This window comes from Camelina sativa, chromosome 12 (genome assembly GCF_030686135.1).
Source record: "Camelina sativa cultivar CO46 ecotype springtype chromosome 12, ASM3068613v1".
Classification (NCBI taxonomy): Eukaryota; Viridiplantae; Streptophyta; class Magnoliopsida; order Brassicales; family Brassicaceae; genus Camelina; species Camelina sativa.
The window spans coordinates 22,498,144-22,642,322 of record NC_141891.1 but is presented as its reverse complement, the minus strand read 5'-3'; the positions used below and the strand labels follow the sequence as shown (position 1 = coordinate 22,642,322).

Here is a 144,179-nt window from a genome sequence, read left to right as displayed (position 1 = left end):
CCTTCTTGAACGGTCTTCGTAGTAAAATCTCCATTGCTGGCCGTGTCAAGTGAAAGTTAATACTTGAAAGTACTTAAGAGGTTACCTTGAGCAAAATCATGATGGGGGCAGTCACGTTCATAGTCCTTTAAACGTTCACATGCTTCATAAAAAGATTTGACCTGTCCTTGTTGAAAACTTTGCAGCTTGTTGCGAAGAGAGTTGGATCTTGACTTAGTGTAAAAGTGGTTGAGAAAGGCTGACTTGCATCCTTCCCAGCTAGTGATTGATCAAAGAGGTAGAGACTTCAACCATCTATGAGCCTTGTCGGCTAGAGAGAAAGGAAAAAGCTTACACTTCAAGTAATCTTCGGGAATTCCATTGGTTCTTGTAGTAGAGCATATTTCTTTAAAAAGATCAATGTGGTTCATCAAATGTTCAGTAGTAATGCCATGGAACTAATTTTGCTTCACCAAACCAATAATTTGAGGTTTAATCTCGTAATCATGTCGCGGAGGATGAGAGATATGGATGGCAGCACGGTCTTGAACGAATTGGTTGGGAGCATCATAATCGGCTATGGTACGGTTAGGTGCGGTACGTCTTAGAGGGTGCACATAAGCAGGTTTTCTTCCGCCAGCTTGAGGTAGTGGTGGATTAGCAACGAGAGCAGGCTGGTGAGGAGGAACATCGAGGTTGTCTCCCACGCCTAGAGGATTAGCATCACAAAGAGCTTGTAGGTTGTCTCGGCCAACTTCAGGGTCGAGTTGCAGATCAGCGGCTACAAGGTTGGGGTTGCCACCTTGTGCGAGAATTGGTTCTCCTTGCTCGTTGAGGGCAGGAGGTATCAGTGTTTGCTCGAGGTTAAGGAGACCTTGGTCCTGGTTCCTTTCTTCGGCCATGAGTTGTTGTCTTCAAAGTTTCCTAATTTCATGTTCTAGTCGATCAATGTCTGGAATTGGAGATACGGTTTCGGAGGGTTGACTCCTAGTCATGCACTACAAAATCCAAAAAGCAGAAACTAAAGGGGAAAATAGAGGTTATCGAAAAACAAGAAAATTAAAAATAAAACTCAAAAATTCAAAAGAAAAATTCAAAGTATCTTAGACAAAAGTTCTTATCAAATTCAATGGGAGCTAGTTACTCTCCGGCAACGGCGCCAAAAAGCTTTGATGTGTGTAGAATTCCACTCCAAATCTTTTACCTGAAAAGTCTACACAACGAGTGAAAGTGCATAGTTAATCAGTGTAGTATTTTAGGATCGATCCCATAGAGAGTAATAGCAAACACAAATTGTATTAAAAGAGAAAGAACTATGGCTAAGACTAAATAAGAGATTGGGGTTTTCGTTTTCCTAAGATCTATTGCAAATAAATAAAATATAAATAAAAGCTGTTTAAACTATAAGACTAAGGCATTGGGCAATATTAAGTGTAAGATCTAACATGTAAATACTAATTTTCGGTCTAGGTTCTCAACTACGAAACACTAATGAACTAACTAGCTATTTTCATAGAATGAAAGTCTAAAGTCTTCACACTCTGTTACTCAACTTTTGTAGGCAACGACGCATGTCAACCAGCTAGTTAAACAAGTTCGATACATTCACGAAACTCCACAACTCAACTTACACAGGTTACGACGCGAGGTTTCGGTATAACACTAGTTCGGAGAAGCAAACATGAAATGCACACAAGAAAACATGCAACTATAACAACATGCAATGCACACAAGCAAACATGCAACAACAAACGACTACATGCAAGCCTTAATAACTAGAGAAATATCTAGAACTAAGCGCTAAACATGCAACAACTAACATGCAATGCAAACAAGCAATCATGCACAAACAAACAAGCAACAAAGAAACTAGAAAATAAATTCTAGAGACTAGGCGCTAAATACTAACATCCAATGCACACAAGCAAACATGCAACAATAACAAGCAACTTACGAAACTAGAATGGAATCTAGAAACTAAGTGCTAGACACAACCTCACACTAACATGCAAACAAGCAAAACAAGACTTAACCATCTAAGATTTAATCTAGATGGAAAAGAAATCAATCTACTCAACACCAACGAATTTGCCTAGATTTAACTTAGAAAACTTAAGCAAAAACGATTAAAAACCCCACCTATCATGTGCCATATCACATGCATCGAAACTCACCTGGACTTGGCTTGAAAGAAATTATCTAACAGCTTCTAGTCCTAGCTAGCGACGCGGAAGAGAACAGCTTCTATGCAGACGCAGCTACAAATTCGTGGAAAGAAAGACTCTAAGGAAGAACTCTCTCTCTCGCTCTCTCCCTAGCTCTCTTCTCTCTCTCTAACTCTCTAACTTTCTCTTTTACTCTAACTTAGCAAGAGAAAACGAAAATCTTCCTCAACACACACTAAGGCCTCCTATTTATAGTGAAAATGGTGTGAGATTGGGCGGCAATTCCAGCCAATGCATGGCGAGCACTTCCTCTACACTTTTGAGAAAATGAGATTAACACTTGGCCACTAAAATTTTTTAATCTCCACTATCCCTCTTTGATTTGTTTATTTCCCCACTAATTCTCCACAAACTCCTCTTGATTTGTTTATTCCTCCACTAATTCTCCACTAACTCCTTCTTGATTTGTTTATTCCTTCACTAACTCCACTTCCTCCACTTTGATTAATTTAATCTCCACTTCTTCACTTGATTTGCTTGAGTCTTGATAAAACAAGATTTTTCTTATCGGATCGGCATCTCTCGGGCGATCGTCGGTCATCTCTCGGGCGATCGTCGGTCATCTCTCGGCGATTCTCGATCCGTCTCGGTACTCTCTGCAACTCTCTTGGACATTCTCGACAACTAACAGCAATACTCTCGGCAACATTCCGACGATCCGTCTCAGACGATACGGGCGATACGTCTCAGACGACTCGGCCATCTATCGATCTGTTTAAAATTTCTCGGACTTTTCTTCAGCAAATCATCTGCTCTCCTTGCTGGCTTCTTTTCTTGGTCTTTTAGCCTTGAGTTTTACTTTGAAAATTTACCCCTTGGTGAGGGTCACTACATTCTCCACCCCTTATAAGAATTTGTCCTTGAATTCTAGGGTCTTCTCCTCCTTTTCTTGTGATGCCGACGCTTCTTGACATCTACGTCTCCATCCTGCTAGTACCGTGATCACCATTACATTAATACCTCCGTCGTAATATTTTTGGAAGATTGAACTTCCTCTTCTTTCCTTGGTCTTTACGAGTCCTTCTTGACTTGTTTCAATCTTGGTCGTTCTTCACACCATTACTTGACCTTCTTCCAACACTCCTTGACTCTCATGTTGACAAGGTCTATTTCTTTAAACAATTGCTCCATTCGCGCCATTGGCCAGCGCTATCGGAAAGCTTCTTCATCTTCAGCATTCGTCTAATTCTCCACACCTTAACTTCTTCTGTTACTAAGGTTTCTTCCTTGATATACCACGACATGTCTACTCCTTTAGACTCCTTAGTTCAATGCTTCTCTTTCTTCAGCTTTTTCTTGACTATTCTCTTTCCCTCCGACTTACAGCCTGGTTTACTCCACCATCTTGATATGCTCATCATATGACTTCGTAATCTCTCATCTGTTGGCCACATTGACAACAAAATTTTGCTTCTCCGGCTCCTCCGGCTCCTTTAACCTCACACTCCTTTTTACTTCTCCGATTCCTTTAGATTTTCGATCCTTAGGATTTTAACTTCTTCGGTTACTTTAACTCCTCCAACTCTTTTAACTTCGCATTTCACATAGCTTCTCCTCCGGTCTTTCTTGGTTTCCGTCTTCTTATCTCATAAACTCCATGTCTTTGATTAATTTAATCATTAGACTTGATCAAATGATCTTGATAGAAGCTAACGACTTCTCCACCTTCATTGGTTTCGCACTCCATATAACTTTACTCCTTCTATTCTCTTGGTCTCCACACCTTGATCCGATAAAATATCTGCTCCGGTTCCTTTAATCTCCACGCCTTGGTCCGATTAAAACTCTTCTCTGGTTCTTTTAGTTTCCACGCCACTGGTTCGATGTAATGCCTTCTCCGACCAACTTGGTCTCATCTCCATATATTGGAACTTCCATATACTAGATTTATTTTGATCATTGGACTTGATCAAATAATCTTGGTCCCTACCAAAAACTTCCTCATCTTCATCGTTTGTCTCCATCCCCAAACTCCTTGGTCGTCTCCTAGACGTCATCTAACTCCTTTGCTTATGAGGTTTTCTTGGATAAACCTCAATCATCTCGCTACTTAGCACAATAATGCTTTATTTCCTTCGCCATCCATGTCGTCCACACTTTGACGCATTCTTTGTTCTTTTTCCCAGTTTGGTTCGATAGAACCGCACTAGTTTTGCCATCGAGCATAAAATTTGCTTCACCTTCTTCGCCATCCATTATTTTCTTGCACCCTCTTGCTAATGCTTAATTGGTTTACTCCTTGATTTCCTTTGCCATTCATTTTCTTCTTTTCTTCTTCACGCTTCAACTTGGCCAATTCTCTCGAACACGATCTTGATTTTAGCCACCACTCCAACTTGCTCCACCAAACTCAACACTCCCAGGGTTCCACTATACGGCTAGGAAAAGGTTCAATCTAGAACACTAAGGTTTCCCCTACACGGCCTAACACTAAGGGTTCTTTAAAACGCTTAGCTAGAAGTCTTCCTGCACACAACACCTAGAACTTGGGCTAGCACTAACAAAATGCTAAAACAAGCCTAGACAAGCAACAAATATAGCAAGCAAACAAACAAACAAACACGCAATCACACAAAGAGGGAGTTAGCGCCCATACTTACCTTCCCAATCGCCGCACGGTTCTGAAGGTCTAAGGGTTAACTACCTAATGGAAAGGATAAACACGATCCCTTCCTACTTGCTGCTTCAACGGTTGCTCTCCTCTGGGACTGGTAAGTGGGGGATCTCTTGCTTTTTGCACTGCTTCTACAGCATTGATCAATGGGCATGCCACCATGTAATGGCCACTCTCGCCACAGTTGAAACATACAATGTGAGATGGAACTGGCAGACGACTCTTCCCTGTTCTCTTACACTCAAGAAAATAATGGCCTCGCTCTCCACATGAGTGACATACAACTCCTCCTCTTATCTTTGATGTTGGGCTACGCCCTTCTTAGTTTGATCGACTCCTCTTTCGATTTGTGCCAACACTTAGCACCATCCTTGCCTTGTTCTTCCCATGGTCTTGTCGCATGGCTCTCTTCTCCCTTTCCAATCTTTCCTCCATGTTCACAACTCTTTCAACCAACTCATTGGTTCGCTGGTAAGTTAGAGACCTTAGTCTCCTCCGGATGTCTTCTAGCATTGGTTGCATATGGTGATGAACCATGGCTACTTCATCTTATCCTCCTTGGTACGCATACCTTCGGAGTCGAATAAAAATTGACTCCAACTCTCGAACGCTCCTCTCGCCTCCTTCTAAGTTCGTGAACTCAGTCTCCAATTTATCTTCGGCGTCTGGTAGAAATATCTCCGTTCAAACTCTCTTTGAAAATCTGTCCATGTTGGGTTCCTACGACCATAATGTCTCTTCACAATGGTCCACCAATAACTTGCATCATCCTTCAAGTAATGCTTAGCAACATATTTCTTGTAGTCTTCTTGACATCGAGTTACATTGAAACTCCTCTCCAAGTTTTGCAGCCATTGTTCTGCTTCGAACATGCTTGTTCCTCCTCGAAAATACTTGGTTCCCAAATTTTTCGCAATCACCACAATCTTTAGGAAGCTCGGGACTTCTGATTCTCTTGGCTATGACACTTGCTGTCATATAAGCACTAGTATCTCCTGGAACATTGCTAACACAGGGTCTCTTGCGCCACTCTCTTGACGTCTTGGCTCTTCACGTACACTCCTTCGTCTTATCTCTCCGGGTATACTTCCTTGTTTTGGCTTCTCTGGTACATTCGTTTGTCTTGGCGGCTTCCTCCTTGGCTCACATCGTTCATGATTTGCAGAACGTACTCAAAATGGTCTTTGACCAAACTTGATGGCTGTCAAACAAGCTTATCGTTCCACGGATAACACCAATCTCCTTCCTTGAGAGCACCAAACTTCTTTTCTCTCATGTATCTTGATCTTGCTCCGAAACTTGATTGGTATAAGGATTCTCGCGACTTACTTCTTTTGGAACTCTACCTTCCTGTCGCTCGCTCGTCATTCTATCTTGGTTTTGTCTTTCTCTCGACATCATGTGGGTCACTGTTCATCGTTTCTTCCCTTTGTTCTCCATCGCCAAACGGATCATTCTCCAACGGTTCTTGCCTTTGATCTCCATCACACGGGTTTTTCTCCATCGATTCTCGCCTTTCCTCCTTGGCATCATATTGATCACCATTCAATGATTCTTGACATCATATTGATCTCCCTCAAACGATTCTTGATATTCTTCCCCATCAGCTCTTGAATCACCCCATGACCATCCCTCTTGACCTCCCTGATCTGACATCTGCACCAGCATCCAAGGGTAAGTCCTAATCCCCTCTACCTAAAATGCACAAGGACGTACCGGTTTCCTAGAATTGCCTTTGCGACTCATTACTCGATAAAATATTTGAAAACGCGTGTTCCACGAGCATCATAACCATGCTCTGATACCATCGTTGTAATGCCCCCAAACCGTCCTATGACCACGCAGGCCAATGGACAGCCACGGAACGCCACTATGGGAACTGCACCGAGGTGGTCCAGTCGAGGGACGGAAGCTGCAGACTTCTCGACTGGTCCTCCTAGCACAATTCCACCCGCAACCGAGACTACTTAGGCTTTGCAACCCTTGCGGCATGGTGCGTTGTGTTGGCCCGGACAAGGCTGGAACTAAACGAAGTGACACAACTAAATAAAAATAACTTTCAACTTTATTTACTTCATAAAATAAGTTCATAAAACATTAATACGAAAATCGCGCCAGGCCTAAGGCCAAAATACGACAAATTAAATTTTACAAAAACGACTTGCGAAGGCAATGCAATTCTACACCGGCTGGCCTAACGTCCAGCGCTTCCCCTAAGGCTTTTCCCCACTAAGGTTACCTGCAACACAAATATGGAGTCTTGAGTGCTAAAACACTCAGTGAGTTTGGAAAACTAACAAGAAACCAAACCCAACCCCAACCCCAGCAAGCAACACACACATCATGCAAGCAAAGCAAATACGAAAGCCGAAGCTAACAACATGCAATGATAAGCTATCAACATGCAAGACAAAGCTATCAACATGCAAGCCTAAGCACAACAACTACATGCAGCACTCAAATGCAACATGCAAGCCAAATGCAAGAAAAACAAGCAAGATAATATGCGAGTTAGTCAAGCAATCTCCTAGTATACTATCAAAGTATACGCATGCGGAAGCTGAAAACTTCTTCTTCATCTTCAAGGGCCTTCGCTTCTTCACTCCACCACTTCATCGTGTCCTGACTTCATTACTTCCCCCATACCCGTGAACACCTATACTCACAGCTACAAAGGCACGCGAGCATAGAACATCACATGCGAGTCCCTCTCAACAGGCTCTCTTGCCTACACCATCGTGTAGTACTCGGCCATAGGCTGCAATCCCGTCTCTCTGAGTCTTCGTAATCCACCCCGATTACGGCCTTGGGGAAGTCTTCTCCTGCACAACCTCAACACACAACCAAACAAACCTGCAAAGCCCACAAGCTACATGCAAGCTACAAATAACAAAATGCAATGCACACAAGCAACCATGTAACAATAACAACATGAAATGCACACAAGCAAACATGCAACAATAACAACATGCAATGCACACAAGCAAACATGCAACAACAAACGACTACATGCAAACCTTAGTAACTAGAGAAATATCTAGAACTAAGCGCTAAACATGCAACAACTAACATGAAATGCAAACAAGCAATCATGCACAAACAAACAAGAAACAAAGAAACTAGAAAATAAATTCTAGAGACTAGGCGCTAAATACTAACATGCAATGCACACAAGCACACATGCAACAATAACAAGCAACTTACGAAACTAGAATGGAAACTAGAAACTAAGTGCTACACACAACCTCACAGTTACATGCATACAAGCAAAACAAGACTTAACCATCTAAGATTTAATCTAGATGGAAAAGAAATCAATCTACTCAACACCAACGAATTTGCCTAGATTTAACTTAGAAATCCTAAGCAAAAACGATTAAAAACCCCACCTATCATGTGCCATATCACATGCATCGAAACTCACATGGACTTGGCTTGAAAGAAATTATCTAACAGCTTCTAGTCCTAGCTAGTGACGCGGAAGACAACGGCTTCTAAGCAGACGCAGCTACATATTCGTGGAAAGAAAGACTCTAAGGAAGAACTCTCTCTCTCGCTCTTTCCCTAGCTCTCTTCTCTCTCTCTAACTCTCTAACTTTCTCTTTTACTCTAACTTAGCAAGAGAAAACGAAAATCTCCCTTAACACACTAAGGCCTCCTATTTATAGTGGAAATGGTGTGAGCTTGGGCGGCAATTCCAGCCAATGCATGGGGAGCACTTCCTCTCCTTTGTGCATGTCTTCTACACTTGTGAGAAAATGAGATAAACACTTGGCCACTAAAACTTGTTTAATCTCAACTATCCCTCTTTGATTTGTTTATTTCCCCACTAGTTCTCCACTAACTCCTCTTGATTTGTTTATTCCTCCACTAATTCTCCACTAACTCCTTCTTGATTTGTTTATTCCTCCACTAACTCCTTATAAAACAAGATTTTTCTTATCGGATCGGCGTCTCTCGGGTGATCGTCGGTCATCTTTCGGCGATTCTCGATCCGTCTCGGCACTCTCGGCAACTCTCTCGGACATTCTCGGCAACTAACAGCAATGCTCTTGGTAACTTTCCGACGATCCGTCTCAGACGATACGGGCGATATGTCTCGGACGACTCGGCCATCTATCGATCCGTTTAAAATATCTCGGATTTTTCTTTAGCAATTCTTCTGCTCTTCTTGCTGGCTTCTTTTCTCGGTCTTTTGGCCTTGAGTTTTACTTTGAAAATTTACTCCTTGGTGAGGGTCACTACACCGTCTCTACTTTGTTGGCGGTCACGAGCTCTCCTTTGCCGCCAAATAGCCCCATGGAGCCATGCTCTTTTTAGATTTGGTTGCAAACGTCGTCGAGGCTAGGGAGCTTATCGGATCGCAAGATATGTTTGATAAGGTCGTTGTATGAGGGGTTTAGGGTCAAGAGTAGACCAAAAACCTTATCTTGTTCAGGCCTCTCGTTCAGGATGGCCAGATCTATTATCGCCGGTCGGAGCATCTCTAGTTCAGCCCAAAGGGACCTAAACTTCCCAAAGTGCTTGGTGAACTCCATGTCTTCTTGGTTGAGATTGTTGATGGCTCTCTTAATCTCAAAGACTCGGTTCACACTGGTAACATTCCCAAAGACATTCTTGAGAGTGTCCCACAAGTCTTTTGCGGTTTCACAATAGGAGAAAGGTTCAAGAATAGGAGCATCTAGGGTGTTTTGAATGATGGCTAGAACTCCTTGATCTTCTTGAAACCACTTGTTTCTTTCATCCGCGACAAGATCCTTGCCGTCTTTGGTGGTCTCGCCACTTGGAGCTTCGCTCTTGACAACATGGGACCAAAGTCCTCGGCCACATAGGGCTGTCTTCGTGGTTCTAGCCCACAGTAAGTAGTTCTCTCCCTTGAGAGTAACCGGAACAATCATAGTTTTGGTGTTTTCCATGGTAAACTCGTTGGTTTAAGTGTTTATCCAACGGTTAAAAGAAGAAGAGTTTTAAGAACAAAGAGTTTTGAGAACAAAGAGAGTTGATGCGTGTGATGGAGATGGAGTCAAGAAACAGGAACAATCTGCTCTGATACCATGTAAGAATTAAAGAAGAGAGATTTGAGTGTAGCCAAGAGTTGAAATCGGAAATCAGATAGAGTAGGAGGAGAGAGTAAGGAGAGTATGCGATTGAGAGAGAATTGGAGAAAGAGATATTTTATCTTCTTTCAACATTTAGAACCTAGTTACAATCAAAATATAGACATATACAAAAAGATATTCTCCTAAGATGCTATGTACAAATACACATAATGAAAGTGACATCTCCTTAATCACACATGTGACTCTTTCTTATCTTCCCACTTGTTCAAACTGGCCAACGGTTAGGAGAGGAAGGATCTCGAAGATTGATGACCGTTGGAGGCTTTCCTTGATGGACCGGACTTGGTGTTCTCTCGGTTGTACGGACGGCCCACTCGGTTGATTGAACAGACGTCCGTACGTGCCACTTCATAATTGTTGCTAGTGCGAAAGTGTGGTGACAAGGTTTTAGAGGTTCATTGTCTAGGAAATAATTGCTTGAGGCATGTAAGGCATCCGTACTGGTCTAGAACACTTATGATTCGATTACCCCCATCCTTAGGAACTTTCGTATTTCATTTCTTGCATTTTCTTTACTTACTCGACCACTTACCCGATCAGGCACACGATAACCTGCATCGAGTAATACCTCGAGCTGTTCATATTTTACTTGCATACTCGATCACCCCACTCGATCCTATACTCGATTGCTTGCATCGAGTGCTTAGGTCGTGTGGTTTACTTGTTTATATTCTTTACTTTGTTTATATTAGGACTGTTAAAACCAAAACCTTTATTGTTTGGCTTGACTTGTATTGTGCTGATCATATCCTTCCTGCTAGCAATACACAACCATTTCGACTGATAACCCTTTGTACTACAACTGCATAGGGGATTGATACCCTGGGTGAAAACATGTCTATCAATTTGGCGCCGTTGCCATTTGGGTTTTTTAATTTTGCTACGTTTAGGATTTCAGGACTTGCTAGATCAAGTTCGTTTATTCATATTTGTTTCGGATACTGACTTGTTTGCCTTCGTTCTTGTTTCTTTTGAATCGCAGGTACAAAACGAGCACCCACCCGACCCGTCACTCGATCACTTGGATCGAGTTGATCCTCGTGTACACACTCGGATACTTACATGTGCATGCAAACACGATCCAAGGGTAGCCAGAACCTGAGTCCTTTCATCGACAACATCGACAAACCTCGGCTACTCAAACAACAACAAGCTCAACCAGAACCAGCAATCATTGAGGAGACGATGAATAATCAGAACGGTCCACCAGCTCCTTAAGCAAGGACCAGCATAGGAGGAGGAGATGTTCCGACTACTCACACTCAGAGGAATGGCATTGTGCCACCAGCTGTGCAGAACAACAATTTTGAGATCAAGAGTAGTCTCATCCAGATGATACAGAGCAACAAGTTTCATGGACTGCCAATGGAGGACCCATTGGATCATCTGGATGAATTTGATAGGCTGTGTAGCCTAACTAAGATAAATGGAGTCAGTGAAGATGGATTCAAGCTCAGGCTTTTCCCATTCTCTTTGGGAGATAAAGCACACATCTGGGAAAAATCGCTCCCTAAGGAGTCCATCACCACTTGGGAAGCGTGCAAGAAGGCATTCCTAGCCAAATTCTTCTCAAACTCCAGAACCGCAAGGCTGCAAAATGAAATTTCAAGCTTTGTACAGAAGAACAACGAAACGTCAATGAAGCTTGGGAACGTTTCAAGGGGTACACTACTCGATGTCCACATCACGGCTTCAGCTATGCTTCATTGCTGAGCACCCTATACAGAGGAGTGGTCCCCAAGATACGGATGTTGCTGGACACCGCAAGTAATGGTAACTTCCTCAACAAGGATGTTGATGCAGGTTGGGACCTAGTTGAGAACTTGGCTCAATCTGATGGCAACTACAATGAGGAATATGATCGCTCTGTGCGATCTACAGGGGAGGAAGATGCCAAGTATAAGAGGGCCATGAAAGCCCTCAATGACAAGCTCGATCAGCTCCTCAACCAGCAGAAGCATGTACATGCTATATCCGAGGAAGAGCAATTTCAACAACAAGATGGGGAGATTATGCAGCTAGAGGATGTTAACGACATCAACAACCAAGGAGGTTACAACAGAGGATACAACAACTTCAAGCCAAATCCGAATCTGTCTTATTGGAACCCGAATGTTGCGAATCCTCAGGACCAAACCTACCCATCTGCCGTTCAAGGGAACCAGACTCAACAGAAGCCCTTTGTCCAGTACAACCAAGGCTATGCACCTAAGCAACAATACCAAGGGACCTACAACCAACCACCTGGTTTCCAACAACACCAAGGTCCACAAAACCAATCACAAGAAGCCGAGTTACGAGGTCTTATTCAGCCGATGATTCAGCAATAGGCTACAGCTTCTATGGACATCGTGAAACGGTTCGCGGAAATGAGCAACAAGATCGACTCAGGATACAATGACCTCAATGCCAAGTACGAATCACTCAACACAAAGGTTCGATACATGGAAGGCCACCACAACAACCAACCCGCACCAAAGATCAATCAACTCCCATGTAAAGCTATTCAAAACCCCTAGGATTATGCGATGCTCAGGCCATTTTTCTAGATGATGACTATGAGGATCACCTCACTGGGGACAGTGATGATCAAGATGGGGAGGATGTGGAAAACTCAATGAAAAATGAGGCCAAATACTATATATCCAAGTATGAACCCGAGCCTTCACCCGAAGAGACTGATCGAGTTGATGATCGAGCACTGGTTCAAGAATCACAAACTGAAGAACAATCCGAAGAGGAACCCGATTACCTACACGATGGTGTTGATCAGATGATGCATCGAGTAGATGTTGAGAAGGGAGATCAGCCTCAACCACCTGCACTTGTAGGAGGGGAGTTGGAGGAAAGGTCCAATGCTGCACTTGACATCCAGTTGGAGGCGCTTGCAGAGCGAATGGCTAAGCGCCAAGCTCCACCACCTAATCTTTTGCCCCCACACGAGCTTCAGCAGGAAGCTGCAAAGGAAGCAGCTAGATTGTATTGATCAAGGTTGTGTCCGAGGCTCGACTGTACGGACGTCCGTACAAGTTCACAATAAGGCCGAGTTCGCTATCTAAGACATAAGAGCAAGGGAGGAGAGGAAGCTCAGTCCATCAAGCCCATTAAGAGTTCTAGAACACTCTAATCTAGCCGTTGGAGATCGGTGAGAAGAAGGAAGAGTCACGGGTGCACAAGTTGACTTAGGAGACGTCACTATCACTTGGGAAACACTTCTTCCTCTCTCTTAATGTCGACATCTTATGTTTCTATTCTTGTAAAGGGGTTGCCCTAATTTAGTCCTCTATTTAAGGTTGTAGACATGTGTTGTAAGAGATTATTCTAGTGGAATCTTCTCTTCTTCTCATTCTCTTTGTTCTAATGAAACTCTCTCTCTCTCGATTCTACTCTCTATTCTCATTCACTTCCGCTAATTCTAACATTGTATCAGAGCTAGGTTGTTTTTCTTGACAATCTAACTCCTCTATTCTACAAATCTTCAAATCTTCTCACTCGATTCTCCATTCTTGCTACTATTGCTACTTTTATTCTCTGGGTAAACGTTTTATCCAACGGTCCATAGCATTCAAACCATGGAAAACGCTAAGCCGATTGTTACACCGATTGTTCTCAAGGGAACAAACTACTTGTTGTGGACGAGAACCACAAGAACCGCCCTTGGAGGTCGAGGCCTTTGGAGTCATGTCGAAACCGACTATGTTCCGAAACAAAACTTCAAAGGAGAAGATGAAAGCGCTTCCGAGGTGGAAGTAGACGAAGAGAGCGAGAGGAAGGCCAAGTGGTTTCAAGAAGACCAAGTTGTCCGATCTGTTCTCCAGAACTCTCTCGACACGCCAATCCTTGAAGCCTACTCTTATTGCGAGACGGCCAAGGAACTTTGGGAAACGCTCAAAAGCGTTTATGGTAATGTCTCGAACTTGACCCGAGTCTTTGAAGTCAAGAGAGCCATCAACAGCCTGAGCCAAGATGACGTGGAGTTTACTAAGCATCTTGGTAAGTTCAAGGCTCTTTGGTCGGAACTCGAGGCCTTACGGCCAAGTTCCCTAGATCCGACATTTCTTAATGAGAGGAAAGAGCAAGATAAGGTCTTTGGCCTCCTACTCAAGCTCAACCCAGCCTTTAACGATCTCATGAAGCACATCCTAAGAGGAGACAAGCTGCCCAGCTTTGAAGAAGTGTGTTCCCAAGTTCAAAAGGAACAAGGCTCACTCGATCTCTTTAGCGGTAAGGGGGAGCTGGTCACGGCCAACAAGGGTGTGTACAAGCAGGAAGATAGGAAGGTCTGGGTGTGTGACCACTGCAAGAAGAGGGGACATATGAAGGACAAATGCTGGATTCTTCACCCCCATCTTAAACCGGCAAAGTTCAAAGAAAATCTCTCCAAGGAAGCGGTAGGTGAGAAAGGGGCCGGTTCATCGAGGCAAGGAGAAGAGGCGGCCATGACTGCGTCCTATGGGGAGGTGGTGAGGAAATCTGATATAGATTATCTCATTCTTTCTATTGCCTCGCTCAAAGAATCCGGTAGCTCATATCTTGCTTCTAAACCAAGTAGGTCTCTTGTTGTTGACTCGGGTGCTTCTCATCACATGATTAGTAACCCTAGTCTAATTAACAACATAAAATCGGCTTTAGGGAGTGTTATTATTGCTAATGGAGAACAAATACCTGTGAGAGGAATAGGGGACTTGAAACTATTTGATAAAAACTCAAAAGCTTTCTTTATGCCTACCTTCACTTCTAATCTTCTATCAGTTAAGAGGGCCACTAATGATTTGAATTGTTATGCAATATTTGGTCATAATAGTGTTCATTTTCAGGATATTGAGACTGGGAAAGTTCTTGGAGAAGGACAAGGGAGTGGAGATCTCTATGTCCTAGAGAAAACCTCACCGAACCTATCTACATCTCTTAAATCTTGTTTTGTTGTTAGTTCGAATATGGTGTGGCAAGCTAGGCTAGGTCACCCACATTCTCGTGCTTTGAGTTTAATGTTTCCTAATGTTTCTTTTGATAACTCAAGTTGTGAGTCTTGTATCCTTGGAAAACATTGCAAGTCTATTTTTCCAAAGTCAACTACTATTTATGAGCATTGCTTTGATTTACTTCATTTGGATGACTATGAGGATCACCTCACTGGGGACAGTGATGATCAAGATGGGGAGGATGTGGAAAACTCAATGAAAAATGAGGCCAAATACTATATATCCGAGTATGAACCCGAGCCTTCAGCCGAAGAGACTGATCGAGTTGATGATCGAGCACTGGTTCAAGAATCACAAACTGAAGAACAACCCGAAGAGGAACCCGATTACCTACACGATGGTGTTGATCAGATGATGCATCGAGTAGATGTTGAGAAGGGAGATCAGCCTCAACCACCTGCACTGGTAGGAGGGGAGTTGGAGGAAAGGTTCAATGCTGCACTTGACATCCAGTTGGAGGCGCTTGCAGAGCGAATGGCTAAGCGCAAAGCTCCACCACCTAATCTTTTGCCCCCACACGAGCTTCAGCAGGAAGCTGCAAAGGAAGCAGCTAGATTGTATTGATCAAGGTTGTGTCCGATGCTCGACTGTACAAACGTCCGTACAAGTTCACAATAAGGCCGAGTTCTCTATCTAAGACATAAGAGCAAGGGAGGAGAGGAAGCTCAGTCCATCAAGCCCTTTAAGAGTTCTAGAACACTCTAATCTAGCTGTTGGAGATCGGTGAGAAGAAGGAAGAGTCACGGGTGCACATGTTGACTTAGGAGACGTCACTATCACTTAGGAAACACTCCTTCCTCTCTCTTAATGTCGACATCTTATGTTTTTATTTTTGTAAAGGGGTTGCCCTAATTTAGTCCTCTATTTAAGGTTGTAGACATGTGTTGTAAGAGATTATTCTAGTGGAATCTTATCTTCTTCTCATTCTCTTTGTTCTAACGAAACTCTCTCTCTCTCGATTCTACTCTCTATTCTCATTCACTTCTGCTAATTCTAACAGATTGGAGGATGAGGTTAAGGAAGATGTCAAGGAGATCGGATTTGAAATTCTGAGAAGTGGAGTTTGCTTGGATCCTGAGGTGAGAATTGAGGAAAAACTTGAAGATCCTGGCTCTTTCACATTGTCGTGTTCGATAGGACTTCGGATATTCAAGAGCTGTTTGTGTGATCTTGGAGCTTCGGTTAGCATAATGCCACTGTCAGTTGCTAACAAGTTGGGATTCACTGATTTCAAACCAAGTAAGCTGTAGTTGGTTCTAGCTGATAGAACGGTGAGACATCCGATTGGCATTCTAGAGAATCTGCCTCTAAGGATTGGGAGACTGGAAGTGCCTACCGACTTCATGATCCTGGATATGGATAAGGAACCAGATGATCCACTGATTCTAGGAAGACCATTCTTGGCAACAGTTGGTGCTGTGATCGAAGTAAAACAAGGCAAGATCAAGATAGAGCATGGTGAGCACTTCAAGATGGAGTTTGATGTGAAGAAAGGGGTTAAGAGGCCAACCATAGATGGTCAAGCTTTTTGCACCAAGACCAAACAAAGGAAAATGCCACATCTTGAAGAGGTCAAAACCATATTTGCCATGGAACCTAGACAAAATCTGGTAAATCTTTGGAACCAGCCTACTGTAGTGGAGAGGATTCCAGAACCTCTTCCACATGGATCCCATGCTTAAAGAGCATGAAGAGTCAAGCTTAGTGACTCTAAACAAGCTCACTTGGGAGGAAGTCCCAAAGGTATCTTTTAATTTTAGTTTATTTGCTTTATTTACTTTTATTTATTCTCCTTTTGCAATTTTTATTATAAAAAAAAAGTAGAAAAAACAAACGAAAAACAAAAAATGGAAAATTGGAAAGAGGGAATTGGTAAACCCGAGGGTCAACCCGACAACGTACTCGACGCGCCTGATCGTGTTCCTGCTCGGGTGGCGAGTGGAGTCCAAATTCCACAAGCCAAGCCCACTCTCGGTGAAGCCCACCAACCAAACCCTAGCCTATTTAAGGGATTCGACATTCTCTCCCCAAGCATCACCGATAAGTTTCTCTCAACCCTAGAGTTTTTGTATTCCTTAGTTTCTATTATCTCTCAACCTCAAGTTTTACTCGATTTTCTTTGAGACTAACCCTATTAACTCAAGACTTAGCTTTTTCTTCTCAAGGAATCGACATGGAGCCAACCGCTAGAACCTACCGAAGTAAGGGAAGAAGATCTACCTCTGCTGCTGCTACAACCAGACGAGACGCCGCCGAAGTTCGACAATCTCAAGGGAGAGGAAACGTTCCACATTCCCAACCGTTGGGTGGACGTTTAGCCTCCCCTACCCAATGCACAACTCGATCCACCACCCGACATGATACTTGAGTAACCGATCAAGTAGGCCCCCGTGGTCGCTCACCGAGTCCAATGGCAAGTGCTGTCCGCCGTTCTCCTCGACGTAGGGACCTGTCTACGTCCAAAAAGACACTTACCGACCCTATGGAGGTCGATTCTGATCTTGGAGGGGAAGCACAAGGTGAGATCCAAACCTCTCGATCAAGGAGTAGAGCCGCAAGTTCAAGGGGGAAGAGACTGGCTTTGGAGAAGGCTGAGAAGGTGGCTGAGAAAGCAGTTGAGGAAGAAGATCAACACGCCGAGGAGGAGGAAAGAGAAAGAGAAGAGGAGCCTAGAGAGAAAACCCGCCAAGCCTCACGGAGGCTAAAGCAAAAGGAAGTAGACACTCCGGCAAGACTATTCAAATTCTTCCGGAAGATGAGGTTTGTTGGTACCCGATACCCTCACCGTGAGACCATGAAGCAATTGGGCATCGCTAGAGATGTAGAATTTCCGTTCGATATGTGCCACATGGGCAATATGATGCGATCCCACCTAGAAGCATATAAGGAAGAGACGGTCCGTTTCCTTTCTACCCTGAAGCTGCACTATTTCGAGGACCACCCGACCTTACTACCCGATGGGGGGATCGGGTTCATCACCTTCTCCGTTCGGAACACGGAATACCGGCTCACTTTCAAGGAGATGGAGAAGATGTATGGCTTCAAAGCTGGTAGTGGGGAAGGTATGGAGGTCAACAAGGAAGAGATGAGGTCCCTATGGCTGACAATAAGAGACAAGCACCCCTACAAGTCCACGAGCTCCAAATCTGCTCAAATAAGGAGCCCTGTTTTGAGGTATTTTCACAAGTCCCTCGCATGCACTCTTTTTGCTAGAAAAGAGACTGGGAATGTGAACGACCATGAGCTTCAGTTGTTAGATGTTGCATTGTGTGGAATTTTGGATAGTGCTAGGGATGGAACACCGCTAGTAGGAGACATAGCTGATACTAGTATGTTGTTCATGCTACTCGATCAATTCCTGTACTTGAAATCGTGGGCTGTGAAAAGGAGAGAAGGAGGCTGAGAGATCTCTATTGGGGAACTAGTCACGCCAATCTTGGTGGCATGCGATGTGCCCTTAAAGGGAATTGTTCACGAACCAAGGTGGCTGGATGCGGACTACTTCGTGCTAGGGAGATTTTTGGCCTATGAGAGGCCAAATGAAATGACACTGTTCAAGTTTGTCCATCCAACCGCCAGAGCTGCTCAAATGGTTTTACCCAATGTCATATACACCAAGGTTCGGCTAGGAAACAACATTGACTTCGCATCACCGTTGGAAGAGCTGTACAACCCGGAGGAGGAGTCCGAAGCTGAGAAGAGAGAGGAAACCGGACAGAGACAAGGAGACAGGTCGGAGGAGTTTGATTTTGAGGAGTAAGTATGCTCTCAAAAGCAACCGGTTGGAGTGAGAGAAGCTCACAAAAGGACGGTTGGTTGAAAAAGATGAACAAGTTCTTGGTGAAGAAAGTGAAGGATCTTGCCGGTTTGGTGAAGATAATGGGAGGACAGATCAAGGAGTTGCAAGAGAAGGCAAGATGTGCTTCAGCTCCTACCTCGGCACAAGCACCTACATGGATTGGGAGAAGCGGACCGCTAGGAGGAACTCGAGGACTGCCACCTCCGGAACCTCAAAGAGCATCATCATACGAGCCCCGAGCTGAGGAGGACATAACCTGACCAGAAGCATCGAGGAGTCGCCACTCTGACGCCTACTCGACACCCAATCCGATGGGGTACACGATGCACTATCCGATGCACCCATCGAGCACCCAATCGGGTGATTATGCTGGACTTTTTCCTCCACCGTACCAGATGCCATTCACGATGCCGTACACGATGGACCCTGCGAGTGGATACACCGGTGATCATTCTGGACCCCTTCCGCCATTTCCATCCTACTACCCGATGCCCTACCCGATGAGCTACGTGATCCCACCCTCGATCAACACCTCGGATGCTGGTCCAAGTAAGTCGTCCGTGCACATTACTGAGCTCTCTGACAAGCAAACACCGGCACCTGCTGAAGCCGGAGACGACCCTGGCTACACGTTGGCAAGTATGGAGGCTGCTGCAACCTCCTTCTTCACCAACCCATGAGGTACCAATTTCATACAACATTTGTATATACCATTGCATTTATTTTTATTTTATTTTGTGTGATTCTTGGATTCTTTTCCAACTTTTATTTACACAGGGACTGTGTAATTTAAGTTTGGGAGAGGGTCCTAGAATGTATTTAACATTGTGTTTTATTTTCTTATTTTATTATTTCATATTTTTTGCATGCTAGTTTTATCCATTTGAGTCTGCATTTATGTGCATTAAAAAACCCAAAAAATTTGAAAAATTTTGAAAAAAAAAGAAAAAAAAGAGAGTGTTCATGTAGTTGCATTTACATATTAGGAGTGAGTCTAGTTTGTTTCATGTAGGATTGTTGCATATGCATCTTAGGGGACAATGATTAAAACCACCTTGTTTAAAAATCAAACATTAGGATTGAAGCTATAGCCCTTAGTCACAGTTCATTGTTGCTAGATCAATCTTTGGAAAAAAATAAAAAATCTTTGCTTAGACCCTTTGTGTCGATTGAATGCTTCCTCCACTTGCTTGAACACTAGAACATCTCTATATTATTGGACTTAATTTGAACTTTAATTGTCTTGCTTATGGAACTTGAATACTTGCTCATGGTAACTCTAAACTTGGGTTAGCACTCCACTTTTTACCAATCTTTTCGTTTAACCCGATTCACTTGTCCTACCCATGAACCCAAACCTTTCTTTCAAACCTTGTTGTGAATTGTTGAGTGAGGCCTCTTTCATTGTGCTATAGGTTGTGAAACCTTGAGAGTATTGAGAACGACAAAGAACTGCCTCTTGATTTAGCTAAGTTAGATTTGAACTAGCTGATAGATTCGGTTTTGAAAGATAAGTGGTTAGAATGTTTATTTGGGGTTGGGTTGTGGAATATAAAAAAAAAAAAAAGAGGAAGAAAGTCTCTAAGGTTATAATTAATTAGCTCTAAGTCTCTAAGTAAAAAAAAAAAAAAAAAGGTTCTTGGCTTCTTGCTATAGTCTCCTAGAAAGAAAGAAAAGAATAAATATATATATAAGGAGTTTAGCAAAGAAAGAAAAGAAAAAAAAAAGAAAAAAAAAGAGAGTAAGAGCTAGAAGTTTAAGGTCTAAAAGTCTAAACCTTAGGGAGTAAAAAAAAGAGAGAGTTAAAATCAAGGGTGTGGGTAGTTTTATTCTAGGGGGTTTAGATAAAAAAAATGATAAATGTATGAGAAAAGGGTAGATCATCAAGAGTTAAGCTTTGTCAGCCAAAATTGTTCTTAGTCTTAGATAGTTTTCACGACTGTCTAGCATTCCACTTTTTGAGAGAAAACCACCTAAAGAATTTGCTTGAAACCACCTTATCAAAAAGCCTTACCCTTGAAACTGATTGAGCCTGATTCACCTTCCATTTGCAAGAACTCGCCAAACACTTAATTGAATGTGAAAGAGATGTTCCTTATCTTTAGTTGGAGGCTGAGCTAGATCGATGCATCGTAATAGGCATAGAAAAATATTTGTAAGTATGTTGATAGATCTTAGCACCATTAAACTATCTTTAAGGACTATAGCTTGCATCCATCGGTTAGCATCTTAAGGTTATGAGTCCCCACTTTCAAACCGTACCTTCTTACTTCCTTGCTAGAGGACTAGCAAGATTTAAGTTTAAGGGTCTGATAACACTCTAATTTACATGTTTTTAGCATCCTTTTTTGTCCATATTTTGCATTGTTCATACCTCTAACTTAGCATTTTTAGGTCATTTACTGTAAGAATCATGTTTTAGAGCATTTAGGGCACATTTCTGGATTTGCATATATTGGATGAAAACAGGTGCTAAAGAGCCAAAAATGGGGAAAAACAAAGACAATTCGAGCATGTACCCGAAGGAGCCATCGAGCTACAAGAACAAGTCCAAACACCAACACGATCGAAGAGGATCCAAGAGCGCAAAGAGCAACCCGAGGATCCACCCGAGGAGTTACCCGACTTCACCCTCGTGAACCCCATCGAGTAGACCATCGGGCAGGTCTGGGAAGCTAGGTCAAATGGGTTATCATATATAAACCCCCTCTTTCCCTAGCTCGCAAACGAGCACGCCGTAGACCCTCAAACCAGAGAGCGAGAGCTTCTGTGAGAGAACTGAGCGACTCAACATTTTCTTCTTGTTTTTGTACTTTTATTTGTAGTTTTTCTTAGAACTTTATCCCATACTCTTTTCTACTCTACTCTATCTCTTTTATAATGTCATTTTCGTTTATTTCTATTGCTTTGTCATTCGTTTCTATGTCCGAGTAGTGTAGCAAGGTTTCTAGGGATGGGATAGATGATTAGGTGTTCCTGATCGGTTAGGATGCTTTAGTTGATTGTTATGATTGATAGATTTCCTTCTAGGTTGATATTCTTAATGTTGTCAACAGACCGAAAGGTTGAGATTAGATCTAGGGCGTTTACAATGCTACTGGCCGAAAGGAGTAGATAAAATGCTTGATTAGGTCAATGCTAGAGGTATACTTAACTTTGAGTGACAAAATCATATAAGTCTAAGTTTACTGACAAAAATGAATTGTTCTTAATGCCTGCTTGTTCATTTTGCTTGTGCGACAGTGTGGTAGTATGTTCAAGGTTGATTGTTGCTAGTCCGAAAGTGTGGTGACAAGGTTTTAGAGGTTCATTGTCTAGGAAATAATTGCTTGAGGCATGTAAGGCATCTGTACTAGTCTAGAACACTTAGGATTTGATTACCCCCATCCTTAGGAACTTTCGTCTTTCATTTCTTGCATTTTCTTTACTTACTCGACCACTTACACGATCAGGCACACGATAACCTGCATCGAGTAATACCTCAATCTGTTTATATTTTACTTGCATGTTCGATCACCCCACTCGATCCTGTACTCGATTGCTTGCATCGAGTGCTTAGGTCGTGTGGTTTACTTGTTTATATTCTTTACTTTGTTTATATTAGGACTGTTAGAACCAAAACCTTTATTGCTTGGCTTGACTTGTATTGTGCTGATCATATCCTTCCTGCTAGCAATACACAACCATTTAGATTGATAACCCTTTGTACTACAACTGCATAGGGGATTGATACCCTGGGTGAAAACCTGTCTATCAGCTCTAAAATCACTTGTTTATGCAAGAAAAGATGCAAATGCAATGCAACTATACTCTAATGCATAAACAGTCCTAAAGCTATGCAATAATGGTCAAAATGGATAGCAAAAGATACAAAAGATGTGAATATACTAAGGGAAAACAGGGTAAAATATATGAACATCAACACCCCCAAACTTAGTCTTTGCTTGCCCTCAAGCAAATAAACCAGACATACGAAGATAGGTGAGGTTTGAAAGTGGGATCTCAGCTCCTAAAGCTTGCAAATAGACCAGCTAGAATCAATGTCTAAGTTACTAGTATTATGATGCAAGTTGAATGAGCTGTACTTAAAGACTTTAGACAAGCATATCACAACCTTTACTGATTTGAGTCTTAGATGTCCACATGCATTCAAATCAACCATTTCCTTTAACATTCATTAATCAAGAACATGAATCAATTCTATGCAATGCTTAAAACTCATTTGGCTTGGAGATAAAGGTTTTGAGACAATGATGGTCTCTTTTTAGAGTGGGGCTTGTCAATATCAAGGTTCTCTCATAAAATGGATTGAGCTTTAGAAGAATGCTTAAGGTAAGAACACTTAGACACATACACGAACAAAACCTTGTCTACCCAAAGGTACCCAAAATGTTTATCCTATCAATCTAAACCCAAATGATCCTAGTGCTACCCTTTAACTTCTTCTTTTCTCTTTCACCCTTTTCTCTTTTGGTTTTCAAGTCTTAGGAGAGGTTTCTTATTTGATCTTTCTAGTGGGATGGGGGATTCTTACTTATTTGCTATGGTTCTCTTTTCTTCTTATTCTTAAGACATACAAGCTTTTTGCTAGACTTTCCTTTTCTTTCTTCTTTTTCTTTCTCATATTATGCAATGGTATTTACAAGTAAAGGTGATAGTGGTACCTCAAGGGTTGTGGAAGAAGTTGTCCACATCCTCTTGCATGCTGTCAAAGGAGTAGTTGGGGTCTTGTTGGTGACTTAGAGATGGAGATTGGGGCAGCTTAACGATGGCGATCGACCGGCACGCGGTCGTGTGCGTGCTCGAGTGGGGGGGGGGGTCGAGCTGGACCGCGTGTGTCAAAATGTTGAGCCTGCTGCTGGCAAAACTGCTGGTAGAGAGCTGGATCCATGAAGTATTGAGGTGGGATGGGAGGGTAACCTGGATAGCCTGGATAAGCAGCTGGAGGTGGGAAGTGATAGGGTGATCTGGGCTAGTACTCGGTCGAGTACGTCAAGGGTGCTCGGTCGAGTGGGCACTCGAGTGACCCGGTCGAGTGCCTCGAAGACTGTTGTTCGCGGGTACTTGAGCTCCTCTTCCTCTGATTTGGCTCATACATTGAAGCCCTAGCTGGTTCCAAAGGGTTTGTAACTCTTGAAAGTGCTCTAGTTGAGCTAATTCTCCTCAAAGGGCTTGAATGGCTTGGAGATGAGTTTCCACTCTTCAGCTCAGCAATCTCCTTCTTTAAGTCTTTGATAGACTTAGCCATGTTGGTCACCTTCTTCTTCAGCTTATCAAACCTCTTCCCATGCCACTTGCTCCACTTTTGCAAAAGAGTCAACCTCTTGGCAGTCTCCCTCACTCCTCTACTATCCCTTGGGTTGGGCTCATAATCCTCAAAATAAAACTGCTCATCCCCATCAGCCACTTGTGCATTCCCAGCTTCCTCAACTCTAGCTTGAACTACTCCATCAAACAAGTGCTCCTCAGCTGGCCAAAAGTCAATGTTGGCTCCTTCTTGAATGGTGGTGAACTCTTGGTTAGGCAAGATCAATTGTTTCTTCCCAAGTGTTGGAAGCTCAAAATTGAAAATGTGATTTCCTTGATGCATCTCTTTGGCCAGGATGAGAGTAGAGGTGAGGTAGCTTGAGTCAATCCATCTTGGTGAGACCCTTTCTCCTCTAAGTGGGACCTTAGCTGCTTGTAGAATTGGAGTAATGATGCCTCCAATGGTTAGTGCTCCTCTTGAGCCTTTGTTCTCCAACTTGCCTACCCAACTTCTCAAATATATCATATGGTCTATGAGCACCATTGCAAGATCAGTCTCCACAGTGCTCCCAAGAATGATGGCTCCATCTCTTGCCTTTAGGATGATCCCATTGAGAGCCATATCAATCAAATTAAGCCCTCCCTCATTGATATTTCCAGTCTCCTTCCTTGCAAAGAAGGTGTTGGCAAGAGCTTTGTGGAAGTACCTTAGGACTGGACTCCTTATCCTTGAGCTCCTTGAATTGGAGGATGAGTAGAGTTTGTTGTCCCCAATGGTTTCCCAAACAGCATAGAGTTCTTCTCTTGGAATCATCAAACTCCTATTGCTCCCAACCTCAAATCCAAACACATTTGCTATCTTCTTCATTGAAAGATCATACCTCTTCCCCTTGATTGTGAAAGCAATGTGACCAGTTCCAAACTCAGCATCTTTCCTTGCATATGTAGTCAGCTTGACAGTGGCTAGGAACTCACAACTTTCTTCCTTGTAGCCCTCCATGCAAAGCCCAATGAACTTTGTTAAGTTAAACTAAGAAATCAATAAACAAGGAAGGTCTTGAGGAGGGATTCATGGGCTGGACTAATGATTAATGTCATCTAACTTGGTCAACAAATCTCAAACAACTTGAGCTAATCTCTAGACAATGATCTCCTAGAACATGTTAATCCACTCTCATGGCAAAAAAATTCAAGCTCATATATTTCTAGACTTGCTCTCACAAAGCAAAGAACTTATACAAGCAAGCATTAAGCAACAAATCATTTATGTCAAAAATCAAACAAGACTTCTAATCTCTTAGCAAGCCTAATGATAATCTCTAGATCTAGCCGTATCTTGCAACCTAGACATTGGTGTGATGCTAAGAAGCTTAAAATCAAACCCTACCCTCTCGGATATAGGATCAGCAAAGAGCACATCTAGCCTAGAAGATATCTATAAGATTGACCTAGCTAAATAAACCTCAACCACAATCCAGCCTAACCCATCCTCAAGATCCTAAGCAACTACTCACAAATGCAAAACATGATGAACAAAATCATAAACCCAGAAAATAACGAAACTTGCATCATTAGAAAGATAAAGCAAAGATCTACAATATTGAAGCAAGAATCAAACTCGAATTCTTAATATTTTGAAAGTTATGAAACCAACAAATATGAAGAATCTCTTGTTTTTCTCCTTCAAAAGAGGTACAAGATCTAAGAAAATAAAATTGCAAAAAGCATAAATTCCCAAAAGGGTAAATACTAGGTTTGAGAATATCTAAAAAGCTGGACTCTTTGGTGGCTGCAGGGTACAAGGCCTTTATATAAGAAAAGGAGTGAAGCTCTAAAAATGCTAAAAGACAAAATAGCTAGGCGGCTCGGCCAACTCGACCTGGTGCTCGGTCGAGTGTCCGGTCGAGTTGGCTTTTCTTCTGTTCCTTCCACTTGGTCGAGTCCCTCTCCGCACACGGTCGAGTGTCTGGTCGAGTGGGCGGTCGAGTTGAACTTCGGACCTTGGTTCTTCAGCCCTAACTCCCTTGCTTTCTCTTCTCTATAGCTTCACTCCTCTTCAGCATTGCTTCCATGCTCCTTAGGCTCCAAAATCACCTGTTTATGCAAGAAAAGATGCAAATGCAATGCAACTATACTCTAATGCATAAACAGTCCTAAAGCTATGCAATAATGGTCAAAATGGATAGCAAAAGATACAAAAGATGTGAATATTCTAAGGGAAAACAGGGTAAAATATATGAACATCAAAAATAAAATTCAAAAATTCAAAAGAAAAATTCAAAGTATCTTAGACGAAAGTTCTTATCAAATTCAATGGGCAGCTAGTTACTCCCCGGCAACGGCGCCTAAAAGCTTTAATGTGTGTAGAATTTCATTCCAAATGTTTTACCTGAAAAGACTACACAACGACTGAAAGTGCACACTTAATCAGTGTAGTATTTTAGGATCGATCCCACAGAAAGTAATAGCAAACACAAATTGTATTAAAAGAGAAAGAACTATGGCTAAGACTAAATAAGGGGAAAAGGGCCATTTCCAACCTGTACAATGTCAAAAGTGCCAATTTATACCTATACAAACGATCGGTGTCAATTTCTACCTATACTCTATAAAATTCAAATTTCATACCCAATTTTATAAAATAGTGCCAATTTCAAAGTCAACATAAATAAATATTAGTCAACAGCTGACTCAGATGACACGTGTTTGAGGAGGTGGCATCGAGCATCGAAAACGACATCGTTTTGATGCTTTAGTTTCGTTTAAAAAAAACTGTAACTACCTAGAATTGAACCCTGGTCAATTTGGGGTTTTGGTTTTCCTAAGATCTATTGCAAATAAATAAAATGTAAATAAAAGCGGTTTAAACTATAAGACTAAGGCGTTGGGCGTTTTGGGAGTCATCTCAGGGTTTTCATGGTTCTAAGCAATATTAAGTGTAAGATCTAACAAGTAAATACTAATTTTTTGTCTAGGTTCTCAACTACAAAACACTAATGAACTAACAAGCTATTTTCATATAATGAAAGTCTAAAGTCTTCACACACCGTTACTCAACTTTCGCAGGCAACAACGCATGTCAACCAGCTAATTAAACAAGTTCGATACATTCACCAAACTCCGCAACTCAACTTACGCAGGTTACGACACGAGGTTTTGGTATAACACTAGTTCGGAGAAGTACGATAACGCGGTTAACGCTCCCGTTCTCTAGATCAACACTTGGTGATCAATCCAAGCACATGCATTAAGAATAAGATGTCCCAAAAGAACTCTAATAATAAACAAAAAATAAGATCTAACAACCTAATTGAAGCGAACCATGAATTCCTCTTGAATGACCCCATAGAACCCAACAAATAAAACTACTCGCTCATAATGCAAAGAAACAACATTGATATTATAAAATATAGCATCAAAAATGAATCAATAAACAAAAAAGGGTTCAAAGGAAACTTCTCTAGCTGTCACAAAAGTAACTTGATCCCAAAAGCAATGTAAGTAGTATGAATGAACTAGAGTAGAAAGAGATAGAGATGGCGGATCGTGAACGAGGCTTGGACTGGGCCACCGTGATGGTCGCTGGACAGGCCTTGAATAAAAGCCCATCGGCTGGTTGCTTCTCTTTACGTCGGTTTGTAACACGTCTCGGTAAATCGGGCATAACTTCCGGATGGCTGGATGGATTGACTTTATTCTACTTCGAGGAGAAATATGACTCTTTCAGCTTTCTATAGACGCCAAGTGTAATATATTTTGAGTTCTGGAAGCTCTTCAAAAATTGTCCGTACTGTAAAGCTGTGAAACTTTCCTAAAATGTATTTTTCTTGTCTTTTGGTCCAAATTGCTGTAAAACCTATAAAACCTTGTTGAAACCTGAAATACTTGATAATAGACTTTTTTTTACCTGAAATCTCAGCAAACTCTTCCTAAATGCATATGAAAACTATAGCTAATATGAGTAAAATAATAATGTTATCAATGGTCTTTGTGCTGCTCGATCAGTTTCTTTATCTAAAGTCTTGGACAATGAAAACTGAGAGAAGAGAGGGAGCTGGATAGATCTCCATAGGAGGATTGGTCACACCAATTTTGGTGGCCTGTGATGTGCCCTTGAAGGGAGTAGTACATGATCTGAGATGGCTAGACATCTAGTACCTGACACTAGCAAGATTCTAGGCCTATGAGAGGCCAAACGACATGTTGCTCTTCAATTTCGTTCATCCAGCTGCCAGAGCCTCCCAAATGATCCTGCCCAACGTCGTGTGCACCAAAATCTGGCTAGGGGACAACATAGACTTCACACTACCTTTGGAGGAGCTGTACAACCCGGAGGAGGAATCCGAAGCTGAAGAGAGAGAGTCAACTGGGCAAGGACAAGGAAACAACTTGGAAGACTATAATTTTGAGGAGTATGTTTGCTCTCAAAAGCAGCATCTTGGGGTGAGGGAAGCTCACAAGAGAATCATATGGTTAAAGAGGATGAACACGTTCCTGGCTAGGAAAGTGAAGGACCTTACCGGCTCAGTGAAGGTAATGGGAAGACAGATCAGAGAGCTGCAAGACAAGGCAAGCTGTGCCGCAGCCCCCACTTCAGCATATGCACCCACATGGATGGGGAGGAGCGGACCACTAGGAGGAATTCGAGGATGAGCACCTCCAGAGCCTCACAGAGCATCATCTTACGAGCCCCAAGCAGAGGAGGATGTCACCAGACCAAATAGATCGCGGAGAAGCCACTCAGATGACTATCCGACGCCTAACCCGATGGGGTACACGATGCCGTATCTGATGCCTCCATCGAGCACACATCCAGGTGACCACTCGGGTCCTTTCCCTCCAACATATCAGATGCCATATCCAATGTCGTACTCGATTCACCCTGCGAGCGGCTACACGGGTGACCATTCCGAACCTCTCCCACCATACATATCGTACTACCCGATGCCCTAACCGATGAGCTATGTGATGCCTTACCCGATCATCCCCTCGGATGCTGGTCCGAGCAAGTCATCCGTGCACATAACCGAGCTCTCAGATGAGCAAATCTCTGCGCCTGCTGAAGCCGGTGACGACCCTGGCTACACGTTGGCAAGCATGGAGGCTGCTACAACCTCCTTCTTCACGAACCCATGAGGTACCACTTTCATCCACACCATTGTTTATACCATTGCATTTAGTTTTGTTTCATTTTGTGTGATTCTTAGACTTCTTTTTCAGACTTTTATTTACACAGTGGACTGTGTAATTTAAGTTTGGGGGAAGGTCTGAGAATGTATTTAACATTGTGTTTTATTTTCTTATTTTCTTATTTCAAATTTTTGCATGCTATTTTTATTCATTTGAGTCTGCATCTATTTGCATTTGAAAAAACCCAAAAAAAAATTGAAATTTAAAAAAAAAAAATATATAAGAAAAAAGAGTGTTCATGTAGTTGCATTTACATTATTAGGATTGAGTCTAGTTTGCTTCATATAGGATTGTTGCATATGCATCTTAGGGGACAATGATTAAAACTACCTTGTTTAAACTCAAACCTTATAATTGAAGTTATAGCCCTTAATCACAGTTCATTGTTGCTAGAATCAATCTTTGAAAAAAATGAAAACTCTTTTTTTTAGAACCTTGTGTCTTTTGAATGTTTCCTCCACTTGCTTGAACATTGAATCATCTCAATATTATTGGACTTAACTTGAACTTAAATTGTCTTGCTTATGGAATTTGAATACTTGCTCATGGTAACTCTAAACTCGGGTTAACACTCCTTTTTGCCAATCTTTTCGTTTAACCCGATTTGTTTTTTCCTACCCATGAACCCAAACCTTTCTTTCAAACCTTGTTGTGAATTGTTGAGTGTGGCCTTTTCATTATGCTATAGGTTGTGAAACCTTGAGAGTATTGAGAACGACAAAGAACTGGCTCTTGTTTTAGCTAAGTTAGAACTTTTGAGCTAGCTAATAGAATCAGTTTTGAAAGATAGGTGGTTAGCATGATTATTTGGGGTGGGGTTGAGGAATATTAAAAAATTAAAGAAGAAAGTCCCTAAGGTTCGATTCAATTAGTTCTAAGTCTCTAAGTAAAAAAAAGAGAAAAAGATCTTGCTATAGTCTCCTAGAAAAAAAAAAATATATATATATATATAGGAATATTATTAGGAGTTTAGCAAAGAAAAAAAAAAGAAAAAAAAAGAACTAGATGTTTAAAGTTGAGACCTTAGGGATTATAAAAAAAAAAGTAAAAATCAAGGATGTGGGTAGTTTTTATTCTAGGGGGGTTTGATAAAAAAAAAAAAAAGTGAATGAGAAAAAGGTAGATTATCATGAGTTAAGCTTTGTATGCCCTAATTGTTCTCAATCTTAGATAGTTTTCACAACTGTCTAGTATTCCTTCTTTTGAGAGAAAATCACCCCAAAATATTGTTTGAAACCACCCTACCAAAAAGCCTTACCCTTGAAACCGATTGAGCTTAATTCACCTTCCATTTGCAAGAATTCGCCAAACACTTTAATGAATGTGAAAGAGATGTTTTTTTGGAATTGCAAGTCTTTACTTTTAGTTGAAGGTTGAGCTAGATTGATGCATGGTAATAAGCATAGAAAAATATTTGTAAGTATGTTGATTGATCTTAGCACCATTAAACTATCTTTAAGGACTATAGCTTGAATCCTTCGCTTAGCATAAAAAAGTTATGAGTCCCCATTTTTAAACCATATCCTCCTACTTCCTTGCTAGAGGACTAGCAAGATTTAAATTTGGAGGTCTGATAGCTCAATTTACATGTTTTAAGCATCGTTATTTGTCCATATTTTGCATTATATTTACCCTAACCTTAGCATTTCTAGGTCAGTAATTGTGGGATTTCGCATTTAGGCTATTTAGGGTGGTGCATTCTTGCATTTGCACAATTTGAATGAAAAGGGTGCTTTAGAGCCTAAAATCGGGAGAAAAGAGGTCAAATCCGAGCATGTACCCGAAAGAGCTATTGAGCAGGAAGAACAGTCCGAACCCCACCCTGATCGAGGAGGATTCAAGAGAAGGAAGAACAACCCGAAGACCTACCCAAGGAGTAACCCGACCTCATCCTCGTGTACCTCATCGAGCAGACCCTCAGGGAGGACTAGGAAGCTAGGTTAAAGGGGTTTCCATATATAACCCCCCCCCCCTCTTCTTCCTCTCGCAACAGAGAGCAAGAGCTTCTGAGAGAGATCTTGAGCGATTCAAACTCTTTTTCCACTTTGTTAAGATTTAATTTAAATTTCTTTGCTATCCTTTTAGATTTCTACTCTGTACTCTTCACTTCTATTTTATTTTTCAGTACAATGCAAATTTTTGTTTATCTATGCTTTTATGTTTTCTGCAATGAGATCTGAGTAGTGAAACAAAGTTTCTAGGGATGGGATAGAAAATTAGGTGTTCTTGATATGTTAGGATGTCTTAGCTTGGTTGTTTATGTTTTATAAATTCCTTTCTAGATTGGTGTTCTTAATGTTATCAACAGACTGAGATGTTGAGATTAGATCTAGGGTGTTTTATCATCGAGAGATGTAGATGAAATGCTTGAATCAATCAATGCTAGAGATTTACTCACTTAGCCTAAAAGATTATATGTGTAAGGAGTTTATTGAAAATAATGAATCGGTTTGTATTGCCTGCTTGGTCATGTTTCTCCAACGAGAGTTGGGTAGGGGAGTGATCAAGGTTGATTGTTTCTATCACGAGAGTGTTTTAACAAGATTTTAGAGATTCATTGTCTAGGGAATATTTGCTTGAGGTATGTAGGTGAAACAAGATCTTTTTGGTGTGGGTGATGAATGTATGCAATGGTGAGATATGGAATGGATGGATGGGTGTTTCAATTCCCCTTATGCAGTTGCAGTATAAGAGGTGTCAATCCTAAATGAGTGTTTGTGAACAATTAAGATATGTATATGAATCTAAGTTAAGCCAAATGTAAAGATTGTTTGTCACTAACAATCCTAAGATGAAAAAGTAAAATGCAGAAAGTAAACTACAAGAACAAAGAGCTAAATGCAAATAGAACAGAATGATTGCAGTAGTTATGAACCAAGAACAGAAATAGAAACTATGCTAATGAACTATTGCACTACAATAATGAACAGGACAATGAGTAAATGAAACAGAAATGCAAATAGAATGATACTAGAGATAAGACAGAACAACTACAAAACATAAACAAGAGTTCTGGAGATGAACTCGAGCTAGCACTCGATCGAGTGTAGATCGAGTGCAGGGTCGAGCTAGATAAATCCGGGAAACAGAGCAACACAATAAAAACAGAGCAATGCAAAAACGAATCAAACAACAAGCAAACAACAGGATTAAGACTTAAAAATCAATAAACAAAGAAGGCCTTGAGGAGGGATTCATGGGCTAGACTAATGAATGAGGTTATCACACTTTGGCCAACAAATCTCAAGCAAAGCTTTGAGCTAATCTCTAGACATATAAATCTAAGACAAGTTTCTTCCACTCTCATGGCAAGAATCAATCAAACTTATGCATCTCTAGACTTGTTCTCACAAAGTAAAGAATCTACACAAGCAGGCATTAAGCAATACATCTCATACCAAACAAGACCTCTAATCTCTTAGCAAGCCTAATGGTAAGCTCTAGATCTAGCCTTATCTATGCTCCTTAAACATTGGTGTGATGCTAAGATGCTTGAAATCAAACCCTAACCTCTCAGTTCATGATTAGCATTAAGAACATCTAGCCTAGAAGAGATTCGACCACAATCAAGCTTCACCAAAGCAAACAAACCTCAAACACAGCCTAGCCTAACCCATCCTCAAGATCCTTGATACTAGGATTTTTGTGTGTCTCCTAGTAGGTTCAATTAACCTTATGTGTTGTAGTACTTAAGGTGTCAATCCAAATGAGATGTTGCTAACAATCAAGATGCGATCAAGCAATCACAAGTCAAGCCAATTCAAGAAGAGTGTTTGTCTAACAATCCTAGAATGGTCAAAATGCAAAACGAAAATGAGTTACAGAACTTGAAACGAGATTGCATGACAAGAAGCGGAAATGAATAGAAACTTAAACGCGTCTAAACATGAACTACAAGAAAACGAGGAACGAAATAATCTCGGGAATGTAATAAAAATCAGAAAGATAAAAGTCCTAAGGATGGGAGTAATTGATGTCGGTGGAGTATCCTAGTCTACGGAGTGTTTAACATACCACAAGCAATCTATCCCTAAACAATGAACATCACAACTTGGCTAATCCAATCTCTTGGTAAAAGCTACTCAGACTCAACCACTTCCATACCTAGCTCTCGCTAGAGAAACGTGGTCGAGCAGGCATGACAAACAAGTTCATTCACGTCAACAAACATCCTAGACAACTAATCTCTTAGGCTAGGAACGTAATCTCTAGCACTAGTTGGTCAGACATTTCATCGAACACCTTTTGGGTGTGGAAATGTCTCGAACCTAGTTCCAATTGATCAGAGAGAAACTAGTAATTCTAACTCTAGTCCAAAAGGGAATCATACAAATCAAGCTTAAACACCCTACATCCTAAGATCCTCCACCTAATCTATCCCATCCTCAAGAACTAACGCACTACTCAGATCCGGAAATCATCATCAACAATACAAACTCATAAAACATTGAAACAAGCATTCTTAGATAGGTAAAAATAAGATAAACAAGTTTGTAGAAGAAATCAAATGCAAATACTCAATGTATCATAAGATATCTGGATACAAAGTCTGAGAACGGTTCTTGGTGGCTAGGGAAACCTTACAAAATAAAAACGAGATAAAAACTCAGAGAGCATCGCAAAGACTTAACAAAACGTATTTATAGTAAAGACATAAAATCCCTAAAACTTAAAACGACAAGATGAAGAGTCGGTTTGAGAATCTCCTGAAGCGTGTAAGATGAAACGTCTTCCTGATATGTGCGAACGAGTGATGGCTCGAGTGAGTGATGGCATTGGCTCGAGTAGCGCGACTCGAACGACATGACAGTGCGACTCGAACGGCATGACGGCGCGACTCGAACGGCACGACTTGAACGGCACGACAGCGCGACTCGAGCTGGATGTATACGCTTCCACTAAAACGATGATAACTTTTGAACCACAGCTCCGATTGGCTTGAAATAAACGGCATTGGAAAGATGACTCAATTCTCTACAACTTTGTTGAAGGCGTCAAAAGCTGAATCCCCCGACCGGTGGCTCGAAGGACGACTCAAACGGCGACTCGATCGGCACGACAGCGCGACTCGATCGGCATGACAGCGCGACTCGATCGGATGTGTGACAATGGAATGATGGCGTGACCCAAGCGGATGTGTGATGATGGAATGATGGCGCGACCCAAGCGGATGTGTGATGACGGAATGATGGCGCGACCCGAGCGAATGTGTGATGACGGAATGATGGCGCGACCCGAGCGGATGTGTGATGACGGAGTGATGGCGCGACTCGAGACAGCCTGGCTCCAAAGTCTCCTAAATACCTGAAATACTCTAAAATGCACGATGTATGCGAAGATAATGCAAGAACTACCTAAATATGAAAAGTGTACAAAAGAGAGTAGAAATTCATGCAAAACAATTAGTTATCCTAACTAGATGCGTGACAAAAACATGCTTAGCAGAGACAAAATATAGACATATCAACTCCCCCAAACTTATTCTTTGCTTGCCCTCAAGCAAACGATCAAGAACAAGGTATGGAGAAGAGGTGTGAAGATGGGGGTCTCAGAACCTAAAACATGCTGAACAGAATAGTTAGAATCAAGGTCCTTGTTTTTAGTTCTATGATGCATGGTGAAGGAATTTCATTCGCTTGATCTACACATGCAATCCTATCAATCACCCCCTTTTAACATTTATTAACAAAGAATCATGAATCAAGCTATGCAGTGTCATTGAACTCTTTTGGCTAGGGTGAAAGGTTAGAGACAAATGTGGTCTCTTTCTCAAGTGGTTCCATCGATACATAACAAGGTTCTCTCATGAAAAGAGTTGAGCTTAAGAGAAGGCTAAAGGTTGAAACCAACTGATGCATACAAGAGCAGCGCCCTGTCTACCCAAAGAACATTCCAAACCGAAGTTGGACCTATCTCTACCCTTCATCAGAAACTTCATCTCAAACCCATTCTTTCATTCTTTAGATTTGGTCTTAGGAAGAGTTCACTTCTTATCACTCTAGCGGATTGGGAAAACTCTAATATCACTATGGTTCATTCTCTTTTCTTCTGAAGACTCTAGACATCTTAAGCATTTTTACTTTCTTTTCTTTGTCTAATTTTTTTTTAATTTCATGCCCAGAACCAATTATTCTTTTTTGCTCACCCCAAATCCTTTACTAGACGTGTAAACTTTGAAAACACATCCCCTTCCTTAAGACTTTCTACCCTTTACTTTTCTGCACACATCCATACCCAATACCCAATATATGGTTCTCACCTAGTCCTACTAGTCCGGATAACGCGAACTAGAACTACACAGGATCCTACTCTTGTCGGTTAGAACCTAACACTTTCTAGCAAGCTCAACTCGGAAAAGGACTGACACTCAAGAATACAATTGGCTTGAAAGATGGTTGGTTAAGGGTGCGGGAAACTGTTCCAAAAATGGGAATCAGCTACTTGGATTGACAAGGGTGGTAAAAAATGTGAAAGACAATCCAAGTATGTATATGGTATCCATGAGTTCAGCTTCAATGCATAACAAGATAATTGCAAGTCAGGTTTAGGTTCAGATAGATAGTGAATGACGTCAATTCAAAACATGCTTCAATCTTACATTTTCAAGTTCAATCAACAAGCATCAAAGAACTAATAACAAAGGACTTGATCCTATCCTATTGAATCCAACATGCTAACAAGGTTCAATCATCATCAACCCCTATGCTAAATGCAACAACCCTACATGCACAACACTAGACTCAATCCTAAAATGCAAATGCAAACTACATGAACACTCTGTTTTTGTGGAAATTTTCGAATTTTTTTCAATTTTTTTTTTTGTTTTTCTATGCAAATAAATGGATGCTATCTCAAACATGATATGATGCAAAAAAAATTGAAATAAGAATCACAGAAAACATCATCAGATACATCATCTCAAACCCTCCCCTAAACTTAAATTACACAGCCCCTGTGTAAGAAAAATTTGCAGGAGGATTTAAGAATCACAACAGAAACAATGCATAAATGAAATGGTATATACAAAGGAAGGTAGGAGTACCTCAGTAGTAGAAGAAGGAGTCTGAGCTCGCCCAAGGAGTTGGTGCGTGGTACTGGTTCTGTCCTTCACCGTGTTCGGGATCCGCAAGAGTGGTCTTAGCTAGCTGGTCGACTTGTTGCTCAACCGCTTGCGTGTTCTGATAAGTGGTCGGCTGCTCGTCGCATTGCATGTCGTCGACTCTAGACTCACCATGGTCCAATACTAACACTACCACATCCGTAGGCTGATAATCACCTTGCTGCCCAACTTGTTGCTCAACCTCTTGCTCAGCATGAGCTGCAGAACGACGCGCTGATCGACGACTTGAGGAGGCTCCTGAACCACGCGAACCTTGTCCCCTTCTCTCCCTAGATTCATGTGACGAATGGCGTGAAGGGACGGGTGTAGGCTGACGCTGCCATGGCACATATGAAGATTGACGCGCTGGAGAGGGATTCAGAGAAGGTGTTCGCGCTAGGTTCGCGGAAGGGCGTCCTGACATTGGTCTGTTATCCTCGGGAACAAACCTGGGGACGGCGGTTGTGGAAGTCGAGCAGCTAAACAAACGCATGAGGTTCTTGACAGTCTTGGAAAGGCTGCAAAGCGCCTTTTCTCTTGCTTTCTCCCATTGTTGAAGCTTGTTGAGGCGGTCATGAGCTGCTTTGACCCCTCTGCTCATTCTCGGTTCGGTGTACTCTTCAAAGTAGAACTGCTCAGGGCGGTACTCAACTGCGTCTTCTTCCATCTGATCTTCTCCTGGTTCTGCAACGTCGACATGTTGCTCTTCCCTATCAGAGTGGTATAATGCATCCGCAGGGGGAATTAACTCGACATGCTCACCCCTCAAGATTGTATTCAGGTCGACGCAAGGGAGGAGTAATCTCGAGGGTCCGACCGCAGGATGCACAAACTTGTATAGCAATCGTCCATTCCTCAAACCCGAGTCCAAAGTGCGTAGCTGCCGCAAGTTGTTTATGTCTATCCAGCGTGGAGGGTACGGCTCGGATTGTAGAGCAACGCCTGCAGCCTCAAGAAACCAAGTCACTATACCTCCCATACACATTACTCCTGGAGTGCGGTTGCTGGTGAGTCTCGAGACCCAAGTCTTGTATGACATGATGTAGTTGAGAAGGTAGAGCGAGACGGAGGTGTTGGAAATATCGCCTTGCAGTGCAGTACAATCCATGGAAGTGAACGAGAGTCCTTTAAGTGCCAGATCGATCATCTCAAGCTCGCCATAAGTAACATATCCCTTAATCTCCTTGGCATAAAAGGCATTTGCGACCGCTTTCTGGAAGTAACGCAACACCGGACTTCTCATTTTCGTCGCCTTTGTTTTTGATGTAGTAAATGTTGGCGTGCTTCCGATCGTTGCCCAGAGAGCAGTTATCTCATTCCTGTCAAACTGCGGCATGGTGCCTGTTCCGCTGGGAAAACCGAATATCTCCTCGATGGCTCGAAATGTAAGATTGCAGAACTGGCCATGAACGCGGAAGGTAATGTGGCCCAATCCTCCATCAGACATCATGCCTGGCTCATCCGCGTACCAGTGCATCTCCAAGGTAGAAAGGAACTGAATTGTCTCCTCTCTGTATCCACTCTTGGGGGTGTTCTTAATTCTCTCCAGATGACATCGCCGAAACAAGTACTGAACATCCTCCCCAATCCCTAGTAGCTCCATCGTCTCAGGATGTGGATATCTTGTTCAACTGAACTCGCACTGTTGGAACAGCTCGTAGTACTCTTTGGGAGTCAGCTTCGTCTCATATTGTCGTCGTCGTACAGATTTCCTTGGCTCTTGTGCTGGACGCGACGCAGGTTCTTCCTGTTTGTAGTCACTGCCTTCGTCTCTGGAGAGGGAAACTCGGGCCGGTCTCTTCCCGCAACTCTTGCTCTTGGAGAGCGGTTTGTCTGGTCTGCTCGAACTCGCTGGTTGTTCTGAACCCCCAACAACCTCGTCAACCATGTTTCTCATTTTCATGAAACGCTTCACCATGGATTCTGGGGATGAACGTTCTCCAGCAACACAACCATATGCCTCTCTCATCTCGTGTATAAGCTCAGTACTTTTTTTGTTCCTCTGAAACATGTAAACTCAAAGCTAAACGTTAATACGTTAGTGAGCAAATAATAAGAGCAATTAACAACTTTGATATTTAGATTGCTAAGAGAGGAGTGTATCAAACCGCAAAGACAAGTATGGCTCACGTCGGTGAATCAAACGAGCTGGATCGAGTGGACGGTGCTTTGATGGCGTGACTCGATCGGATGTGGGTTGAGTCGTGATGGCGTGACTCGATCGGATGTGGGTTGAATCGTGAGGGCGTGACTTGATCGGGAGCTTGTCGGTGAGGGTCGAGTCGTGATTTTGATGGCAATGTTGGGCGGAACTTCGATGGCGTGACTCGAGCAGCGACTTGGTTGACTCGAACGGCGATTCCGTCGGGTCGTCTGGATGCGCGTGGAGATGGCGAGACGATGGCTGGACAGGAATGGTCCACCATCGGTCGAGTCGTGATGGTATGGTTTGCTTGAAACAGCTCGGACGGCAGTTCGTCGATGATTGTTGTATGCAATGGTCTTGAGCAAAAAAAATGGGAGAGTGATGATTGTTTGTTTGGGTTGGTGAGTTGAGAGTGAAGGAGGGATTACATAAATAAAGAGATGGTGAAGATGAATAATTGTGAGTTGATATGTCGTGCAAGTGGGAGAGAGTGCAAGTGGAAGAGAGTGCAAGTGGGAGATGTGGGAAGATAGGACACAAAGGTGATGTGTCTGGTCAGAGGGGGCAGGGAGGAGAGAGGGTGAGGGGATAGGAGGGATACCACGTGGGAGTGGGGTGAAAAGAATAATGAAAATTCCTTCTCCTAAACTTTCTTTTGTTCCCAAATAAAACCAACACTCCAACTTCTTCTTTTAATTTCTCTTTATCGTCCATCTCTTCTCTAGAAACCATAGAAACCATCATACTCAGTTTTTATTCACTTTGCTTTTCTCTGTATCCTCCATCTCTGTTGCACATACTTCCTTCTGTAGATTCCTGAACGCAAGAAAACCAAAAACAAAAATTAAAAACACAAGGATCCTAAAAAAAAATATTTACAGTGATACCTTTGGGACTTCCTCCCAAGTGAGCTTGTTTAAAGTCCCTAGCTTGACTTTTCAGCTTTTTATGCTTTTGGGGGTTCATCGAGGAGCACAGAAAACCCCTCTGGTTGGACCTGATCAGCTAAATATTTCTTGACTCTCTGACCATTTACAGTGAATTCACTACCATCCTTGTTCAGAAGAGTGATGGCTCCGAATGGCAGAACTTCCTTGACGTCAAAAGGTCCAGACCACCTAGACTTAAGCTTTCCAGGAAATAACTTAAGTTTGGAGTTGAAATGCAAAACCTGATCTCCAGCCTTGAGCTCCTTGACAACAATTTTCTTATCATGAAAATTCTTTGTTCTTTCTTTGTAAATCTTTGAGCTCTCATAGGCATCAAGTCTGATTTCTTCCAACTCGTGGATGTCCAGAGATCTCTTAGCCTGAGCCGTATCAATATCCAAGTTCAGCAACTTGATAGCCCAAAGCGCCTTATACTCAACCTCTACAGGGAGATGACATGCTTTACCATAGACCAACTGAAATGGTGTTCTGCCTATTGGCATCTTGAACGCTGTTCTGTACGCCCAGAGAGTCTCATCCAGCTTGACAGACCAATCTTTCTTCGAAACCCCAACAATTCTTGACAAGATCCCCTTGATTTGCTTATTCGAGACTTCAACCTGTCCGCTGGTCTGAGGGTGATACGCAGTAGACACCTTGTGCTTGACCCCATACTTTCTAAGCATACTCTCAAACACCTTGTTGATGAAGTGAGTTCCACCATCACTGATCACTGCTCGCGGTATCCCATATCTTGGAAAAATTATACTCTTGAACAACTTCAAAACGACCTTGTGATCATTTGTAGGACTGGCAATGGCTTCAACCCACTTAGAAACATAATCAACTGCCACCAGAATATAGACATTGCCATTCGATGGGGGGTTGAAAGGACCCATGAAGTCGATACCCCAAACATCAAATATCTCAACTTCTAAGATCGGGTTCTGGGGCATCTGGTTCCTCCTTGAGATGTTGCCCATCCTCTGGCAAGCATCACACTTGGCGATGAAACTGTGAGCGTCCTTGAACAAGGTTGGCCACCAGAGACCTGCTTGGAGAACCTTCTGAGCTGTCTTGAATGTGGCAAAATGACCTCCATAGACGGAACCGTGACAATGCTCAAGCACTCCCTGCACTTCCCCTTCTGCTATGCACCTCCTGAACAGACCGTCAGAACCTCTCTTGTACAAATAGGGCTCATCCCAGAAGTAGTGGTTGACCTCTCTGAAAAACTTCTTTTTCCTGTAAGGGTCCATGTCATCAGGAACTTCTCCACAGACTTTGTAATTCACGAAGTCAGCATACCATGGCGCAGTATCCGAAGTGATCGCCATACTGTTGATTTTTAGGTTCTCAACCCCGGTGTCATGCATCTGCTCACAAACCTGGGCGACGAGAAATTGTTCCTCAGGCATTGAGTCATCTATTGGAACAGCATCTTCAATCCTCATTCTTGACAAGTGTTCTGCAACTCCATTTTCTATGCCTTTCTTGTCAACAATCTCCATGTCGAACTCCTGAAGTAGCAGAATCCATCTAAAGAGTCTCGGTTTGGTATCCTTCTTCGAATAGATGTGTCTCAGAGCGGCATGATCGGTATACACAATGACCTTCGAACCCACGAGATAACTCCTGAATTTCTCAAATGCAAACACAACTGCTAGGAGTTCCTTCTCTGTGGTAGCATACCTTCCCTGGGTCTCGTCCAAGGTGCAACTCGCGTAGTAGATGACATGAAGCTTCTTGTCAATACGCTGTCCCAGAACTGCTCCAACTGCGAAGTCTGAAGCATCACACATGATCTCAAAAGGATGATCCCAATTCGGAGCTTGCACTATGGGTGCTGAAACCAAGGCTTCTTTAATCTTGCTGAAGGCTTCCAAACATGCTGCATCAAATTCGAACTCAACCTCCTTGCACAGCAACCTTGTCAAAGGTCTTGCAATTTTTGAGAAGTCCTTGATGAATCTCCTGTAAAACTCAGCATGTCCCAAAAAACTCCTGATGTCCTTCACTGTCTTAGGCGGTTGAAGCTGAACCATGACCTCAATCTTTGCCTTGTCGACCTCAATTCCCCTTTCAGAAATCTTGTGTCCCAGAACGATCCCTTCTTCAACCATGAAATAGCACTTCTCCCAGTTCAGCACCAGGTTCGTCTCCTCACATCGCGTCAATACCCTGCACAGATTCAACAAACAGGAGGAGAAAGTGGAACCGTATACAGAGAAGTCATCCATAAACACTTCCACTGACTCCTCAATTAAATCCGAGAAAATTGAAGTCATGCATCTCTGAAAGGTGGCAGGAGCATTGCACAAACCAAATGGCATGCGTCTATAGGCGAAAGTGCCATAAGGACAAGTAAATGTTGTCTTTTCCTGGTCATTTGGGTGGATAGGGATTTGGAAGAATCCACTATACCTATCAAGGAAACAATAATAGGGATGACTAGCTAGTCTTTCCAACATTTGATCAATGAAAGGCAGAGGAAAATGATCTTTCCTAGATACAGCATTCAACTTCCTATAATCTATACACATCCTATGTCCTGTGATGGTTCTAGTTGGGATTAACTCATTTTTGTCGTTTTTGATCACAGTTATGCCTCCCTTTTTAGGTACACAGTGTACTGGAGATACCCAAGTACTATCAGAGATAGGATAGATAACTCCAGCATCAAGTAGTTTCAGGATTTCTTTCTTAACTACCTCTTTCAGATTAGGATTCAATCTTCTTTGGGGTTCAATACTAGCATATGATTCATTTTCAAGATTGATCCTATGGGTGCAAAGACTAGGTGAAATTCCCTTGATGTCATCTAAAGAATAACCAATAGCCTTTCTATACTTTTTTAGCTCAGTTACTAGCATCCCCAATTCATCATCACTCAACCTAGCATTCACTATAATAGGATAAGTAGAATTGGTTCCCAGAAAGACGTACCTGAGCCCGGAAGGAAGAGTTTTGAGTTCTACCTTTGGAGCTTTCAGTTCCGACCAGTCGTCAGCACGGGAGTCTGGAATGATCGCGGTCGAGTGAGAGGGGTGCGACTCGATCGAACGGGACAATGGTGTCTCGAGTCGGGTCTTGACGTCGGTCGAACGGCAGATATCACGTTCTAAACTCTCTGTCTCAACTGCACATACCTCCTCTGCGTCAGATATCTGCTCGAATTCCTCTGATCCATCCGTTTCTTTGTGAGAATCTAGCAGATTCTTGTAACAAGTGGTCTCCCCATGCAGAAACCCTTCTTCTCCATCCTTGGTTAGAGCGGTTTTGAGATGATCTTCTTCAGCTAGTTCCTCCAACAACTCGTCAGCCAATTTATCCATCTCTTCAGTGTAGAAGACTTGTCCTCCTATCGTTGGCTTCTTCAAGGTATCCTTGATGTCAAACTTCATAGTGAAGTCGTCACCCAGATTGAGGTCAATCTTGCCATTTCTGACATCAATGATGGCTCCAGCAGTCGCTAGGAAGGGTCTTCCTAAAATCAGTGGATCTTTAGGTTCTTCATCCATCTCCAGAACCACGAAGTCGGTTGGCACTTCCACGTCTCTGATCCTGACAGGTAAGTCCTCTAAGATACCATGTGGAAGTCTCACTGATCTATCTGCCAGGATGAGGGAGATGTAGCATCCCTTAAACCTTGTGAAACCCAACCTCTTAGCCACAGAGAATGGCATCAGATTCACTGAAGCGCCAAGATCACATAAACACCTCTCAAAAGACATAGGTCCAATGGAGCAGGGTAGAGTGAATGATCCAGGATCTTTGAGCTTCTTGGGTACAACCTTCTTCTGGATGATTGCACTGCACTCAAGACTTAGTACAACCATGCCTTGAACTTCTTTTGATCTCTCCATCACCAAGTCCTTGAGGAATTTCTGGTAGTGAGGAACAAGTGCGAATGCATCCAGCATGGCATTCTCAACTCAATCTCCTTGACTTGCTTTTCGAACAAGGCTTTGTACTTCTCAGTAAGCTGCTTCTTGAACCTCACTGGAAAAGGTAGAGGAGGCTTGTACGGTGGAGGGATGAACCTCGCAGGTCTGTCTTCAGGAACAGCAGGCTCCTTAACAGCTTCACGTTCGGACTGCTTCACTGGCTCGACCGGGTCTTTGACTGCTTCGTCTGGGTTCTCCGTCTAAGCATCATCCTGACCAAAATCCTCCCCAGCTAAATCCTCACTGTCCTCAGTGACGTCTGGAACTCCTTGCCTGGGAGGCAATGTTTTCCCACTTTGCAGCGTGGTGGCATTGGCGAACTCCTTGGGGTTTTGAACAGCTTTACCTGGGAATTGGCCAGGCTTTGGGGCAGAAGTAGAAGTCGATTGGCCCTCCATGTACCTTATCTTCGAATTCAGAGTTTCAAATTTGACGTTCAGATCATTGTAGGAACTTTCCATCCTCTGACTAAGGTCAGCGAACTTCTTTGCAGTATCCATGGAACCGCTAGCTTGGCCCTGAAGAATTTGTTGCATCATCTGCTTCATTTCTTGATCTGGGGTTGGTGTAAGCTGAGCTGGTTGAGGGCGGAATCCTGGCGGTGGTCCTGAGGGAGCTTTGTAACCCTGCCGGAACTGTTGTTTTGGAACGAATCCCGGATTATAAGGCACAAAAGGTTTTTGTTGCCCTTGCTGTTGTTGTTGCGGCGGGTACACCTGATCTTGTGGATTAGCAACATTGGTACTTCGGTAAGACAAATTGGGGTTCGTCTTGTAGGGGTTGTAACCTTTGTTGTATCCACCCTGATTCTGAACATAGCTGATCTCTTCACTCTGCTCACCCTCCCCATCTGGAACTTGGAAAGGGTCTTCCTCAGAGACGAAGTGGACGCTCCTCTACTGGCTCAGCAAGATACGGTCAAGCTTCTCGTTGACATTCTTGAGGTCCTTCTTATACTTCTCTTCAGACCCAGCGTCGCCGCGAAATGTGCGGTCATAATCCTCGTTGTAGTTGCCGTCGGACTGAGCGAGATTCTCCACCAGTTGTTACGTTTCATCGACATCCTTGTTCAGGAAGTTACCGTTTGAAGCGGTATCAAGCAGCATACGTATTTTGGGAAGGACACCACGGTAGAGAGTACTCAGTAATGACTCGTTGCTGAAACCATGATGTGGGCACTAGCTGTGGTAACCCTTGAAACGCTCCCATACTTCACAGAATGATTCTGAGCTCTTCTGAGTGAAGCTGGAAATCTCATTCCTGAGACGTGCTGTTCTAGAGTTGGAGAAAAACTTGGCCAAGAATGCCTTCTTGCAGCCATCCGAGGTGGTGATTGATCCCTTGGGAAGGTTTTTCTCCCATTGATGAGCCTTGTCTCCCAGGGAGAATGGGAAGAGGCGCAACTTGTAACCGTCCTCACTCACGCCGTTGATCTTGGTAAGACTGCACAGATGGTCGAACTCGTCCAAGTGGTCGAGTGGATCCTCCATAGGCAACCCGTGAAACTTGTTGCCTTGGATCATAGTGATCAGACCACTTTTGATCACAAAGTTGTTGTTCTACACGGCGGGAGGAACGATTCCAGCACGTTTAGTGTGAGTGTTCGGTGCATCCCCAGCACCAATGTTTCGCGGTACCTGATGTGGTTCATGCTGTTGTTCCATAGTGACATGGGCGGGATGATCAATGGGTTGACGAGCTTGTCGTGGGCGTTGCAACCGGTTGATTTCGTCGATCACAGGAAGGAGATTCTGTTGTCCTCTTGATCTGGTGTGCATGCAAGGTTGCAATCAAGAGGTACCTGAGATGCAAAACAAACAAGCAGAAAACCAAATCAAGTCAGTACTCGGAATGATAAGTGTAACAGAACTTGATCTTGCAAAACTTGAAATCTTAAATGTAGCGAAACTATTCCCAAATGGCAACGGCGCCAAATTGATACTAGGATTTTTGTGTGTCTCCTAGTAGGTTCAATTAACCTTATGTGTTGTAGTACTTAAGGTGTCAATCCAAATGAGATGTTGCTAACAATCAAGATGCGATCAAGCAATCACAAGTCAAGCCAATTCAAGAAGAGTGTTTGTCTGACAATCCTAGAATGGTCAAAATGCAAAACGAAAATGAGTTACAGAACTAGAAACGAGATTGCATGACAAGAAGCGGAAATGAATAGAAACTTAAACGAGTCTAAACATGAACTACAAGAAAACGAGGAACGAAATAGTCTCGGGAATGTAATAAGAATCAGAAAGATAAAAGTCCTAAGGATGGGAGTAATTGATGTCGGTGGAGTATCCTAGTCTACGGAGTGTTTAACATACCACAAGCAATCTATCCCTAAACAATGAACATCACAACTTGGCTAATCCAATCTCTTGGTAAAAGCTACTCAGACTCAACCACTTCCATACCTAGCTCTCGCTAGAGAAACGTGGTCGAGCAGGCATGACAAACAAGTTCATTCACGTCAACAAACATCCTAGACAACTAATCTCTTAGGCTAGGAACGTAAGTCTCTGGCACTAGTTGGTCAGACATTTCATCGAACACCTTTTGGGTGTGGAAATGTCTCGAACCTAGTTCCAATTGATCAGAGAGAAACTAGTAATTCTAACTCTAGTCCAAAAGGGAATCATACAAATCAAGCTTAAACACCCTACATCCTAAGATCCTCCACCTAATCTATCCCATCCTCAAGAACTAACGCACTACTCAGATCCGGAAATCATCATCAACAATACAAACTCAGAAAACATTGAAACAAGCATTCTTAGATAGGTAAAAATAAGATAAACAAGTTTGTAGAAGAAATCAAATGCAAATACTCAATGTATCAAAAGATATCTGGATACAAAGTCTGAGAATGGTGGCTAGGGAAACCTTACAAAATAAAAACGAGATAAAAACTCAGAGAGCGTCGCAAAGACTTAACAAAATGTATTTATAGTAAAGACATAAAATCCCTAAAACTTAAAACGACAAGATGAAGAGTCGGTTTGAGAATCTCCTGAAGCGTGTAAGATGAAACGTCTTCCTGATATGTGCGAACGAGTGATGGCTCGAGTGAGTGATGGCATTGGCTCGAGTAGCGCGACTCGAACGACATGACAGTGCGACTCGAACGGCATGACGGCGCGACTCGAACGGCACGACAACGCGACTCGAGCTGGATGTATACGCTTCCACTAAAACGATGATAACTTTTGAACCACAGCTCCGATTGGCTTGACATAAATGGCATTGGAAAGATGACTCAATTCTCTACAACTTTGATGAAGGCGTCAAAAGCTGAATCCCCCGACCGGTTGCCCGAAGGACGACTCGAACGGCGACTCGATCGGCACGACAGCGCGACTCGATCGGCATGACAGCGCGACTCGATCGGATGTGTGACGATGGAATGATGGTGTGACCCAAGCGGATGTGTGATGACGGAATGATGGCGCGACCCGAGCGGATGTGTGATGACGGAATGATGGCGCGACCCGAGCGGATGTGTGATGACGGAATGATGGCGCGACCCGAGCGGATGTGTGATGACGGAGTGATGGCGCGACTCGAGACAGCCTGGCTCCAAAGTCTCCTAAATACCTGAAATACTCCAAAATACACGATGTATGCGAAGATAATGCAAGAACTACCTAAATATGAAAAGTGTACAAAAGATAGTAGAAATTCATGCAAAACAATTAGTTATCCTAACTAGATGCGTGACAAAAACATGCTTAGCAGAGACAAAATATAGACATATCAATCCTAAGCACTACTCACATGAACACATGATGAACATCAAAGTCATAAACCCAGAAAATCTAGAAACTTGCATCAAATGAAAGATAAGAACAAGATCTACAATGTTGTAAAAGGAATCAAACCCAAATTCTTAATATATTGAAAGTTATGGAACCAAGAATATTGAAGAATCTAAGAGTTTTCTTAAAAAGGGTACAAGATCTAAGAAATTAAAAAGGCAAAGGGAATAGTTCCTTAAAAAGTAAAAACTAGGTTTCTGACTCTCGTGCATTCTCCACTTGGTCGAGTCCTCCTCAGTACACGGTCGAGTGTCTGGTCGAGTGTGCGGTCGAGTTGGACTCTGGACCTTGGTTCTTCAGCCTTAACTCTCTTGCTTTCCCTTCATGATTGGCTCACTTCTCCACAGCATTGCTTCCATGCTCCTTAAGCTCCAAAATCACCTGAATATGCATGAAAAGATGCAAATGCAATGCAACTAAACTCTAATGCATGATTAGTGCTAAAGCTACACAATAATGGCCTAAATGGATAGCAAAAGATGCAAAAGATGTGAATAAACTAAGGGAAAACATGGTAAAATATATGAACATCAACACCCCCAAACTTAGTCTTTGCTTGCCCTCAAGCAAATAAGCAAGACATAAGAAGGTAAGTGAGGTTTGAAAGTGGGATCTCAGCTCCTAAAGCTTGCAAATAGACCATCTAGAATCAATGTCCAAGTTACTAGTACTATGATGCAAGGTGAATGAGCTGTACTTAAAGATTTTAGACAAGCATATCACAACCTTTATTGATTTGAGCCTTAGTTATCCACATGCATTCAAATCAACCATTTCCTTTTTAACATTCATTATTCAAGAACATGAATCAATTCTATGCAAAGCTTAAACTCATTTGGCTTGGTAATAAAGGGTTTTGAGACAATGATGGTCTCTTAGAGTGGGGCTTGTCAATATCAAGGTTCTCTCATAAAAAATGGATTGAGCTTTAGAAGAATGTTAAAGGTAAGAACACCTAGACACATACAAGAATAAAACCTTGTCTACCCAAAGGCACCCAAAGTGTTTATCCTATCAATCTAAACCCAAATGATCCTAGTGCTACCCTTTAACTTCTTCTTCTCTCTTTCACCCTTTTCTCTTTTGGTTTTCAAGTCTTAAGAGAGGTTTCTTATTTGATCTTTCTAGTGGAATGGGGGATTCTCACTTATTTGCTATGATTCTCTTTTCTTCTTATTCTTAAGACATACAAGCTTTTTGCTAGACTTTTCTTTTTTCTTTCTTTCTTTTCTTTAACTAGAACCAATTTCAATAATCTTTACTTCCCATCCTTTCACTAGACTTTGCTTAAGCACATTCTCCTCTTTAAAGACTCTATCCTTTTTTTGTTTTTCTTTTTCCTCTTTTTTTTTCAAAACAGCCAAGTCCCAAACCCAACAAGTGAACCACCTAGTCCTATCTAGTTTGAAAAATGCAAACTAGAACTACACAAGGTCTTACTCTTGTCAGTTCAAACCTAACACTTTCTACCAAGCTCAATCCCAAAATAGGCCTTACACACTCAAGAATAAATTTGGCTTGAAAGAAGGATAGGTTAAGGGTAGGGAAACTGATTCTTAATGAGGAAATCAGCTACTTGGATCAACAAGAGTGGTAAAAGGAAAAAGATGATCCAAATATGTATATGGTATCCATGAGTTTAAAGCAATGCACAAGTTGATAATTAAAAATCAATATTAGGTTCTTATAAATACGAAATGGCATCAAATCACAACATGCTTCAATTTAGACCAAATGCAATTTAGGAATTCAAGGCTTGGTTCAATCTTATGCTTCTAACTACTCAACTAGCATCAAAGTACTATTAACTTGGGCATTGATCCTAGTCTAGTGAATAAACAAGCTAACAAGGAAATACTCATCATAGATCCCTAATGCAAATATTATACAATCCTAAATGAAACATGCTAAACAAGATCCTAATATGCAATGCAAACTACATGAACACTCTTTTTTATAAAGATTTTTTCAAAAAAATTTCAAATTTTTAGGGTTCTTCTATGCCTTAGATGCTTATGCAAATACTAATATGAAGATGCTAAAAATTTGAAATAAGAACACCAAACACAATGTCAGATGCTATCTCAAACCCTCCCCCAAACTTAAATCACACAGTCTCTTGTGTGAAAGAAATTTGATTGAGGATTCAAGACTAAGAGAACTAAACAAAATATGAAATGCAATGATATTTACAAGGAAAGGTGATGGTGGTACCTTAGGGATTGTGGAAGAAGTTGTCCACATCCATCTACATGTTGTCATAGGAGTAGTTGGGGTCTTGTTGGTGACCTGGAGATGGAGTTTGGGGCAGCTCGACGATGGCGATCGACCGTGACTCGGTCGAGTGCGTGTCCGAGTGGGGGGGTCGAGCTGGACCGCGAGTGTCAAAATGTTGACCTTGCTGCTGGAAAAACTGCCGGTAGAGAGCTGGATCCATGTAGTATTGAGGTGGGATGGGAGGGTAACTTGGATAACCTGGATAAGCAGCTGGAGGTGGGAAGCCATAGGGTGATCTGGGAAGGTGCTCGGTCGAGTACGTCGGTGGTGCTCGGCCGAGTGGGTGCTCGAGTGACCCGGTCGAGTGCCTCGAAGACTGATGTTCTCGGGTACTTGAGCTCCTCTTCCTCTGATTTGGCTCATATATTGAAGCCCTAGCTGGTTCCAAAGGGTTTGCAACTCTTGAAAGTGCTCTAGTTGAGCTACTTCTCCTCAAAGGGCTTGATGGTGAAGGTGAAGAATTCCCACTCTTCAAGTCAGCAACCTCCTTCTTTAAGCCCTTGATAGACTTAGCCATGTTGGTCATCTTCTTCTTCAGCTTATCAAACCTCTTCCCATGCCACTTGTTCCACTTTTGCAAAAGTGTCAACTTCTTGCTAGTCTCCCTCACTTCTCTACTATCCCTTGGGTTGGGCTCATAATCCTCAAAATAAAACTGCTCCTCCCCATCAGCCACTTGTGCATTCCCAGCTTCCTCAACTCTAGCTTCAACTACTCCATCAAATAAGTGCTCCTCAGCTGGCCAAAAGTCAATGTTGGCTCCTTCTTGAATGGTGGTGAGCTCTTGGTTAGGCAAGATCAATTGTTTCCTTCCTAGTGTAGGAAGCTCAAAATTGAAGATGTGATTTCCTTGATGCATCTCCTTGGTTAGGATGAGAGTAGAGGTGAGGTAGCTTGAGTCAATCCATCTTGGTGAGACCCTTTCTCCTCTACGTGGGACCTTGGCAGCTTGTAGAATTGGAGTAATGATGCCTCCAATGGTTACTGCTCCTTTTGAGCCTTTGTTCTCCAACTTGCCTACCCAACTTCTCAAATGTATCATATGGTCTATGAGCACCATTGCAAGATCAGTCTCTACAGTGCTCCCAAGGATGATGGTCCCATCTCTGCCTTTGAGGATGATCCCATTGAGAGCCATATCAATCATCTTTAGCTCCCCCTCATTGATATTCCCAGTCTCCTTCCTTGCAAAGAAGGTGTTGGCAAGAGCTTTGTGGAAGTACCTTAGGACTGGGCTCCTTATCCTTGAGCTCTTGGAATTGGAGGATGAGTAGAGTTTGTTGTCCCCAATGGTTTCCCAAACTAAATAGAGATCCTCTCTTGGTATCATCAAGCTCCTATTGCTCCAAACTTCAAAACCAAACACATTGGCTATCTTTCTCATTGAAAGCTCATGCTTCTTCCCCTTGATTGTGAATGAAATGTGACCAGCTCCAGCCTCAGCATCCTTCCTTGCATATGTATGCAACTTGACAGTGGCTAGGAACTCACAACTTTCTTCTTTGTAGCCCTCTATGCAAAGCCCCATGAACTTGGTTAAGTTACTTTTCTCAAAAAGAAACTCCACATCTTCATCAATGGCAAGCTTCTCCATGGTTTCCTTGTGAGGATATCTAGTCCCCAAGAACTCCATTCTCATGAAAGCATCATAAAGCTGCCTCTTTGACAACCCACAAGATTCTGCTTCCCCATCATCCTCTAACTCTTCTTCTTCACTTTCTTCCTCACTCTCATTTTCACTCTCCTCTTGCTCAACCTCAACTGTTGGCCTCTTCCCTTTGGCCTTGTGTCTCCTCATAAACTCATTGAGAGTTGGCTCCCTTTCCTCCTCACTTTCAGTCCTCTCAGGATCTTCCTCAACTGATTCTCTCCTTGGACTCGATATCTGTCTCGACCGGCTGCTCGAACCACCACTCGGTCGAGTGCATGATCGAGTGGGGCGTTGAGTTGTCTTTCCAGCTTCTCTTCTTCTTTCAAGGCCAGCATCACGACGTTCCATGGAGGTTGCAGCGGTTTGTTGAGACTTCCTAGTGATCTTAGAAGACATTTTCAAAAGGAACTGAAAGGAATAGACTCAAAGCTCAAAGTTAATAGGTTAGTGACCCAAAAACTTGAAAGAACAAAGCTTGAGCAAAAGATGAACTTTGAGAGAGATTTTAAAACTTGAATTTTGTTGTTTTTAGCAAATGAGAGAGTGTGAGAGGTATAGGATCGTGCAAGTCCTATTTAAAGAAGCTAAGGGGACAAAGAGACAAATGTGGAGCGTCCATACCATTCAAATTTGAATTGGGAATCTTTGACTTGCTTTTGGCACCAACTCGACCCCACACTCGACCAACACGTGGTCGAGCTCCTTGACCCAAGTTTGAAAATTCAAAATTTTTCTTCCTTTTCTCCCTCCACTCGATCATTCTAGAAGAATGGGAATCAAATGGGCCTCACTCCTTCTCCAACTCGGTCGAGTACCTCTTGTGGGGTGGTCGAGTGGGCCTGCAAATCTCCTTGCCCAAGTCCAAATTTCTCCATACCCAAAAAGGCCTGTCCAACACAAACATAAAAGAAAACACATCAAAACTACTAAGAAATTAAACCATATTTACAAAGGATACCTTAGGGACTTCCTCCCTAGTGAGCTTGTTTAGAGTCACTAAGCTTGACTTTTTGTTTCCTTCTTAAACTTGGTCTAGATACCAAGGAGGTGATGAAATCCTCCCCGGAACCTCTTGGTCACTGTGAAGTTGATCCTTGATCACCTCACCCTTAGCACACAAACCATACTTTTCTTGATTTTGAGCCCTGGTCTTGCTTTCCTCAAAGACCTCTTGTTCAGCTTAACTTGGAGATCCTCAACCATACAAGACAGCTCTTGAACTGACCTCTTAAGCTTTTCCACAAAATCTTCTTGAAGAGAGAGCTCAGCCTTTGGAGTTGCCTTATTATCACTTAAGACCTCTTGACCACCTTTGTCTTTGATCGTAAAAGGCTGATCATCAATGGTAGGAAGGTTGGTTGGGTTATAGATATTGAACTTCATAACTATACCCTCAGCAATATTCAAGGTCACAAGACCTTCCTTGACATCAATGACTGCTCCAACAGTGGCTAAGAATGGCCTTCCAAGGATGATAGGACCTTCAGGTTCCTTGTCCATCTCCAATACCACAAAATCTGTATGAACCCTTGCCTTCCCTATCTTGAGTGGGACATTCTCCAACCTTCCAACTACTTCTCTGTTTGACCCATCAGCTAGGCATACATGGAGGTTGGTGGATTTGAAATCAGTTCTCCCTAGATTTTGAGCTATGGAGTATGGCATCACACTAGTTGAAGCTCCCAAATCACAAAGGCATTGGTTGTAGTGGAGGTAACTGATTGTGCAAGGCAGATAGAATGGTCCTGGATCCTTAAGCTTAATTGATATGATCACTCCTCCAAGGTTCTCAAGATCCTTCTCATCTTCAGCTTGAGCCTTTTTCTTTGACAAATCAAGCAAAAAATCTCTATAGAGAGGATAAGGTTCATACTGTTCCAAGGGAGGTCATCTCTCCTCTTCTTGGTAAGCAATGATGATCTATTGAATAGCCATCACTTCCTCTTGTTTCTCAACCACAACCTCTTCCTTCAAAGCTTTCTCATCCTCTTGTTGCTTAGCCAACATCTCCTTTTTCTCAATTATTTCCCTTAATTCCTTGATCCTCTGTGCTTTGAAACGTCCTGAGAATGGTAGAGGTGGTTTGTAGGCAGGAGGAATGTACTTAGCAGGTTTAACAGCTCCTGATCCTTCAGCTCGATCGACCACTCGATCAGGCACTCAGTCGAGTGCTGGCTCGAGTACCTGGTCGAGTGCAATGATGGATTCAGATTTCTCTGCACAAACTTCACTCAAAGCTTCAATAACTGACCAATCCTCCCCATCTTGAACATCACTGTCCTCAGTGACTTCTTCATCAGAGATATGGATGGCTTTTGCAGTGAACTCCCTTGGATTTTGAACAGCTTTTCCAGGGAGTTGGTTGGGTTTAGGAGCAGAAGTAGAGGCAATGTTGCTCTCCATATACTTCACTCTAGAGTTAAGACCTTCAAACTTCATGTTAAGGTCAATATACTAGGATGTGAGCCTTTGATTCAATTCAGCAAACTGCTTGGCTTCCACAATCTTTCCTTGTGTTTGCCCAATCAAAAACTGCTGCATCATGGCTCTTAAGTCTTGTTGTTGGCCTTGGTTAGTCTGAAATCCTGGTGGGGGACACAACTGAGGCTGGAACACTTGATGTTGTTGTTTGGGAACATAGTTTTGTTGCTGTTGAGGCTGTTGAGGTGGATACACTTGGTCTTGAGGGTTAGCCACTTGGTCTTGAGGGTTAGCCACATTGGTACTCCTATAAGAGAGCTTGTTGTTCTTGAAACCCCCTTGGTTGTAGCCTTTGAATCCTCCCTGGTTTTGCATGTAGCACAACTCAGCAAATTCAGTCTCCCCCTCTTGAACTGGAACCTCTTCTTCACTAATGAAGTGAATAGACTTTTGTTGGCTAAGAAGGATCTTGTCAAGCTTCTCATTGACCATCTTCAAGTCCTTCTTGTACTTGTCCTCTTGATCAGTTGATGATGACCTTATGGTTCTGTCATAGTCCTCATTATAGTTGCCATCTGACTGAGCAAGATTCTCAACTAACTCCCAGCCTTCTTCCACATTCTTGTTGAGGAAGTTGCCATTAGAAGCTGTGTCAAGAAGCATCCTAATCTTGGGAAGCACTCCTCTATACAATGTACTCAAGAGTGACTCATTGCTGAAGCCATGATGAGGGCATTGAGTCCTGAATCCTTTAAACCTCTCCCAAGCTTCACAAAAGCTTTCATTGTTTCTTTGAGCAAACCCAGAAATTTCATTCCTCAATCTAGCAGTCCTTGCATTTGAGAAAAATTTTGCCAAGAAAGCCTTCTTGCAAGCATCCCATGTGGTTATTGCTCCAGTAGGAAGAGTCTTCTCCCAAAGGTGTGCCTTATCTCCAAGTGAGAATGGGAAGAGCCTCAACTTGAATCCATCTTCACTCACTCCATTGATCTTTGTAAGACCACATATTCTGTCAAACTCAACAAGGTGATCTAATGGATCCTCCATTGGCAACCCATGGAACTTGTTGGCTTGAATCATGGAGATCAATCCACTTTTGATCTCAAAGTTGTTGTTTGGCACTGTTGGAGGCACAATACCAGCCCTTTGGTTGTGGGTGTTGGGAGCATCTCCAGCACCAATGTGCCTAGGTCTCTGCTCATGGTTAGCTTGTTGCTCCATGATCATTGGATCCTCTTGCTGAACTTGAACTACTCTTCTTCTCTGATTTCCCAAACCCTTTTGCTTCCTATGGATGTTGTCAATAGGCCTTTGAAGATTGTCTTTCCCCTTAGACCGTGTGTGCATCAACAAACGCGAGTACAGACTCGAACAGGTTCACAATTGACCTACGGCTCGTGTGGGTGGTTGAGTCGACTGGGAAGTGGTGTCCAAATGTACACGGCTTCTGACTCGATCAAGTGCTCGATCACTGCTCGGTCGAGTGGTGGTCGAGTGGTTGGTCGAGTGGGTACCTGAAACTCAAGACAACCCAGCAACAGAAGATTCGAGTCCAGCAACTTCACAAGTGTATAAACGAACTTAATCTTAGACTAATATGGATCCTAAATGTCACAAAAACACACTCAAATGGGCAACGACGCCAAATTGAAACAAGATCTTTTTGGTGTGGGTGATGAATGTATGCAATGGTGAGATATGGAATGGATGGATGGGTGTTTCAATTCCCCTTATGCAGTTGCAGTATAAGAGGTGTCAATCCTAAATGAGTGTTTGTGAACAATTAAGATATGTATATAAATCTAAGTTAAGCCAAATGTAAAGATTGTTTGTCACTAACAATCCTAAGATGAAAAAGTAAAATGCAGAAAGTAAACTACAAGAACTAAGAGCTAAATGCAAATAGAACAGAATGATTGCAGTAGCTATGAACCAAGAACAGAAATAGAAACTATGCTAATGAACTAATGCAATACAATAATGAACAGGACAATGAGTAAATGAAACAGAAATGCAAATAGAATGATACTAGAGATAAGACAGAACAACTACAAAACATAAACAAGAGTTCTGGGGATGAACTCGAGCTAGCACTCGATCGAGTGTAGATCGAGTGCAGGGTCGAGCTAGATAAATCCGGGAAACAGAGCAACACAATAAAAACAGAGCAATGCAAAAACGAATCAAACAACAAGCAAGCAACAGGATTAAGACTTAAAAATCAATAAACAAAGAAGGCCTTGAGGAGGGATTCATGGGCTAGACTAATGAATGAGGTTATCACACTTTGGCCAACAAATCTCAAGCAAAGCTTTGAGCTAATCTCTAGACATATAAATCTAAGACAAGTTTCTTCCACTCTCATGGCAAGAATCAATCAAACCTATGCATCTCTAGACTTGTTCTCATAAAGTAAAGAATCTACACAAGCAGGCATCAAGCAATACATCTCATACCAAACAAGACCTCTAATCTCTTAGCAAGCCTAATGGTAAGCTCTAGATCTAGCCTTATCTATGCTCCTTAAACATTGGTGTGATGCTAAGATGCTTGAAATCAAACCCTAACCTCTCAGTTCAGGATTAGCATTAAGAACATCTAGCCTAGAAGAGATTCTACCACAATCAAGCTTGACCAAAGCAAACAAACCTCAAACACAGCCTAGCCTAACCCATCCTCAAGATCCTAAGCACTACTCACATGAACACATGATGAACATCAAAGTCATAAACCCAGAAAATCTCGAAACTTGCATCAAATGAAAGATAAGAACAAGATCTACAATGTTGCAAAAGGAATCAAACCCAAATTCTTAATATATTGAAAGTTATGGAACCAAGAATATTGAAGAATCTAAGAGTTTTCTTAAAAAGGGTACAAGATCTAAGAAATTAAAAAGGCAAAGGGAATAATTCCTTAAAAAGTAAAAACTAGGTTTCTGACTCTTTAAAAAGTTGCACACTTTGGTGGCTGCAGGTACAAGGCTTTATATAGGAGAGGAGGTGGAAGCCCTAAAAACACTAAAAGACAAAATAGTCAACGGCTCGGTCAACTCGACCTGTGCTCGGTCGAGTGGCAGGTCGAGCTGGCTTCTCTCACGCATTCTCCACTCGGTCGAGTCCTCCTCAGCACACGGTCGAGTGTCTGGTCGAGTGTGCGGTCGAGTTGGACTCTGGACCTTGGTTCTTCAGCCTTAACTCTCTTGCTTTCCCTTCATGATTGGCTCACTTCTCCACAGCATTGCTTCCATGCTCCTTAAGCTCCAAAATCACCTGAATATGCATGAAAAGATGCAAATGCAATGCAACTAAACTCTAATGCATGATTAGTGCTAAAGCTACACAATAATGGCCTAAATGGATAGCAAAAGATGCAAAAGATGTGAATAAACTAAGGGAAAACATGGTAAAATATATGAACATCAGTAGGAAATCTATACTGGTCAGGAACACTTAGGAGTCGATTACCCCATCCTTAGGAGCTTTCGCATTTTGATTTTTTACATTTTTATTCATAACTCAATCCCTTACCCAAACTCGTACTCAATCACCAGCTTCGTGTACACCTTCGAGTTGTTCATACTCTTCTTGTTTACTCGGTCACCTCACCCGATCTTGTACTCGAATGCTTTCATTGAGTGCTTAGGTCGTGTGGTCCTTGTTTATTTAATTTCTTTTAATTATTTTAGGACTGTTAGATAAAACCCGTTTATTTCTTGGCTTGACTTGCATAGTTCTGATCATATCTCATCTGCTAGCATAACAACCATTTGGATTGATAACCCTTTGTACTACAACTGCATAGGGAATTGATACCCTAGGTGAAAATCCTGTTATCACCCACCAAACTGCAACACTGAACAAGGTAGATTAGTGAATATCCATTCTAACAGAGAAATAGAGAAAACCGATGTTGCTTCATAGCTGGCACGAGACACTTCCAGATACCAGCCATTGAAGGACAGTCACGCAAGATATGGAGTATTGTTTACTCCACTCCTTTACAGACCTCACATAACATCGAATCACATAAATGGCGACAATACCGCTCAGAGTTCGACATAAGAGTCAGATTACCAACCAACCACAAGAAGATCTTTACCCTTTCTGGTGTCACAACACCCACACTCGAGCCCACGAATTATCAAGTTGAGGTCCCTTAACACAGTTTCGTGTAATCATAGCATACGACCACTTCACTGTGAACTGTCCATTGGCAGTCTCTACTCATGATGAACAATCCTTGGCTCCGGTAAAGTTGTCTAAAACCACATCCCCTAATCTCAACCTAATATCCTCAGAGACCCATGGCATTATACTATCCATCAACCAGCTCCTCCTGTGTTCCCATAAGTCACTAGCATATTCATTAACTCTGCTCTCAGAGACCCTTCTTGCATTATATTCATAATAGACTTATTCATCAACCACTTATCTTTCCAGAATCGAATCTATTTTCCATCACCCACAATCAAACCATGACCTGGTAAGACCACCTCTCTGATGCCAACCGCCACACTCCGCCAAGTAGAAGACCAGTTACTCTTCAGTTTCAGCCAAGCCACATATTTTAGATCTCTCACACGATATTTGCATCTAAAAACACGAGACATATTAAATTATGTTGATATTAAAATATGGTGATGTTTAGTAATAAAAAACAAATTTTGGCATATAAATTTAAGAGAAATTACCTAGAATGTTACATAAAAGTAGGTTTATTACTATAACAACACATTATAATTTCTGACTTACTCAAACAATACAGAAAAGTTAGTATTACTTATAAACCAGGGTTGTGTGTTTTATTACGGGTTATACCATTTAATTTTTATACGACAATGCTTATAGGGAATAATAGAGAATCCCAATAAAAGCTGCAATCGATCCCTTGAATGTTTTGGTGTTTGTCTTACAAAAGTTGGGTTAAGATCGGGTATTTTAGAAACTATTTGGATAGTGTGCAGCGAGGACTGACTCTGGGTGGACGACGGATGGCGGGTGGACAACGGACGGGCGGCGAGTTTCGTGCGAGGTGGATTGAAGCTGAAGAGGAGGTGTATAGCGATCTTCTCTGTGTTGCTTAATCTAAATTTCTATATCGTGGTTTAAGTTTATTGCGTGTTGTTTAGTAAGATTTTGAGTATTACATAGTAGGCGTTGTATTTTGTGGAAGGGTACTTCTGACGATAGTCATGTCGATATATTCATGTTAGTTTTCAGTATGTAGTTGAACTCTGTTTTTCGGAAGATATTGGTGAGACTTCATGTTGATTCGTTGATAAAGTTAGCAACAAATGTTTTGTGATGTTGAATTAATGACAAAACTAATGCTTATATCGTAGTTATGGGGTCAAGCAATGATGCGAAGAGGTATCCAAGTAGGCTGTATCGGGACGGTAAATTTCCACTGCCGATGAGAAGCATGCACCACGATTGTAGTTTGTCCAATCTAGCTGGTTTGAAAGGCTTCGTTGGTGATGAGGTGTACGACAAAATAAGATTGAAATCGCAGCTGGGAGTGTTATTGGATCTAGCGGAATCCAACTACCTGTTTTGTGGAAAGACCATTCATTATCTATTGACCAATCAATTGTCAATAGATATCCCATCGGAGGTATGGTTTTTGGTTGGAGGAAACCCGCTAAGGTTCTCTCTATATGAATATGAAGAAATTAGTGGTTTGAATTGTGAGAAGATTGATGAAACAGACTGTGAAGACGATCATACAGCTTTATGGGTGGCTTTAAAGGTACAAGCTTTTAATGGACCCAACTGACAGGAGCTAGTTGACAGTTTGAAAAGCTGCCGTGGGTGGCCTGATGAAATGAAGACTCAGATTGTTCGGTTGTATCTTGTGCATGTTGGAGTGCTTGGTTTATCAAGGAATATTAGGATACCTCTAAAATACGCAAAAAGGGCGTTGAATGAAAAAGCATTTGAGAGTTTTCAATGGGGTAGGGTTGGATTCAAGAGTTTAGTTGATTCCATTAAAGTCCTTGGGTTACCTAACAATGCTTATACCCTCCATGGATGTGTCCATGTATTGCTGATATGGGCATTTGAGAGCATGAAGGTGCTGGGGGCTAGCTATGGGAATGTAAGAGAATGTGTCGATTTGCCTCTATTAAGGTGGAAAGGAGGGAGGCCAAGGAAGGATATTGAAGCCTTCATATTCGGAAGCAAACTCCTTAATAATGGGGAGGTATGCCTTCAATTTACATATACATTATTTGTTAGCATTTTATCTAATAGTAAGCAGATTTAAAGTTATGGTATCTGACATGCAGCTTCAGGTGAAGCATCTAGTACCTAAACCTTTGGAGTTCATATATCCAAATTGGCCAGGACAGTATTCTGTGTATGGTGTAGAGGAAGGTTTGAAGAAGAAACTGGATAATCTGCTATTAGACGTGATCAATGGCGAAGTGGATGAAAGAGAATAGGATTGTGTAAAAAAAAGGAAGGGAGAACATACGAAGAAGAGGGAGAGGAGGCAACCTGTTGCAGGGGTAAGTGACGATGATTTCGTTGAGACAGCCCCAACCAGCATCAGTAATGTCCCCAAAAATGCGAGTGAGAAGAAAGAAAGTTTTGGGGACAAATGTTCAGCAGAGAAGGCGTCTGGAGATAAGCAGTCAGGTGTGCAGGGTGAAGATGGTAGTGGAAGGTTATTTACTATGGTTGAAACACTAGGGGCGAAAATGGATAATATTGAGTTATCGTTTGCTAGAGCAATAGCGGAATTTGTGTACAAACTTCAAGGTATGAAGAGTAAGATGGCTAACTTTGAGAGTGACGTTCAACTATTGAAGAAAGTTGTTATCAACTCAACGGAAAAAGGAGCGCATACGCAAGGACATCCTACAATAAGAAATGACGAACCTAAAATAGAGGAGGTATGATCTGCGTACCGTATTGATAAAATTGTTATTATATATCTAGTGTTCAGTATGAAGTCTTTGTATTTATCTATTTGAAGAAACAATATTAATTTCAGTATTGTGAAGTTTTATAATTTTGTAATTGTTTTGATATATGATTTTCGTACACACAAATTTTGCAATTTGTATACTTTGTCTCTAGTTTGACAGCATCATATTATATTTCAAATGTCTTCTATATAACGTCAAATACATGTCTTTGTTCATGTCATGGCTATATCAGATGAAGCATTCGGACCAGGATGGTTATAAAGTTGCAAGTTGTGTTAGGAATCCGTTAGCGATTAAAGATAAGATCATGGGGTCTGGTAGTATTAAAATCGAACCAGAGGACAACGAAACTGCGAGTCTAGAGCGAATTTCAAAGCAGATGGTAGACAGTGTACAACGTGGCAAAAGAGTACAGAGTTGGCAGACATAAGAAGGTGATAAAAGAGAAAAGTATAATGACAAAGTAGATGGAGCAGGTGTTCAACCCGTTCCAATTAATATTATCCATCCGGTAAGTGGTGATCTCCCAAGTAGTGGTAATCATGTATGGTCGGATCGAAAGTGTGAATCTGTTGTGGATTTAACCAAGGGGACCAGTACTCCTGCATCATCTCATACACTGAAAGATAAGGAGAAAGCCAGGTATTTTGCACATTTGTTACAAAAGGTGTTTCCTCCCTCAAGAGAGCTTGATCTTCTATTAGTAGATCCAGTGGGCACTCACATAGGTGTAAGCCCTAATGACGAATCAATGCAACTTGCATTAATTACCCGACGTGAAAACCAAACTGTAGTCCTCTCTCCCGCAGTGTACGATCCTTTCATTGAGGCAAGTCCTGAGAAAGTTGAAAAGCTGAAGTCCTTCCTAACTGATGATTTGTAAGTGTTCATTTAGAGTTGTGATATACTTAGTGTTTATATTAGGATATCAACTATGATTTATAACTGATTTGTTAATTTTGGTATTCAGGGCTAAAGTACCTAGCACTGGAAATGCCGAATATTATTTTTGCCTCCTGACCCCTAAACAATCATGGCCAACTAGAACGTTCGGCTGATTATGGGATGTGGTAAGCTTCGTAGTTTTGTTACATAACATCTGATGCAACTAACTATGGTATACTAATGCCTGATAGATGTCACTCGTGTTGCAGCACATGGCTACATGTATGCATATGTTCCGTAGTAGGGGGACGTAAACGCCATCCCCATATATAACAGATCGTATTGATTTCCTTGACCCGTTGTTTGTTAGTACGTGGGCATTCGAATTCCCACAAATGGAAGCCTCTAAGAAATGGGTTTTTGGAGAAGGTTGTTTTGAGACGTACGTGGGAAGGCTGCCAAAATACGGAATGACACACAAGGTGTGGGTTGACGATGTAGACACCATGCTCTTCCCATACAACCTCGATAACAACCAATGGGTAGCCATCGAAGCTGACTTAGTCCACCGATGGCTAAGAGTTTACGATAGCATAAACAGCGGTAGAAGCAACGCGGTTCTACAAACAAAGTGTAAGCCGTTCGAAAAAATGATTCCACGTTTGATACAAGCATATCACCGGAGGGACAAAGATCAGAATATTGGGGGGGGGGGGCATTTAGTTATTACCGGGTGAAAACACCCCCACAGAACTATCAAGAAGGTGAATGTGGTGTGTACACGTTAAAGTGCTCAGAGTGTATAGCTCTTGGTCTAAATTACACAGGCCTCTGTGATGCGGCCATGCCTTCGGCTAGGATGAAACTTGCTGCAGAAGTGTTTGATGAGGTTCCAGACCGAGAATGCTTTCTGCAACTAGATGGTACGTCGGTGACATTAGATTATCCGGAAGCTGAGTTCATCTCGGGATCAAACAGTTGAAGAAGTTAGGTTCCATGTACATTATCGGAGCAGTATAATTTTGGAACCGGTGAAGATTGGTTTTACGCGTTTTGCTAATAAAAGATGGGTCTTTGGTCATATTTTTTGGTAACATGTGGGATTTGAGGATGTCGTTCTTAGATTATTCGACGTCTGGTCACCCACATAGCTCCGATCAGTTTAAACACTCTATAGGTCTAGTGTTTTGTATATTGCAGGGTTTAGATATGTATCATTATGACGTCTTTCTAACCCATATTAGTATATGTAAGGTCTTTATCAGTTGTGTACGTATCATCAACTTAGTAACGGCCTTATTATGGTCTCTGTACGTACATATTATTTTGTAAGTGTCTTCTTTTTGTATATTCATCTGTGTACGTACAATCGATTCTCTATCGTTATTGACGTTATTTTTATGTGCATGGTTCGTACTTAGTTTCTCTCTATTTTTAGCACATTAAGTTGTCCCTACTGGTAATCCTACGTACGTAGGCAATATGTAGGTAGAGGTATGATGAGCGAGGCAATTAAATTGTATTCCACGGCATCGAACTAGAATCATCCTAACAAACGGTTTCGGATCAGATGGACCAAGTTGCGTGAATGTAATAAGTACAACCAGGAAGAAGGGTTATTCGCTACTTAATTTATCGGACCGATACCAGCTTTGTAGACGTCCATCGCGAACCTCTTTCAAAAATTGTCATTATTGTTGTCGGTGATCTTCAAGCACTCAGCCATCGGTTTACCCATGCTCAGCAGTTCTAAAAACTTCATAGCAAAAGGTCCACAATCTCCCGTCCTCAAGTTTTGTCCTAGAGGGCTGACCCTGGAAGCGGTAAATGGATCAACAGGGTAATTGACATCGATAACACTCTGAAGTAGGTACGGTATCATCTTAATCACCGGCTGCATCCAGGACCTCACAACAGGTTCTCTGGCCAAGCTCATCAACGGTCGTAAATGGATACATTTCTCGTTTTAAGATTTATGGCCACTCCGACCCAATGCGTATCTTTCCAGTTCATTGGAGCATATATAACGTCGACATTTGTAACCCACTTCAACCTTGGTTCGTGGTGCATCCATTCCCCATTGACAATGTCAATGAGTACTTTGTCCCACCGGAATTATGTTTTGTCTTGGACTTGGAGAATGTTTGGTACCTTCTTGTCAACTCGTAAAAGAGAACAAAGTCCAAAATTATGCTCCTTCCTTTTTTCATTTCTTTTCGGTTTTTGTGCCACAGCGTTAGGGCAATCATCTCCATGTGCTGCAGATGCAGTTAAACGCAAACCAACTGAATTTTAAATCCAACAAGAAACCATGTACGCATAGTGCGTACACACCTAAAATTGTGTACGTAAATTTTAAAATATGTACCAGACTTTGGACCCATTGTTTAGGCGATATAAGAGTAGGGAAGAATAGGCTATCTGCCTTGCGGAATCCGAAAAATGTTGTGTATCCTGCGCAATATAGTTACGAATATCATATATTAATGGTTGAGACATACCAATTATGTCATCTGTGTAATATATACTACACTTACACATTATCGCGTTTTATCAACTCGGTGAATTTGGCAAATTTCCCATCATCAACATCTTCCATCGGGTCGTATGAAACCGACCCTGCTTTTATCACTATGGGTTAGGATGGATGATTATCACGTACCTCGACGATCTGTTCTTCTGCCCGTCCTGTTTCATCCACAATAATAACCGACCGTGTCACTAAATTATCTGAGTCACCGGGAATACATTCCTCCCCTGGACTTTTATCTGGTTGACCTCTAGTTTCTTTACAGCGTTCCTCGACATCGCTTTCCTTGCGTATTGCTTGGTCTTCGGCCTAATAAGATGTACGTACACAGATTAACTGTGACGTACACTTAACTAACTAAGTAGACACTATATATTTGTGGGTATTAAAAATAGTCAAAATAAAAAAAAGTTAGACACTTGCCGGTGGTTTAACTGCAAGTGTAGTTTCTATTTGTACAGGTCCATCAGCTTTGTTACATCCCTCCTCGACATCGCTTTCCTTGCGTATTGCTTGGACTTCGGCCTAATAAGATGTACGTACATAGATTCATATTTACGTACACTAATTTAACTAAGTACACACTATATGTGGGTATAACAAATAATCGAAATAAAAAAAGTTAGACACTTGCCTCTTGTTGACCTTCAGGTGTAGTTTCATTATTTACAGGTTTTTCGGTTTTGTTACAACCCTCAACTTACTCGCCTTCCTTACGTATTCTGTCCCCTTGGGTACTGTCAAACCACTCGACTTTTCCGCCTTCCGGATGCAGTTCTTCCCCGTGCACCTATTCAAGATAAAGAAACTTTTGTTAAATGTATGTAGAACCGCATGTTTGTAGACCTTGGTACAAAACACATTTTTACACGTTTAGATCGGCGGAGATAAACAAATAACCGAATATATATGTAACCTACAGATGGTGATCCCCTTTATGGTTACTTCCTGACCTACCATTTTGTTACTATGTAGATCAGGTTCTATTTTAGTATTCAACTGCAGCAAGATCTGTTCAATTAAAGGTGGACAATGCTTGAATACGAATACACGTAATTGTAATCTCCACTTTGTGTCAAATACTTACATTGGATACAGTTGTAGTTGGTGATAGGTCCACAGCAATTTTAGCTTCACCCCCGTCATAATCTTGGCAACACTCATTGACTCCATCGTCCGGGGATGGTTCGTTCATGTCACAGTCGTAATTATCTGTTTCCCACCCAGTAATAGGACTACGGGTTGTACCCTGCAATCAATTATATAAAGGGAAATGATAGGTGCATCAACAACAAACACCCACATTAAATTGATGCACCCGCATTTTAAATGACATGTTGTCTATTACCTGGCCTCCAACTGACGAATCACCACTGACAGAGTGTTCACCATGTATGACATCCTTCGAAGCTTCAGTATTTCGAACATCCTCTGAACACCCTGATACTAACATAATTTAATATATGTAAGAAGTGAAAATATTACAACCCTTACGCTATTTGTCATATCAACTTTAGCAGTATCACCGCCTCCTCAGTTTGGGTCCTTGCCTCTCCTTTTTTTCCTAACCATTACTGAACTCATTCTTCGAAACTTTTTAGTTTTCCCTCTTTTTTTTTGAATTTGGTAACGACTTCTTCTCTGAAATTGTCTTCGAACCATAAGAAGGTTCCCCACAGTAGTTTCTTTTAACCTCCAATAGTACAGCTCTTATCTCCGTGCGGATCTCTGTACGGACGAATATCTTCATGTTTTCATGATTTTCCTTTATCAGTACTTCTTGTTTCCTGTAGAACCGGCTTAGTTCCGCCGCATACCTTTCAAATAGGTCATCTTCCAAACGTTCATCAACAACGGGCGTACCCCCCAGTCGCACATTAGGTCTCCTTGTGGTCTTCTCTTTCTTATTTTCAATTCTTGCGGTGTCTGCTCTTTTTCTCTTTCGACAGTCAGCTGTAACTGTATCACCAATAAGCCATTAATAAAAAAATGAATTTATAATGAAGCCCTTTGTAATGTATAAATGTCAACAAACCTTTCTCTTCAGGTTGTATCTGTTTTGGACACTCATCATCACCTCCCAACCATATTTCCTCATCCCATTTGTTGCCAGCTTTAATCAGATTTTCAATGTTGCCAACTTGATGGTCTTCCTCTTCATCACGCCACGAGAATTCTCCACTATCACAATGCTCCCCACTACCAACCATCCGCCTAATAACCACCTATAAAATGATACATGTATTAGAAAAAATATAAACATATTACAAAACTTATACTTTCAAGTCGTTTACGAATTATATCAAATAAGTACATACCTCTTTAGCAGCCTCGCAAGCGAAGATGTCTGCTGTCCTGATTGGGCACAGTTTAGCCAGATTATGGATCGATATTTGATTAAACGTCTGATCTTGTACGTCATACGTACGGTACTAATCTTGCAAGTGCTGGGACAGATTGAAAAGCCAGTAGCTGGAGTGCTAGAGGAAATCCATGAACAGCAAATGATTGTTGCTTGAAAATATTCACTAAACTGTCAACGTCTGCTGGATAATTAAAGCTTGTAATAGTCTCCAACGTCCGTTCAAATGACAACCTACCCCATGGGTATTTGAGAAAAAAAAAATCAATATTCTTGGTCATCTCCACTGTCTTCGGATCTGGTTTTACTGGTTGCGTAACGCATGTTAGAACTTCATCAAATATTACTATCAGCGCTAAAGCTAATTTCTTCCACGTTTCCATCTCCTCAGTCTCCAACTTTTTTACCAACTCGGAGATCGTTGGTTCTTTGTTTTCCCCGAATAGTGTATCCCAAACAGTCTTACATCCCTTTTCCGTTTTTGTAGCTGCTTTCACATCTCTCTTTTTTGGATAATTTCCACATTTGAGACCTGTCAACTCTGCAAATTCCTGTAATCCAAACTTTATTGGATTGCCACCAAACACAATCCACATCTCATGCCGCTTTTTGGTCACCAATTGACGGCAAACAAATCCATGAACTAGTTTCCCGGAGAACGAGGTCTTGTTCACAGGGATACGAAAAAGCTGCCCAAATGAAGACTTGAACAAGTTTTCCATTTCTTCTGTTCCACTCAGCACCTTTGCTATTGTAGAAAGATATTCCAGTTTTGAATACGCATTGATCTTGGTTTGGAGAGGGTAATGGTCAAGAGCAAATAACCTCCTTGGTAGATCCAAACTCAATGGAGGAACGATCTCTATATCTTCGGGATCCATCCTACCACCAACAATTAACGTACTTATCAGTATGTACTTACACTAAGCCAATGAACCCAAATTCCAATATCTACCAAAGTTCAATTCTCTTCACGATTAGGGTTATTTATCCTTTGCCCGTCACAAATACACAACTATTCAGGGAATTCATGACCTGGACTAATCAAATCGATTTTTAAATGTATTTTCTAAATGTATTTTCTAAATGTATTTTCTAGATACCCTTCCAACCAAATATAGAATTTGGGGACCATTCTCTCTTCCAATGAAAAGGGGAAGTCTAGAGAAACACTTACCTTCTTAGTCAACACCAGTGATGGAAGAGGGAGCGAAACTAGTCACCGTTTTTCAGATTTCACCCGACCTTCGTAATCTATTCTTCCTTAAATTTTCTGACGCGGACTTCTATTCTCGCTCCTCTTGTAGAACTTATCCCAGATCTAAACACCTTAATTCAAATAGTCGGGATGGAAACAACTTATCGGACATCCAAATGCGCCGTCAAAACTAAGGCCTCAGTTTTCCGTCTCCTACCAGAAACGAAGATTTAGCTTTACTACTTAATAATTTATAATAGTTTTTTTAAACAGTGCAACGGTTGGGATTTTCTTTAATATTTTTATTCAACTGATACATTACTACTTAGTAATTGGTTCATTTACAGTTTATATCAACCTTTATTAGTGAGGTGGCAGAACTAATAAACCATCATTCACTTTTCGTTGATGTTTGTTAAAATTTTAGAATGGATTGGTTAGTGAAAATTACCAATCTATTATTCGAGGATATATTACGTGGAATCTAGGGTCATAATTAACTAGTACATGCGATGTATCTTCTTTGCTAAACCGACAGTTACACCGTTTAATTAACTAAATACAAGGTATTTGTATGGAGTGCAGTCACGACGTTTTGAAAAGCCACAATATGGATAATCCATTTGTCTTTGTTCGCTGCTTATATAAGAAGACAAATACTCACCCGGTGAAGTATTCATTCGTCTCTCTAAACCAAATATGACCCTCAAAACATAAGTGCAACAAAGTTATGGTGCATTTCAACAGGCTATTTGATCTCCACACTTGGCGTTCTGATTGGAAGGTTTCTGTTAAGACTATCTGGGAGTGGATAAAGAGAGAAGCGAACATCTCCACCTTTGAAATGGTTGTTTCAAATGTTTTCGTAAGTGACTCTCATCATCATATTATATGCACTTAATATAAAAATGATTCATACATCATAGTTGAACTTTTTCCCGCACCATAGGGGGAGAAGATGCAGACAACAATCAGCGAGGACCTGTTGCTCCAGTTCTGTAGGGGGATTGAGGAGGGTTTGTGGAAAACCTTCTCAAATTTCGTCATCACTAACGACACATCCGCGGTGAAGGTCGTGGTGTCCAACTTTCGGATCAACTTCACTGCTGACACGGTTGTGGAAAACATTTGTTGCTTGTCGACCAATCACTACATCGACTACATTGAATTCAACACAATTTACGAACGATGGTCTCTTTTCACCAATAACTGCTGCTTAGGTAACGTTGCATTCTGTTGTTCTCTTTTCTATTATCATAGCCAGTACCATCATTCTAATTACATGACATCATAGACACGAAGGGGGAAGCTTCTAACGTCGAACCAACCATATTCGTTGACGATCCAACTGCTCCACGGTTTGCCGAAAAAACCCGGTTGATACGGTTTTCATTGACAAATCTTGAGTGACTCGTTTATTGCGATTATTACTTTTCACACACTTTTAAGTTATAATGGGCTATTAATGTAGATGTCTTTGTGCGTAGGGGTCATCACTTGCAATGTGTAGCTTATGATGAAATGGCCGATGATTTTGTCCGCAATTTTTGGCTATCCTCAGGCAAACTAGTGGTAGTCTTGCGATTTTGGAGGGAGAAGTTTGAGGATGGAGGTACATATTACATAAACGTATTTAAAACAATTAAAACACCTTTTAACTATAGGAGTTCTACAGAAAAATAATTTTGGTTACACTTTTTCATTATTTTTCCGCACAGCAGGAGGGATGGAAGTGGTTAGTCAACCGGGTGTCTCAAAAGTGATATTTGACCCGTGGTTCCCTGAGGTTAAAGATTTTAAACTCCGGTTGGAATACTTGGTCCACCACGCGCGGACTGAAGAAGAATCGTAGCTTATGTTTCCATTTGTGAATGTTGCGTACATTTCAAATTTTTAAACCACGTCGCTGAACATTTTATGTTATCTACCTTACCTACCTACCAACAATCTATCTTATGTGGATAGTATAAATTTGATGAAAAATGTTGTGTGTTTTAGGCATGGTTAATTTTTAATTTTTTTTTTAATTTTTTAAGCATCTTCCTAATACTGGCAACCTTTAATGTTAAACGTATGTGTTAATTTGTGTACAAATGTTTATGTTTAATTCATGGGTTTGGTCAGTAATAATAACACGACAACGTTTCAAACAGTCATTGTTTTTGAGACGTAAACAGATGTGACTAAACCAAATATAATAAACTAACACCCACATAATTGTGCAACTTATTGTTAAACAATAAAACTACTAATGAAACTTTGAATATACTTGAAAATAGGTCATTATTGCTAGCATAACCAAAGTCGCAACAAACACATTCGTCAGTTTTAACTCCATAGTTAATCCATCACTCTTGTTTGCAATCAACGCCTTCAGCCTTCCCAACTCCATCTGATTTTCTTTGTGCATATTTAAGATGTTAGCAATCTCCTCTTTTTGGTCCTGAAGCGCTTCACGCATTTGATTCAAACAAGTCAACTTTAGAATATCTTCCTTCACTGATTTAAGTTCCTCCATCATAGCTTCATCCCACCAATTAAAAATATGATAGTCCCCATCCTGCAAAATTTTTTTAATAATAACCTCAAGTTATGAAAATAAATCTGATGTATTCAACCTCAGGATCACAATAAGTGACCCAGTTTAAACATTTAAACCAAATTTGGACGTCACTGACCTCTCTATTTCGACATGTGTAGTAGAGACTCCCTGGGTTTGTCCTTGTAAAAGAAGGTTGTAGCTTTGGCCTTTCACCACAGTAACAAACAGCCGGGATCCCATACTCCGTATCGTCATACTCAACTGGACTCGTGTTTGTCAAAGCAGACATTAAGAACGAAACAGAGAACGTAAAATGAAGGAGAGAAAATTAAAAAAGAGGAACGTTCAACTATTAACCGAATTTCCAACTCCTCAATCTACTCCAGCATCTATGGCAGCTAGCCCTGGGCATTCGGGTACCCGAACCTGATCGGGTTCGGAACTTCAGATTTTCGGATCTTCGGATATATGAAAATAGGATCCGATCGGGTATTTTATAGAATCGGGTCGGGTTCGGGTTTTATCCGACCGGGTTCGGGTAATTTCGGATACACCCAAAATCCGAAGTGAATTTCGGATACCCGATGGATTTCGAGTATTTTTATCCGAAATTGATAAAAATACCCGAAATAAGTACAAAAAACCCGAACACATACCAATATACCCGAATCAACATATAACTTAAATATCAAAAACCTATGAGAATGATTAGAAATTAAAGTAGAATAACATAAAGATTGAAACTCAAAGTTGAAAGTCTTAAAGAGTTTAGAGATTCAAAGAGAATGCAAGTCTGAATTCTTAAGTTCAATAGAGAGAAACAAGTAGATAAAGTTTAAAAGAGAGAAACAAGTAGATAAAACAAGTAGACCAGTCTTCTAATCATTCTTCTTCTTCTGCCATGTAACATGCTCAAGAGCCTTCTTCTTCAGATTCAAACTCTGAAAATAAACAAACAAACATTAGAAACTCTAAATTGTAAGTAAGTAATTAACATGGCATAAAGAGATAAGAAAAGTGACCTCTTTGAAGCTCATCTTCAAACTCAACTTCTGCAAGAATTTGAGCATTTGTAAGCACCTTTTCTTCAAACTTTATGTCTTGTTTTAACCACTGTTCAGTACACATCAGAACCTCCACCATGTAGTGTGTAAGACAACTTCTATAGGGATCTATTATCCTTCCACTAGTGCTAAAAGCACTTTCATAAGCAACAGATGACACTTGCATTGCAAATAAATCTTTAGCCATCTGAGATAAAACAGGGTACCTTGCACTATTGACTTTCCACCAAGAGAGTACATCATACTCAACTCCCATCATCAAATCTGGATTCTCTACCTCTTCTCTCAGATATGTATCTAGTTCATTAGTATCTCTAACTCCAATAGTTCTGAGCAATGTATCATACTTCTGCTCCATCGGGTTGTAACCATCAAATTCATCATCGATCGAGTCACTTATGTCTTGATGTCTCCCTCGAACACTCTGAGATGAGCAGTGAGACTGAGTTTGTTCCATAGATGCTGTTGCTTGAGCATATCTTTCACTATACTCTTTATACATATCACGCATTATAGCCTTAACTGAATCCTTCATTGCCTTAGCTTCTACAGTCTCTACCCCATACAACTCCTCAAAACACAAATTTGCAAACTGCATCTTCTTTATAGGATCCATAACACTAACAATAATCAACATCCTGTTAATGTTCTTCAACCCACCCCAATACTTATCAAATTTCTGAAACATTTTCTCAGCATTTAACTTCACTTGGCTATCCCCACTAGCACAAAGTAACTGAAGCTTCACAGCAATGTTAACTATCTCACCATAACACTGATGTGCATTCATAGTAGTGGAGGCGGATACTACCAATGTAGCCTTATAGATAACATTAAGAAACTTAACTAACCTCTCAATTTTACGCCAATCTTGACTCAAAGGAGGTCCAATCCTTTTTTCGCCATCAACATACTCCAAGAAGTGATCATTGTAAAGCTTATCCTCAAACTCCATTTTATCAAATGCTCCTTTAAACTTCATCGCCCTTGTCAGCATCAAATACGTAGAATTCCAGCTTGTGCAAACATCTAGTGGCATACTACCCTTTGAGAACTTACCATTTTCAACTCTTTGCTGAAACGCCTTTCTTCTATTTGGTCCTGACCTGACATAGGAGATACCATTACGTACTGCAGCCACACTAGAATCGATTTCAGTCAATCCATCCTTCACTATCAGGTTTATAATATGACCAGCGCACCTAAGATGCATGAAATCTCCATCCATAACCAAAGAATCATGTGCTATCTCAGAGAAGCTGGATTGAAACTGACTCAGAGCATTGCTATTAGCAGTTGCATTGTCAACAATGACACTGAACACCTTCTCTATCCCCCATTCAGCAAGACATTCTAGAAGTGTGTTTGCAATCGTCGTACCTTTGTGATCTATCACATTCTTAAATCCAATGATTAGCTTCTTCAATCGCCATTGTTTGTCAATGTAGTGTGTTGTGATAGCCATGTAACTTGCACCTATAAGAAAAAAATAACAGTAAGTATCGGTCATTAAGAATAAAAAGCTAAGATCAGAATTTTAGTTTTAAAAAAAGTACATGTTACCGAAGAAACCCAAATATCAGTGGTCAGTGAGACTCTTTGCTTATTAGCCAAAAACCATTGCCTAAGAGAAGCCTTCCTCTCCACATACATTTTCACAATGTCTCTTGTTGTTGTCCTTCTTGAATGTGGTTTATAGAGATTAACCTAAATGAATTACATATAAGAAAAGACTGATTAAAGCCGTAACAAATAGATAAGATTGATTAGATCAATCGTATAAGAAACATGTATTAAATCATACACATAAGAAAAGACTAAGTGACTAACCTTATCGCAAAAAAATTTTAATGCCACTCCTTCTACAAAAGACAATGGCAACTTTCCTATCACCAACATTTGATTAAGTGCTTCTCTGAAAACATGCTCAGGGACCTTTGCATACTGGAGATTTCCTTCCTTATTAATCACCTGTTGTCCTCCTGTAGCATCTTGACCTTCTTCCCATGCCTTGTAGGCCTTACATATTTTGAGATGGTTCCACAAGTTCTTGGTCCCTGATTTTGTTGCACATCCTAATTCCTTTCCACAATAGTTACACTTACACCTGTTATGGCTGCCTGCTAATCTTGTGAAATGGGTCCATACACCAGACCTTGGTGCTAGTGTCCTTGGTGTCTTGTTTTGCTCAGCAGTAGTGCCACCACCAGATCCACTTCCCTGAGTTTGTTTCCTTTTTCCTCTTGCTCTCGGTCTCGGTGTCATCATTTCTTCTTCTTCGTTTAAATCATCATCGGTATAAACTTCGTTCACTGGGTTTGACGAACCCATCTGCATATCATATTAACAGAGATAGCAAAGTCAGAGACTCAAATCATATAAGGCCCATACAAATCATATAAACAGAGAAACAAAGCAACATCAAAGCAACATCAAAGCAGTTTCAAACATACAACATCAAAGTAACATCAAAGCAGACTCAAAGACAAATCATATAAACAGAGAAAGCAAAGTCAGAGACTAAGAGAAATCAGATGGTTTTAACTTAAAACCATATACGAATCAAACTAAGACTCTAAACGATCAAGAACTATTATACGCTTACAAATCAATTTGCATAACAAACACCATATACAAACCATATAGAGTTGCAGAAGACGTTCAAATCAAATATAGTTGCAGACGACCATATCGGACTCTAAACAACATCAAAGACGATCAAAGATATCAGACTCTAAACAAGTATCAGACTCTAAACAACATTGGACTCTAAACAACATCAAAGATATCAGACTCTAAACAAGTATCAGACTCTAAACAAGTATCGGACTGTGATTGCAGAAGACGATAAAAAAATCAAAGGAAGATGAGTTTCAAATTAAAGAACAAACCTATGATTTTCTTCGAGAATTCGCAGATGGAGGGGAGGATGCTATTCGATTTAGGGTTTCCAGCTTGAACAAATGAGATTAATATCTGATTTTATTGGGTAAAAGCAAAAATGTAACCTCGATTTTAAAGCTTGGTAGTCGAACAGGCTATAACAAGTTCTTATGTCGGAGAAACACAAAGAAATGAAAAGGGAATTAGGGATTGGGTTAATAGGTTTTACATTATGTTCGGGTATCTTCGGATCTGGTTCGGGTATCGGGTATTACCCGAACCCGATCGGGTATCCGATCTTATGAAATATCAAATCCGATCGGGTATTTTACCCTATCCGAACCCGAACCGAACTACTCACTTCGGGTCGGGTTCGGGTTTGGGTTCGGGTTTCGGATTCGGTTATTATGCCCAGGGCTAATGGCAGCGGCTCTCTCTATTTCCCCCAAATCGATTTAATGAACCCTAATTTTGATTTCTTTTATAAGATATCAAATTTTATTCGGTTTGGCTTATAGAAAATTGGGTTTTGTGTTGTTTTTGCAGTGTAAAACAACATGAAATTTTCCAGCTTGTGTCGTTTTCCAAGAGAAACAAACGGCATCGTTTGTGTGATAGTTATGTGTGCTTAAACCAGTGAAACAAAATACACGTCATCTATATGGGGATAGACTATATTGTGTTGGACTTTCTCGTTTGTTGGGTAGACCTCTTGGTTATATTGCCGAAAAAACCTCACGGAGGGGTTTTGACACAAAACCAAAGTTAAATAATCAAAGTAACGTAAGTCACAGTACGTGGTAATTGTTTTTCTTTCAAATCTAAACGAGTTTACTAATTTGTAGTCTTCAAACCCAGCTTACAACCGGGATTTTGACAATAACTCGTTATGATTAAGGATAACATGTAACGTATAATGTAAACCTGTTTTCCAACGGGTTTTGCTAAGGTGCTTGTAATTATGGATACTTAGTAAATCGAGCAAGGTTTACTAAAACAAAGTTGATGAACGACACGTTAATTAACATCTTCATTACATAGTAATTGTACCATACGTGGAATTAAATCGCAACATAGAAGGGAACCGACAATACACCTAAAGGATTTCACATATAGATTTGGCCACCCACCACACTCCGCAATTTACAAGACAATGTCATAATCACGTATGTTGGTCGATAATCTGCCCGATTTCAAACAACTACTCATGGCACAGTCCGGGAAACAGAGCAATGAATTGGAGGGATATACTAGTGAATCTGTGTACGTGTTTTTACGCGCTGTCTTAAATGTACACAACCGTTGGAACAGAACTTCCTCGTAAGCCATACTCCCTCTGATTGGAGTGGATAGTGATGTGCATCAAATTGGTGAAGAAAATGAACCGCCATCTGCTCGTCCCCATATAACATAGTTAAAATCCCACATGCTAGTTTGGCATCGGCTTCTTCGGGAACGTTTTTTTTAGTAGTGTGATACCTCGCTGAATGTCTTGGTCCTCGGCAAAGACCCGTACCCCTTGTTGTAGATTACTATTATGTTCCCAGCGTCTAAACATCTTTGAAAAATATGCCTGTGAATCCCTTCTTCTTGGCTTTCACCATTTGGCTTCTGTGGCGTTTGGAATGAAGAAGGATGCCAACAGATGTGGTAAATGTTGGCATCCTTCAGAACTTTGGGGGCGAGCACCGTTTTCACTCCTCGACGACCAACCTTTAATAATGGAGCAAGGTACGACAACCCATTAACTACGAGATGCCGGGCTATTTTTATCAATATCTCGTCTGGCAGATCAGGACTGTTACACCTCAAAGACGCCATTTTCTTGTAGTTAACTAAAGAAATTTCAAAATGTGGACAAACAAATAAACAGAAACTACTGCCTGTCCACTATTAAAACACCCGATGTAGAAGGTGGTTGGGGAGTTGAGTGGAAATTATGGCAATTTACGGCAGTTTCTATATGACGTCGTTTTAGGTTTCGTCTTTGTTTAAAAATTATTACATTACAACGATAAATATTTCCCCATACTTAATCATGTTGACAGTTTACATAATCACCCCCGATTCAGTATATGGAGTTGTAACCTCTGAATAGAAACACGTTAATACGACATAGTCTTAGAAATGTCTTATCGGTTGACACAGTAGATACTGTTACTACGATGTGAACCCATTACAATAGTTTGCTTCTACCGATATATTTTCTCTTTTATACCACCGCATATCACGTTATGGTTGTCCGATTTATGCTAAGAGTTCTACTCTTTTGCCTAATATACTGGATGTCTGGAAGTGAAGGCGCCATTATAACCGTCATACCCCGAAGATGGACTCGAAATGATAAACTAGAGTGGGAATTCAAAGTCGACGTCGATTGCGGCGGTAGGGCAGTACAGTCCAATATTACGGATGGGGTTAAGGATCTCTGTTGTTTTGTGGATGATGCGTACTGTTTTTCACACACTCATGTTGCCTTCACTATGTCTTAACATTTATGTGTACACATATAATTAACATTTATGCATATGTACCAACACCGTTGACTCTATCCAGTCCAGGAAATATGTAATTGGATCTCGAATTCTCTAAGTTTGCGTTTGCGTTACGGGAGGCCTTTTGTATACATAACATTACACTTCTGTTATGACTTACTCGTTTATTAAATTGCCGTTACAGAGAACAGGATTTGGTATATGTACTCTGATCCACTCCTTCTGGTTTAAAATTATTTAAACAATTGAGTAGTGCGAAATACGTGTCAATCTCATGTATTCGGATTTCAAATGCGATATATACGAATTAGCTAAATATTAGCTGTAACTCACGCATAAGCTAACCCTAACCTAAGAAATGACACTTGTAGGGTTGGTCATCTTTGTAATGAGAATGTAATGAAAGAATTATGTGCACATAGGAATGCAAACTTAAATAAAACTCACTTGTTGACGTGGTTGGGGAATATATGGTTGGATAATAATGATACTTGATATAACTGCATGAAAAGATCGCGAGGTAACATCAAACCACTAATTATTTTATTTTTCGACATCCACTAACATAGGGATTGAGTATCGTTTTGGGCATCATAATGGGCCCTTAATATTTTAGGCATGTTTACATTCAGACATCATAAACCGTTGCGATGTTTACATAGTAAACGACGTATACGCGGCCATTAGATTAGAGCAACGGTCCGGATGGATGCATTGAATCAATGGAAGGGTGTTCTAAAGCAGAATATGTTTGTGTGCCGTCATCACAATTTACCGGAGTAGTTGGACACAGTTCTACCGCCTTAGAGTTTGTTATCCAAACTTCTGGACCACAACCTGTGGTGAATTCAAGTGAATATATCATCGTCACGCAAAACGTGGTCAGCAAACGGTTTTTTCCTAACACTGAGGGAGAAAACCTGTTTGGTTCGGACTAATGTGAGTATTGAGTTTTAAAACAATTTAATTTCCACGAATTGTGCTGATGGTTGAGTAACAAAAATTTCCCTTTACAAAACCAGCATTTGGAGGTCCTAATGGCAATGTTGTGGAGGAGACAAGGGAAAATCCCCCCCTTTCCTATTAGTATATACGTGTCAAAACCTTATTACGGATTTGAAATGCTTTATAAATTATTCAATAACCGCTCAGCTTAACGTAGTGGCATACATGACACCAGTTGGCAACTGCGATGCAACAACTGATGCAACTGATGCCCCAAAAGTCATATATAGGATGACGTAGATGAGATGTTTACAATAAAGTAGAGGGATGTGATTTATATCTCATCGATGTGTTTTGTTGACTAAAGTTTAATATGATATGTTTGTAATCATTAATAAGTTACGGAATCTGGTCACATTTGTAGTAAACGACGACAATGTTAACTAAATATGTTTCTCATTAGCATTATATATATGATAATGAAAAAAAAAACTGTAACTCCCACTTACTACGTACACATTTATTTTTTTATGTAGGTGTTGACCTCCAAAAGTTGCAACACATAGAAAAATCAATTGAAAATGCCGTCTGCAACTCAAAAAACGCCTGATATACCAGATGAAATGTTGATGAAAAATCCTCGGCTTTCTCTCAGTTGATGGTTTGGAGTACCTCGCTCCAATATTGAAGGCAAGTCCTCGAGGAGTAAAAACGGCGCTTACCCCAGAAGTTTTGAAGAATGCTAAAATCTGTAACATATGCTGGCATCCTACGAAGTTCCAAACACCACAGAACCTAAATGGTAGGGTCCAAAATGAAGGGATCCATAGGCGTATCTTCGTAAAATACCTAGATGCTGGCAACAAAATGGCAATTCATTACGAAGGTCTCCGGGTTGTTGCCGAGGCGAAAGACATTAAGCAAGGTATCGCACTTCTAACTCGTAACGTTCCCGCAGAAGCTTTATCGACTCTAGCATGTGGGTTTTTTTCTATGTTAGAGGGGAATTGCGACATGTTAGTTATCATCGTCGGGTTTCTCGCAGTTGATGGTTTGAAGTACCTTTCTCCAATATTCAAGGCAGGACCTCGACGAGTGAAAACAGTGCTTACGCCCCAAGTTGTGAAGAATGCTAACATCTCCAACATTACTTGCCATCCTTCTTGGTTCCAAAAATCACATCACCGAAATGGTAGAGTCTAAGAGGAAGGGATGCACTGGCGTATCTTCAAAAAATGCCTCGAAGCTGGGAACAAAAAGGCAATCTATTACGAAGGTCTCCGGGTTGTTGCCGAGGAAAGAGACATAAAGCGAGGTATTGCACTTCTAAATCGTAACGTTCCCGCAGAAGATAATGTCACACTAGCATGTGGGTTTTCTCTATGTTAGATGGCGGGACATTTTCTTTACATGTTTCATGCACATTACTACCGACTGAATTCATCTGAAGCAAGGCTTATGGGCAAGGGGTTGTTCATGTTGTTGGGTAGATATCAGACGGTGCGACTAAACACATACAGGGATTCATTCATCTATCCTATTGCTCCCTTGATCCCTTATCCAGAATGTGATGGCTTGTGTTTATTGGAGCATGGTTTCTACTCTCTCAACTATCTAGCTTATCACATGGTGTGCACAAATTGCGGTCTTTGGTGGTTGGTGAAAGCTATATCTGAGATCCTTTAGCTGTACAATCTCCTTAGATGTTTCACCCTAAACGTTCCATCTAAAGTTATTGTGTTAACAACGCAATACTTATATCTTCGTCAACGTGTGTACGCGCACTGAATCTGGCCTTTTGTTTCCATGGTTTTCTCATCTAGTAATTTTGAATCATGTACCACCTAATGTTGTATCCTTTTTTTTTCTGTTCTCTTTTGCAAAACAACTATACACAATTGATAAATCTGCCTATTGTGTATGTACAACAAAGTGTGCTTGGGTACATAGGTGTTTACGTTTGGTATGACTAATGTATAGTTTTGGTACAACTGTGCATTCGCTTGGTAAAGTCGTTTGTGATTAGTTTGCTTGAACCAAATTGTGACTAAGATAAGTCTAATTTCAAAGTGGTTGGGCGCCATAACGTAATTAAGAAAGTAGAAGGGGAAAAAGGCATACATCAACAAGATAATAAAATAATACCACGTACACAACGTAAATGAGTTGTCTGTACGTACACTACGAACTAAAGTATGACTGAACGTACAAAATATTGTTACTTGTGAGTGTATGTGTACTTATACAGAATACAGTACATAATGGAGACATACCCTCTAACACAAGTTGGGTATAAAAGATACAGGAAAAATAAATTACAAGAGGAAATAGGACTACAACAACAAAAAAATATGCCCAACAAGGTGGTCATTGCCATAACATTTGCAATGAGTGTTATATTGCATTTACAATATAATAACGTCTCCAATACCATGTTACATGTAAGTACATAACGTTATTGATGTAATATAACATACGTAACCCCATCGATCAAACCGTAATTAAGAAAATTTGAAATATACACCCGAAGAAAACCAAAGAAAGCGAAGAGTCGCGCTTATTAGAGAAGGAGAGAGAGGGAGTTGCTAGTAAGTCGCAACTACCAGTGGTGACGCTTTGTTTTATTTAAATAACATCTCCCAGTCTCCTTTCCAAACCCAGGGTAGAAACAAATAACAGGAAATTATCAGAGAAAACCATGGAATTTAGAGTTGATGCCATCGCTGATCTTAAACCAGGAAGAACAAATTGGTGTATCCAAGTGAAGATCTTGCATTCGTGGTTTGTTACTGAGTTCTTTCAAAAGCGGGTTCTGCTCCTTGCTAATAAACGGGTTAGTCAAGTTTACTTTGTAAAATATTTGCACGAAGTTGTTAATCTACCAGTGGTCTTATACAGGATTGATATGCAATTTATATGGTGAGACAATCGAGGTGGCGTTTTTACGAGGGACCTACAAGAATTTGAGGAAGTATATCTATGATGGTGATTGGAATGATATTAGGAATTTCAAGATCATCCAGCCAACACTTAGGGAGAGGAACACACATCATCCTTTCCAAATCAAATTTACTGATGAATCGACGATGGATCTGCTCCAATCGGTAAATCAGAAACTCAACTTCCGTTTCGAGGATTTGGGTGATATATCTTGAGGGAGAATTACCCATCTCATATCATTCGGTACGCTTATCTTCAATTTTTTCATTACACAAATTGTTGGAACAATGTTAAAAAATGTTTGATTTAACTGAATGATATATGTGTGCACATTACTAGTTTTTTAGCCCTGATACTAAATAATTAGGTTAGTAGACAATTTCATATCAAAGTACATAGGTTGTAACGTTTAGAGTATGTGTCTTCCCCGAATCAGATGTTTGTGGGTGTGTAGTTGGAGTGGAAGACAAAAGATTGCTCGAGAGGGCAAATGCGGCCAATGAAGTTGTCCTCACCCTACTGAATGGGAGGTAAAGGAGATTTGTGCTACCTTTTGAATACATTTTCATTTAAAGTTTTTTCCTATTCCCGATCTATATTAACATGAGAAAATCGTAGGAATGAAACCTTGAAGTGTCGTGCCATAGATGACTATGTTGCTCGCTTCATAAATGCTTGGAAGCAAACGGGTGTCATCTTACTTTTACATCCGAACCCGTCTTTTGTATTTTGCGGTTCTGGAAGGTTGGAAGCTACGAAGGTACGTTCGATTTGATAGATCAGATAAGGAAAATAGCCTTGTAAAACCATATATATCTAATTTTCTAAATGTTCTGTAGGTGCACCATGTCTCGTCAACACAGCTGCCTCTTCGAAAATCTATATAAAACCAGAATTCGTAGGAATGGAACATCACAAGGCGATGTAAGCTGTTTGTTTTCCTATAAAAATATCTAGTTGTATATGTTGTTACTGTCAAATACGTTAATACACTTTCTATATTTATCTCAGATCTGAATTCATTGGACGTTACTATATAAAACATATAATGGAGCACGCAGGAGAGAATGCAGGACCTTAAGAAGAAAGGAACTAGATTGGCGAAAGGGAGAGCTCAGGGAGTTTAGAATATTGAAAGAACCATCACAGATCTATGCAATTTATTAACTATTTATTTTTTTTTCCGGTGTGTTTGTACTTCTGAATGAACCGAATGATACGCTGATTCTGGATAATATATGGTTATATTTTGTCAACAAAATATAAAAATTAATACAACATTGTATATGTATGTACACAACAATAATTATCTACGATTTACGTACCTATAACCCGTACATAAAAAAAACGGTAAAAGTAACATAGTTCTTTGGTCCGTTGACATGTACAGTGAATGTGGTTAAACCATTTGCAAAACTATCCTTCCATCGCATTATGACCTCTCTAAAGGACCACATAAAATACGCAAACAGATATATTTTCGCCTTTGTAAATATCTTATTCAAACATAAAACCGTTTGCTTGACATATCTAAAAAGTCCACGCGAGTAATAGGCCCAACTAGGGCAGCCGGGACCAATTTCTCCAACAATTATAGTCAAACAAAACGGTGGGCTTACAAATTAAAAAGGTCCATCGTAAACATGTTACAAAAAGCGATGGTGGCACTTAGGAAAAACGAGTATTATCCTCACACGCCATGGAAAAATAATACAAACAACATTTAATAACCGATGATAAGGACCTCCTCTCACCAAAAACGTTAATATAGTACTACTATTGTTGCGGACCAAATGTGAAGTGCACACCATATAAAGAGAACACGTCTATTGTCGCCCCTGCACTACGTATTAGCTGGACATGTTGTACGGTTGTGGCCAACCTGTTGACACTGAGAACAAGCATGTTGTTTACGGGGCCGCTTCGTCTCCAACGCAACCTCGACAAAAGACTTCATCCTCGACATCTTTGGCCTTCCTGGAGGATTCCTAACAAAAGGCGGTTTACATCTGGACGGTGTAACATCAGTAGGAACGATGCAGGATGTATTTATCGGCATTATCGAGTCCGCATAACCACTGTAGAAGCTGTCTCTGAGGAAGTATGGATGGAACTGGATTATAACTGATTGGTTGGCCGTTTATTCGGCTGCGATAGCATGTACGCATGACATCCTCTCTAGATCAAAACGCCTACATGAACACCTCTTATACCTCAGATTGACAACATGCATAGAGGTACCACCACTTACTTGAAATCGATCTTCATCAATTTCTTGAACCTTTAGACGCCTTGAATGTTCAATATGTGTCTATGAGTAAATGAAAGCGTAAGTTCATATAACCAAAGCAACACAACATATCCACTACCATTTTCCACTCCTTGGGTTGACATATATCGATGGATATGTTAATAAATCTCATACCTGTAACAGGTTCTCCACTCCTTTGGTGAATAAAGTTGGCATTGCGCCAGCTTGTTTTCTCTTTGTAGCAAACCAACGTGTTAACATATTTCGAACCGCTTCTAATAACTCTACAATGGGATAGGCTCTCGCATGATTCAGTACTTTGTTTAGCGATTCTGCATTGTTGCTCGTGGTGAAGTTGTACCTATCACCAGGAAAGTGCGCATGCAGTTGCGGATTCGCTTCTTGAATTTGCTGGAAGATTTCTTCGAAATCAACTACATGGTATGCTGCAGCTGCTTTTTTTACCAGCCGGAATGTTTCGCTCCCACTAAATCTCTGAATAATATTCTTGTGAAGATGATAAGTGCAGATTCCACGACTTGTCAGGAGGTACACTTTACCGATAGCGTTACCAATAGATTTATGCCGGTCAGATATTAGTGCAAGCTCTTCATCATCAGGAATTACACTACTTAATTGCATAAAGAACTATTTCCACGACTCGTCATTCTCTGTATCAACAACGGCATACGCCAAAGGGAATATATTAAAATTCCCATCTTGTGTTGTCGCTATCAGAAGAGTCCCTTTGAATTCACCTTTCAAAAAGGTTCCATCTACAACTACAACTTTCCGCATATACCTGAAACCCTTAATACATCCAGCAATCGCAATGAAAACATACTTAAATTTGTCTTCTGCATCAATGACCAGTCTAGTAAGGGTCCCTGGATTAGAGCACCTCAGCCTGTATAAATATGCAGGTAATTCAGCGTATCCACTTTCAGGTGTACCCCTAGCCAAGCTACGACCATATCGTTCCGTAACAGAGCATGTATGTTCGCGACAATATTTGCGAATATGCATCACCGACGAGTCACCCATGGTTGAAGCCCGTATTCTCCATTTACAACCTTTTACCCAACACTCAATGATTAACAAACTGGGCGTTGAATATCGAACATTATAATCATATTTATCTAATACACTCAGCACCCTCAACCTTACCACCAACGTTTCTTTGCTATCTAACTTATCCTCTACAGCAATATCACCACCTCTGTTTTCTATTTTGCGAACCTCCTTCTCAATTGCATCAATTGCAGATTTAGTCTTGCGGGTACGGATATTTGTTTCTTTGTTACACACCTTTTCCTCTCTACAAGACCCCCTAGGTCCATCGTCCAATGATTCCTCTGCTCCATCCGGGGCAAAGTTGGAGTACAGCCGATAGTCTTCATCCCTATAGTCTTCATCCCCTGAACTTGCACCATCGTTGTCGTCACAGTAATCAAATCTACTGCTCTCCTCTTCATCTACTTCATCTTCATCTACATCCTTTCCTACATTATCTTCACCGTCTACCTTCTGACTCTCGTAATCTTCATCTTTCTTTCCCATTTCCTCTACCACGCCTACGAAATCATCTACAACCTCTTCAGAGGTATTGGGTGTTGGTTCTGTGGTTTTCGGTTTAACTTCCTCGAACAAGGTTTCACCAGATTTATCTTCAATCTCAACACATAGCCGGGCGAGTTCACCTCTGCACTGTTTGAGAAAATTTTGAAACTGCCGACAATTCGACACAATCACCGGTGGCATATAACATCCGCTTTTTTTTATATCTATCTAACATATAGCTCAACTTTATTCCAGAAGTTCCTTCACAGAAACCAAAGTCATCGAACACCATACCAGTAAACTCTTCAAACTTTGTTTCTTTATCGGCAATTATAATCCTGCACCCTTTGCTAGTATCAACATCAAACAACCATCGCTTTTTGTCTACCATCCACCTCCCACACACCAAAACGATATCTTGCTCTTCCATGGATGAACCCAGACGAAAGATTTCCGAATCAGAGTACGAAAAACACGTTTGCTCCGGCCGACAAACAGAATACGATTGATTAATCTTTTCCAAACATTATTACATGGACACCATTGATTCGGAAGGAGAGCAAACGTGTTTAGACTGTCGTAAATCTTTCTCCAATAAGTCTATCGCAACACTAGACTGTCTTTGCCAGCTCAAACAAATTCGTATTATTCTGGTAAGACTTTACAACTGTCAAAAATGCCTACTAAATCTACCACAGACTAGAAGTCTACCAATACACTACGAAAACTATTTCAGAAAACAAACAAAGTATACCAAAAATATCTGTAAATGATGAGGTCGGTCGCATAACTCTGTCGCAACAGGTCATTAGCCTATCATAAATATCTTCCCACCCTTTTACGTCTATCCATATACCGGCTACAAACATAAGTCGATTATCAAGGGCAATTCCTCTACCAACATAATCTAACAAAATCATATATCAATTGGATTGATCTACCTTAACCCATAAGTGTACCAACACTACAACTAAGTGTACCAATAAAATCTGACGTACACCTTGAATTAGTCACCTTACTATACAAACTATAACTACCGACTTGATGTACCAGATAAATGTACCGTCAAAGAATCGGTAGACTTACTCCCAGTTCCCAATGTTTTTTTTTCCACTAATAACATCAGCCGTAATTACGTTTTTTCCCAATACTAGTTTCAAAGGTACTAAGGGTACAAAATTTAGTCTAATAATTACTAACAATTGTGTGCTACTTTTGTAATAAGAAACCTTTTATGTAATATTATAGTAACTCTCCCTAAATTTGAAACATATATCGTATATGTTAAGAGGGGGACTTTTTGATACAGCTCGCCCTAATGAAAAAAAAAATTCTCACTTGAGTGTTCGCCCTAGCCGTCAAAAAATTTTCGTTTGGCCGGCGATTGGTGGCTTCCACATCATCGTTGTCGGCCCTGCTCCCTTGTATTTAAATAGTTTCTCTTCCTAGCTTCTAGTGTGTGTATCTTTCTAGCTTTCTCAAACCTAAATCTTATTGTCTCGTGCTTGTGGCGGTTTTGGTGTTGTTCGTAGGCGGATCTACTCCCCGGTGGTTCCGTCTCGCTTCTTCGATCTAGTCTTAGAGGTCTCAAGTTCCCAATCTGGTTTGTTTGTCTTGACAATCTGGCTCATTGGCTTTGTTCTCGTTGGATTGGGAGTGGTGGTGTCTTGTTGTTTTTTCGGTTGTTGTGGAGGTGGATTTGAAAAGTTTTATTCTTGGAACCTGTCGGCTTTGCGGTGGTGCTGCTTCGTTTAAGGCTTGTACTTAGTCAGATTTCTGTTTCCACGGCTTGGCTTTGAAAACCCATATGGTTCTGCGATTACGTTGCTTTGTTGTCGGGTTCTTCCTCTGTGGTGGTGTTAAGTGACTTCTAAGGTTTGTGTTTTGTTTATCCGACTGTTAAGCTAAATCTGATTTTCTCTTGGCTTTGGTTCAGCTTCGGTGTGAAGTCCTTTCGCTGGGAGAACATAAAAGGTTATCATTCTTTCACTGAAGAAAATGTTCTCAGGGCCTTGTTACCTCGCCCAGTAGGTGAAGATCCCTTCCTCCCCGCATCCTTAAATAATTTTTTCAATGGAGCATTTCAGCAGCTATAGCTTCGTGTTGTCAGCCTTGGCTGAAGCACGTCATTGGAGTTATTGGGTTGAGTTTCAATTGAAGATATAGCGGTATAGAAGGGGATGGTTTCTTCATTTTTAGCTGGTGCTCTTCTTCTCTGTTCTACAATTTCCTTGTTAATCTTGTTTGGCTACAGCTTTAATCCTTCGCTCTCTTGAGTGTATTGGTGTTTGTCTGTTCTCTGAGCTTTCTTCATCTGCGGATGAAGAACTCATGCGTCGGTGTGCCTACTTCAAGTTTCTCTCCCGACTGCCTTAGTTTTTAGAGTTGAATCTTATTAGCTTTTGCAGTTGTTTGCTTCCCTTATCCTTTTGGGTTAGTTTCCTCTGTTCTTTTGGAGCTTTAGATTTTGTACAGATGTTTGTAAAAGTTTGAACTTGAATGATAATCCTTTCAGTGAAAAAAAAAAAGAAAATTTAAAATATAGAGGTGAAAATATCGGAGTTAATGCACGTAATCGGCTTACAACGGGGGACCGTATGTTGTCTTGGAACTCAGGTGTAGATCCGTCTTGTGTGTTTTGTCGGGCACCAGTGGAGACGTTGGACCATTTATTCTTCATGTGTCCTTACTCCTTGAGGATTTGGCGTGATTTAACTGGTCGGCTCCTTCGTAGTAACACTCTGCTCGTCTATCTCACCTTCTATCTTTGCTCTCCAGCTCCACGATACCAGGCACCACCTGTTTCCTTCTACGACTTGTCCTACAAGCAACATTACATACCATTTGGGTCGAGCGTAACCGCCGGAGACATGGTGACTTGCCAAGCTCCGCTGTCCAACTCGTCTGCTTTCTTGATCGTTTGGTTCGAAATATCCTCCTCTCAATGATGTCTGATACGACTAAGTTTGCGGACGGGCTTCAGCTTTGGCTAGCGTCGAGACCTAGTTTCAACAGCCATACAACTAAATTCTTCTGACTCTTTGAAATAAGGACGCATTCTTTGTAAAAAGGAATTTTTTTTTACCTGAATATAACATTCATTCAAAAAAAAAAATCAGAGTTGCTACATTCAACCTTCTACATTTAGACATACTGGATTTGATTGGTATCATTCAAGCGAAGCGGTTAATTTTATTTTAGCAATTGTAAAAAAGAATATTAGAAAAAAATGAAAGAAGGAAAGTAGTTTAAATTAAAACAAAGACTGCATGTATCACTCCTCCACCCAATTTTACCTATACGATCTATATTCTATCGAATTACATAAGAGTTATAATTTATACTCCTTTAATTTCACATAGATTGATGTTTCAAAAAGTAATTATTGAAAACATTTAATTTTTTAAATTATTATTGGTATAAAATTAAATAATATATTTTAAGTAAAAGAAAATTATATAGTTAAAATCAGTAATTATTGTTTTTTTTAAATGTGTAAAAACTGCTAAAAAGGAAAAATGATTGCCAACTACGTCAAGTATATGCTAACACATCGCCACACATACATACAATATAAATGTTTTATTAACTACACGAACTATTGTCATTACATACGGACATGCATAAACAAACATGATTTATGTGTACAATACCATAACCATTTAATTCTGATACTTTCTTTGCCGGAATCCGGTGTTGACTGGTATTGACCGGCGTTGTCCGATATTGACCGGCGTTGACCAATTTACTTTTCATAAACAACAAAATTCAACAAAATAATTACATATCTTTACTATAATAAAATTTTACTACAAAATAGTATAATATATGTACATTTTCCTTTTGTAAATTCAAAAGTTAGTATTAAATTTTATACCATATTATATTTATTATATACAAAAGGGAAATTTATATTTGTTATATACAAAAGGAAAATGTATATTTGTTATAATAATTTGTAGTAAAATTTTGTTATATACAAAAATTTCCTTTTATATAACAAATATAATATGATATATGACAAATATATCAAAGGATGAGACATATAATTTTTTCTTAAAATCTTTTGGCTTAAAAATGTTCATAGACTTTTTATAATTGAGTCTAGTTTGTTTTTTTTTGTCAAAGTATATTGCACCTTGCTATATATTTAACCTTTGATTTACCATTATTTTTTATATATTTGTTATATAAAAATATTTAATAGCATGCTACATAATAAAATATAATAGGGTAAAAAAATGATATGGTATAAAATTAAAAACCAAATTTTGAATTTATAAAAGGAAAATGTATATTTGTTGTATTATTTTGTAGTAAAAAATTATTATATAATTTTTTAGTAAAGTTATGTAATTGTTTTTTAACTTTTATTTTTTTTAAAAAATAAAAAAAAAATTAATTTTTTGGTCAACATTGGTCAACGCCGGTCAATATCGGTCAACACCGGATTCCGGCAAACAAATCATCAGAATTAGATGGTTATGGTGTTGTACACATAACTCATATTTGTTTAACTCATAACCAAGTAACTGTGTGTTGGCCAACACTTGGTGTGTGTTGGCCAATACTTGGTGTAGCTGGCAAATATTTTTCCAACAGAGGGACAAAAAGAGCATATTAACGTTAGATCTAAAGTAACGTCCTTTCATCCTTTGCCATGGTCGATGACGACGCAAGTAGAGTCGCTCCACATCCACACGTGTAAGCATGTCGTTTTAACACATTACAGAGAAACAACTGCAGAAAGCTCTTCGATTCCTCCGCTTCACAAAGACCAAAACTCTTGCATCTTGGTACTTGTCTCTCTGAGAATGACATTCATCGTACTCGTGTAGAGATCTTGAGAAAAGACAAAGAAGAAAAAAAAAAAAAAAAAAAGAGATGTTAGGAAGATCCAGAACAGGAGGGGGAAGTTTCCGACCAGAGAATATAGGGCAAAGCGCAGTGAACTTAATCGGAAGCATAGGCTTCTCTTTGTTGGTCATCGGAGTCGTGGTTTTCACCATTATCACTGCAACATACGAACCAGAAGATCCGCTTTTTCACCCATCTGACAAAATCACAACTTTCCTCACATCTAATTCAAACGCTACTCTTCAATCCGATGACACTGTTGTTAAAACCGGCGAAGATTTCATGGCGGCGAACCAAACCGCGTTCGCTGGATTCATCAACATAGATGATGTCGAGACTTCTGAGAATGATTCCGATGCGAATCAGCTGGATTGTGATACCAGCATCCCAATTGATTGCAAAGATCCTGAAGTTTTTCACTTGATGATGAAAGCTACTATAGACAAGTTCAAAGACATTCACTTTTATAAGTTTGGTAAACCTGCAGCTGTGGAAGGTGCTACTTCTTGTGATATGGCTTGGCGTTATAGGCCTAAAGATGGCAAAACGGCTGCGTTTTATAAGGATTACCGTAGGTTTGTGATTGAAAAGTCTGAGAATTGTAGTGTTAGTGTGATGGGGATTGGTGAGTATCATTCAGGTGTGAATGCTAGGAAGAGGAAGAGGAGTTTGAAACCCGGGTTTGAGAAAAATTTTGGGGGTAAGGTTGATGATTTCTCATTGCCTGTGGTTGGTGAAGCAGTTAATGATTCACTTCCTGTGGTTGAGTCTGAGACTGCCTTTATACAAGGTCGTTACTTGGTTTACGTTGGTGGGGGAGATAGGTGTAAGAGTATGAACCATTTCTTGTGGAGTTTCTTGTGTGCTTTAGGGGAAGCACAGTATTTGAATAGGACATTAGTGATGGATTTGACTCTCTGTCTGTCTTCGGGTTATACCTTGTCTGGTCAGAACGAGGAAGGGAAGGACTTCAGGTTTTACTTTGATTTTGAGCATCTGAAAGAGTCTGCTGCTTCTGTGTTAGACCAAGTGAAGTTTTGGACAGATTGGGGGAAATGGTATAAGAAGAATGGATTAAACCTTCATCTCGTTGAAGACTTGAGGGTCACACCGATGAAGCTTGTTGATGTAAAGGACACATTGGTCATGAGGAAGTTCGGGACTGTAGAACCAGATAACTATTGGTACAGAGTTTGTGAAGGCGAGACAGAAACTGTTGTGCAAAGGCCATGGCATCTATTGTGGAAATCTAAACGACTGATGGAGATCGTCTCTGCGATTGCTTCCAGGTTAAACTGGGATTATGATGCTATTCACATTGAGCGAGGGGACAAGGCAAGAAACAAGGAGGTTTGGCCTAATCTTGAAAGGGATACTTCACCAAGATCCATCTTACCTACCCTTCAGGACAAAATTGAACAAGGAAGGAATCTTTATATTGCAACAGATGAACCAGAGGTATCTTTCTTTAACCCTTTGAAAGATAAGTATAAACCCCATTTTCTGGATGAGTTCAAGGATCTTTGGGACGAGAGTAGCGAATGGTATTCAGAGACAACGAAGCTTAATGGAGGAAACCCAGTCGAGTTTGACGGTTACATGAGAGCTTCTGTTGATACAGAAGTGTTCTTGAGAGGGAAGAAGCATATTGAAACATTCAATGATCTTACCAATGACTGTAGAGACGGAATCGGCACTTGCAACATAGCAGCAAGCTGATCTCTCTCTCTCTCTCTCTCTCGTAAGCATTATCAAAACTTGTTATCAGATATGGTTGTTTGTTTGTAGGTTGATAGATGGCGTGAAAGACATCTTGTTCCACTCGTTTCCGCTTTGGTAATTGTAGAAAAGTTTTGTATGTTCCGTAACTAATTTAACGTTTCTTTTTAACTACTAGTATGTACCTCTCTACATCTTCGTTTTTTCTTTGAGATGTCACTAGCATAGACTTCGGTGTCTTAAACTGAGTTACTTTTGTAAGTTGCTGAGTTGATGAATTTTTCTTCTCGCGAGATTCGGAACAAAATTATATATAAGATTGTAATTTTTTCATATCCTAATTGTGGTTTTGAATAGATACTACTAACCTATCCTATACTAGGCTCTTAACCAAGAAAACTACCCATCTAAAAAGTTAGGTTATGAGTATATCCATGTGACTTTATTGGGCATTAGTAGTTGGTCCCATTCCTAACCAACGATACCGTTCCCTATAGACACTAATATATCTGGCAGCTGGTACCCGGGCAGTTGGTTGTTTGGGCCTCGCCTGTTTTGTTCCTCTCCAGCTGGACGTCACATGTTTGAGGATCAACAGAGCTTTTCTTTGATGTAGAGAGATAAGTGAACCTGAAATGTTGTGCAGCTAGAGCAGGCTAAGTCTTCATTACATTTATGGTAATGTTTGCTTATCGGATTTATTTTATAATTTCTCAGCGAGTCAGCGTTCCTCGATAAAACATGTAAACAATCTTGAGATTGAAAAGAACTAGTGTGTACACCAGAGGATTCTAAAGTCAAGCAAGCAATCTTACAATCATTCCATCTTCATCAGATCGTCTGCTGAGTTGGCTAAGAATCAAAAGGTCTTGGTCAGTGTTACACACACACACACACACATTGCACTAATAGATAGTGGGAGAAACAGCCCGTCTTTGCAAACAAACCCTTTTTCACGTCTTGGTAAATTTGAACTAGTCAAATTATCAAGAATGGGTCACACGCTAAGATTGATGTTGAACATGAGTTTACAGTCAGGCAACAAAAAGAATGCAAGCTTTGGTTTGAAAACATTTTAGACTTACTCCAATTTCCAAGCATAAAGGAAGAGACAAAACTCAGACGAAGAAGAAGAAGAAGAACTACTATCCTTGGTTCCTCCATCGCTCGCGTCACTCTCACCGTTCTCTGGTTTAAAGATGAACAAGCCGTGACCTGTACCGGGCGTGCTGAAGAACCAATCATACACATCCCAAAACACTTGAACTGGTTCTTTATCCACCAAAACCGTTTGATTCCCCCTAAATTTCCACTGCAGATTTCTCACCTGAACCAAAATGATACCATCAACGCTAATCCACATCTCAGGATCCTTCTCCCCGGTCGAGCTCTCCACTACGATCTCATGCTCTTTCTTCCTATCATTGAACTTCGCCCTAGTCGAAAAGCTCTTCTTACCAAACACATTTTCTTTCTTGTAGAACAAGGCAGCGTCAACCAAGGCAGGTCTTGATTTAGTTCTCTTAAAAGCTTTCTTTTTGTGATCACCCAACAATAGAACAACCTCCTCGTCCGATACAAGAGCCACGTAAAAATCTGAGCTCGGCTCAGGGCTGCCGTTGAATTTAGCAGACCTAAAATCCCAATACACATCTACTTGGTTTCCTTCAACCTCAAACGATTTGTATCCTTTCTTGTTCCAAAAGTGCCATGGCTTAAGATCAACCTTGCAACAGTAATTCATATCCCCTTGTACGCTAGTGACCATCACGGTTAAGGAATGGTTCATAAGATTTTTAGACCATAGAACCCTAACATTTCTCCAGAATCCAACCATGTGTGCTTGGTAGATGCACGTCACGCTGCTCTGTGCCGTCTTGTACGTAACTGGATCCTCTGTTAACTTTTCTGCCTTGGAAGATTCTGATCTCAAAGACATGATTCTTCCAAGCCTGTTTAAACAGAGATGTCAAAACCAGAGTAATTTGATAGAAAGAACAAAAAAATATCTATGACTCAAAAAAACATCTGGACGCATTAATATTTGAAAGAGAGAAAAAATAGATTCAAGGATGAATGATTGAAGGAGAGAAGAAACATCAAAGACGCGCAAGGATCTTCAAGGAAGAGAACATCTATCAAACACAAATAATAATTTTTATTTCCAGTTGTTCTTCCATTTTATTTTATTTTAATTTTGTTAAAAAATTTATAAAACAAATTTTTAAAAAATGTCCAGTTGGTTTTGTCCCCAGTCGTCGTTACTCAAAAAAAAAAAAAAAAAAGGAAAATACAACAATATCCGTAGTTTATATAATAAGATTAGTTTTTTTATTTTTTTTTTATTTTTTTTCTTATTGCTAAGAGCCAAGTGTGTGGAGTTAAATAATTTTACTATAGATGCACATATATATATATATTTGTTTTGGTTCATTAAATTGCACATGGAGTTATGGACAGCAAACGTTTGTCCAGTCTCAAATTTTGCAGAGGATTGATTATTAGGTCAAGTCTGTATGAATATACAAGTTTTTTCAATGGTAACATAAAAACATGTTCATCAAATCATTGCCTTTCGATATATTTGCCTTTTGTATATATAGGAGTGATCATGTGTGAATCACCACATGGAACTGATCGTCCACGTATTATATCTTATCTAGTGATTTTCTCCCCAAAAGGCTAAAATTCATGGGTGCCTGCTTGGTAATTAACATTGATAGGTCCGAGGACACCTTTAACATTATTTAGTTTACAAGCTTATGGTTCTACTAAACTTATACTTATTTTATTTATTTCTTTTATAAGATTGAGAATATTATAATTTAATATTTGTTTCCATCGATTATTCCTTTTTTTTTAGCAAACAATCAATTATTCTATTTTAAATTTAGTTTTGATTGGTAGCATAAATTAATGTTGAATATTTAGTTACTGAACTGAATGGATGAAATAAGTGGTTGGAATTCAAGAAGTAATTAGAAGGTTAAACCTTTTTATTTTCTATAATTTTTTTTTATTTCTATTATTTTTCTTTAACAAGTTTTAAAAATAAAACTAAAAAGTTTAAAATATTTTACTACTTAATTGTGTATTATCAATCATTAATGTTATCTAACTGTTTGTTCTAACTCAGCCGCCTTTTTCATTTTTTATGATCGTCTTCTCTTTAACGGTTTTTTCTACAACTGATAAAAAAAAAAAAATTAACCACCTTATTTAGGTGATGTGACAATTCGACCATTTATTTTTATCTGTCTTGACGTAATTTTACAAAACAAATATATATAAACACTTAATATTTGTCAAACTTTAAACCAAATACAATAAAATTCCTAATCAGTTCGGATTTAAATATATTCATACATGCAAATCTTTATATACTTATTTAAACAATTTTGATAAAAATCGAATTATCGGTCTTTACGACAAGCATGATGTTTGGTCTACGGATGACGAGACGGTTCGTGATACAGCGGTATCATATTTTGCTGACCTGTTTTCGTCTATTAATCCGTCACGTTTTGACGAAGTTTTGATGGAAATCCGTTATTACAGTGATGGATAATGAAATGGCCACAGCCTCGGAGGGCGAAGTTAGGAAGGCTTTATTTATGATGCATCCGGATAAAGCACCGGGGCCTGATGGGATGACTGCTTTGTTTTTTCAGAAGGCATGGGATGTGGTTAAGGTAGATCTGGTCTCATTGGTCAACAACTTCTTTGAGGAAAACACTTTCGAGTCGGGTTTAAAACAAACACATATATGTCTGATTCCCAAGGTCACTAAACCGACCCGAATAGCAGAATTACGTCCGATTAGTTTATGTAATGTGGGGTACAAGGTTCTCTCAAAGGTTCTGTGTAATCGGTTAAAAACGATCTTACCAGGTTTAATCTCAGAAACTCAGTCTGCCTTTGTTCCAGGTTTAATCTCAGAAACTCAGTCTGCCTTTGTTCCAGGTCGTTTGATCTCGGACAATATTCTGATTGCTCAAGAGATGTTTCATGGTTTGAGGACTAATAAGTCTTGTAAGGGAAAGTTTATGGCAATAAAGACGAATATGAGTAAGGCATATGATAGGGTGGAGTGGGGGTTCCTCGAGGCTTTATTTCGCCGAATGGGCTTTGCGGAAAAATGGATCTCATGGATAATGTTCTGTGTCTCCTCGGTACAGTATCAAGTTCTTATTAATGGCCAGCCACATGGTCAGATTATACCTGAGCGAGGATTACAGCAGGGGGATCCCCTGTCTCCTTACCTATTTATTCTTTGCACAGAGGTTTTAATAGCAAATATTTGTAAGGCAGAAGCGGATAAGCGGATCACGGGAATTAAGGTGGCCAATAAATGCCCCCCTATAACGCATTTGCTATTTGCAGATGATAGTCTTTTTTCTGGAAAGTCGATAAGGATCAGTGTGGGGTAGTTTTGGATATTCTAAAGCAGTACGAGGCGGCATCTGGACAGCAAATAAATTTTGCTAAGTCTTCACTCCAATTTGGTCATACGGTTGATGAACCGACTAGATTGAAGATGCAGGGGATTCTGGGGATCTCTACTTTGGGCGGGATGGGATCATACTTGGGAATACCAGAGAGTTTGGGAGGGTCCAAGACAAAGGTCTTCTCCTTTGTTCGAGATAAATTACAGACCATACAACTGGTTGGACGGCTCGATTGTTATCAAAAGGGGGTAAAGAGGTTATGGTTAAGTCGGTTGCGACTGCTGTCCCGAGTTTTGTGATGTCTTTTTATCGTTTACCAAAAACAATCACATCCAAACTGACAAGTGCAGTTGCTAATTTTTGGTGGAGCTCTTCGGGTCAGGAGGGGGGTATGCATTGGTTAGCCTGGGACAAGCTCTGCAGTAGCAAACAGTTAGGTGGTTTGGATTTTCGAAATGTTGATGATTTTAACACGGCGTTATTAGCTAAACAGTTATGGCGACTGATTGAGTTCCCGGACTCTCTGTTTGCCAGGGTTTTTAAAAGTCGGTATTATCGGAACTCTATTCCGATGGAACCGTTGCGTTCATACTCTCCTTCCTATGGATGGAGGAGTATTGTCTCTGCTCGCTCTTTGGTGAATCTAAGACTTATTAAACGGGTTGGATCGGGAGATACCATTGATATATGGTCGGATCCCTGGATTCCAGCCCAATCCCCAAGACCAGCATTACAAAACGGGTCTCCTGCAGATCCTAATTTATCCTTATCTCACTTTATTGATCCTGCTACGCGCACTTGGCGACGGGATCGGCTTCTCGAACATTTTGATCCTGTGGATGTTTCTTTGATTCAGGCCCTTCCTTTAAGTAGTTATCCGCAAGCGGATTTCTGGGGATGGCATTTTACAAAGTCTGGTAAATATACGGTTAAATTAGGGTATGATACAGCGCGGCTAGGTGTCCCCAGTTTCTTTAAAGCTGTTGGATCGGGGCCGGATATCACCATTCTCCTTGCTGGGGTCTGGCAAGTGCGGTGTCCACCTAAATTGAAACATTTCATGTGGCAAGCTCTTACTGGTTGTATTTCTGTTTCGGCGAACCTGAAACGGCGTGGTGTTGCCTGTGATGTTGGTTGTTCGCGGTGCGGGGCAGAGGAAGAAACTATTAACCATGTTATTTTCCTTTGTCCCCCTGCACGTCAAGCCTGGGCTCTGGCTCATGTACCGGTGGGTCCACAGAACTTCCCGACATAATCGGTTTATGCTAATGTAGATCATTTTCTAGGGCGGAATAATCCGGGTTCACAGATTGATTTTTTCCCGTGGCTTATGTGGTATATTTGGAAAGCACGCAATGCCAAGGTTTTTGAAAATCGAACGGAACACCCTGATGAGGTGGTAAGATTGGCCGAAGGGGAGGCGTCATCCTGGCTTCTGGCCCAGACGGAGGAGGGGGATTTGGTGGGTCCGTCCCCTACTTCCCTCTCTGCTCGGCCGTCTCGAGGGGGTCCTCCTTCCCTTCCTTTGGTTTTTTCGGGGTATCGATGTTTTGTTGACGGCTCTTGGAAAGAGTCCGATGTTTTTTCAGGTGCAGGATGGTGTTGTACTTTTGTACAGCAAGAGTCCCCTCTGCTCGGAGCTACCAATTACAGGCGCAGTCTTTCCCCGCTACATGCTGAAGTTGAAGCATTTCGGTGGGCCATGCGGTGTATGATTGGGCATGATTTTCGGGAGGTGACTTTTCTCACGGACTGTTCCGATCTGGTGAAGATGGTGTCTTCTCCTCAAGAATGGCCTGCCTTTGCACCTTATCTAGACGACATAAAGATGGACAGGGAGGAGTTCTCTTCTTTTTCTTTAATTTATGTACTCGTAATGCTAATGTTAGGGCGGACTCTTTAGCACGCCAAGCGCGTGTAAGTCCGTACCACATTTTGTTTGTAAACGATTTCCCACCAAATTGGCTCGTTTGAGCTAATTTTCTTGTTGACAAAAAAAAAAAAAACAATTTTGATAAAACTTTTACCATCATTAATGTTGCATATTACGAAAAATTTCATTGTATTTAAATTAATTTAATAGCTAACAAAAGAAAAATTTATATTGGTTTACAAAATAATAAAATAATATTTCAAAATTATATAACAAATTTGATTTATTGTTTCAGAAATCTTAGAAAACAATAACAAACTATTTAATTAGCCTAAAACTTGATTTTTTATACACAATATTCCCTATATAAACAACACTAAGTGTATAACGTTAACTATTCATATCAAAATCTAGATCAACAAAGACAATATATATATTTAGGAATTTACCTCATTCCTTCTGTTTTTTAGTTCTACACATATTTCCCAGATTCAACATGCAGCCCAATGTTTGCAAATTCGGATCTAATTTAACCTATATAAAAGAAGACAATTTTAACCTCTTAATAAAACTTTGACAATATACATATACATAATCTAAATGTAATTTTGGTATATAAATTTAGTATATACTAACATAGTATACCGATAATTGTAATGATGTTAATATTAACACTAATCACTATTATAAATTTAGTATATTAAGATCTCTAAAAATGATTCCATCAATTTGTAATGCCGGATCACAAGTCAATATAGACTTCGTTGGGATTTCTTTTAAATTTTACCGAGTTTATAATTAACGAATTTTGGTATTGTACCCAAACTAAATAGTGGTACCCACTACACATCAAAATCGGCGTATGAAATTAAATAAATTAAATATACAGCATTATAAAATATATTGAATAAATAAAAATTTTACTATTATTTTGTAACTAACAAATCCAAATTTAGGTAAAAAAAAAACTTTCTTCGCGTACAACATCGCTATCTACTTTATATATATTTACACTAGATAATGACCCGTCCGATGTGTGGGTTTAAAGTTTTGTAAAATAAAACTAAATTTAAACAAATATATTAAATTTTTGTTGTACGTTATTTATAAGTTTTATTTTGCTATAATATACTGATTTATATCCATTTACAAATCTTTTATGTATGTTACTATTACCATTAAAAGCGTATTTTACACCTAAATATACTCTATGTTATAAATATATCATTTACCACTACCTAGAAAATGTTTGTATGAACACATTAAGCCAACTATTATATATTTTTTCTTTCACTTTTGCATAGTTTTTTTAATTATTAAAATTATTGACTCAAAAAATATTTCAAAAGAAATATATATTACATAGTATACTAATCAATGATGTATCATCATAATAGTGTATGACCAACCATTGAGAGAACCTCGGCTCTGCCCTCCTTCCTTATGGAGATAATCTTGTATCCAACCTCCTCTACCATGGAGAAAACTTTGGCCCCACTTGAGTCCAACCTCCTCCACCTTCCTCCATTGGGGAGATAACCTTGCGTCCAACCTCCTCCACCATAGAGAGAACCTTAGCTCTGCCCTCCTCATGTGTGCCGACAACATGTTCACGTCTTTTAGCTATCTCAAAATGGCTTGTTCCGATAACCAATGAAACTAAACACCATTTTCTAACGTCACAAAATCTTTTGATAGTAACTAATGTTAAATTTTCCATTGTATTTGTGGAAGTGTCTTTGACACACCATGATATAGTCTTTGTCTCTGGAACGCCCCGACTGCCACCTTGCTTAGTAAGCCCCATGTCCACTCTCAGTTCCTTGGCCACCTTCCTCAGTGGGCCTCACGTCTACTCCTGGCCCTCCCATATCCAGCGGCCGGTTTGTCCGAAGTCCTCTGGATCTATCAACAACAATTTTTGTTTTTACAATCTATCTATCTATCTATCTATCTATCTATGTTTGTTGTAAGGTTGTGTTTGATTAACCTATTTTATCTAACCATTAGGTGATGATGAGCTTCTACTCCTTATCTCCCTTTTAGGATTGAATGAATGGTAAAAATTATGTTTGCACAAAAAAGGGTCTATGACCACCCAATAAAGGTTGAAAAATTAGAAAAAAAAAAATTTGACATAAATAAATAAATAATAGAAAACTATAAGCACGATAATAAATGAATCCCAAATAATTTAAAGGTGAAAAGATAAACTAAATAAAAAAATCTAAATATACTACATTAAATTTAAAATACAGTATTAGAAAATGAAGACACATACATTAATCTTTTTTTTAGGTCAACATATTAATCTTACCTATTCAAAACTGAAAAAGGGGAAAAGTAGGAAAAAAAATTTGTTTAAAAAAAAAAAAATTACCTTTCCATTAAATTTTTTTTACCAGTAGAACCAAGTTGAAAGCAATATTTTTGAATAAATTATTTTGTTAGATGAAAATATAAGACGATCTATGTTTATATAGAAGTGAGTATTTACAAAATTTAGAATTAATAATTAATTGTATATCCAACTTTATATAAGAGCAAGTTCAATGGTGGAGTGTTAAAAAAAGATTTTAAGTATGGTTTTAATTATAATAATGAGAAATAAGGAAGTTAAAAACTTTTTTAAAAAATGTAAAATGGTATACTCCAATGGTAGATCTTAATTTTGGGTTCCTAATTTAAAAAAAAAATTTGAAAAGTATAATATGTCAAATACAATTTGGTTTGTTGAATTTATAAACATTTTGTAAAACATAAATTATTGCATTTAGTAAATTAAAAGTTACATAATTTAAAAGCATATTAAAAAAAATTACAAAAACGATTAATTTTAATCTTGACTTGTGCCGAATTTTTGTCATATATTCTCAACCAAATCAGCTTTCAATCGTCGATGTCTTTTTCTATCACGAATATCATTTCGAGTGATCATCATTTCCGTGAGGTTTGAAGGTTCCACAGAATATGTGGCATCTACTTGTGAAGTTCTGTTTGATTGTTCTTGTGCGAATTCTAACACATTAAACTGAGTGTATCCATCTCGTTCGTCTTCTACTATCATATTGTGCAGTATGATACACGCTCTCATTATCTTTCCAATTTTTGCCTTATCCCAAAAAAGAGCACGGTTTCTGACTATGGCAAATCGAGCTTGCAATACTCCAAAAGCACGTTCGACATCTTTACGTACAAATTCTTGATGTTGTGCAAATAAGGATGCTTTTTGATCTTGTGGAAGTGGAATAGATTGGACAAAAGTAGCCCATTCTGGATAAATACCATCTGTGAGATAGTAAGCCATACGATACTCATGGCCGTTGACACTATATTTCACTTTAGGAGCTTGACAGTGTAATATATCATCAAAAACAGGTGAGCGATCAAGAACATTGATATCGTTTAATGTACCTGGAGGTCCAAAAAACGCATGCCATATCCAAAGCTCTTGTGAAGCTACAGCCTCTAAAACAATTGTTGGCTTTCCAGACCCACGTGTATATTGACCTTTCCATGCAGTTGGGCAATTCTTCCACTCCCAATGCATACAGTCGATGCTTCCTATCATCCCAGGAAATCCCCGTAACTCTCCAATATCAAGTAGTTGTTGCAAATCTTCCGGTGTGGGTCTCCTTAGATACTCATCTCCAAATAAATCATTGATTCTTTCCACAAAATGTTCCAAGCATGAAAGTGCCGTTCTTGGAGCAAGCCGGAGGTATTCATTAAGGGCATCAGCTGGACAGCCATATGCCATCATACGAATTGCTGCTGTAGTCTTTTGTAGTGTTGAGAGACCGAACCTTCCGGTAGCATCTCGCCTTTGTTGAAAGAATGTAAATTCAGTGGAGATTCGTTCAACAATACGCATGAACAATCCCTTGTTCATTCTAAAACAGCGTCGAAATGTTTGAGAAGAATATACGGGATCTTTGCTAAAATAATCATTCCATAAACGGATATCCCCTTCTTCCCGTTTTCTTTCAATGTGGACTCTTGTTTTCTTTGGGTTGGTTGCTTCTTCAAAATCACCATGCTGATTAACTTGATTATCCAAAGCTTGATCGAAAGCATTATCAAAAGTATTATCAAAATATTCATCCATCATTTTTGAAAAACTTGGACGAGAAGAAGATGCCATCTTAGAATAAAGAATAAAAGAAAAATGTTTGTGAACTTGAAACTTTAGTGGAAGAAATAAAATAGAAATGTTTGTGAACTTTAGACTTTAGTGGAAGAAATTAAATAGAAATGTTTATGAACTTGAGACTTTTGTCGAAGAAATAAAACAGAAATGTTTTTGAGAAAGAAGATGTGTGAGATAACTTGTTATTCATATCGAAATAAACACAACTTGTGGTGTTTAATCGTGGAGCAAGCTTGTGGTGTACATTGTTTGCCAAAATTTGTGGTGATCCTATCAAAGTATATATCACATGCAATTTCTACTATACAAAGGTACAAATGAACTGTCACATTCTATACCAATATGTGGTTCTGAATGCACACCATCTTCTTGTCTTCTTCTTCTTTTTCTTCCGAGTACACACCATGCCAATATGTGGTTCTGAATGCACACCATCTTCTTGTCTTCTTCTTCTTTTTCTTCCGAGGACACACCATGCCAATATGTGGTTCCAATTTCATCTGATGCAAGGACACAAACACAAATCAAACTGAATGATACAAAAGCAGGAAAATAAACTTGCAATTTCAAACTGAACTCAAACTAACATTTATACAACATAACATACAACAGAACTCAAAAAACAACCGAATCAGCTTAAACATCCAACCGATCTTCTCAAAGAACATAAACTGAATATTACAACATACACTAACAACGTTTATAAGAACAGAAACTTAAACAAACATAAACATGAACTTAAACTCATAACTAGATCTCCAACATGTCACTGATTAACTTACTCTTCAAAGCCATTTCTTGTTCAGTAAGTGGTTCTGTTTTTGCGAGTAGACTGTCAAGCATTTTATGCTTGACAATCTTCTCTTTACGCAAGCTTTGCTTCTCTTTCAAAGCATAGTCCTTTTGCCTTATATCCCACATGCTCTCAAACCCTTCACTAGAAGCAACAACTGCTTGACTAGACGTTGGTTTACTCACATGTCTTTTACCTTTGGCCTTTGCTGCCTTAATTCCAGGAGGTCGAGCTTCATCCTCCTCAGCGCCCATAACTGGCACAGAGTTTGAAGTCTGATCATCAAACTTTCTTCTCTTTGATGATCCATCACCTTTTGTGGCATAAGAGAGACACCATTTCTGCTCATGTCGAAGCTTCCTCCAAGCATGCTCAAGAGTGATTTATTTTTATTTATTTTTATTCATAAGGATTCCTTAACAATCGGTTAAAATACACTGTTGAACTTGCTCTAATAATGCTAAAATCGATTCTAAGTTAAGCATTTTAAGAATTGTTTAGGATCGTATATGTGTTGCTCTTTCATTGGTTGGGGAAAAAAACAAAACAAGAACAAAAGAAAATCGACCAAAGCCTATTTTTTCTTCTCTCTTTCGTTTCTTTTGAGCCATCCTCGAGCCATCCTCCTCCTCTGCGATTTTGATCTCAAGTCTCAATTCGTCGAATCGAAAGAAGAGATGTGTCAGAAATCGGTTTCTAATCCGCCGTTATCACCCTCCAAGCGACGCCGGTGACAACTTCGGCCTGATTCCTCAACCGCAAACACCAATCGGGAAGTTAAAAAATTGATGAGTTTGGTTCAAAGGCTCCAATCTTGTCCCCATGGTACGCATATCTCTAATTTGAAGTGTAGAATTTAGAAATTTAGGGTTTTCTGATTTGGGTATTTGTTTTTTGTGTTTGATTAATATTGGGTCTTTGTCGATTGGGTCTTTCGATTGGGGTTTGATTTTAGCAAGTTCAGGATGTGAGTTTCATCTCTTCCTCTACTTCTTCTTCGATTACTTTGTTTGAAATTGATTAAGACCCGGAAAAATAAGGGCCAAAGAATTTGTGTTGGGGAATAAATAAGAATATGCTTTGGGCATATCTATCTAGCTAATGGTTTTTATTTATCTGACTCATCATCTCATTGTTTCCGGGAGAAGAGAGAGAAGTAAAATCCCCTCACTGCAAATCAAAGTCTTGAAGCTTCTTCTTGGAAAGGGTAAGCAGTCTTCTTCTTATCATCTATTTGATTTCTCCGTTTTGTAACTTGAGTACTATTGTGTAAATTTCATGTTAGTCTGGAAATTTCAGTTGGGGTTTTGTCTAAATTTCATGTTAGTTTCCATCAATGTACCTCTTTTCTTACTGTATGTGACTCTGTCATTTTCCTGCTTTGTCAGTCTTGAAGATGACCTCACCAAGTTAGTTTCATACCCATACACAAGTAAGCTTCTCTCATACGCATAATGTTTTGCTGCCTTTCCATTTCACTTTCTCAGAATCTTGTTTAATTCATTTCTTTCTCGAGTTAGTGTTTGAGTTCAATGCTTGGTAGTTGACATTGATTGCTTGTTTTGTCCTAGTTAAACACAAATTGCTTGGTAGTTGTAACAGTTAAAGATTTATTGTCCAGTTAGTGCTTATGCTCGGTAGTTGTCATTGATTGCTTGTCAAGTCACACTTAAACACAAAATATACTTATACCTAACAAGTTACGCATTAACATAATTACTTCTAGATACTCTTCCTTCTCCTTTAAACACAAACCAGAGATTCTTCTTTGCTCTTCCAAAGCTTTCAACACAAACCAGAGATTCTTCTTTGCTCTTCCTTCTCCTTGTAAACACAAACCAGAGATTCCGCTTTCTTGTTTTCCTTCTCCATTAAAATCAAAACAGAAACTTGACTATGGATCCATATAGTGAAGATGTAGATTTTGTAGACCTGTTAACTAGTGAAACCACATACAACACTCCTGAAACCAATTCGTATGCTGAGGATCCAAGCCTAGGTGAAGGTGGACCTAAGGAGCATAGAGAAAGAAGGAAGTGATCTCACACAGAAGACATGGTGCTCATCAGTGCTTGGCTGAACACTAGCAAGGATGCAGTTACTTCGAATCAGCAAAAAGGCAATACCTTTTGGTCACGCATTGCAAAATATTATGCTGATAGTCCTAAGCTAGCTGGTATAGATAAGAGAGAGGCCCTTCACTGTAAGGGAAGGTGGCAGAAGATCAACAATCATGTTAGCAAGTTTGTTGGGAGCTATCATGCGGCAACAAAAGAGAGGTCAAGTGGCCAGAGTGAAGATGATGTCATGAAAATGGCTTACCAGATATTCGCCAACGATTACAAGATAAAGTTCACTCTTGAGCATGCTTGGAGGGAGCTTCGACATGATCAGAAATGGTGTCTCTCTTATGCCACGAAAGGTGATGGATCATCAAAGAGAAGAAAGTTTGATGATCAGACTTCAAGCTCCGTGCCAGTTATGGGCGCTGAGGAGGATGAAGCTCGACCTCCTGGAATTAAGGCAGCAAAGGCCAAAGGTAAAAGACATGTGAGTAAACCAACGTCTAGTCAAGCAGCTGTTGCTTCTAGTGAAGGGTTTGACAGCATGTGGGATATAAGGCAAAAGGACTATGCATTGAAAGAGAAGCAAAGCTTGCGTAAAGAGAAGATTGTCAAGCATAAAATGCTTAAGTTCTTCGCAAAACAGAGCCACTTACTGAACAAGAAATGGCTTTGAAGAGTAAGTTAATCAGTGACATGTTGGAGATCTAATTATGAGTTTAAGTTCATGTTTATGTTTATTTAAGTTTATTGTTTATGTTTATTTAAGTTTATGTTCTTATAAACGTTGTTAGTGTATGTTGTAATATTCAGTTTATGTTCTTTGAGAAGATCGGTTGTATGTTTAAGCTGATTCAATTGTTTTTTGAGTTCTGTTGTATGTTATGTTGTATAAATGTTAGTTTGAGTTCAGTTTGAAATTGCAAGTTTATTTTCCTGCTTTTGTATCATTCAGTTTGATTTGTGTTTGTGTCCTTGCACGAGATGAAATTGGAACCACATATTGGCATGGTGTGTACTCGGAAGAAAAAGAAGAAGACAAGAAGATGGTGTTCATTCAGAACCACATATTGGCATGGTGTGTACTCGGAAGAAAAAGAAGAAGAAGACAAGAAGATGGTGTGCATTCAGAACCACATATTGGTATAGAATGTGACAGTTCATTTGTACCTTTGTATAGTAGAAATTGCATGTGATATATACTTTGATAGGATCACCACAAATTTTGGCAAACAATGTACACCACAAGCTTGCTACACGATTAAACACCACAAGTTGTGTTTATTTCGATATGAATAACAAGTTATCTCACACATCTTCTTTCTCAAAAACATTTCTGTTTTATTTCTTCGACAAAACTTTCATGCTTGGAACATTTTGTGAAAGGAATCAATGATTTATTTGGAGATGAGTATCTAAGGAGACCCACACCGGAAGATTTGCAACGACTACTCGATATTGGAGAGTTACGGGGATTTCCTGGGATGATAGGAAGCATCGACTATATGCATTGGGAGTGGAAGAATTGCCCAACCGCATGGAAAGGTCAATATACACGTGGGTCTGGAAAGCCAACAATTGTTTTAGAGGCTGTAGCTTCACAAGATCTCTGGATATGGCATGCGTTTTTTGGACCTCCAGGTACATTAAACGATATCAATGTTCTTGATCGCTCACCTGTTTTTGATGATATATTACACGGTCAAGCTCCTAAAGTGAAATATAGTGTCAACGGCCATGAGTATCGTATGGCTTACTATCTCACAGATGGTATTTATCCAGAATGGGCTACTTTTGTCCAATCTATTCCACTTCCACAAGATCAAAAAGCATCCTTATTTGCACAACATCAAGAATTTGTACGTAAAGATGTCGAACGTGCTTTTGGAGTACTGCAAGCTCGATTTGCCATAGTCAGAAACCCTGCTCTTTTTTGGGATAAGGCAAAAATTGGAAAGATAATGAGAGCGTGTATCACACTGCACAATATGATAGTAGAACACGAACGAGATGGATACACTCAGTTTAATGTGTTAGAATTCGCACAAGAACAATCAAACAGAACTTCACAAGTGGATGCCACATATTCTGTGGAACCTTCAAACCTCACGGAAATGATGATCACTCGAAATGATATTCGTGATAGAAAAAGACATCGACGATTGAAAGCTGATTTGGTTGAGAATATATGGCAAAAATTCGGCACAAGTCAAGATTACAATTACTCGTTTTTGTAATTTTTTTAATATGCTTTTAAATTATGTAACTTTAAATTTACTAAATGCAATAATTTATGTTTTACAAAATGTTTATAAATTCAACAAACCAAATTGTATTTGACATATTATACTTTTCAAATTTTTTTTTTTTTTTTTTAAATTAAGAACCCAAAATTAAGATCTACCATTGGAGCATACCATTTTACATTTTTTTAAAAAGTTTTTAACTTCCTTATTTCTCATTATTATAGTTAAAACCATACTTAAAATCTTTTTTAAACACTCCACCATTGATCTTGATCTTAATGTGTTTTGATTTATTTTTAATCATAAGGATTCCTTAACAATCGGTTAAATACACTGTTGAACTTGCTCTAATAAGATATGGATAGAAAGAGGTAAACGATACATTTATAAATAGTTCAACACGAGAAATGTGATTTCTAATTTGTTTTAGCTTTTATATATTGTAGGATAAGCTTAGGATTATATATGGTATACAAACAATTTGATGAACAAAATCGTATACTATTTCAGAGATTTCTTCTTCCTCCGATCTTTAAGCGATTACTTAAACGGAAACAGTACGAGACGACAAGTTTCTAAAGTCATATGTTATTAAGATCGACATATTTATTATGCTCGTAGAACATACGGCTTACCCCATAAACAATTTATGGCATAATTTTATTATAGGCACAACAACCATATTATTGAAATCGATTGACACATGCTTTAATTTATCCTCTATTGTTTCATTATCGACATCTATACTTAATTGTTTGTGTAATCTCTTGCTTTAGTTTATGAATCTTTGCCTCATTGGTAAGCAGCTGGGGTTGCATTGAATCGATGTAACAATTGGTGAATCATGTTAATCTCGTAGCCGATCATCTCAATTGAATAATTGTCCAAAATCAACGCCACCATCATCGAGCTAAGTACCAAACATATTATTTTGTTGATAGTACTTAATAATTTGTTGTCGTATTATGCTTCAATACTTAAATAGAGCATGTAGAATTCATGCTTATATATGCTTTGATATTGGATCAAAAGGCTAACTCTACCTACAGGAAAAAATCCTTGAAGCCTCCAAGAAACAAAATAGGTACACCTCTCTTATACCCTCCAATTCATTCTGAGTTGCCTCTAGATTCAGGAATAAATTTGCTGGGTAAAAGGAAAGGTTTAGATGAAGCAACTCATGTTCATAAAGTACCTAAACTCACAAACCAAAAGATGGTCCCAAATGAGGGACCGTCTTCAATCTAATGAGCCTTCTGAGTTGGAATTGTCAAGGTCTGGGACGGTCTCAGGACTTGACAATTCCTCGACTCAGGGAAATACGTAAAGAATATTTCCCTGAGATTTTGTTTCTTATGGAGACTATGAATAACAGTAATGTGTTGATAGATATACAGGAGTGGTTAGGTTATGATAGGGTGTTTACAATTAATCCTATAGGCAAGAGTGGAGGTTTAGCCTTACTTTGGAAAAGCAGTGTTGATATCACCTTTCTATCTATGGATAAAAATCTTCTAGACCTTCATGTTAAGTTTGATTCTGTAGATCTTTTTGTCTCGTGTGTATATGGGGACCCTTTGTTTACCTCTCGATCAATAGTTTGGGAAAAGCTTATGAGGATTGGAATAAGTAGAAAGAAATTTGGTGTCTGATAGGCGACTTTAATGAAATTTTACACAATGAAGAGAAATTAGGAGGACCATGTCGAAGTGAAGCAAAATATCTTTGTCGGAAAAAACATCTTTTTTTCTTCGTATATCACCAGTTTACTCATTTGTTCTTGTTACTTTGGTCTTTTAATCTGATTCCCTGCTGTTTAATCAAGATCTTTAAAGATTTCTTCAGGCTCTGATCCTTGCTGCAAAATCTTACTCTTCCCTAATCAAGCTTGTAAGTCTCCAGGAATGTCTTCCTCAATTGATAACATGATTAAGACCATGTCGCTAGAAGAAGCAGATGAGCCCTATCATTTGCCGGACCTGCCACAATTTTCTTCGAAGGATACAAATTCATTGAGCTTGATGGGTAGAATCCTCAACCCAGACTGCCAAAATGTGTCAGACATCATTTTGGATATGCCAAGGAAATGGCTCATCTATGACCGTGTTAGGGGCGTGGCTCTCTCAAAAGACAAATTCCAATTCATCTTCAAATACGCACAGGATATGGAAAAGATTCTCAACTTGGGGGTTCATACGTATAACCAATGGTCACTGGTTATGGACCGATGGGTAGAAAAACCTCCGCCAGAGTATCTCCAATCTCTTCCAATCTGGGTACAGATTCGTAACATAACGGTTAACCATCACACGAAGGAAGCGATTACGATATTCGCTGAATTTGCAAGACCAGTTCTGCAAGTTGATTATGATCCATCAATCTCTCAGAATAAGGATATCATTCGGGCTGAGATACTTTTCGATGTTACAAAATCACTCCGCAGATCCAAAGTGCTAGTTCTCCCTTCAGGTGAAGCTGTTACAATCCTTTATGATTATGAAAGAATTCAGAAACGATGTTACTTCTATCAGCGTCTTACGCATGAACGAGAAAAGTATCCTTTGCTTCTCCAGAAGATTAAAGATTTCAAAGGGAAAGATACACAGAATTTCGTCCATGATCGATCCACGATATTAGCTTCTTTTAACTCCCTGACTCTGATTAATCAAGCTAACCAAGTTATGGAACCTCCAATCGAGAAGGATAACAATACAGTTCTTCCTATGATGTCAGATGATCCCATTGATTTCCAATTTGATACGACTGGTCAGACTTCTCATGGCTCAGAAATCCCCCCCACTACCGAGACTCATTTTCCAGGCTCTCCAACGAATAATACTACTGAACCAGAAAACCTTTATGAAGTTCGACTGGAATCATCATACGTCTACGACATCCTTAACTCTGAAGCGAGCACGTCTAGAACAACAAAGGCTAACTCTACCTACAGGAAAAAATCCTTGAAGCCTGCAAGAAACAAATTAGGTACACCTCTCTTAGACCCTCCAATTCATTCTGAGCTGCCTCTAGATTCAGGAATAAATTTGCTGGGTAAAAGGAAAGGTTTAGATGAAGCAACTCATGTTCATAAAGTACCTAAACTCACAAACCAAAAGATGGTCCCAAATGAGGGACCGTCTTCAATCTAATGAGCCTTCTGAGTTGGAATTGTCAAGGTCTGGGACGGTCTCAGGACTTGACAATTCCTCGACTCAGGGAAATACGTAAAGAATATTTCCCTGAGATTTTGTTTCTTATGGAGACTATGAATAACAGTAATGTGTTGATAGATATACAGGAGTGATTAGGTTATGATAGGGTGTTTACAATTAATCCTATAGGCAAGAGTGGAGGTTTAGCCTTACTTTGGAAAAGCAATGTTGATATCACCTTTCTATCTGTGGATAAAAATCTTCTAGACCTTCATGTTAAGTTTGATTCTGTAGATCTTTTTGTCTCGTGTGTATATGGGGACCCTTTGTTTACCTCTCGATCAATAGTTTGGGAAAAGCTTATGAGGATTGGAATAAATAGACAAGAAATTTGGTGTCTGATAGGCGACTTTAATGAAATTTTACACAATGAAGAGAAATTAGGAGGACCACGTCGAAGTGAAGCATCCTTTTTACCCTTTGCGGACATGCTTAGAACTTGTGATATGACTGAACTACCTTCTTATGGTAATAGCTTCACATGGGGGGGAAGGAGAAATGATTTGTGGATTCAAAGCAAATTAGATAGATGTTTTGGAAATAGAAAATGGTTCCAATTATTTCCAGCTTCAAATCAGAAATTTTTAGAAAAAGGGGCTCAGATCATAGACCAGTTCTTCTCAAGTTTGTTTCCTCAAACAATCCTTACAGAGGGAATTTCAAATTTGATAAAAGATTCTTAAATAAACCTCTAGTTCGAGAAGCAATTTGCTCAGCCCGGATCAACAGCCACTCTTCTCCTCTTTCTTCAGTGTCGGATAGGATCCGTAGATGCATGAAAGCTTTAAGTAACTCGAAAAAAGAGAACCAAATCAACTCATTGGATAAGATCAATCAGCTTCAAATAGCCTTAGAACAGGAGCAATCCTCTTCCTTCCCTTCCCTTTGCCATGTCCATAGACTTAAGAACCAATTGCTTTTAGCTCACCGCGAAGAAGAGACTTATTGGAGCCAACAGAGTAGGGAACAATGGCTACAAGAAGGAGACTGTAACACGAAATTTTTCCATGCGGCTGTTCAAGCAAATAGATCAAGGAACATAATCCACGCCTTGATGGATGGCAATGGTAACATTCAAAAATCAGAAGCTTCTAAAGGAGAGGTTGCTATCAACTACTTCAATGATCTTTTTCAATCATCTAATCCAGGAAACTTTGATTGGTTGTTCCATGAATTTCAGCCAAAAGTTTCAGCTCAGATGAATGATTTTTTAATCAGTAAAGTGACTACAGGAGAGATCAAAAAGGCAATATTCTCAATCAATCCTACTAAGGCGCCGGGAGCTGACGGAATGACTGGTCTGTTCTATCAAAAATATTGGGACATCATAGGACCCCAGGTTACAGAGGAAGTTCAGAGTTTTTTTAACTCTGGTTCCTTTCCATCTGAATGGAATTACACTCAGCTGTGTCTTATTCCTAAAGTCAGGAATCCCACCCTAATGTCGTACCTTAGACCAATTAGTTTATGTTCAGTTCTTTATAAGATTATATCAAAGATTATAGCTTCAAGGCTACAACCCCTTCTACCAGGATTGGTCTCCCCGACTCAGTAAGCTTTCGTCTCTAAGCGTCTCTGATAACATATCAATCGCTCATTAAATGATTCATGCCTTGAGAACACATCCTTTAATTTCCAATGAGTATCTGGCAATCAAATCCGACATGTCTAAAGCCTTTGATAGACTAGAATGGAATTATCTGCAGAAATTGTTAATGGCGTTAGGCTTCCATTATAAATGGGTACAGTGGATAATGTTATGCGTTTCCACAGTTACCTATTCTGTTTTGTTAAATGATCAAACATATGGCATGATATCTCTTAAGCGTGGTCTGAGACAGGGTGACCCTATCTCCCATTTCCTTTTCGTTCTTTGTACTGAAGGTCTCACCCACTTGATGAATAGAGCTGCGACGGCTGGATCAATTCAAGGCATTCAATTCTCGAATTCTGGGCCATCTATTCACCATCTGCTCTTCGCTGATGATAGTCTCTTTAGCTGTAAAGCATCTCTTGCCCAGGTTCACAATCTTCAAACTATCTTACGATCATATGGTGATATGACTGGACAAAGAATTAATGTCAACAAATCATCGATAACGTTTGGCTCTAAAGTCGACCAGCAAACTCGACTCTCTATCCAGGCTTTAACTAGTATTCACAAGGAAGGAGGGGCAGGATCTTATCTAGGTCTACCAGAATGTTTTAGTGGATCAAAGGTAGACATGCTCGACTATGTTTTCGATAGATTGAAATCAAAGCTCTCAGGATGGTTTGATCGTAATTTATCTCTTGGAGGCAAGGAAATACTATTGAAAGCAGTTGCATTGGCTTTACCTGTTTATGCAATGACATGCTTTAAGCTTCCCATTACAACTTTTCAAAAACTGACTTCTGCAATGTCTACTTTTTGGTGGAACTCAATGGAGCATAAGAAAAAAATGCATTGGTTAATCTAGGATAAGCTATGCTTAGAGAAATCTCAAGGTGGACTTGACTTCAAAGACCTCCAGGCTTTTAATCAGGCACTATTAGCTAAGCAAGCTTGGCGGATATTACAAAACCCAGATTGTTTGTTTGCTAAGGTTATGAAAAGTAGATATTTTGAGAATTCTGAGATCTTAAAAGCAGGAAAAGGAAATCGACCATCTTATATTTGGCGAAGTGTTCTTCATGGTCGAGACCTTTTGATGAAAGGACTTCAACGAATGATTGGTAATGGACAGGATATGATGGTTTGGTCCGATCCATGGCTCTTAGATGAAGGGAGAAAACGAATTCCTTTAATGAAAAATATTTTTATTAATCTAGACCTAAAGGTAGGTCATCTTATCAACTCTTACACGAGGAATTGGAATTCCTCTACCTTAGAGACTTTATTTTATCACAGAGATGTGGATATCATCTTAAAGCACAAACCAGTGACATCACACCCAGACTTTTGGAGTTGGAGACATACTAAGAGTGGAGATTACTCAGTCAAAACAGGGTATACTCTAGCAAGTCATCTAAATAAACCAACACTGATCTCTGAAGCGGAAATGAGACCCTCTATTAATGAACTAAAGACACAGGTGTGGTAGTTACATACCTCTCCAAAGATAAAAAAAACTTCATTTGGAGAGTGATAGACTGGTTTTCACCTCGGGTATCAATTCACTATGCAGTTGTAGTACAAAGGGTTATCAATCCAAATGGTTGTTATGCTAGCAGATAAGATATGATCAGAACAATACAAGTCAAGCCAAGCAATAATAGGGGGTTTTGTCTAACAACCTAAGGTGAACAAAAATAAGAAAACAAAAAAAGAACAAAAATCAAGAACAACTCGAAGTACCACACGATGCAGGTGATCCAGTACATGATCGGGTAGGTGGTCGGGTTGATATAAAAACAGTAAACAATCAAGATACGAAAGCTCCTAAGGATGCGGTAATCGACTCCTAAGTGTTCCTGACCAGTATGGATGTCCTACATGCCTCAAGCAAATATTTCCTAGACAATGAACCTCTAAAACCTTGTCACCACACTTTTGCACTAGCAACAATCAACCTTGAACACACTACCACACTGTCGCACTAGCAATATGAACAAGCAGACATTAAGAACGATTCATTATTGTCAGTAGACTTAAACTCCTCTGATTTTGTCACTCAGAGCTAAGTAAACCTCTAGCATTGGCTAAATCAAGCATTTTATCTACTCCTTTCGGCCTGTAGCATTGTAAACGCCCTAGATCTAATCTCAACCTTTCGGTCTATTGACAGCATTAAGAACACCAACCTAGAAGGAAATCTATCAATCACCACAATCAACTACAGCATCCTAACCGATCAAGAACACAAAATTGTCTATCCCATCCCTAGAAACTTTGATTCACTACTCAGATCTCATGGCAAAGAACATAAACCCAGAAATAAATAAAAATTGCATAATCATAAAGATGAGAAAGAGATAAACGTTTTATTAAAAAGAAGCAGTAGCAAAATGTAAACAGAATTCAAGTTGAAAGAGAGAACAAAAACATGAAAAGAAATGCTAAGAAAAGAGTGGAAGCGGCTCTCACCTCTTGCTCGCGAAAACAGGGTTAAGAGGGGGTATTTATAAGGAAACAGGTTGACCTAGCCACGACAGCGGCCACATCAGCAGATATCCGACCATGCTACACGAGGTGGAACTCGAGCTGCCCTTCGGGTGCATGATCAGGTAGGTGATCGGGTGGTTCCATTCTTCGATCTGGATGTATATACGCTTACTAAAACAGGAATAACTCTTGAACCGCACATCCGATTGGCTTCAAATCACCACCTTTGGAAAGAGAACTCGAAATCATATAACTTTGATGAAGAACTCAGAAGCTGAATCCCACCGTAAAATCTTCATTCGAGTCGATATTTGAAGGTCTCGTCATGAACTCGACCAGGTGCTATATGGCAATTATCGGGTGATATGGTCGGGTCCCTCCTTTTTCCTTCTTGATGCTTCTGTGTAAACCTTATAAATGTAACCAGTTCCTTCCTTGTGAAAGCTGCAACTTGTTAACCCTTCTTTTTGCTCTTTTTAGGCTCTAAAGTACCTGTTTTCATCCAAAATATGCAAATGCAAAAATGCAACACCCTAAATGCTCTAAAAGTTGATTCTTGCAGTAAATGACCTAAAAATACTAAGTTAGAGGTATGAACAATGCAAAATATGGACAAAAAAGGATACTAAAAACATGTAAATTAGAGTGTTATCAGACCCCCAAACTTAAATCTTGCTAGTCCTCTAGCAAGGAAGTAAGAGGTACCCTCATAACCCTTAAGATGCTAACCGAAGGATTCAAGCTATAGTTTTTAAAGATAGTATAATGGTGCTAAGATCAATCAACATGCTTACAAATATTTTTTTATGCCTATTACCATGCATCGATCTAGCTCAACCTCCAACTAAAGATAAGGAACATCTCTTTCACATTCAATTAAGTGTTTGGCGAATTCTTGCAAATGGAAGGTGAATCAAGCTCAATCGATTTCAAGGGTAAGGCTTTTTGGTAAGGTGGTTTCAAACAAATTCTTTATGTGATTTTCTCTCAAAAAGTGGAATGCTAGACAGTTGTGAAAACTATCTAAGACTGAGAACAATTTGGGCATACAAAGCTTAACTCTTGATGATCTACCATTTTCTCATACATTCATCATTTTTTTTTATTTAAACCCCCTAGAATTAAACTACCCACATCCTTGATTTTAACTCTTTTTTTTTTACTCCCTAAGGTTTAGACTTTTAGACTTTAAACTTCTAGCTCTTACTCTCTCTTTTTTTTTTTTTTGTTTTTTTTCTTTGTTAAACTCCTAATATACATATATTATTTTCTTTCTTTCTAGGAGACTAGCAAAAACTTTTTTTTTTTTTTTTACTTAGAGACTTAGAGCTAATTAATTCTAACCTTAGGGACTTTCTTCTCTTTTCCTTTTTTATTCCACAACCCAGCCCAAAAAAACATTCTAACCACCTATATTTCAAAACCAAATCTATTAGCTAGTTCAAATCTAACTTAGCTAAATCAAGAGGCAGTTTTTTGTCGTTCTCAATACTCTCAAGGTTTCACAACCTATAGCACAATGAAAAAGGCCTCACTCAACATTTCACAACAAGGTTTGAAAGAAAGGTTTGGGTTCAAGGGTAGGACAATATGAATCGGGTTAAATGAAAAGATTGGTAAAAAGTGGAGTGCTAACCCGAGTTTTAGAGTTATCATGAGCAAGTATTCAAGTTCCATAAGCAAGACAATTAATGGTCAAATTAAATCCAATAATATAGAGATATTCTAATGTTTAAGCAAGTGGAGGAAGCATTCAATCGACACAAAGGGTCTAAGCAAAGATTTTTCATTTTTTTCCAAAGATTGATCTAGCAACAATGAAGTGTGACTAAGGGCTATAGCTTCAATCCTAAGGTTTGATTTTTAAACAAGGTGGTTTTAATCATTGTCCCCTAAGATGCATATGCAACAATCCTATATAAAACAAACTAGATTCAATCCTAATATGTAAATGCAACTACATGAACACTCTTTTTTTTTTTTTTTTTTCAAAATTTTTCAAATTTTTTGGGTTTTTAATGCACATAAATGCAGACTCAAATGAATAAAACTAGCATGCAAAAATTTGAAATAATAAAAATAAGAAAATAAAACAGAATGTTAAATACATTCTATGACCCTCCCCCAAACTTAAATTACACAGTCCCTGTGTAAATAAAAGTTGGAAAAGAATCCAAGAATTACACAAAATGAATTAAACTAAATGCAATTCTATATACAAGTGTTGGATGTAGTTGGTACCTCATGGGTTGGAGAAGAAGGACGCCACAACAACTTCCATGCTTCCCAATTTTCATTCAGGCTTGTTCTCAGCTCTAGTGGTTGCTGGATTTGGCTCATCAGTGAGCTCGTTGATGTGTGCGGACCTGTTGCTCTGACCACATCCGAGTCATGCATCGGGTAGGGCATCGGGTTTGGCATCGGATAGGCTCTAGCTCATTCAGATATCCCCTTAACACTTATTTTTTTTTATATTCCTAGAATTCAAAGACACTAAAGAAAAGAAATGAAAACAACAAAAAACTTAAGCCATATTTAGAAGGATACCTTTGGGACTTCCTCCCAAGTGAGCTTGTTTAAAGTCACTAAGCTTGACTTTTCATCTTTCTCATGCTTTGGAAGATTTATAGAGAGGAGATGAAGTCCTCTCTATTCCCTGAGATTTCATTTTTCTTCTTTTTCCAGGATCAATGCTAAAAGTTTTATTCATGATCGTTATATGTACCCCTTGCTTTCCTTTCTTTGAGGAAGAACCACTGACTTTTCCTTGAAGTTTCTTGATTTTCCCACTGATCTTCTTCACTGTAGTTGTTAACTCCCTCACAGAATCCTTGAGAATGTTACTAGTTTGAAATGCTGACACCCCATCGGATACGGGATTTCGTGACTCTAGCTGTTGGGGAAGCTTGCAGATTGAATCTGAGCATTCTGGGAGAGCTGGAGTGTGACCCGACCATGGACCCGAACATGAACCCGAACATGGGGTCGTGCTCCCGTTGGAGCTTCTTCGTATGCTGCGAAAATCTCTGCTTTTGGCCCATTTACACCTTCAAAGACTACATAATGATTTTCACATAAATCTTCCCCATCTTGAACTGCATTGTCCCTAATGATTGTAATGTCTTCTTCATAGGCAGGTAACTCGCTTAAGGTGATAGCATGGATAGTAGCCAACTCCCTTTGATGGATTATTGATGTCCCTGGGAGTTGTACTGAACAAGGAGAAGCATCCAAGCTTTCAAGCTGATGAATTCTGGATGCCAAATCTTCAATATTGAGATTATGGGCATTATTGATGTAGTCCAGTTTGTTGTTCATCTCTGTAAACAACCTAGCTGTTTCCATAGCTTCACTAGCTTGACCTTGTAGAACTTGCCGAAGCATATTCGTCAGTTCTTGATCTTGAGCAGGGGCCTGCGTGGGATGTTGTGGAGGATAGATTGGGACCATAAACTGCTCATCTTCACAGACAACATGTACTTGCTCCTGTTGGGTTAGACGGAGTTTATCTAGCTTCTCAAGCTTCTCATTTAAGGCATTTAGTTCATTCCTATGCCCTTCCTCAGAATCAACACCTCCCTTTAAGCTGAAATCATATTCCTCACTGTAATTTGCATCACATTGAGCAAGATTCTCTACTAATTCCCAACCTTCAGCTACATCTCTATTCATGAAACTTCCATTGGAGGCTGTGTCTAGAAGTATTCGGATACTGGGAATAACACCTCGATACAAAGTACTTAACAAAGATGCATCGTTGAATCCATGGTGTGGGCATTGTCTCTGGTAGACTTTGAAGCGCTCCCATGCTTCACTGAAAGACTCGCCATTTTGTTGGAGAAATCCAAAAATTTCATTCCTCAAACGTGTAGTCCTTGAACTAGAGAATAACTTTGCAAAGAAGACCTTCTTACAATCAATCCAAGAGGTGATTTTTCCAGAAGGTAAAGTCTTCTCCCACCGATGGGCTTTATCTCCTAGAGAAAATGGAAACAATCTCAGCTTCAAGGCATCCTCACTAACTCCATTTATATTGGTGAGACTACAGAGCCTATCAAACTCATCAAGATGTGCAAGTGGGTCTTCAGTAGGCAGTCCATGAAATCTGTTCCTCTGAACCATTGCGATCAGACTACTCTTGATTGTGAAGGTTGTGTTGTGGACAGCAGGAGGCACTATCCCATACCTCTGAGTATAAGTAGTGAGAGCATCAATATCACCAATCTTCCTTCTCCTTAGAAGTTCAGTTTGATCCTATGGGTTTTCCATTCCCACTTCTTCCTGTTCTACTCTGATACTGTCCTTTGATGTCTTGGTTCTCCTGGCAAACGGTTGGTGTATACAAGTACCCGATCAAGAATCCGAAAGGTCACTCGAGCAGGTGCTCGGGTACATAGGTTCGGGTAGGGGTTCGAGTGGGGGATCGAGTAAGGGTTCGGGTGGTGGATCGGGTAGGGGTTCGCGTAGGTTCACCTGAGATCCAAAATAGACAAGCAAACAGTCAGTACCGAGAAAATAATAATAAGAACTTGATCTAGCAAGTTCTTAAATCCTAAATGTAACAAGAAACAACCAAATGGCAACGGCGCCAACTTGATAGACTGGTTTCACCCAGGGTATCAATTCCCTATGCAGTTGTAGTACAAAGTGTTATCAATCCAAATGGTTGTTATGCTAGCAGATAAGATATGATCAAAACAATGCAAGTCAAGCCAAGCAATAATAGGGGGTTTTGTCTAACAACCTAAGGTGAACAAAAATAAGAAAACAAAAAAAGAACAAAAATCAAGAACAACTCGAAGTACCACACGATGCAGGTGATCCAGTACATGATCGGGTAGGTGGTCGGGTTGATATAAAAACAGTAAACAATCAAGATACGAAAGCTCCTAAGGATGGGGTAATCGACTCCTAAGTGTTCCTGACCAGTATGGATGTCGTACATGCCTCAAGCAAATATTTCCTAGACAATGAACCTCTAAAACCTTGTCACCACACTTTCGCACTAGCAACAATCAATCTTGAACACACTACCACACTGTCGCACTAGCAATATGAACAAGCAGGCATTAAGAACGATTCATTATTGTTAGTAGACTTAAACTCATCTGATTTTATCACTCAGAGCTAAGTAAACCTCTAGCATTGGCTAAATCAAGCATTTTATCTACTCCTTTCGGCCTGTAGAATTGTAAACGCCCTAGATCTAATCTCAACCTTTCGGTCTGTTGACAGCATTAAGAACACCAACCTAGAAGGAACTCTATCAATCACCACAATCAACTAAAGCATCCTAACCGATCAAGAACACAAAATTGTCTATCCCATCCCTAGAAACTTTGATTCACTACTCAGATCTCATGGCAAAGAACATAAACCCATAAATAAATAAAAATTGCATAATCATAAAGATGAGAAAGAGATAAACGTTTTATTAAAAAGAAGCAATAGCAAAATGTAAACAGAATTCAAGTTGAAAGAAGAACAAAAACATGAAAAGAAATGCTAAGAAAAGAGTGGAAGCGGCTCTCGCCTCTTGCTCGCGAAAATAGGGTTAAGAGGGGGTATTTATAAAGAAACAGGTTGACCTAGCCACGACAGCGGCCACGACAGCAGGTATCCGACCATGCTACACGAGGTGGAACTCGAGCTGCCCTTCGGGTGCATGATCAGATAGGTGATCAGGTGGTTCCATTCTTCGATTTGGATGTATATACGCTTACTAAAACAGGAGAAACTCTTGAACCGCACAACCGATTGGCTTCAAATCACCACCTTTTGGAAAGGGAACTCGATATCCTATAACTTTGATGAAGAACTCAGAAGCTGAATCCCACCATAAAATCTTCATTCGAGTCGATATTTGAAGATCTCGTCATGAACTCGACCAGGTGCTATGTGGCAATTATTGGGTGATTAGTCGGGTGCCTCCTTTTTCCTTCTTGATGCTTCTGTGTAAACCCTATAAATGTAACCAGTTCCTTCCTTGTGAAAGCTGCAACTTGTTAGCCCTTCTTTTTGCTATTTTTAGGCTCTAAAGTACCTGTTTTCATCCAGAATATGCAAATGCAAAAATGCAACACCCTAAATGCTCTAAAAGTTGATTCTTGCAGTAAAATGACCTAAAAATACTAAGTTAGAGGTATGAACAATGCAAAATATGGACAAAAAAGGATGCTAAAACATGTAAATTAGAGTGTTATCAGAGAGCTTTAAGTGGAGCACTTGCGGTAGCAGAGAAACTGGAAAGTAGATTTAAGATGCCAATTTTATGGACAGGAAAAGGAATCTATTAACCATGTTCTTTTCTCTTGTACTATTGCTAGACAAGTATGGGCTCTGTCGGAATTCCCAAGTCCTACAAATGGGTTTGACAAGGATTCTGAATTTTCTAATATCTCTTATCTTCTCTCTTTTGTTAAGAATCAACAAACCCCTCATTACATTAGAAGGAGCTTTCCCTGGATACTTTGGTACGTCTGGAAACATAGGAATGATTTCTTTTTTTAAAGGAAAATCCAAGGATATAATGAATTTAGTCCTTAAAATCCGAGAGGAAGCAATGCTATGGGTTAACGCCCAAGGATTAGCAAATGATCAGACTAGCTCTAAAGTCTTCGATCGAGGGAAAGATTCACAGGGATGGATCAGTCCTCTTAAATACTGGTTGAAATGCAACATTGGAATGGCTTCGTGCAAAAATAGTAACACGGGGGGATTTTCCTGGGTCCTAAGACATTGGAATGGTCAGGTTAAATTACATAGTCGACGTTCATTCGCCAATATTACAAGCCTGCTCGAAGCTAAGTTCCAGAGTATCATGTGGGCAATTGAGAGCATGCATTATAATCAGATAAACCAGGTGATCTTCTCTTCTGAAGCATTTGACATGATTAATGCAGTCACATATCCTCAAGAATGGCCCTCCTTTCAGTTTTATGCTTCTGAGATTAGAAGAAAACTCTGTTTTATAAATGAATGGAAAATGGAGATTGCAGGTTCACATTCTAATCAAGGAGCGAACCGTATTGCTCAGAGTGTGATTCAAAAAGGCTTTTTCCAGTCTTACGTAGCAGTGGGATCTCCAAACTGGCTTAACAGTTTTTTCCTTCAGGAAAATCAGAATAATATCTAGGTTTGTCTTGGTTCGAATGAATTGACTTAGCTCCACAGTTCAAATATCTGGGAAGAGGTGTGATAGACGTTTTTTTTTCCCTTCTTATTTTTTATTTCAACAAGTTGACTTTCTCTTGTTTTTACCTTATCCTCCTTTCATCTTATCTCGCTCCTATCAATCTTTTTGTTTCTTCTGCAGTGATTTTTTCTTTCTTGGTCCTGCAGTTCGGATAAATATGCAGTAAATAAAAGAATTATGCTTCCTTTCTCTTTCTTTACCTCATTTCCTCATATAAATACACCCTTTCAACGTCTTAAACAAAAACCTCCAAGCTTCCTTTTCTGAAGAGACCCAATGGAGAAAGACCTGTGGGAAGAGATTCAACACTTACCATTAGGAAGAGATGACCCAGAACTCTTAATCCCAAGCTCAGACTATGAAGATGTTGTAGCAAGCAACAGGTTAAGTTTGATTGCCAGGCCACTCAATCCCGTGGATCAAAACTTATTTTAGGTGGCGGCAAACCTTCCTTCCATTTGGGGACTAGCATCTTCGGTCCATGGTAGAGTTCTTGATGATCGCTTTATCCAGTTCAGGTTTCAGTCAGAAAGTGATCTGACATCAGTGCTACGTCGAGAACCATGGAGCTTCAATCGCTGGTTTGTAGCCCTGCAACGTTGGGATGACTTACCAAGATTGGATTTCTTAACTACCTTAGATCTTTGGGTTCAAATCAGAGGGTTGCCTCTATCTTTTGTTTCTGTCAAAGCTATCAGAAGGATAGCGAGATCCTTAGGGGAAATAGTGCAGATGGACTTTGAAGACTCTGTTACCAATCAAGTTTCATTTATCAGAGTAAAAATCAGGGTTTCTATCACTAATCGGTTTAGATTTTTCAGAAGAGCGAGGTTTCAATCGGGTGATCGAGCCATGCTTGGCTTTCAGTATGAAAAAATGGAGAAAATCTGTACTAACTGTTGCAGAATCATGCACCCTACATCAAGATGCCCCTTTGAACATATGAATCCTAATCCTTTCCGTAACCAAGACAACTCGGTTCATCAACGAAGAAATGATGGTGAGGATACAGATTCTGCTCCTATCTCACAACAAGCAAGTCCCGTGGCTCAAGTCCCTGTCATGCCTCAGGAAATCCAGATTCCACTCCCCACTCAGCGATCAGGTCCTTACTTCGCCTTAGCTTTCCCTAATTGAAAGTGAGAAGGGACCTGACCTCTCTGGGAAAGATGAGTCTATCGGATCCAACCTTGCGTGTGTATCCCCTCCACCGATGCCAACAAGGTTCGAAGCAGGAGAATGTTCCAAGAGAAGACTGGAGATAAATCCACTACAAGAACTCCCGATGAAGAAAAGAAACAGTTTACCGAACCAAGATAAGGATCTTCACCCAAATCATCATCCATTTCAACCTCTCTGATCACTCAACTCAACTCTATCAAGGTTAACTTTTTGATGTGAATAGATCTTACTTACAGCAGGCATGATGGCCTTAGGTTTAGCATTTACTTATGCAGTGTGCTGTTGGATGACAATAATTACACTCGGCTGCTTTAGCCTTCTAAGGGTTCAATGTTAGAGTCATCTCAACTCCTGTAATTTTTTGATGTACCTTATGCTTTAACCCCAATGTTTCAGGGGGTTTTAACTTAGTCTTTCCTTTTGTTGTATCTTGTACTTGTGTTATAATAACCTGAGATCATTTTTGTTGGGTTTTAATAAAATCTTCCCCCTTGTGTAAAAAAAAAAAAAATGCTTTGATATTGATTCATAATACAACGTTTGATCATAGATCCTAGTTTATGTGTCACATGCTAATAGTTTATTATTTGTTTAATGCATGACTGATTCATGTTATACACTTTTGTAGAATTTGCTTTAAAGATTAGTTAGTAATTTATACTATGAAGGATGACCAACTCTCTCAATTTGAGTGATACGTCGGCAGTGGAGAGAGTGCCACATATATATCCTCATTAAAAGCAAACAGACGTAAACTTAAAAGAATATGAAACATCTTTCATGTTTTTATTCTTTTTATATATCATCAAACAGTTTCAATATGTACATAAGAAATTTAGAGAGGCTTAGAGCATTTCCAAAGAAAATAGATGTATCGCCAAAAGACAAAGGGCATTGGGAGTGAATCAAAGAGCCACTTCTTCCTCTTGGCGTAAACCATGAATGTATGGGCATATGGTTTACGCATTACAATTTTGTCAATAGTTTGAAGATGCAGCAATGATAGAGATATTAGTTAATATTGTAGAGAAATTCATGAAAGTTTGTCTCTAAAAAAATAAAATTTATATATAAAAAAGATTAGGGTTTTGTTAACTATCAAATGAAAGATAGTTAATAAAACTGTAGAATGTTGGTGTAGAAAAATACAGAGAAGAGGGAGATAGTTGACTAAATTCCTGACTGTTGGTTTTTATATTCTAATATTTAGAAGTTGTGAAAAAGAAAACTGAATGAAATTCTTATGAAAAACCAAATTCTAGAATTATATTCAAGAAATTGAAGAGCTAAGATGAAAGGAAAATGGTTATCTTAATTATATCTATTAAAGAGTTTATTATGAAGAGGAATCTCTCGTTATGATATATGATTGTTCTAACTTGAATTATTCAATATTTTGGTTATGGTTTCACGTGTGTCCAAAATATTTAGCCGACATCGGCCATCTGTTGGTCTATTTGTTATTCAGTACTATTATATATCGTTCCGATAGTTGGTTTGGTAAATCATTGATCTTTGTTGGTTTAATTAATTCGTATGTATGGGCCCGAGAGGATGTACGTGTCTAGGCCCAGAACCTCTTAGTAATTTAGAAAAACAAATTAATTTGTATGCTTGAGTTTTGATGTTTAATGCTTCATTATTATATATTGTCCCCTAAACAGGTACTCTGGCTAAACAGCACACCACAAAGGCCACACATCTGGCTAAACAGCCCGTCACAAAGGCCACACATCTAGTTAAACAGCCCGCCACAAAGGCCACACAACTGGCTAAACAGCCTGCCACAAAGCCTACACATGGTCTAAAAAGACTGCCACACACGGGCACAATGACTCAAAAGTCCACCACTAAGGCCACACAAGCCCCTCCAAGGCTCTTCACCACTAAAATTGACAAATTCTAACTCACATAAAACTTTCCATATTTAGCACTTTCCATTTTAAGAAACTTTCTACTTCAGGAAACTTTCCCCAAAACCTCGCCTCAGGGAAACTTTGTACCCCGAGCACCACCTCATCTTGTTACTGAGTCGCACAACCAACCACCCCAAGCGACCCAGTAAACAAGAGAGATGGGCTGGAATACTCCATTCCCGCTCCAGCCACGGATTACAGATGGGACCAAGCTAGACAAGTTTAAGTCGCGGCTTGCTTCTCATACCACTTCTTAATCCTTGCCTTCATCCTCGCCTCAGGCTCCAAAGTCTGCTCTTCCACACCATCACAGTCCCAAAGGACTCTCATCAAAGGAACCTTCTTCTTCCGAAGTTCCTTGATCCTCCTCTCGAGAACCCTCACTGGTCTCGCCTCCAAAATCATGTTAGGCTGAAGATCTTCAAGAATCTTAGCTAACAGCTGATCATCCTCACGGAGACACTTCCGCGACATAGAAATATGGAAAACCTTGTGGAACGCACGTGTAATCTCAGGCAACTCCAGCTTATATGCTACCGGTCCCACTCGCTCAATCACTCTGAACGGACCCATAAACCTCGGACTCAACTTAGTCTACGTCATTGACCTGTTCGGACCCCGCAACATGGCCATCTTGAGGTACACTCTCTCTGCCTATCCTGAGCCTCCTTCATGTTCAGCTTGAGAACCCGAATCTTCTCTGAGGTCTCCTGAACAAAACTAGCACCAAACATGCTCCTCTCCCCCACCTGAGTCCAGCATAACGGTGTACGACATGACCTCCCATACAAAGCCTCATAAGGATCCATCTTAATACTCGCCTGATAACTGTTGTTGTAAGCAAACTCTACCAGGTTCAGGTGATATGCTCAATGGCCACCCCAATCCAACACACACATCCTCAGAAAATACTCCAGCGTCTGGATCGTCCTCTCTGACTGTCCACCTATCTGGGGATGTAAAGTTGTGCTCATATGCACCTTAGTGTCCATCTCTGCCTGAAATGCCTTCCAGAACACCAAAGTGAACTTAGAATCCCTGTCAGACACAATGCTTGCTGGCAATCCATGCAATCTGACTATCTCTCTCACATACTTCTTGGCCAAGACCGTTGCTCCATCAGTCTTCTTAATGGCCAGAAAATGTGCTGACTTAGTCAACCGGTCCACAATGACCCAAATAGCATCAAAGGTCCGAGACACTGGTAATCCTACCACAAAATCCATAGTGATCATATCCCACTTCCACTCAGGAATGGGTAGACTCTTCAGTAAACCGCCAGGAACCTGATGCTCAGCCTTCACTAGCTGACACACATCGCACCTCGCGACCCAACTAGCTACATCCTTCTTCATTTCGACCTAGTGGTAATACCTCTTGAGATCACGGTACATCTTAGTCGCTCCTGGATGAATAGAAAATATGCTCGCATGAGCCTCTCTCAGAATCTCCTGCCTCAACTCTTCATCTTTGGGCACACAAACTCGACCGTGCACCAAGACAGTTCCATTATCTGAGACCTGATACTCTGAATCAACATCCCTAGAGGCATTCACCAGCCCCAAATCCTTCTCCTGAGCCAACTGCACCCTGCTCAGAAGATCTGCTCTATCAACCGCCTCCAAACCCAACGGTTCATGTGCAACCGTACACAAGCTCAAAGCACTGATCTCTCCTACCAGAGACTCCATCTCCTGCTTCTGAGCCAAAGCTACCCTCTTCCGACTCAATGCGTCTGCAATCGTGTTAGCCTTACCAGGGTGATAGGCTATCTCCAAATTATAATCTGTCACAAGCTCCATCCACCGCCTCTGTCTCAAATTCAGCTCAGGCTGAGTGAATATATACTTCAGGCTCTTATGATCTGTAAACACATGTACCTTTGCACCATAAAGATATGATCTCCAAATCTTCAGGGCAAAAACTACTACAGCCATCTCCAAATCATGAGTAGGATAGTTGCCCTCATGCTTCCGCAACTGCCGCGAAACATAGGCAATCACCTCCCCATGCTGCATCAGCACACACCCCAAACCAACTCTAGATGCATCAGTATAAATCACATAGGGTTCTCCCTGCTCAGGCAAAGCCAACACCGGCGTAGTAGTCAACATCTCCTTAAGGCTTTCAAAGCCCTCCTCACACTCCTGCGACCACTGAAACAAGGTCTTTATCTAGGTTCTACTTATGCAATGAATGTATGAGAACATGCAAACAAAGACATAAGCAGAGATGATGTGATGCAATGCAAGGTGTTTCAATACCCTTATGATGTTGTAGCATAAAGGATGTCAATCCATAAAGAGTGTGATATGTAAGCAGTCAAGATGTGATCAATGCATTCAAGTTAAGCCAAATATCAAGTTGATTTGTTTCTAACAACCTAATGACAATAATGAAATGCAATGAACTAAGGCAACTAATTAAGACAATAGTAATGCTGAATTAAACTGTAGAAGAAGTGCAATAAACAATACTAAGCAAAATTGACTAATAAGTAGAAGAAAACAAGAACAGAACAATGCATAAACAAGAAAGTAAACTGGAGCTCGACCTAGCACTCGGTCGAGTGCATGGTCGAGTGGGTGGTCGAGTTGACAAGCGAATGAACAGAACTGAAATAGAGCATCAAACAAAACAGAGCAGAACGAAAGTAAACAAACAACAAGCGATTAAACAGATTTCAAACAGGTAAATCAATAGATAAAGAGGGTCCTAAAGATGGATTCATGGGCTGGACTCAAGCTATGATTATCAAAACTAACCAACAAACCTCAATCAAACATGAGCTATCTCTAGACAATGATCTCCTAATACAAGTTAATCCAATCTCTTGGCAATAACAATCAAGCTAAGATACTCCCAATCTAGCTCTCACTAGCAAAGATCATATAAAAGCAGGCATTAAACACAGATCATTATAGTCAAAAATCAACAAAACATCTAAGCTCTTAGCATGCTTCATGATAATCTCTAGCATTAGCCTTATCTAGCAACTTAAACATTGGTGTGATGCTAAGAAGCTTAATATCTATTCTTACCCTCTCAGTATAAGAATAGCATCGAGCATATCTAATCTAGAAGAGATATTTAAACAATCAAGCTTGATCAGTTTAAGCAACCATAACTATTACCCAGCCTAATCCATCCCTAAGATCCTAAGCCACTAATAAGATCTAAAAATCATCATGAAGAACACAAACCCAAAAAATGATGATATAGACATGGATGGATAGATAATGATGAGATGAACAATTTAATACAAAGAAGTGAAAAAAAATACTCAATAGATTCAAAGTTATAAAGGTTACAAATCTATGAAAATCTAGAGAAAAGATATGAGATGATGCAATAATGTAAAATAGCTAAAAATGGCAAAAACTAGGTTATGAGGGGTCTACAGGGTCTCCCCTTCTCCGCCACAAGTGCCAGCACATATATATAGTAAAGAGGGAGAAACCCTAGTTAGCTAGAGGAAAAAATAGAGAGTTGGCTGCAAGTGCTCGACCATGCTCGTGCATGGTCGGGTGGTTGGTCCGTCAAGTAACTCCAGTCTTCGATCTGGTATGATATCAGTTCAGTAAAACAGGTATAACTCTTGAATGACAGCTCCGATTGCCTTGAAAACACCGGCATTGGAAAGATAACTCAATGTCCTACAACTCTCATGAAGGACGCTGAAGCTGAATCGCAACGTGAAATCTACATTTGGATCGATCTTTGAGGAGCTCGTTATGAACCCAACCATGTACTTGACCGTGTGCCTGCTCGGGTGGTATGGTCGAGTGCCTTCTTTTCTCTTCTTGATACTTCCAATCCTCTTTTTTTAGCTCCAGAAATAACAGCAAGTCCTTCCTTACCCTTTTAGAGCTCCATAACACCTAATAATACTCCAAATGCACAAATGTATGAAATGCATGCTTCTAAACATCCTAAGTGCATATTTGGACATAAATGGCTATAAAACCTAAGGAAAGACTTCTATATAATGCAAAACAGGAACTAAACAAGGCCATAAATATGGTAAAATACAGTGACATCAACCACACAAAAGGAACATCCTTCCCTGTCAACTTAGTCATAGGGCATGCTCTACTTGCAAAACCCTGCACAAACCTCCTGTAATAACCTGCCAACCCAAGGAAACTCCTGATCTCTGTGGCATTTTGCGGTCTAGGCCAAGATCTACAGAAACCCCCTCTGCAGAAACAACATGACTCAGAAAACCCATCTCACGCTGCCAAAAACTACACTTGCTCAGTTTAGCTCCCGCAGCTTCTCCAGAACTGCCCTAAAATGCACTGCATGCTCCTCAGGACTCTTAGAATATACCAGGATATCGTCGATGAAAATGATGACAGACACGTGCAGAAACTCTTGAAACACGCTGTTCATCAATCTCATAAATGCTGCTGGCGCGTTAGTCAATCCGAAAAGGCATCACCACAAACTCATAATGCCCATACCTCGTCCTGAAAGCCGTCTTCCTCACATCTGCCTCATCTATCGGTATCTGATGATAACTCGACGCCAGATCTACCTTGGAGAACCAAGTAGCACCCCTCAACTGATCCAACAACTCATCGATCCTAGGAAGAGGGTACTTGTTCTTCACAGTGACCCGGTTCAAACCCCGATAATCAATGCACAACCGGAAACTCCCATCCTTCTTCTTGAAAAATAACACTGGCGCTGCCCACGGTGAAACACTAGGACGGATGAATCCCTTACTCAACAAATCTTCTAGCTGCTTGTTCAGCTCTGCCATCTCTACTGGAGCCATTCTGTAAGGAGCCTTGGATAACGGCGTCGTCCCCAGTTCCAGTTCAATAGTAAAAGGATCCGACCGAGATGGTGGTAATCCCTATAATGACTGAAACACATCCTCAAACTCCTCCACTACCGGAATACGGCTAACCGTAGACTTCTCCACTGACTCTGGCATAGATATAGTAACCAAATTAGCCTCACGGCCCTTCTCAATCATCTTCCCAGCCTGAATGGCTGAGATCACGAGACTCCCCAAAGTCGGTCTAATACCCTGAAAAACCAACTTCCCTCCTTGGCGCTCAAACTCCACTCTACCCAGATGGCAATCCAAATGCACCATATGCCGATGCAACCAATTCATCCCAAGAATAACATCATACAACTCCACTAGACTGATAAGCAAATCCGCTGGCCACGACTATCCTGCGATCTGAATATCAACTCCTCTAACTCGTCCAGTAACTCTCAAGAACTTGCCTCCTGCAACTCTGACAACTCCTGTACGCTCTCCGGGATCCCCTCTGATCCCCGCGCTCTCTGTACACTCCGGAGTAATGAAGCTATGAGAAGCTCAAGAATCAAACATAGTGTGGGACTTAAACCCGCCCACCAACAAGGTCCCTACACAAACCTCATGTGTTGAGAACCTAACACTTTATCACAGAAAACATAAAATTTGAACCTACTAAAAATTCACAAAGCTTAAGTACCAGAAATTATACATGTGATCGCCCCAGCACTGGTTCCACTAGTCTCTGCTGCCATGTAAACCTGTGGCACCTGCTCAATCTGTGCCACCTGCTGACCTCCAGGCAGCACCTGCTGCAACGCTGCCACTGCTGCCGGCTGCAACTTGGGACCCAAGGGCCTGATGTGCCCTGGCTCCCTACAATGATAGCATACTCGTGGTCTTGCCATCGGAACACTCCTCTTGGGCAGCTAGCAAACTTGTGATCCTTGCTCCCACACTTGAAGCAACCCGCACCACTCTGCGTCTGCATAGCCTCCCACCTCCTCTTGGTTCCCTGTATAGGCTTCCCGCCCCTGCTAGAACGGCCATGATGTTGAGCCTTACTAGGCTGAACTGCTGGACTAACCGCCACTGACTGTGCCCGGATATCCTGCTCAATCTCTGCTGCAATCTCAACCAGCTCTGCACGCGTAGCATAACTACATCCTTTACAATGGACCCTCAAGTCATCACGAAGAGCCCTCATAAACCTCTTGATCTGGGCCTCCTCAGGCTCCATAGCCCGACCCCCATAACAAAGAAGGCGACTGAACTCCAAGTCCAGCTCCCGCACTGACCGTGTCCCCTGAGACAACTGAAGGAACTACACCTTCAACTGATCCAATGCCTCTCTAGGAAAATACTTGCGGTTGAACTCCAAGATGAAGTCAGCCCAAGTCATCTCCCTCTGCACTCTCCTAGCAGCCACTGATCTCCGTCACACCTCCACATCACCACTCAAATGGTGGACCCCTATGTCCACCCAAAACTCCTCAGGACATCTCTGAGTATGGAAGTTACGTTCCACACTCGTCCTCCATGCATCCGCAACAGTAGGGTCTGTACCACCCAAAAACCTCTCAGTGAAGAGACCCTTCATCTCGTTGAGCATGAAAAAATAACGTCCATGTGCTCCTGCATCCGCAGCCACTGGCTGCCGCTCCTCCGCCACCACTGGTGGCACAACCTGAGCCTGAGCCGGTACCACAGCTGGCAACCGCTCTAACACCTGTGCTAGCAAAGCCGCAAAATCAAACACCAGAGACTCCACCTGATGGGACTCCCACACCCGGGACCCTAGCACCACCAGCCACTGGAGCATCAACACCGCCCCCTCCGGCCACACTCACAGAGTCCCCCGTAGCATCCTGCAACTCGCCAACACCCTCAACTGTCACACTCTAGTCCTCAGTCTCACTAACCTCTGGGACTCTGCCCCTAACACGACCACGTCGGTGTCCACGACCACGTCCGGTCCATGACCACGTCCGCGTCCACGACCACGACCAGCAACAGTACCATCTCTAGCCATCTGCACTACCATGAACAGAAGACTAAGCAAACAATTACTATTATAACACAGAAACATAAACTCACCGTGGAATCACACAGTCGGCTCGAAGAGGTGTTCTAGGACTCCATGCCACACACAATTGACTAAGTCAGATAATCAATCAAGATATGCAATCCCAAACACCAAAACAGAAACCTAGTGAACCCAAACCTAGAACTGTAAAGGCTCTGATACCAAACTGAAACGACCCGACCCATTTTTTTTTAATTAAATAATAAATATAATATAATAAATAAACTACAACTAGTGGTCCCATATCCACTAGCCACCTAACAACAATCACAATCAACAGTGGAATAACAATACCAATATCCAATAAATATAAATAACCAATATTCATAACATAACCAATATCCAAATAACCAATCATCAGAAAACATGGAACCAGCAACCTAGCAATGTTTCTAATGACTCAACTCTAGCAACTTAGCAACGCCAGACAACATCCAATCGAGTCCCTAGAACATCCTTCTCTTCAATGCCTTGATTCCACGATCACACTTTGCCTTTACCTCACCACAAACACAAATTGAGATGCATGAGTATTTTATAAACACTCAGTGAGGCAATCCTCCCATCTACTGTGCTATACACACAAGCAACAGTGATTCCAATGTTCCAAACAATCAACAAACAAAGCATACAAACCAGGAAAACGAACACCGACTCGCTGGAAGGGAGGTGTCGACCGATACCAGCCAAGTGTCGATCAACACTGGCTCAACGGTGTCGACCAACACTACCCCACAGTGTCAATCGATGCTTGCTTCAATGGTGTTGACCGACACCAAGTGGTGTCGATCGACACTCCCTCTGCATTCGCGATCCAGACAAAAACAAGAGTCAAATCTCGCTTCCCAACTCGACCAAATCGCCCAATACTCAAAACCCAAGCCATATTCGTCAGTAGGAACCTGTAGCAATCAATCCCAGCAAGAAGAACACACATACACAGCAAAAAACAAGCAAGAACAAGGAATCAAAGGCTTAGATAAGCCATGGTCATGCACTCACATCTTTGCAGGAAGATTCAGACCATTAGCAACGAATCCAACCCTCCTAGCAAGCCTCTAGATCCTTCCCAGCTCCAAATCTCTCAAGAACAGCCAAGCAATCTCCCAATCTCACTCACAATCTCAAGAACACTTGTTTTCTCTCTTTTTCCTCACACAAAACGATAAACGGCGACCAAACAAAAGCCAAAACCCTTCCTTTCGTCGATTTCCACTTAAGTATCTCGGTTCAATGGTTTTCCTTAAACCAAACCGACCAAAATCGACAATTGAAGCAATCTGGTCGAACTAGAATTTAGTGGTGTCGACCGACACCACCCTTGGTGTTGATCGACACCCACCCCAAAACGCAGAGTTTGGTTCGCGGGTGTTACAGGAAGAATCTAATGTGAGACAATTTCCACTATTCTACTACAATAATAAGAAGTAGTAGAAAAAGTATTGAAAGCTCTCAAAGAGTATATATATATATTATTGCCTATGGGAACATAATTTGATAATTATGTGTTATAGTCTCCCAATTAGTTTCAAAGTTAAAAAGGTCTAAGTTATAATACATAACCCAAATTTAGAATGTTATTTGATTATAGTGGGATTGAAATCGAGATTGATAGAAATGAATTGTCATCATCTTGAAGGAGAGAATTCATGAATCCCACATACAGAGGTGATGGAACAAATTTAACATTATGTTCACACCCAAAATGAGTTCATTTACTCATTTGAAAGAGCAAATCTTGAGGATTTGAAGAGTAATCATGTTGAGACAATAAGCAACTAAAATACTTTGAAATTATAAGTATTATTACCCAAGGCAAGAAAAGTATTTTAGAGATTACATGCATTATCTAGAAGATAAAATGCTTTGTAAAATTCTTACTGTTTGGCATGACCGGTTAAGTCATTCCGGTTCAGTAGTGATGCGAAAGAATAATCAGAAATTTCTGAAAAGATTCATTAGAGATCCTAAAGACTGTTCCTATTGATTTCTTATGTGTGCTGTTTTACAAAGCAAGCCGATTATATGCCTTTCACCGACCCCATGAATTTGGATAGTGTCAATTTTCTGGTACGTATACAAAGAGATATTGTGGATTGGTCATCCACCATATATTCGAGTTTTCAAGAGTATTTGGTTAATTGTCAATGGTGGTGAAACCAGGCTATGTGATTGACAAAAATGACTCTATATGTAAATAAGTTTGCACCGGGCCAACGAATTATCATGAGTACTCCCCACTGTAATTGGTTTGGGTCAGAAACCATATATATTCCATCTAAATGTATTATACATGTTAAGTTGCTCCACCAAAGTGATTAAGATGGAATTTGAAAGAATGTTGGAAATATGTTGGATATAAATATCTCTTGATGATTGAATATCTCGAGATGCAGAGACTGTTGTTTCAGTTAGTCAGTCTTTCCAACATGAGGGGGAGAAAATAAACAGCTGGTAAAGCATTATATTGGAAGAAATTATCTTGATCCTCGTACTGAGAAATGTGCGCAATAATTTCAAATGATAATTTATTGGCAAATTTTGCAAAGATGCTAAAAGCATGCCAGAGCCATTTCTGACCTTGAGAGTAACAAGGTCACATATACCATATAAGCTCCAATTAATATTCTAGAAGGATAAGATCAACTGCTAGTAGGTCTAAAGATCGCATGAAGTGCGATAGACTTATGGTTCCAAATATAAGCATCCTCGGAAAATAAAAAGAGCATAAATTAATATGGCACCGAGGAAGCAGAGATTTATGAAAAATCTCTAGAAGAGATCTAGATATGTAGACATGAGTAAGAAAGAGATTCAGGTACCTGAGAATCATAATGAAAGGAAATCTCAACAAGTTGAGTCATGTCTAGAATGAAAAGGAATCAATAAGCAAATCGACGTCATAATATGTTTGCATGCAGTGTTGCAGTTGATGATGTTATTGATAAAAATTGAGGATCATAAACCGCGGTTAATTGAAAAAGCTTTATTGAAAAGTGTACACAAAGAATGATTGGTTATGTTTGGACTTGTAGTCCTTACACTTGATAGTGTAAAATGAGTGAGACATAAGTGGATCTGTATGAGAAATAAAGTACGTATAGTAGTACAATGATTCTCAGAAAATACTTATGAGAGATGTACTCTCTTTTGGTGGAAGCGACTATTTTAGATCACTTATGAGTTTGATATTAAGAGAAAGACTTGATTCAGTCTATTTAGAAGGTTTTCAAACTATAAGAGATATATCCCTTAAAGTAATTATATTGCTAATTATATTGCTAGAAGGAATACTTTATAGTTCTCGAGAATATTATAAAAGCAAGAAAAAGTCTTGATACCTTTTGAGAGAAAAGGGTGAGAGTTTATCTCTATGAGAGAATCTTGTGTGTAGATCATTGATCTTAAGGATCTCATAGTGGGTTTAAAATAGATCGGGAACAATCTAAGAGAATATCCTAGAGTTGTGTGAATCCGTGATTGAACACTAATTGTAATTGTGTTCAAAAAATATTTTCTACAAAGTTTGAGGATGTAGGCATTTGCTGAACCTCGTTAAAAGAAAATTGTATGTGTCTCTTGTCTCTTCTGCACTTACAAGTGGTTCTTGTTAAAAGAAAGGTACAAGAACAAGTGCAAAATATGTTGATGATGAAAATATTATCCGATCTCCGGTAGAAACTGTAACAACCCGTCCCGTGGACCCCACTAGCCAACCCGCTAGAATGCCCCCATAGGCCCAAAGCTGGCCCTGCAGGGCATCGATCCTAACCCCTCACTGGGCAGATGGAACTATTCATCCAAATCCACAGTAGGTTATTGGTGTACCAGGCGTTCCTCGAACCCTGGTCCCCACCCTTTAACAACCTTCCCACATGACAAGCTGTCACCAATTGACCTGCAGATCAATTGGTGACAGCTTGTCCTGTGGGAAGGTTGTTAAAGGGTGGGGACCAGGGTTCGAGGAACGCCTGGTGCACCAATAACCTACTGTAGATTTGGATGAATAGTTCCATTTGCCCAGTGAGGGGTTAGGATCGATGCCCTGCAGGGCCAGCTTGGAGTCCGTTGGGCCGGCTAGCGGTGGGCTAGTGGGGCCCACAGATGGTCCGTTGGGGCGGCTAGCAGTGGGCTAGTGGGGTCCGCGGGACAGGTTGTTACATCTCCGAAGAGATATGTATACGTTGTCACCACTACAACAAACACCAGAAATGTTGCACAGTTAGAGACTTAGAAAGAGTAGAACGAATCTGGAAAAAAAAAAGACAAAACAAAACCAATACCTTTCTGAAATGCAAGTCAGTATTAAAGTGAAAGTTGTCTTTGAAGGATGGTTCTGATCTTTGTTTTTAAATGTTCGAGACAAGGATATTTGGCCAACAACATCTGGTGAGTGGGTTAATATAGATATAAATCCTATACTGAAGAACAAAGTGGAAGCTAAGAGACAAGAAAGACGAACAGTGCAAAATAGGTTGTTACGTGGAAGCTCCTCACCCTTGTCTACCATATCAAGCAAATCTGAAAAAGTACAGAACCTAAAGTAATCAAAGCCAATAGAGCATTGTCGTTTTTTAACAGTCTCCAAAGACGTTTTCTCCGTGAAAACAATTTTCCACTTGTGGTTGGTGCGACGATAACGGTTGGAGGATGGAACAACATCGAAATCGTTGATGATGTACAACTGGCCTTTAACCAATTGATCTTGAAACTTAGGCACACAATTAGGAAGGACCGAAGCTTGTATAGCACAATCCTGAAACAAAGGCAAAATGAAAGTGTTAAAACAGAGGTAAATCAGGGGTTAATAGGAACAATAATAGAGATAATATACATTTTCATCAGAAAAGAGACATTTTCATCAGGAACAATAAGTAAGATATTGTTTCTTCGAAAGTCTCGAACTTCCCAAATATGGATGACCTGAACAACAATCCTATTGATACCAGTGTTGTGTGTTTTGATATATCATGGTTTTTGTGGTTTTTAACCATGATATAAGGAGTCTTTTAGTGTCTTTTCATTTGTTTCTAGATTGTTTTTGAGTCTTTACAGGTTTTTAGCATAAAAGGAGCAAAGTGGAGCAATTTGGATCAGTTTGGAGCAATAATCCGCAAGAAATCAACTTGGAATCGATCAGAGGAGATGGTGTCGATCGACACTGCCTTAGCATCGATCGACACCCAGTCCAAACCGACGAGAGAGCCAAATTTGGAAGTTTTACAAAGTTGCCCAAAGTTTTCCATATTTGCAAGACTAGTCCCGGACGTGTTTTAGGACATATATATAGTTTTTAGGTTTTCCAAACCCTTAAGTTTTATTCTATCAAGTTTTATTTTTTCTGCAATCCTGAGAGATTTTTGAGAGCTTTTGGAGAGAGAGAGATCAGATCTGCTTTGTAGAGAAGAATTCTTGAACTCCCTTTTACTCTTTTTAATCTCTATTGCTTATTATTCAGAATCATGTCTTGTTCTTCATTGATTATGTCTGAGTAGTTTGCTTGTTAGGTTCAGGGTTTTTCACAGGGATTTTATGAATTATTAGATCTGATTATTTAGGATTCATTATCTATCTAGATCTTCATCTTAGGTTGTTCTTCATATTAATCCTTGATTGGCCATCTAGAATTAATACTTTAGGAAAATAAATTGATATGAGAATATAATTGTTTTCCTGATAAAACCTTTTGATGAGCAAAATTAATTCTTGCACAGAGATTTGATTTAATAATTTTGTGAACAATCTAAACCTGTTTTTAAAGCTGATTTACTGTTTTTAAAGCTGATTTATTACCTAGAATTTTGCAAAGAGATTTGGATTTTCTGGTTTTAAATTTAGATATTATTTGCAGTGAGAACTGATTTAATTTACAAAAGTGTTTAGAGTTCTAGATCTGTTCTTTATTGCTTGAATCCTAAATTATTAATTGATTTAATATTTCATAATTTCCTGATAAATTCCCTAGGCCTAGCTTTTTGATCTTCTGAATTTACAACAAGTTTTATTTAATATTTTGCATTACTTTTATTTTAATTTAATTTAATTTATTTAGCATAATTGAAAAACTCTACAATTTATTGTGTAGACTTGAGTCCTTGTGGAATTCGACCCCTAAGTACTGCATTGACCTCTTAATTTGAGAGAGTAGCTCTAGGGTTAATTTGAGCATATCATGTTTCGTTGGAGGTTGAATCAAGAGTAGAGTATTGTTTTATGTTTATCCATGGTGTGAGAGAGAAGGTGAGTGTCGTAAAAGGTTGTTATTTAAAAGAAAACTTAATGCAATGGTTGAGGGAGAGTAATCAAGGATTGGAATGAAATGTTAATGACCATGAAATCATAGGTGTTTGGTATTTTTTTCATTACGTTATAATTGGGTGGTAAACGTAAAGATGAAAATAAAGGATATACTTCAATGGAATTCTTTAATTACCTTAAAGATTATAATAAGTAATACAAATAACGTAATCATAATAATGGTTCATATGATTCTAATTGGTACTGCAAATCTAAACCCCTTTTTAAAAAAATTTAAATTTGATTCCAAACAATTTGAAAATGATTTTGGACAGGATTAATGTTACATACAGTTCGGAACTTCAAATAGGTGTTCAGGATCTTGACACAGACATTAAACTGGAAATGATTTAGAATTTGGTGATGGAGTAGGAGAATTAAACCAAAGAAACCCATAGATTAGGAGATTTTTGTGAAGGTACATCGGAGGTGGTAGCTGCTGTGAACGATGGTTGTGAAAAGGTAAGTACATGTGAATTCGACATCGTTTAGTTCGTATCCTCCTGATGAGTGTAATGGCTATCAACTATATCTGTTGGGCATGTAATTGGTCTTATTTTGTTAGGCCCAATATAAAAACATAAAAACAATAGCCTTTAAAAATAAGAAAGGACATGTGTCACTTATATAATAAGCCAGATGTCATGTTCTAAGCAAAAGTTGAGAAAAACCTTTTCTTATTATATAAGATATATTTATATATATTTGCCTCTACAACATAATCTCTAATAAGTAAGTTGAGCATCGTGTGTCTCTCTTTGAAGGTATGGGAATGGTTGTTTAAGGCGTGTGACGTGAATGGAAGGATACTTCTTCGCGATGGCTTGATAGATGTGAAAGATGTAGAGGAATGCCTTGTCAAGGGTAATTGTAAGAAGCTCTATATCAAACTACCTACTTGGACCATATTACAATGTCTCCTTGCATCGGCTAAATCGAACTCATCTGGGTTGGTGATCAGTACGTATACAAGAATACCGACGTTTCGACGCAGATTCATGAACTTGGTCAAAGTGTTGTACATCGAAGCTCTTGAGATGGGCGCGTCCGGTAATCGGGCTGGTGGGATCCTCAAACCCAACAGCGACCAAATAGGAAATCTAAATAGGACTGAACCACCGGAGATGGATGTTGTATAAGTATTACGGTATCTTATCTTTTTTCACGAACTCAGTAGTATTTTAGGATCTGTTTTATACATATTATTAAGTGCTTTTTTTTTTCTGTGTTTCTGGTTTGATAATTCAAATTTACAACTTACTCACCGTTGGTTGTTTTTGGTTTGGTTTTAAACCATAAAACACATAATACAGTAAACGTCTTTTGATTCATTGATGCATTAAACATGTGTTGCTTGTCTGCATTACATTAAAACAATAACCATCAAAAGGAAGTGTTTAGAGTTTAGACGCATTTACGCCATATCGACAACACCAAACGCGTAGACGCATTTGCGTTATTAACTTCTATGACCAGCTAAGTGATAAGATAGACCAAGAATACAAGATTACATTGCTGCAGTATGCAATAGTAATACTAGTGCTCGTTGCATAAATTACCTTTCTTGTTTTTGAATCTTAGAGCATCATTACTCCAACACCCCTCTCAAGTTACTCATGTATTAATTAATCATATAATTAATACTAAAGTAATTAAAATAATCCATTTAGAAACTTTAACAAATTATCTCTCTACTAGAGAAACTCACTTAGGTTACTCAACCATTTAAATATTAATTTTTACATAAAATAGTAAAAATAAAATTTTACAAAATTCAGATCATTAAACATATTATACCTAAACAGAGAAACAACACATGAGGGAATGAATAAGACCAAATAGTAAATGATTACTTTGTTGAAATATTATGATCACTTTGTTGCTTGCTGCTATCAGGTGAGTAGCACTGCAACCGCTAGTTTCTGCACTGGCTTGATCATGTATTTCCCTTCTCTCCTTGTGATATATAACTACAACTATAAAACAGAGCAATCACAATTACAAACTACACATCACAATAATTGAATCCCAAATCCGAAGATCCCTAATACAAAGCTTTCTTTCACCAAATAAATAGATGAGAAGACGAACTTTATCTCGCCGATTCGTGAGCTGTTTCTGCATCTTTTGAGTTTCCTCTGTTTTTTCTTGTGCTACCAAATAACAACAAAATTGTTCCATTAGCTTATTAGCTCAGGTATGTCACAAACGAGGTTAAAGATGCAGTGGGAATTCAAACACGTACTTGAATCTGAGCTTTAAGATTGTCCAGTTCCGATTCCAGTTAAGGTTGCATTTATTCATCTCAGCTTCTTCATTTGAGTTTTCTGCAACAACCAAATGATATGCTGATGCTATCTTCTCAGCCACACCTCCACTCGAAGATAATTTCTAGTTTCAAAGGCACGCATCTGCTCAATTTCTACGCTTACACGAATGACTTTAGCTGATACAGCCTGCAACCACAAACCAAAACACGAAGCCATCCTTATTGCTACGCTTACACTAATCGATGAACAAAACTTTTCAATCTTCTACATAAATAACCGAAAGAGTACAACTGTTGCCTCTCTAATTCTCAATTTTTCTCAAGTGGTGAATAGTTATATTTCTTATTCTTCTTCTTCACACTAATAACTTCCCTCAAGCTTCATTATCGTCATTACTTCAATACATAGAGAAAGAGATTTCGTTTATATGTATTTATCTAAAGTCATTCTCACAAACACAAATATGAGCCCAGAAAATCTTAACCTTTCATGATCATCTCCATGACAAGGATCCAAACTAATAAATTTGCTGCAGAAACTACTTATATAGGATCCAAACTGATATGATAATGGAAAGCAATGAGGATAATCAAGTGGAAGCTGAGCTTGTTCCTGAGGATGCTATGCTTGTACCTGTTGGACCAATGACAAGGGCAAGGACCAAACAGCTTGCTGGAGCTGTTCATTTGATATTTGAAGATATTTGGAGCAAAGAGAACATGAGAATTTCTACTGGGGATAATATCTATCAAGTCCAGTCTACTTTGAGCCTAATACAAGCCCAAGAAAGCCCAAAATAATCACTTTATTTTGTGGTCAAAGAAGAGTGACGAAAATAGAGATACATGCACCTAGAGTCACTTTGGGGGAAGGGATACATGCACAAGAATTGGGTCTTTATTCAACTATTTATCTTTATTGTCTTTTAGTTTCAAGAATAATTAATACTTGGCTTTGTTACCAAGTTTTTTCTATCACTATATAAACTCATGTAATCTCATTTGAGAATCATCAATCAATTTTCCTTTTCATTTTGTGAATCTATCTCTTTGTTCTTTGTCTAGAACATTTCTTTGTTTTTTGGTGTGTAATATCCAAGCAACAGCCTCCTTTTGCTGGACTAGTGTGTCATATCTAGCAGTGATTGGAGTTGGGAATATCAGCAGCCTTCCGCAACTGTTGTGCGACCCATCGATCCATCAAATCTCCCTTGTTGTACCTTGTACCTTGTACCTTGGCGAGTTTCTATCTTTTCTAATCCGGCTGAGTGATCCTCGGATTTGGGCGTATCAAGTGGTATCAGAGCAACACTCTAAGCTTGGTCTATTATTCTATCATCTTCTCATCTCTCCATCTTCTTTCATTCATTTTCTCATCTCTTCATCCTCTATTTCTGTTTTATTTTTATTTCTTTATTTTGTCAAAACAAGAAGAAGAAGGAAATGGAACGAAAAAAAAAAGAAAAAAGAATAGTATCCGGATTTGACGACAAATCCTTTTTCAAGAGGGAGAGTATGATATGATATTGGGAAGTGTCAGGACATGTGCTCATTGTTTGATGCGTATCTTCTCAACCACTAGGAATTTGTGCATGAAACCAGTTGGAGAATGTGCTCAGCTCAATTAAAAAACTCCTCGAAGAAGAATCAGATCAAACAGAGTTCAGATGAAGGAGTTACGCAATTTACAAAACAGGTGATCTCCAGCTTACGCGTTTTCAGACATACTCCCATTCAAAGGAGGATTCTGACCAGACCAGATTGAATTAAGCTACAAACCAAATTGTTCTAGAATCTTGGTCCATCAGAGAAGCCCAACAAAGTGGAGTCAGCCCAAAATCAAGAAGAAAAGAGAGATTTTTGTCCATTTTCAAAACAGCATTTAATTATGTGGTTTTCTCTCTCTAGCACTCACTTTAGAGTTTGAATTTCAATTCCCAAATTGCTGCATTTCCAAGTTGCTGAATGTTATAGGGAATTGTTGTATCTCCTCTATATAATGAGGCTTAATTCATGAATAAAAAATAAGTTTTTACCAAAAACTTAGACGCTTGCTTCAAGGAACCAAATCTGTGGAGGACTATTTCCAGGAAATGGAAATCTTAATGATCAAGGCGGATGTAGATGAAACCTTAGAAGCTACCATGGCCAGATTCCTTGCAGGCCTTAACTGGGACATTCAAGACAAAATGGAGCTTCAAGAATATGAAGGCTTGGACGAAATGTTGCACAAGGCGGTTCTAATCGAACAACAAACCAAGAGGAAGAGTTTCTCTAAACTTTCCTTTGCTCCAAAACCAAGTTATCAAGATAAAGGTAAGTCTCCAACCCCATCAAATTCAGTTTTAAAGACTAATGCTCCTGCTCGTTTTGATAAAGGAAAGGCAGTCGAAACCAACAATCGGGCAAGGGATATTCGGTGTTTCAAATGTCAAGGACTTGGACATTATGCCAACAAATGCCCGAATCAAAAGGTAATGATCCTTCTAGACAACGGTGAAGTGGAGTCTGAGGACGATAAAGAAAAAGAGGAAGATCTCGGTCCAATCTTTGACGAAGAGGAAGAACAGTTTGAATATCCAACTCAAGGGACACTTCTGGTCACTAGGAGATCATTGAGCGTTCAGCCTAAATCCAATGACCGAGAACAAAGGGAGAATTTCTTTCACACTAGATGTTTAGTTCAAGATAAAGTTTGTTCTTTGATCATTGACGGTGGAAGTTGTACTAACGTTGCTAGTGAAACTCTTGTTAGGAAGCTTGGACTTGAGACCAGACCTCATCCGCGGCCCTTTAAACTGGAATGGTTGAATGAAACGGGTGAACAGTACGTCAGGGAGCAAATCACGGTTCCTATTACCATCGGCCGATATGAAGACGAGATCCTGTTCAATGTCCTCCCCATGGATGCAAGTCATATCCTTCTAGGATGACCTTGGCAGTTTGACATGAGGGCGATACATGATGGCTACAGCAACAGGCGTTCCTTTGAGCATAAAGGAAAGAAAATCACTCTGGTTCCTTTAACTCCATTGGAGGTCCATCAAGACCAGGTCCGGTTGAAGAAAAACTGGGACAAAGAAATTAAACCAGCAAAACCTGAGGTATCTCCTAAAAACTCCAACTTCTTTGTCAAAGAGAGTCAAGTAAGGAAATCTTTGTACTCTCAACAGCCATTGCTTTTGATTGTGTATAAAGAAACACTAATGGGATTTTCTGACCTTGCACCGGAGCTCCCAAGTGATTTGATAGATGTTTTGCAGGAATTTTCAGATATCTTCCCAGAAGAGAACCCTAACGGTTTGCCGCCAATAAGAGGTATTGAACACCAAATTGACTTTATCCCAGGTGCGTCACTTCCAAACCGGCCGGCTTATCGAACCAATCCGTTGGAAACAAAGGAAATTCAAAAGCAGATTGGAGAGCTTCTTGAAAAAGGTTACATCAGAGAGAGCCTAAGCCCATGTGCTGTACCTGTTCTCCTTGTGCCTAAGAAGGATGGCTCTTGGCGCATGTGTGTAGACTGCCGTGCCATCAACAACATTACGGTAAAGTATAGGCATCCGATCCCTAGGCTTGATGACATGCTAGATGAATTGCATGGTTCTTCTGTTTTCTCAAAAATAGATTTGAAAAGTGGTTATCACCAAATTCGCATGAAAGAAGGTGATGAATGGAAGACTGCATTCAAAACTAAGCTAGGATTGTATGAGTGGCTTGTCATGCCTTTTGACCTTACTAATGCACCTAGTACATTCATGCATTTGATGAATCATATCTTGCGAGTTTTTATTGGTCATTTTGTTGTTGTCTACTTTGATGACATTCTTATCTATAGCAAGAACCGTGAGGAACATAAGCTGCATTTGAAATCTGTCCTAGACGTCCTTAGGAAAGAAAGGTTATTTGCAAATCTTAAGAAGTGCTTTTTTGGAACAGATCACGTGGCTTTCTTAGGTTTTATTGTAGATGCTGATAGACTCAGGGTGGATGAAGAAAAGATCAAGGCCATCCGTGATTGGCCTAGCCCCAAAACCGTTGGAGAGGTAAGGAGCTTCCATGGTCTAGCTGGGTTCTATCGGAGGTTTGTTCAGGATTTCAGCACAATAGCAGCTCTACTCACAGAGGTAATCAAGAAGAATGTTGGTTTCAAGTGGGAACAAGCTCAGGAGGAGGCGTTTCAGATACTTAAAGGGAAGTTAACTCAAGCTCCTTTACTTACACTTCCTGATTTTTCCAAAACTTTTGAGATAGAATGTGATGCCTCAGGAGTGGGTATTGGTGCTGTGTTGATGCAGGAAAAGAAACCCATTGCCTACTTCAGTGAGAAATTGGGAGGAGCCACACTCAATTACCCCACTTATGACCATGAGCTATACGCTTTGGTTAGGGCACTCCAAACATGGCAACATTATCCTTGACCAAAGGAGTTTGTCATTCACACAGATCACCAATCCTTGAAGCACCTCAAAGGCCAGCAAAAGTTGAACAAAAGGCATGCACGTTGGGTTGAATTCATTGAGACCTTTCCCTACGTCATAAAATACAAACAAGGTAAGGAGAATGTGGTGGCTGATGCCTTGTCTAGAAGGTATGTTCTTCTTTCCACTCTTGAAACTAAGTTGCTTGGTTTTGAGTTCATTAAGGAATTGTATACAACTGACCAGGATTTTAAAGAGATTCATAGAAAATGCTCTAAAGTCGCTTATGGGAAATATTATCAAATGTATGGTTTCCTATTCTTTGATAACCGTCTTTGTGTGCCCCAATGTTCTTTGAGGGAGTTATTTGTCAGGGAAGCTCATGGAGGAGGATTAATGGGACTTTTTGGAGTTGCCACAACACTTAGTGTTATTCAGGATCACTTCTACTGGCCGCATATGAAGAGAGATGTGGAAAGGATTTGCGGAAGGTGTGTCACTTGCAAGCAAGCCAAGTCTAAAGTACAACCCCATGGTTTGTATACTCCTTTACCCATTCCT

The 144,179-nt window shown here is 40.0% G+C and overlaps 9 protein-coding genes, 1 long non-coding RNA gene, 4 other non-coding genes and 3 pseudogenes across 14 annotated transcripts; 13 read left to right on the top strand and 4 right to left on the bottom strand.

The window, feature by feature from the left end:
* Nucleotides 1–93: 93 nt before the first annotated feature.
* LOC147930920 (small nucleolar RNA R71) lies at nucleotides 94–178 on the top strand (annotated as a pseudogene).
* An 11,347-nt stretch (nucleotides 179–11,525) lies between these two features.
* On the bottom strand, nucleotides 11,526–11,631 carry LOC147930919 (small nucleolar RNA R71). Its single transcript, XR_015576804.1, has one exon. It is a non-coding gene; the product is annotated as a small nucleolar RNA R71 (small nucleolar RNA).
* Nucleotides 11,632–44,438: 32,807 nt separating this feature from the next.
* LOC147930918 (small nucleolar RNA R71) lies at nucleotides 44,439–44,545 on the top strand. The gene has a single exon (XR_015576744.1). It is a non-coding gene; the product is annotated as a small nucleolar RNA R71 (small nucleolar RNA).
* A 9,611-nt stretch (nucleotides 44,546–54,156) lies between these two features.
* On the top strand, nucleotides 54,157–54,263 carry LOC147930917 (small nucleolar RNA R71). Its single transcript, XR_015576737.1, has one exon. It is a non-coding gene; the product is annotated as a small nucleolar RNA R71 (small nucleolar RNA).
* A 4,521-nt stretch (nucleotides 54,264–58,784) lies between these two features.
* LOC147930916 (uncharacterized) lies at nucleotides 58,785–61,430 on the top strand. The gene is made up of 7 exons (XM_087477091.1): nucleotides 58,785–59,054; nucleotides 59,220–59,642; nucleotides 59,728–59,860; nucleotides 59,978–60,336; nucleotides 60,605–60,781; nucleotides 60,935–61,251; nucleotides 61,343–61,430. Exons 1-7 carry the CDS (start codon nucleotides 58,785–58,787, stop codon nucleotides 61,428–61,430), a joined length of 1,767 nt encoding a protein of 588 aa, XP_087333217.1.
* A 6,647-nt stretch (nucleotides 61,431–68,077) lies between these two features.
* LOC147930915 (uncharacterized) lies at nucleotides 68,078–69,199 on the top strand. Its single transcript, XM_087477090.1, has 4 exons — nucleotides 68,078–68,212; nucleotides 68,297–68,567; nucleotides 68,819–68,959; nucleotides 69,066–69,199. The coding sequence occupies exons 1-4, from the start codon at nucleotides 68,078–68,080 to the stop codon at nucleotides 69,197–69,199; spliced, it is 681 nt and encodes a 226-aa protein (XP_087333216.1).
* Nucleotides 69,200–69,595: 396 nt separating this feature from the next.
* Nucleotides 69,596–70,178, bottom strand: LOC104733773 (uncharacterized protein At4g04775-like). Its single transcript, XM_010453321.2, has 2 exons — nucleotides 70,026–70,178; nucleotides 69,596–69,907 (listed from the first exon to the last, which is right to left on the bottom strand). The coding sequence occupies exons 1-2, from the start codon at nucleotides 70,176–70,178 to the stop codon at nucleotides 69,596–69,598; spliced, it is 465 nt and encodes a 154-aa protein (XP_010451623.2).
* An 11,881-nt stretch (nucleotides 70,179–82,059) lies between these two features.
* LOC147930914 (uncharacterized) lies at nucleotides 82,060–83,109 on the bottom strand. The gene is made up of 3 exons (XM_087477089.1): nucleotides 82,642–83,109; nucleotides 82,430–82,527; nucleotides 82,060–82,309 (listed from the first exon to the last, which is right to left on the bottom strand). Exons 1-3 carry the CDS (start codon nucleotides 83,107–83,109, stop codon nucleotides 82,060–82,062), a joined length of 816 nt encoding a protein of 271 aa, XP_087333215.1.
* Nucleotides 83,110–85,312: 2,203 nt separating this feature from the next.
* LOC104732479 (uncharacterized) lies at nucleotides 85,313–86,560 on the top strand. Its single transcript, XR_015575504.1, has 4 exons — nucleotides 85,313–85,451; nucleotides 85,560–85,885; nucleotides 85,964–86,058; nucleotides 86,138–86,560. It is a non-coding gene; the product is annotated as an uncharacterized LOC104732479 (long non-coding RNA).
* Nucleotides 86,561–88,911: 2,351 nt separating this feature from the next.
* LOC104732478 (uncharacterized) lies at nucleotides 88,912–90,936 on the top strand. The gene has a single exon (XM_010452029.3). The coding sequence runs from the start codon at nucleotides 88,912–88,914 to the stop codon at nucleotides 90,601–90,603; it is 1,692 nt and encodes a 563-aa protein (XP_010450331.2). The 3' UTR covers nucleotides 90,604–90,936.
* Nucleotides 90,937–91,518: 582 nt separating this feature from the next.
* On the bottom strand, nucleotides 91,519–92,882 carry LOC104732477 (uncharacterized). The gene has a single exon (XM_010452027.3). It carries the CDS (start codon nucleotides 92,540–92,542, stop codon nucleotides 91,685–91,687), a length of 858 nt encoding a protein of 285 aa, XP_010450329.2. The 5' UTR covers nucleotides 92,543–92,882; the 3' UTR covers nucleotides 91,519–91,684.
* Nucleotides 92,883–96,381: 3,499 nt separating this feature from the next.
* Nucleotides 96,382–96,954, top strand: LOC147930913 (uncharacterized). The gene has a single exon (XM_087477088.1). It carries the CDS (start codon nucleotides 96,382–96,384, stop codon nucleotides 96,952–96,954), a length of 573 nt encoding a protein of 190 aa, XP_087333214.1.
* A 6,809-nt stretch (nucleotides 96,955–103,763) lies between these two features.
* On the top strand, nucleotides 103,764–104,641 carry LOC104733771 (glutathione S-transferase T3 pseudogene; annotated as a pseudogene).
* Nucleotides 104,642–105,337: 696 nt separating this feature from the next.
* Nucleotides 105,338–106,167, top strand: LOC147930912 (uncharacterized; annotated as a pseudogene).
* An 11,065-nt stretch (nucleotides 106,168–117,232) lies between these two features.
* Nucleotides 117,233–117,339, top strand: LOC147930911 (small nucleolar RNA R71). Its single transcript, XR_015576858.1, has one exon. It is a non-coding gene; the product is annotated as a small nucleolar RNA R71 (small nucleolar RNA).
* Nucleotides 117,340–120,001: 2,662 nt separating this feature from the next.
* LOC147930910 (uncharacterized) lies at nucleotides 120,002–120,607 on the top strand. Its single transcript, XM_087477087.1, has one exon. The coding sequence runs from the start codon at nucleotides 120,002–120,004 to the stop codon at nucleotides 120,605–120,607; it is 606 nt and encodes a 201-aa protein (XP_087333213.1).
* A 336-nt stretch (nucleotides 120,608–120,943) lies between these two features.
* LOC147930909 (uncharacterized protein At4g02000-like) lies at nucleotides 120,944–121,804 on the top strand. The gene is made up of 2 exons (XM_087477086.1): nucleotides 120,944–121,050; nucleotides 121,186–121,804. The coding sequence occupies exons 1-2, from the start codon at nucleotides 120,944–120,946 to the stop codon at nucleotides 121,802–121,804; spliced, it is 726 nt and encodes a 241-aa protein (XP_087333212.1).
* Nucleotides 121,805–144,179: the final 22,375 nt, after the last annotated feature.

Coding starts and splice junctions, on each gene's coding strand:
- LOC147930916 (XM_087477091.1), top strand. CDS start 58,785: ATGGGGTCAAGCAATGATGCGAAGAGGTATCCAAGTAGGCTGTATCGG. Junction 59,055..59,219: donor CAATAGATATCCCATCGGAG/GTATGGTTTTTG, acceptor CCCAACTGACAG/GAGCTAGTTGACAGTTTGAA. Junction 61,252..61,342: donor TCCTTCCTAACTGATGATTT/GTAAGTGTTCAT, acceptor TTTGGTATTCAG/GGCTAAAGTACCTAGCACTG.
- LOC147930915 (XM_087477090.1), top strand. CDS start 68,078: ATGGTGCATTTCAACAGGCTATTTGATCTCCACACTTGGCGTTCTGAT. Junction 68,213..68,296: donor TGGTTGTTTCAAATGTTTTC/GTAAGTGACTCT, acceptor CCCGCACCATAG/GGGGAGAAGATGCAGACAAC. Junction 68,960..69,065: donor GGAGAAGTTTGAGGATGGAG/GTACATATTACA, acceptor TTTTCCGCACAG/CAGGAGGGATGGAAGTGGTT.
- LOC104733773 (XM_010453321.2), bottom strand. CDS start 70,178: ATGTCTGCTTTGACAAACACGAGTCCAGTTGAGTATGACGATACGGAG. Junction 69,908..70,025: donor ACACATGTCGAAATAGAGAG/GTCAGTGACGTC, acceptor AAAATTTTGCAG/GATGGGGACTATCATATTTT.
- LOC147930914 (XM_087477089.1), bottom strand. CDS start 83,109: ATGCAATTAAGTAGTGTAATTCCTGATGATGAAGAGCTTGCACTAATA. Junction 82,528..82,641: donor GAGTGGAGAACCTGTTACAG/GTATGAGATTTA, acceptor ATTTACTCATAG/ACACATATTGAACATTCAAG. Junction 82,310..82,429: donor ATGCATGTTGTCAATCTGAG/GTATAAGAGGTG, acceptor ATACTTCCTCAG/AGACAGCTTCTACAGTGGTT.
- LOC104732478 (XM_010452029.3), top strand. CDS start 88,912: ATGTTAGGAAGATCCAGAACAGGAGGGGGAAGTTTCCGACCAGAGAAT.
- LOC104732477 (XM_010452027.3), bottom strand. CDS start 92,542: ATGTCTTTGAGATCAGAATCTTCCAAGGCAGAAAAGTTAACAGAGGAT.
- LOC147930913 (XM_087477088.1), top strand. CDS start 96,382: ATGTGGTATATTTGGAAAGCACGCAATGCCAAGGTTTTTGAAAATCGA.
- LOC147930910 (XM_087477087.1), top strand. CDS start 120,002: ATGAATTTAGTCCTTAAAATCCGAGAGGAAGCAATGCTATGGGTTAAC.
- LOC147930909 (XM_087477086.1), top strand. CDS start 120,944: ATGGAGAAAGACCTGTGGGAAGAGATTCAACACTTACCATTAGGAAGA. Junction 121,051..121,185: donor GATGTTGTAGCAAGCAACAG/GTTAAGTTTGAT, acceptor TATCCAGTTCAG/GTTTCAGTCAGAAAGTGATC.